This window comes from Papio anubis, chromosome 20, assembly GCF_008728515.1.
Source record: "Papio anubis isolate 15944 chromosome 20, Panubis1.0, whole genome shotgun sequence".
NCBI classification, from domain to species: Eukaryota; Metazoa; Chordata; class Mammalia; order Primates; family Cercopithecidae; genus Papio; species Papio anubis.
This window is the reverse complement of record NC_044995.1, coordinates 48,187,393-48,322,018: the sequence shown is the minus strand read 5'-3', so window position 1 is coordinate 48,322,018 and position 134,626 is coordinate 48,187,393. Positions and strand designations below refer to the sequence as shown.

The 134,626-nt window shown below is 57.9% G+C and overlaps 9 protein-coding genes and 1 non-coding gene across 18 annotated transcripts in view; 5 read left to right on the top strand and 5 right to left on the bottom strand.

Moving 5' to 3' along the window:
- CACTIN (cactin, spliceosome C complex subunit) overlaps nucleotides 1-11,765 on the top strand; it is a 16,689-nt gene extending 4,924 nt beyond the window's left edge. The window contains exons 3-11 of one of the 2 annotated variants that reach the window (XM_031660127.1): nucleotides 1,584-1,679; nucleotides 2,101-2,246; nucleotides 3,142-3,304; nucleotides 3,400-3,514; nucleotides 7,798-7,990; nucleotides 8,788-8,910; nucleotides 9,014-9,327; nucleotides 9,992-10,500; nucleotides 11,431-11,760. In XM_031660127.1, coding sequence (XP_031515987.1) covers nucleotides 1,584-1,679; nucleotides 2,101-2,246; nucleotides 3,142-3,304; nucleotides 3,400-3,514; nucleotides 7,798-7,990; nucleotides 8,788-8,910; nucleotides 9,014-9,327; nucleotides 9,992-10,482 — 1,641 coding nt within the window. In that variant the 3' untranslated portion in view covers nucleotides 10,483-10,500; nucleotides 11,431-11,760. Of the gene's footprint in view, nucleotides 1-1,583; nucleotides 1,680-2,100; nucleotides 2,247-3,141; nucleotides 3,305-3,399; nucleotides 3,515-7,797; nucleotides 7,991-8,787; nucleotides 8,911-9,013; nucleotides 9,328-9,991 lie in introns of both variants that reach the window. The other variant, XM_031660126.1, reaches the window with a different exon arrangement.
- A 9,794-nt stretch (nucleotides 11,766-21,559) lies between these two features.
- Nucleotides 21,560-25,823, top strand: TBXA2R (thromboxane A2 receptor). Its single transcript, XM_031659077.1, is given in 4 exon segments — nucleotides 21,560-21,765; nucleotides 21,767-21,818; nucleotides 21,821-22,453; nucleotides 25,368-25,823. Coding segments are annotated over 4 exon segments (1,137 nt in total). The 3' UTR covers nucleotides 25,614-25,823.
- Nucleotides 25,824-31,430: 5,607 nt separating this feature from the next.
- GIPC3 (GIPC PDZ domain containing family member 3) lies at nucleotides 31,431-35,809 on the bottom strand. Its single transcript, XM_031659076.1, has 6 exons — nucleotides 35,585-35,809; nucleotides 34,725-34,910; nucleotides 34,546-34,592; nucleotides 33,072-33,357; nucleotides 32,719-32,800; nucleotides 31,431-32,592 (listed from the first exon to the last, which is right to left on the bottom strand). Exons 1-6 carry the CDS (start codon nucleotides 35,807-35,809, stop codon nucleotides 32,441-32,443), a joined length of 978 nt encoding a protein of 325 aa, XP_031514936.1. The 3' UTR covers nucleotides 31,431-32,440.
- A 16-nt stretch (nucleotides 35,810-35,825) lies between these two features.
- HMG20B (high mobility group 20B) lies at nucleotides 35,826-47,681 on the bottom strand. The gene is made up of 9 exons (XM_031659075.1): nucleotides 47,606-47,681; nucleotides 47,255-47,310; nucleotides 46,800-46,908; nucleotides 46,015-46,218; nucleotides 44,954-45,074; nucleotides 44,329-44,375; nucleotides 43,992-44,064; nucleotides 43,452-43,704; nucleotides 35,826-36,009 (listed from the first exon to the last, which is right to left on the bottom strand). The coding sequence occupies exons 2-9, from the start codon at nucleotides 47,290-47,292 to the stop codon at nucleotides 35,826-35,828; spliced, it is 1,029 nt and encodes a 342-aa protein (XP_031514935.1). The 5' UTR covers nucleotides 47,293-47,310; nucleotides 47,606-47,681.
- A 16,775-nt stretch (nucleotides 47,682-64,456) lies between these two features.
- MFSD12 (major facilitator superfamily domain containing 12) lies at nucleotides 64,457-77,740 on the top strand. Its single transcript, XM_031659074.1, is given in 11 exon segments — nucleotides 64,457-64,972; nucleotides 70,521-70,736; nucleotides 73,765-73,887; nucleotides 73,890-73,924; nucleotides 74,017-74,086; nucleotides 74,089-74,132; nucleotides 74,477-74,572; nucleotides 75,784-76,041; nucleotides 76,122-76,216; nucleotides 77,361-77,491; nucleotides 77,601-77,740. Coding segments are annotated over 11 exon segments (1,389 nt in total). The 5' UTR covers nucleotides 64,457-64,674; the 3' UTR covers nucleotides 77,624-77,740.
- Nucleotides 77,741-78,295: 555 nt separating this feature from the next.
- Nucleotides 78,296-85,271, bottom strand: C20H19orf71 (chromosome 20 C19orf71 homolog). Of its 2 annotated transcripts, XM_017952086.3 has the most exons (5): nucleotides 82,999-85,271; nucleotides 82,457-82,577; nucleotides 78,850-79,088; nucleotides 78,642-78,767; nucleotides 78,296-78,494 (listed from the first exon to the last, which is right to left on the bottom strand). In XM_017952086.3, exons 2-5 carry the CDS (start codon nucleotides 82,489-82,491, stop codon nucleotides 78,313-78,315), a joined length of 582 nt encoding a protein of 193 aa, XP_017807575.1. In that variant the 5' UTR covers nucleotides 82,492-82,577; nucleotides 82,999-85,271; the 3' UTR covers nucleotides 78,296-78,312. The 2 variants fall into 2 exon arrangements, with proteins under 2 accessions (XP_017807575.1, XP_003914706.2); XM_003914657.5 differs by lacking the exon at nucleotides 82,457-82,577.
- A 220-nt stretch (nucleotides 85,272-85,491) lies between these two features.
- FZR1 (fizzy and cell division cycle 20 related 1) lies at nucleotides 85,492-113,381 on the bottom strand. Of its 3 annotated transcripts, none has more exons than XM_003914653.4 (14): nucleotides 113,170-113,381; nucleotides 97,063-97,165; nucleotides 94,199-94,324; nucleotides 94,009-94,072; nucleotides 93,796-93,923; nucleotides 93,106-93,188; nucleotides 92,452-92,635; nucleotides 91,400-91,465; nucleotides 90,446-90,548; nucleotides 90,167-90,351; nucleotides 89,617-89,850; nucleotides 88,857-88,961; nucleotides 87,708-87,809; nucleotides 85,492-87,434 (listed from the first exon to the last, which is right to left on the bottom strand). In XM_003914653.4, exons 2-14 carry the CDS (start codon nucleotides 97,129-97,131, stop codon nucleotides 87,393-87,395), a joined length of 1,491 nt encoding a protein of 496 aa, XP_003914702.1. In that variant the 5' UTR covers nucleotides 97,132-97,165; nucleotides 113,170-113,381; the 3' UTR covers nucleotides 85,492-87,392. The 3 variants fall into 3 exon arrangements, with proteins under 3 accessions (XP_003914702.1, XP_009191406.1, XP_031515984.1); XM_009193142.3 differs by having other exon boundaries at nucleotides 87,717-87,809; XM_031660124.1 differs by lacking the exons at nucleotides 85,492-87,434; nucleotides 87,708-87,809 and adding an exon at nucleotides 87,825-88,585.
- On the top strand, nucleotides 98,813-98,881 carry LOC116271776. The gene has a single exon (XR_004180526.1). It is a non-coding gene; the product is annotated as a small nucleolar RNA SNORD38 (small nucleolar RNA).
- A 130-nt stretch (nucleotides 113,382-113,511) lies between the features above and the next one.
- DOHH (deoxyhypusine hydroxylase) lies at nucleotides 113,512-130,868 on the top strand. Of its 5 annotated transcripts, none has more exons than XM_009193140.3 (5): nucleotides 113,512-113,630; nucleotides 123,995-124,339; nucleotides 126,813-126,889; nucleotides 129,333-129,570; nucleotides 130,019-130,868. In XM_009193140.3, exons 2-5 carry the CDS (start codon nucleotides 124,063-124,065, stop codon nucleotides 130,336-130,338), a joined length of 912 nt encoding a protein of 303 aa, XP_009191404.1. In that variant the 5' UTR covers nucleotides 113,512-113,630; nucleotides 123,995-124,062; the 3' UTR covers nucleotides 130,339-130,868. The 5 variants fall into 5 exon arrangements, with proteins under 5 accessions (XP_009191404.1, XP_009191405.1, XP_003914701.1 ...); XM_009193141.4 differs by lacking the exon at nucleotides 113,512-113,630 and adding an exon at nucleotides 113,639-113,776; XM_003914652.5 differs by lacking the exon at nucleotides 113,512-113,630 and adding an exon at nucleotides 120,588-121,410.
- A 911-nt stretch (nucleotides 130,869-131,779) lies between these two features.
- On the bottom strand, nucleotides 131,780-133,800 carry LOC116271602 (small integral membrane protein 24-like). The gene is made up of 3 exons (XM_031659033.1): nucleotides 133,569-133,800; nucleotides 132,285-132,396; nucleotides 131,780-131,932 (listed from the first exon to the last, which is right to left on the bottom strand). Exons 1-3 carry the CDS (start codon nucleotides 133,633-133,635, stop codon nucleotides 131,785-131,787), a joined length of 327 nt encoding a protein of 108 aa, XP_031514893.1. The 5' UTR covers nucleotides 133,636-133,800; the 3' UTR covers nucleotides 131,780-131,784.
- Nucleotides 133,801-134,626: the final 826 nt, after the last annotated feature.

Below are 134,626 nucleotides of genomic sequence, written 5' to 3'. Positions count from 1 at the left end.
GTCCAGGCTGGAGTGCAATGGCGCGATCCTGGCTCACTGCAACCTCTGCCTCCCAGGTTCAAGTGATTCCCGTGCCTCAGCCTCCCAAGTAGCTGGAATCACAGGCGTGTGCCACCACACTCGGCTCATTTTTGTATTTCTAGTAGAGATGGAGCTGAACCATGTTGGTCAGGCTGGTCTCGAGCTCCTGACCTCAAGTGATCCGCCCGCCTCGGCCTCCCAAAGTGCTGGGATTACAGGCGTGAGCCACCGTGCCTGGCCAAGACCTCCTTTCACATAGGGTCACGGTTATAGCTGCAGGGGTTCAGATGGGGATGTGCCTGTGGGGGACACAGCTCATCTGAAGCAGCGCCCACTTGTGGAGGGGGTGGAGCAGGCAATGGGTGGGCTGGGCCAACTGCACCTGCTCGCCGGTTGTGCAGTTGGGAGCTGTGGGGTCCCCAGGTGGCTTCTGCCCAGTGTCGTCTGAGAACACAGCGGGCTCCTTCCGCCTTGGGGCCCTCACCCCGCCGCACCCCTGCCTGGCCACGCTCTGCCCCTTCCTGGGCTGTTCTCTTTTGTCAGGCCTCAACTGACATGTCCCCTCTTGAGAGAGCCCTTCCTGGCCCCTTGCTCCCCAGCCCCCCCCCCCCAAGTTCTTTATTGAGGCACCCACTGCTGCCTGGCACTTCATCGCCACTGTGTGCTGTGCGCCTGCGGTGTGCTGGGCACCGCTGTGAGCCCTGGGAGGGCAGCCATGGAGGAGGAAGATGTGGTCATCATTAACACTTGTGGAAGTGGCCCCAGGCTGGGCTGGAGAGACCACAGAGTGGCCTGGGCATCTAGGGGGTGGTCCCCAGCCAGGCAGCCTGTGTTCCTGGAGGCAGGCTCTTCTGGGTGGCAGGGGGTCCTGGAACACCCTCATGGCGACGGAGCGCCTGGAACCTGGGGAGGGTGGTTGGGAAGTGGGGGCTCCGCACCAGGCTCCTAGACAGCTGCTAGAAGAAGCCAGCTTTGAGGGGCTCCAGGCTGGGACGGTGCCCATCCATGGCTGCCCCGTGCCCTGCTGTGTGGGCCGGGCCCCATGACCCCACAGGTTTGCTTTCAGAGCCGCTGCTGCCCCCACTCACTGTTCCTGCCCCCCTCCACACGCAGTGGGGGACCCTGACTTGCTGAGGTCATGGCCTTCACATCCGAAGCAGCCAGACTCCCGGGTAGAGCGAGTCAGCAGGCCTGGAGCAAGGCTCTTCTGTTGGGGGCTGGGGAGGCCCTGATCGAGGCCCTCCTGTTGGGAGTTGGGGTGGCCCCAAGCAAGTCCCTCCTGCTGGGATTGGGGTGGCCCTGAGTGAGGCCCCTGTTGGAAGTTGGGGTGGCCCCTTCTTCAGCCCTTTGCATACACCTCACTCCCAGTGGAGCTCCGTGTCTGTGCTGAATTGGATCTGCTTGGTTTCAGGAGCATTGAGGAGGGGTTGGAAGACGTGCAGTGCGGGCAGGTTGCCTCTCTCTGCAAAACGAGGGCCGTGGTCAATCTCTTGGACGAAGGAGCCGAGGAGGGGGGCGAGGGGGCAGGTCTGTGCTCAGACGCGTGTGCTTGGCGCTTCCAGGCCCTAGAGAAGAAGGGGATCAGCCACCTGGAGGAGAAGGAGCTGAAGGAGCGGAACAAGAGGATCCAGGAGGACAACCGACTGGAGCTGCAGAAGGTAGGCGCCCACCAGCCTGCTGGGCAGGGCCCTCCCTCTCCAGGGCCTGGAGGCCCACCCGCTGTGGCGGAACTTGAGGAGGCTTAGGTGGGAAGTCCCGGGGGCTGGCTTCAGGTAAGGCTGGATCCAGCCTTACATGGGTCTCAGACCATGGACCCAGGAAGCCGTTTCCCTCCACCTTGGCTCTGCTGGCCTCGGGCCTTCACTCCGAGATGCTCCCTTCAGGGTCGCCGAGAGGACCCCAGCTGCTCTGAGCTGCTGAGTCTCAGGCGGGAGGGCCCTCCCTTCCCAAGGTCTGTCCACCAGCACAGGCATCTCCGGACCAATCCCTGTGCCCAGGGCAGCCAGGTGAGGGCTGGGCCCCCATCGCAGCCCAGCAGACCCCACGGCCCCGGCTGCCCTCAGCCTCCTGTGCCTGCAGGTGAAGCAGCTGCGACTGGAGCGGGAGCGCGAGAAGGCCATGCGCGAGCAGGAGCTGGAGATGCTGCAGCGTGAGAAGGAGGCGGAGCACTTCAAGACGTGGGAGGAGCAGGAGGACAACTTCCACCTCCAGCAGGCCAAGCTGCGGTGCGCCGGGGCCTCCCTCCCCCGACCCAGACTCGAGCCAGGGCCGGGCACTGGCTGGCACCCTGCGCCCTGTCTGGAGGCCACTGCTCTCCCACCCCTCAGGGTCCCACGCGGCACTTCCTGGAACCTTCCCTTCCTGACCCCTTCCCGGGCAGCGGGGCTCCTGCCTCCTGCCCTCCCCCGCTGGACTGGGCACAGAGGAGACGGGCCCCGGTGTACGGCACCCCACGCCACCGTGCGTGCTGGACGCCGGGCCTGCACCGACCGCGGTTGTCCCTCCCACACTCTGCCCACGAGGGCGGCGCCCCTGTCCACCCGGTTTACAGACAAGGAAGCTGAGGCTCCGGGGTATTCCTGCTTGCCCTGGGCCCCGTGGTGGGTGACATCAGGCTCCTCCCAGCTCAGGCCTGCCTGGTGACGGGTTCTCTTGGGTTGGACCAGGGGCCGCCCGCCACACGCACTCCTTCAGGCCCACAGCAGAAGCCCTGGCCCTCCGGCCCGAGTTGTCTGCCTGGGGGAGGAGGCGGCTGTGAGGCAGGGACTGCTCTGGCCCCTCAGCCTGCCTCTGCCTCAGCTCCTCCACTCTTCTCCATCACCGTCCACATAGAAGCCGCCCTCCCGGGCACATCCCAGAGGCCCTCCAGGAAGCCCTCCCACGTGGCCCACGCTCCGGGCCCACGCTGTGTGCACTTTGCCCTGCTGGCCTGTGCCCTCTGGCTGACCCGGCTCACTCTACCTTGTGCCTCCTCCTCTTCCTGCAGGAAGCCTTCCCTGACCACCCCCAGCATGTTAGGCCCCCTCCCCAGCTCCCACTGGTGCAGTCACCCCAAGGGCAGGGCATTCAGCGTGGAGGGTACAGCCCAGGCTCTGACACCACCTTCCCCGCTTCCCACAGCTCCAAGATCCGCATCCGGGACGGGCGGGCCAAGCCCATCGACCTGCTGGCCAAGTACATCAGCGCCGAGGATGACGACCTGGCCGTGGAGATGCACGAGCCCTACACGTTCCTCAACGGCCTCACCGTGGCCGACATGGAGGACCTGCTGGAGGACATCCAGGTACCCGGCCCCACCCGATGCTCCTCCAACCTGCACACTCGCCCCCATCCCACCCCAGCCACGCACGTGCCCTGACCCCCGCCCCCTGCCCCCAGGTCTACATGGAGCTGGAGCAGGGCAAGAACGCCGACTTCTGGCGGGACATGACCACCATCACCGAGGACGAGATCTCCAAGCTCCGCAAGCTGGAGGCCTCGGGCAAGGGGCCAGGTAACTGTGGGCGTGCACCTGGGCTCTGGGGGAGCTGCGGGGGCTGCAGGGTTCACCCGGAAGCCTCAGACTTGCTGTGGGGCCTGCTGCTCTCTTCAGGCCTCAGTTTCCCCAACTGGGGCCTCCCCTTCTGAGCCGAGCCACCAGGGGGCGGCAGCAGCAGGCGGTAGGCCCCGGGAGGGGTGCAGGGGGGCGGGCCTCTGTCTGGGGTGCAGGCCAGCAGCGTCCAGATCCAGCATCCGGTAAACGCTGGCCCGGCGGTGCCTGGCCTCCCGGAGCCGCAGGGCTTTGTGCTCGGGTTTCAGTGCTCACGGTGGTCCTGCCTGTGTGAGCAGGTCTCACTCCACGCGGCCTGAAGGCCGTGCAGCCCTGGTTCAGGGCGCTCCTCCTCCCACGGGTCAGTTCATGCTCCTCCAACCTGATGGGCTTTTAAAATCACGTTTCCCTCCCCTCCGTGCAGTTGCACACATATGGTCACCCGGGACGCTCTAAAGCGTCTACCCCGAGCACTGCGGACATTCGGGCTGGGCCGTTCCCTAGGGTGGGGCCGTCCTGGGCACTGCGGGGTGCTGAGCAACGTCTCCGGCCTCCACCCACCCCGGGTCAGGAGCACCCCTAGTCCTGACAACCGCAGATGTCCCAGACATCACCCAGAGTCCCCTGGGGGCAGAATTGCCCTAGATGGGACCCCCGGTATAAAAGCCAACCACAGCAGCCCCGGCCCCTCTCCCCCAAAATCCACACCCCAGCAGCTGCTGTAACAATGCCTGGCTCTCATGGGCCACGCATCCCTGTCAACAGACCCGGTCCTTCCGCTGCCCTCTCTCTCAGGCCTTGGCTGCCACCAGCCCATGGTGGCCGAGGATCCCTGGAGGCTGGGTCAGTGTCATTTACAGCCCTTAGCATGGTCTGTGGCAGGTCCTTCTAGGAAAGAGCCTGTGACTTTCCTCTTTTCCAGGGGAGCTTGTCTTCCCCGGAGGTGGAGGTCACTCAGCCATCCCGTCCCTCCAGTGGTTGCCTCGGTGGGGCGCATCCTCCCGTAACCTCAGAGAGGCAGGGCAGTTCTCCAGCATCAGAGATGTGTCCGTAAGGGTCTTTGTGTGCTCCTGCTGGTGGCAGTGGGGCTGGAGAAAGACTTCTGGGGGCAGCACATTTTCCTTCAGAAGCCCCAGACCCTACAGGCTGGCTGCAGGAAGCCTGGGAGGCATTTCCACCATAGCCTAGGCCCTGCCCTCTCCCATAAGCCTGGGAGGTATTTCCAGCATGCCCCATTGTCCTAGGCCCCAGCCTCTTCCGTCCCTTCCATGGCCTTCTGCCTCCACCACGTCTGCCTCAGCCCACCTTCCCCCTCACACATTACAGCTGGGGACCCCAGGTGGCTTTGGTGTCCTCTGATGGAGTTTTTCTGATTCTCCTTTCAGCATGATTTCCAGGAGTAGGGAAACGAGGGGTCTTGATTTTACTGTCCCCCTAGAGACCCACAGAGCCTCTGTCTTGGTCTTCTTAAATTAATTGGGCTTTTTCTTTTACTTTTCATTTTTCAGAGACAAAGTCTCGCTCTGTCGTCCAGGCTAGAGTTGAGTGGCACGATCAAGGCTCACTGTAACCTCGACTTTCTGGGCTTAGGTGATCCTCCCGCCTCAGCCTCCCTAGTAGCTGGGACTACAGGCACTTACCACCACACCCAGCTAATTTACTTTATTTTACTTATTTTTTGAGAAGGAGTCTCACTCTGTCACCAGCCTGGAGTGCAGTGGTGCGATCTTGGCTCACTGCAATCTCCGCCTCCCAGATTCAAGTGAATCTCCTGCCTCAGGTGCCCAAGTAGCTGGGACTACAGACGCGTGCCAACACGCCCAACTAATTTTTGTATTTTTAGTAGAGACGGGGTTTCACCATGTTGGCCAAGATGGTCTCAATCTCTTGACCTCATGATCCACCCGCCTCAGCCTCCCAAAGTGCTGGGATTACAGGTGTGAGCCACCGTGCCCAGCCACTTTTTAAATTTTTTTGTAGAGATGGGGTCTCACTGTGTTGCCCAGGCTGGTCTTGAACTCCTGGCCTCAAGCAATCCTCCTGCCTCATCTCCAAAAGGGCTAGGATTAAAGGCGTGAGCCACTGCATACTTTTTCTTTTCTTACAAAATTATTTAAGTTTTTTATTTCTGTACATTATTGGGGAACAGGTGGTGTTGGTTACATGAACAAGGTGTTTTTGTTGTTGTTTTTGGTTTTTTTCTTTTTCTTTTTGAGACGGAGTTTTGCTCTGTCGCCAGGCTGGAGTGCAGTGGCACGATCTCAGCTCACTGCAACCTCTGCCTCCCGGGTTCAAGTGATTCCCGTGCCTCAGCCTGCCAAGTAGCTGGGATTACAGGCGCACCACCACACCCGGGTAATGTTTTGTATTTTAGTAGAGACAGGGTTTCACGATGTTAGCCAAGATGGTCTTGATCTCCCGACCTCGTAATCCACCCACCTCAGCCTCCCAAAGTGCTGGGATTACAGGTGTGAGCCACCGTGCCTGGCCAGTTACATGAATGAGTTCTTTAATGGTGATTTGTGAGATTTTGGTGCACCTAGCTTTTTCTAGGAAGTTCTAACCCTACAGTAGGTTGTGCAGTAGAAAATGGGTGTCATCCCAGCTCAGCCTCATTAGCCTCCCACCCTGTATAGGGCCTGGCCTCTCTCCATGCAACCCTGGGGCCCTTGGCCTGCACCCCCAGCCTCTAGCAGCTGCTGGGGCCCCCCTAAACCCTGTGGGCCCCCTTGTGGGCATTCGGGAGGTGACCAGACATGGAGCAGCACGTCCAGACCAACTTTCTATAAACGCTGACTCGGCGGTGCCTGGCTTCCCGGGAGCCGCGCAGCTGGGCTTTTCTGCTTGGGTTTCAGTGTTCGTGGCAGCCCCGCCTGTCCGAGCACAGCCACGCTCTGCTTGGCTGCGGCTGTTACAGCTTCCATTGCCACTTAGGGCCCAGCAAAGGGGCTGCAGCTCTGGGTGCCGATTCCACGGTCCCAGGTGATTGGCTGGAGGGGACTCGGGTTCGTCTAGACTCTATCCAGTCCCTTGTGGTCTGGGTGTGGGCCTCTTGACCCTCTGTCCGCCAGTGGGGACTGGAGAAGGCAGGTTTCGAGCAGGGTGCCTGTGCTGGTCACCTCCACCTGGTGTGTCCCCAACAGCCATACACCAAGCTGCCTGTGGGCCCAGCACGGTGCAGGGAGCAGCAGCAGCGAGCCTCAGTGCCTGCCTCGGGAAGCTGCCATCGCTGGATGGTCAGGGAGGGCTTCCTGGCGGAAGGGGTGTTCTCACTGAGCATGGGGGATGCGAGGAATTCAGGAGGCGAACGGGACAGAGAAGGATGGGTGGCTGGCAGGAAGCACAGCGCATGCAAAGGCCCAGAGGTGGCAGGGGTCAGGCATGGGCAGCAAGGGGGCAGGGTTGTGAGGTGAGGCCAGACCCAGCGGGGTGGGTGGCAGTGTCCTCAAAGCAGCCCTGAGGCTGCCGGCATGCCACGTGGTGTGGGCAGAGCACATGGAGTCAGGCTGGGCTCCAGCCTCCCAGCACCCACTCCCGCCGTCAGTGGCCTCCCCGTCTATCGAGGAGGGACTTGAGCCTCGGGCCCCCGGGCCAGTGGTAGATGCCAGACAGACTCCCTGTAGGATGGGGGGCGGCCCCAGGACTTCCCCAGGGGCCAGCAGGGTGGCCTTCTTTGCCAGGGCAGAGCTCCCTGGATCATTGGGCTTCACAGAGGGAAACCAAGGCCCAGAGAGGGCAAGCCACTTGCCCACAGTCACACAGCCCAGGCTGGCAGAGCAGATCTGAATTCCAGAGAACTTGGCTACCGAGCACACCCCTCACCCCCTCATGGGCTGCCCAAGGCCAGGGCAGAGTTGGGCCAGGTTGGTGGGCCGGGCCCACGACCAGGGTTCCCAGACCCACATGTCAGACTCACCTAGGGAGGTCATTCTCAGGGCGGAGAATGCCAGTCGTGGCCTCCCCGACGCTAGGGGCCTGGGCCTCCAGGCAAGGCAAGGCAGCATCTGCATTTTCACATGGCTCCCAGCCTCCGCCCACCCCTCCCCTCCGCTGCGGCCAGGGCGGGGGCAACCTGAGACCAGGGAGGAGGCGGGACCCCCGTGAGGGGAGGGAACAGGACTGGATGGGACCCCTGTGGGGGAAGAGTGGGGGAGAGGGACCCCCCCATGGCAGGGGAGGAGGCCCTGATGGGGTGGAGGAGCATCCAGGCAATGTGGAACCACCCCCATGGCCCCACCCCGCTGCAGGTGAGCGCCGCGAGGGGGTCAACGCCTCCGTCAGCTCCGACGTGCAGTCGGTGTTCAAGGGGAAGACATACAACCAGCTGCAGGTCATCTTCCAGGGCATCGAGGGCAAGATCCGCGCTGGGGGCCCCAACCTGGACATGGGCTACTGGGAGAGCCTCCTGCAGCAGCTGCGTGCCCACATGGCGCGGGCCCGGTGAGCACTGGGTGCGGGCACCAGGGGTGGTGCCATCCAGGTGGGGTGGGTCTCGCCCCCTCCTGGGTCCTGGGTGGGGTGGGTCTCGCCTCCTCCTGGGACCTTGTGGGGATGAGGGGGCAGGAAAGTGCCAACTGGCCGGGGCCCACCTATGAGTGATGAAGGAGGGCCGGGGGTCATGCAGGCCCGTCCCCTAGCGGGGAGGCCCCAGGATGCTCCGGTGCCCTCACCTGGAGTCCTGAGCCCCGTTGGTCTCACAGGGCTCCCCAGGAGCTTCTGCCGTTTAACGAGTACTTGGCTCCAGCAGCCATGGCATCACGGGAAGCCCTGAGGCCGCCTGCCTGTTCATGCTGCCTTCCACCCAGGCCCACGCCCTCCCGGCGCTGTTGCCTCCTGGCCTCTGGCTGTGTACAGATTCCTGGAGTGCTTTTGGCACCGCTGTGTAAATACATGTTTCCCTTGCTAATCTGTAAACGTCTCTAAATTTATCATGCTTGTTGGCTGGTGTCCTGCTGGGCCCCTTCTCCTGGCCAGCCCCAGCCACAAGACACTGAGACTCCAACGTGAGACCCAGACCCACCCCTCCCTGCCACAGGATGGTTCTCCGGGTAGCTGGGTCCCCTCGTCCTCGCTCCCATAAGCCTTGACCCTGAACTGGCCAAGCGTCCCAGCCAGAGCCGTGGCTGCTCGCCACCTTCTCAGGGTCTTTGCAGCAAAAAGGGGGGTGAGAATTTCTGTGGGGGTGGGGCGCGGAGCCCCTTCGCCTCCACGTGGGTGACCCCGGCCCTGCATCCCAGGCTGCGCGAGCGCCACCAGGACGTGCTGCGGCAGAAGCTGTACAAACTGAAGCAGGAGCAGGGCGTGGAGAGCGAGCCGCTGTTCCCCATCCTCAAGCAGGAGCCTCAGTCCCCCAGCCGCAGGTAGGCCCGGCCTGGCCGGCACCCCGGGACGCCAATGCAGATGCGGTACAGGATGGAGGGGCCGTGGGCGGCCTCCGCCCCTCCAACGCTCTCTCCTCCCCAGCCTGGAGCCTGAGGACGCGGCGCCCACCCCGCCCGGGCCCTCCTCGGAGGGCGGCCCCGCGGAGGCCGAGGTGGACGGCGCAGCCCCGACAGAGGGCGATGGCGACGGTGAGGCCGAGGGCGAGGGCGAGGGCGAGGGCGAGGCGGTGCTCATGGAGGAGGACCTGATTCAGCAGAGCCTAGATGACTACGACGCTGGCAGGTACAGCCCGCGGCTGCTCACGGCGCACGAGCTGCCACTGGACGCGCACGTGCTGGAGCCGGACGAGGACCTGCAGCGCCTGCAGCTCTCGCGCCAGCAGCTCCAGGTCACGGGTAAGGGCGGGGCTGGAGGCCAGGGGGCGGGGCCAGTGGGTCGGGCTGGGGGCGGGGCTGGAGATGCAGAGGGCGGGGCTCCTCCAGCCTCATTTCCTGGGGGAAGCCCCTGGCGTCAATGGGGAGCTGCTCCATTCTTGTTCCCCGGGTCTCTGAGCATCCGTTCAGTCACCTGCACGTGCCCTGGGGCGTTCACTCATTCATCCTGGGCTTGCTGGCCCGCTGGCCTTGGGGCCACAGGTGGTGGTAGCTTTCACCGGCTGCTGTCCGAGCACTCCCTGGGCGGCCTCCGTCCTAAGACAGAGGAGAAAATACCAGCTTCAGAAAATTCCTGGGCCAGGACCCCCTCGGGGGTCGTGCGTGGGGCTGGACCCCGCAGCCAGGCCCTAACCACCAGGCTCTCCTGCTGCTTGGCGGGGAAGCGCGCTGCGCTTGGTCCCCACCCAGGAGGACGATAGATAGGACAACCAAGGTCCGGGGCCCAGGGTGTATAGTGCGGGTCTTAGGGTCCCCCAGGCCCTGTCCCCCACCATGTGCCTTAGCCCGCCCCAGCCTGTTTCCTTTTTGTGGGAGACACCAGCGGCCTCCCCTGTTAGAGAGGCTGGGAGGGAGGCCAGGACGCAGAGGGAGGCCGAGGCCCGGGTGAACGCCGTCCCGCCCGCAGGAGACGCCAGCGAGAGCGCCGAGGACATCTTCTTCCGGCGGGCCAAGGAGGGCATGGGCCAGGACGAGGCGCAGTTCAGCGTGGAGATGCCGCTCACCGGCAAGGCCTACCTGTGGGCCGACAAGTACCGGCCACGCAAGCCGCGCTTCTTCAACCGCGTGCACACGGGCTTCGAGTGGAACAAGTACAACCAGACACACTACGACTTCGATAACCCGCCGCCCAAGATCGTGCAGGGCTACAAGTTCAACATCTTCTACCCCGACCTCATCGACAAGCGCTCCACGCCCGAGTACTTCCTGGAGGCCTGCCCCGACAACAAGGATTTCGCCATCCTGCGCTTCCACGCGGGGCCGCCCTACGAGGACATCGCCTTCAAGATCGTCAACCGCGAGTGGGAGTACTCGCACCGCCACGGCTTCCGCTGCCAGTTTGCCAACGGCATCTTCCAGCTGTGGTTCCACTTCAAGCGCTACCGCTACCGGCGGTGATGCCCCGGGGAACGGCAGGCAGGTGTCCTCGGGGGCCGCAATAAAGGGACTTTGGTGAAGCTGACAGTCACTCCAGGGCCACTGTCTGGGCTGAAGGGCCACGGGTTCACGTCTCACCTCAGGCTGCATCTTCCCCTCGCTGGGCCTCAGTTTCCCCCTATGTAAAAGGAGGGTCACCGTAGAGCCTGCCTTGGTGAGCTGAGGACACGCTGGGACAGGCTGGCCCAGGCTCCCGATGCATCGGAGGGGGCGCTGGGGGCATCTTTAGAGCACGAGGGCGGCCAGCAGCCGCCAGCTGACCTTACTGCCCAGGCGGACACACTCCGCCGCCCCTCAGCCAGGCTGGGTGTGGGGTCCACAGGGCCTGCCCCAGGCGGCAGCCACACAGGTGCCCTGGAGATGGGCCAGCGGGGCCCGGGCTTGGCGGCGCCAGGCTTGTGAGAAGCAGGAAACTCAAGGCCAGCCCCGACACATCACGGGGCACCCATTGGGTGTGAGACAGAGCCCGCGGCTGTGGGGCAGCTCCAGCCCTGCCCACAGGCCACCCTCACCCGCATTGGCAGCATTGAGGCCAGGACGCTGCTGGTACCCGATCCGCCACTGTGGAATAGACCATCTGTGGACACCCAAACTCTGCAGGGCCCGTCCCCCAACTCACTGTGCTGGCTGTGGCTCCATTTCCCCGCAGCGGGGTGGGGAGGGTGCGTCGGGGTGCCCGTTCCTCTCATGGTCATGGGAACCAAAAGCCACTGAGCCGTTCTCCCCCAGTCTCCGAGCACAGGGCCTGGAGGGCAGGGGCTCCCCAAGCCTGGGGGTTGGAGAATGGTGAGGGGCTTCCCCCAGGGATCCCCCCATCTGGCCTGCTCACAGGGCCTTGGGGCAGGAGACCAGTGACCCCGAGTTCTGCCCATGTCAGGACTGTAGCTTCTTCTCATTCCCCTTTCTCAGGCCAGGAGGGCCGAGGGCCACACGGATGCCACAGCCCAGGTTGGAGTGGCCCAGCCGGCAGGCTTGTTCCTTCAGCATCTGACGGGAACATCTCTAAAGGAAGCAAAATGGAATGTGCCTCCCGGACCCCCAAAGGGCCACCCAACCTCACCAGTCACCAGCCCCAGACCACCCACAGCCCCGCCCAGACGCCCTGCCTCATCTGGAAATAGTTTCGTTTGTTTCTCTAAAAAGACTTTTGTAGGTGGGAAAAAAGATATTTTATTCTCATGGAACTGGCCTATTGACAAGATTGCATGTTTTTTTAATAAACGTTTTATTTTAGAATAATCTCAGGTTTGCCGAAATGCAGAGTGTAGCGTCCCCAGCGCCCCACACCCGCTGCCCTAGTTGCTGGCAGCGTTTGTGACACGGTGCATTTGTCACAAGGGAAGAGCCTGGGAAGCAACACAGCACCCAACTGGGGCCCGGTGGTCCCTCGGGAGCTGCGTTAGTGCCCGGGTCTGTCTTTGCCCCCCACCCCCTCTGCGTTGCTTCCCACAGTGGGGTGATGGTCCATTCCCCAGACGACGGGAGGGAGGGTACACGGGTGGACACAGCTGCCGGCCTGGGCCCAGGCTGTTGTGGGGGCAGCGCTTGGCCATGCCTGGAGACATTCATGGTGGTCCCGCCTTGGGGCTGCTCCTGGCGTGGAGTGGGTGGAGGCCAGGGATGCTGCCCAGCGTGCCGCAGTGCCCAGGATGAGCCTCCCCAAATGTCCTCACTGCAGCAGGCAGAGGTGGGAGGCAGATCCTGCACTCCCCCCGGTCACTGGTCACCTCCCAGCCCCGGCCTCTAACAGGATCCCAGTAGTTTCTGGCACAGGGCTTGGGAACTGGCCAGGGAAATGCAATTGATCAGAGTCCCCTCTCCACGCTGCAGACCCTGACCAGCCTCCTCCAGAATCCCAAATCGCATTGCAGCACACACGGCACTGCCATCCCCGGCCTAGCCTTTAGCAGACATCACAAGTCGACAGCAGATGGCCAGAGCCATCTTAGAATCCTTTGGGCAGCCTCTTGCGTGAGTCCCTGGCCAGCTCCACTGCCGATCAGGACAGGCTGCTGGGAGCAGGGCTGAGTCCGGGCTGGACTCGGGAGGTACTTTTTCTTCTTTTGAGACAGGCTGGAGTACAGTGGCGTGATCGCAGCTCTACATCCTCAACACCACAAGGCACTTTTGAGTCCAGAGTGGTGTTTGAGACAGGCTGGGTTCTGTAGTCACAGCCCAGGTTGTGTGTGCGTGGCTGGCGCAGTCCAGCCCGTACCAGGCCTAACCCAGACCTCACACCAGCAATATGTGACAGTATTTACTTCCATTTGGCTGCTCGGGAAACTGAGGCCCACAAAAGCCCACGTTTTCGAGCCCAGAAAGTGGCAGAGCCAGTATTAGAAACTGGGTTTCTCTACCTTGGAGAATGCCAATCCCAGACCACCATCCCTGTCCCTGCCTCAGTTTCCCCACCCGCCCCTGCAGAGGTCTCCCCAGCCCCAACATCCTGCTTCCTCCTCCTCACGTGCCCTTTGCACCCCAAGGGAGATGGCTGTCATCTAACTGGCAAGGCATATGATTTGCCAGAGGCTTCCCAGGGCAGGGGGCACACAGGGCTCAGTCCAAGCTAAGGAGCCTGGGGGAGCAGGGCACCAGGGAGCTACGGAGGGCATGTGAGCCGGGGAGGGCCTCCGAGCTGGGTGTCAGGGAGACTCTGTAGGCAGACTGGAGGTGGGGGCCAGAGTTAGGCTCTGCACACCCCCACCCCATCTGCCCCATGACTCCCAACCCTGGCCCCAGGTTCACCCGGTGTCCTGGAAGCTGCTCCGCCCCCACCCCAACTTCCTGACTTTAGCTGTGTCCAGAGCTAAGAATAGAAGCTCCCTGCCCGGTCCTTGCGGAAACCGCAGCCACGGGGGGCACATCCTGAGCCTGGCCTCTGTTCCCACCATCTGCCCCCCAGCCCCTCACAACTCCTCCCACCAGAGCCTCCTGTGCTCCCATTGAACCCAAGGTGCCTGTGGGGGGCGGGCCAAGACCAGGAGACCTCCAGCAACCAGCCCCAGACGACTGGGAAGCCCAGCGCTCATGTTCCAATCCCACACGTGGGCGTGGCATCGTTCCCCATTCATGCCTCAGTTTCCCCATCTCTAAAATATAGAGTATCTTTACCCCCTGCCTTGCAGAGATGTGGTGAGACTTAAGCTAAATGCAAGTGTCATTCTCTGAACCCTGCCCAGGCTGTTTCCCCGAAGAGACATTGTCCTTGTTATCTCAGGGCCAAGGACGGAGGAAGTGGGGACAGGACAGCCTTCCTCCACCTCTCACTGCCCCCTCATCTGGAGCCCCAGCCCCACATCCTCCTCCCCCCACATCTGTCCTCCTTGCAGTTAGTGTAGCAAGGGCCTCACGCTCTCTTTTGCCTCCAAAGCTTTATACATGCATTTCCTGTCACTGCCATGTATCCCAGACCTGGGGAGCTCCTATTCATCCCACAAAACCCCACTTCCCATGCCCTCTCCTCACAAGATGCCTTCCTAGCTCACCTCTGGGCTTCCCTAGGCCCTGTCACTTCCTTTGGCCCAGCCCTGACTCCAGGGGGCTGGAACAGTCTGTGTCCAGTTCTTTCTCCAGCCTAGGGCATCCTGAAGGGCAGACCTGGTTTCAGGTCTCACTTGGAGCTCATAATTGTCCCACTGTATAGGCTGGAACACAGAGAGGCATTGGAGAGAGTAAGACTTGGAGATTCAGGTCGGCTTCACAGAAGAGCGGCCTTGGAGCCAGGGTTTTGCCAGATCCATAGGAGTTGGATGGGCTCCTTGCCAGGGAAGACAGAAGTTGTGTTAAATGGCTGGTGACTCAATGGGATGGAGCTTCGGGAGGGAGATTGGGTGTGGCTGAAGGCCAGGAGGAGGAAGGATAGTGGGCGGGGTAGCCGGGGAAGGGGCTTCCGGACTGGGCTGACGAGAGGACCGGGCCAGGGTGGGAATCCCCCTCACTCAGCCTGGACTTGCAGCCCTCCCGGGCCCAGGGGACTGGGTGGGGTGGAGTCAGGGCCAGGCCAACTTGTCCGATCCCTAACTCGAGGTTGTGTCTGGCTCTGGTGTGCAAACAAGGCCAAGGAGGCCAAAGGACCCCCCTCTGCAAAGAGATGGTCCCAGGCCCTGTGTCCCGCACCTTCTCAGTCATTCCTGTCCGGCTCCATTCCCTCCTTCCCCAGCCTGAGCTGGGGGTGGGCAGGAAAGAGTGCCCATCCCCCACTGCCGCCGCCCGGCTCCAGACCATTCCTCCTCTGGCTCCAAAGCCACCTCCCAGCCTCCTCCTCAAGAGACTCTCCCATGCAATGCCATCACCCCAGCCCTCCAGGCTCACCTGCTCTGGGACCACCTTTCTCAGTCTGGCTGTGGAGTCTGGTGCAACCCCCATTCCTCTGTCCTCCTACCCCACCCCTGGAAGGGGCCTCAAACACGTCCTGCATGTATTAAGCAGGGCATAACACTACTGTGTGCCGGGCTTCAGCGCACCCAGTGCATTTGGAGCCCTGGAGTCTGGGCGCCCCCGGGGCGCCGATCCGCCTGGACCTGCCCCGCCCCCTCCAGGCCTTGGGTGCTGCCCAGATGGTGAATAATGCGGGCCTGGCGGCGGGAGCGCCGGGAAGAGGCCTGGCAGGGCGCTGGGCGGCTGGAGGGGCTGAGGCTCCCGAGGAGGGGCCCCTGCCACCCCCACCGCAGCCACTGCATCCCTGCCACCTGCGGCCTGGGGGTCCCAAGGGCGCCACCTTCCCCAGCGGGGAAGTCCCGGCGTGCTGGGGGCACCCACTGACCCCAAGTCAGCCAGGCCTGGGCCCGAGGGGCGTGGCCAGCGCAGGGTGGGCGGGGCTGATAAGAGACAGGGAGAGACAGAGACAGGACAGAGAGAGCGAGCCGCGGGCTGCCAGCGGCCCCTACCCGTCCCAGCTCGGCTTAGCCCCCGCGGACTCCTCCAGGCCGCGCCCCCGGGGCATCCTGTGCCGCCACGCACTCCATCTGTGTCCCGCGGTGACGGGGCAGCGCCAGGGTCCTCTGCTGGGCCCGCCCCTGGCCACAGCCAGACTGACTCAGTTTCCCTGGGAGGCCCCACTGGAGCCCGTCCTTCCCTTCCCTCTGCCTGCCCCCGGCCGTGGCCCCAGCCTCGGCGCCCGCACATCTGCCTGCCCAGCTCCAGACGGCGCCCGGACCCCCGTGCGCAGGATCCAGCCAGGTGGGAGCCCCGCAGATGAGGTCTCTGAAGGTGAGGTCGCCCTGCCGGCTCAGGGCGGGATGCGCTGCTCTGGCTTGAGCCCGGGCTGCTGGGCGCATCCGGCGCTGGTCCTGCCCTGCTGTGGGTGTGTCCAAAAGCCCGCGGTTACAGCGGCCAGGTGCCAGGTGTCCCCTGTGTGGCCTGGGGGTGGCATGGGTGCCCTGAGGCCTGCACTGGGCGCCCAGGCAGCTGGATCTGGGTGTGGCCCAGGCTGATTCTGTTGGGGGTGCTCTCTGGTCTCTGTGGGGCCACATGGCTGTGAACAGGGGTCCCAGACTCAGGTGGCTGCATCTGGGGAGGGGGCCCAGGCCCTGGATGTGGCAGGGATCGAGTGTGGTTGTGTGGCTGTGTGTGTGTGATTTTGTCTCTGGGAGTGAACCATGCGTGGCTCTGGTTGTGTGTCTGTGTCTGTGCGTGTGTGGCAGTTGTGTGTGTGTGACTGTGTGTGTGTTTCTGCCGAGCGTCTGGGACTGTTAAACATTATGTGTTCATCTGTGCATCTTTCTGTTTGTGTGTGTTTGTGTGTATCTATGCACCTGCTGTGTTTCTGCCTGTGTGTCTGTGTTTTTCTGTGTCTGTCACATTTCTGCCTGTGTGTCTCTGTGTGTGTCTGTGTGTTTGTAGTGTTTCTGCCTGTGTCTGTCTGTGTGTGTCTGTGTGTTGTGTTTCTGTGTGTGTCTATCTCTGTGTGTCTGTGTGTCTGTGTGTCTGCCATGTTTCTGTGTGTCTGTACATGTCTGTGCGTCTACCTGCTGTGTTTCTGTTTGTCACATTTCTGCCTGTGTCTGCTGTGTTTCTGCCTGTGTGTGTCTGGCTATCTGTGTGTGTCTTGAGTGTGCACACATGGCGGTGGCCTGAGGTGTGTGTTGGTGGAATCACTGTAGCTCGTGGTCCACCATTAACCACCAGCCACACTGCCTGGGTCCCGCCCCCTGGTCCCCTGCCGGCCCCTGTGTGAAGAAGGCTCCCTGAGTGCTCCCTGGGGTAGCCCCCACTCGAGAGATGGGGAAACCGAGGCTCACAGGGGGCCATGTGACTCAGGGCCCAAACAAGGCTGGTGGGAGTCTGGCTGGCTGAGGGAGTCCCCGCCCTGCACCCTATGGGCTGGGGACCCTGTTGGTGTCGCAAACAGGAAATGTTCCCGGAAACGGAGCTTTGCGGTGAGGGGAGGTGGGCCCATTAGGGTATGGAATGTGTCTGCCTCCACATCCGTGCAGGGTCCGCGCCCATGAGCGTTTGGGTCTACAGCAGGCATGGGAGGATCTGGCCTGGTCCCTGAAGTTTCAGGCCCAAAAGGGCCCTGTGGGTCCAAGGTCCAAGGTCGACCGGGGTGACACGGAGCCTCAGGGCTCCCTCCTGGCTGCCCGGACACCTTGCAGGGAGCTGAGCTGTGAGTACAGCCAGGCGCCCTGGAGACGTGAGAGCCAGGGAGGCCTGGGCTGAGCACCCGCAGGCATGGAGATCAGAATCTCAGCCCCAATTGCACCGAGCGGGGAAACTAAGGCTCGGCAAGGTGGAGCCCCACCCTGGCAGTGGCAGATCGGGGACTACAGCCTCCAAGCCTGTCTGAGGGAGGCGTGATGGGCTCAGGCCATGACAGGCAGGCGGGGCGGGCAGGGTGGGGCGCTGAAGAGAGGGGACTTGTTGAGAAATGGATGGATGATGAGGGGCCGCGCTCCAGGCAGGAGGAGGAGAAGGAGGGACGGGGCATGAGGATGGAACGTGGAGTGGAGGAGAGGCCTGCTGTTTGGGAACCGAGGATCACATTCCACTGGCAACCAGGCTTGGGGGAGCCAGGCCTGGTGCCCACGCCCAGCCGAGCGCCCGGGCCTCTGGAAACAGCGCCGGACAGAGCCCTCCAAGTCACACGACCCGTGAGCCGGGTCCCCTGTCAGGGGTGGCATCGGATGAGGAGGAACTCACTGTCCGCCTTCCAGAAAGAAGCCGGGAATTAAGACAGAGATTTCTGGAACCCGAGACCCAGGCAAATTCCCATCAAAGTTGCAGGACCTCAGCCTCCTGGGATTCTAGAATGGAGAGGCATTCTGCGCCCCGGGACTGAAGGAAGCATGTTAGAATTCCAGAACCCTGCACCCACTAAGGGCAAACGCCTGCTCTCAGGCTGCAAAATTCTGGAATTATTCAGCATGAAAAAGGGATCTTGGGTCCACACCTCTCCCCAGACACAGGGAGCGACCGTAATTTTCCCAAGAGCCGCACGGTGCTGCCCTACTCCCCCACGGGGTGGGGGCCCCTGCTGCCCCTCCTGGCCAATGCAGGAGGGAAGGGAGGCCCTGCCTGGTCCCCCCATTGGCCTCCTTGCCTGGAGAACTTGAGACGGCTGCCATCACCTGAACCCAGGGTGGGGAGTGGAGGTGGCGGGGGGACTGGAAACAGCCAGCTGTGGCCAGAAGGACTCAGTGCCAGTTTCCAGGCTCCCCTGGGCCAAGGGCTCTGGGCCATGCATTTGCTCCCAGCCACGGGAGGTGTGAGGGAGTTCCGGGTGTGTGACCCCCGGTGAGTGGAGTGTGGTCGAGGAGACCCTGAGACCCAGGAGGGACTGGAAGTTGCTCCACGCAGAGGTCGGGGCAGTGGCTGCAGGGACAGCCGAGTCCCAAGGAATGTTCAGAAACGGCACATACCAGCTCTCGAGGGAGGAACGCCTTGTCCCAGGGGAAATCCAAGTGCAGGAATCCAAATCCCAGGCATCAAAGCAGCCCGGGGTGGAGGGCAATGACTGCCAGAGGCCGCGAGGAGCCCCCCACCGCATCTGCTCTCCAGGCCTCAGTTTCTCCTCTGGAAGCCCCACCTCCCACCACAGCGGCAATGGCCTTAGCTGTCCGCCCAGGAAGGGAGCGCAATGCTGCTGTCGGGAGCTGGATAATTTATGAGGCTGGATAAAGTGTAGCCAAACCCAGCAGCTGGGCCAAAGAGCCACAAATGAGATGGGGAGTGAGGGCCACAGTCACCCATTGGACCGCCCTGGAACGCATTAGCTGCTGCAACCCCACAACCCAGGCACTGCCTCAGGGCCAGCAAGCACTGAGCGCCTGCTGTGGTGTGCTGGGTGCTTCATGTGGATCAGTTCATTCCCGTCACCAGCCCCCACCCCCACATTTTTTTTTTTTGAGACGGAGTTTTGCTCTTGTTGCTCAAGCTGGTTCAGTGGCACGATCTTGGCTCTGGGGCCCTGTTTCTGGCCCCAAAACATCACCTCCCCTCCTGGTGGTTCAAGCAATTCTCCTGCCTCAGCCTCCCGAGTAGCTGGGATTACAGACATGCGCCACCACGCCCAGCTAATTTTGGATTTTTAGTAGAGACGGGGTTTCTCTATGTTGGTCAGGCTGGTTTCGAACTCTCGACCTCAGGTGATCTGCCCGCCTCGGCCTCTCAAAGTGCTGGGATTACAGGCGTCAGCCATATCAGTCCCATTTTATAGGAAGGGAAACTGAGGCTCACAGTAGAAACATGCCAATTCCAAGGCCAATGAGAGGGCACACAGCGAAGCCAGGGTTCCAGTCTAGTCTGACCAACTTTTAAGAAAATGCTAGACCAGGCATGGTGGCTCACACCTGTAGTTTTGGCACTGTGGAGGCCAAGGCAGGAGTCCAGGAGGTCGAGGCTGCAGTGAACTAAGATTGTGCCACTGCTCTCCAGCCTGGGGCCACAGAGCCAGGCTCCACCTCTGAAAAATAAAAAATAAATAAACTCTCATCCACTGTTTCAGGTGTGCTGTGACCTAGACAAGTGACTTAACTCCTCTGTGCCCTTGGGGTTTCACCATCTGCAAAATGAGGATCCTAACAGAAAGAAAGATGGATGGATGGCAACCCACTTGTGCAGCTGGGATTACAGGTGTGCACCAAGTACCATGCCTGGCAAATTTTGTTTTTATTTTTCTTTCTTTTGAGACGGACTTACTCAGGGCTCTTAGGGTTGGGAGGCAGGTAATGATCTTCAGTTTCACTGTAGCTCCACTTCTCCTGGTTTTATTTCTATTCTTTTCCTGCCTCAGCCTCCTCCCAGAAGGCTGGGACTACAGGCGCCACCTCAGCCTGCCTGCTTTTTGAGGCATTTTTAGTAAAAGATTTGTGGTTTCACCAGCAGCTAGGGATGGTCTGATTCTGACTCCTCGGTGATCTCGCTCTGGCCTGCCTCCTAAAGTGCTGGATTATAGGCTTCTGGCTTCACAGCGCCTCGCCTCTCTTTTTGAGGTGGAGTCTCACTCTGTCGCTTCAGGCTGGAGTGCAGGGTGGATCTCTGCTCACTGCAGCTCCAGCTCTCCTGATTCTACGCATTCTCCTGCCTCTTAGCCTCTCCTGGGTTGACTCATATGCATGCCTGGCCACCACGCTCTTGGCTAATTTTTTTTGTGTTTTAGTGAGAGACGGGTTTCACCTGCAGAGCCAGGATGGTCTCTGCATCTCTGATCTGTGGATTCGCTCCCTCCTCGGCCTCCTGAGGCTGGGATTACAGGCTTGAGCCACTGCTACTGGCTGTAGTTTCTCGTTCTTCTGAACCACTTTATTTATTTTACTTCACTCACACCTGGCCTGTATTTTTTGTGTTTTTTAGCTGTTGTTTTGTTTTTGCTTTTTGTTTTGAGACAGGGTCTCATTGCTGCCTAGGCTGGAGTGCAGGGTGCAATTGTAGCTCACTTGCAGCCTCGGAGATTGGTGCCTGGGCAATCCTCTCTCCAACCTCAGCCTCCTCCGAGAGCAGGGATTACAGGTGCATGCCACTACACCTAGATATATATATATATATTTTTTTTGAGACGGAGTCTGCCTCCCAGCTCCAGGCTAGAGGCAGTGGCTGGATCTCAGCTCACTGCAAGTTCTCCCTGGTTCACATTTATTCGGCCTCTTAGCCTCCCCGAGTATACAGGCCACCACCTGCTAGTTTTTGTATTTCTTTAGTAGAGACGGGGTTTCACCGTGGTTAGCTTGTGGGATGGTCTCGGATCTCCTGACCTCGTGATCCACCTGCCTCGCCTCCTGCTGCTGGGATTACAGGCTTGAGCCACAAGGCCTCTGCCCCTAGATATACTTTTTAAGAGATAGGGTCTCTTGCTGTGCTGGCCAGGCTGGTCTCTCAACTCCTGACCTCAAGTGATCTCACCACCTTGGCCCCTCCCAAAGCAAGCAGGATATGACTGCACCCGGGCCATTCTGATGTTGCTGTGCAGTGTGGCTGAGCATTAGCTCCCCAGAGGGTAACGGGTCCTCACTTTGCTGCTCTCTAACACATGTCCTGGGGAACTGCCATTCAAGAAGGTTATGTTTTTGTTCCCAAAATAGAACTGGATTTCTAGGTTTATTTATTATAAAGCAAATACTCATGAAAATGAGAAAAGGTTGTGCCACGGTGGCTCACGCCTCTGTAATCCTAAGTGCACTTTGGGAGGCAGAGGGAGGATCACAAGGCCAGGAGATCGAGACCATCCTGGCTAAATACTGCCTGAAAACTCCCTGGCCTCTACTAAAATGCAAAAATTAGCTGGGCGCTGTGGCGGTAGTCCCAGCTTCTAGGGAGGCTGAGGCAGGAGGAATGGCGCGAATCTCCAGAGACGGCAGAGCTTGGTGCAAGTGGGAGATCAAGGCCACTGCCCTCAGCCTGGGCGAGCAGAGTAAGATCATCTCGAAAGAAAGGAAGGGAGGGAGGGAGGGAGGAGGAAGGGAGGAAGGAGGAAGGGAGGAAGGAAGGAAGGAAGAAGGAAGGAAGGGAAGGAAGGAAGGGAAGGAAGGAAGGAAGAAAGGGAAGGAAGGGAAGGTTGAAGGGAAACACATAGGAGGTGGAGGATGGGTATTAAGGTTAAACAATGAAATGGAATGGATCTGAATCCAGTGCTGCCAGCCTCCTGCCCTGTCTGCATCACAGCCTCCGATGGGTGGTGACTGATCCCCGCAGGGTCTTTGAGCCATGTGGGCTCCAACGCAGTTCCCTGGGGCCCTGTTTCCGCCTACAAACACAGGCCTCCTGGAGGAGAGGCGCTGGATCAGCCTCACTCTGGTTCGCTGCCTCCTTTTATGCAGGGCCTGGCCTCCAACCTGCTGGCCCTGAGCGTGCTGGCGGCATATGGGCGCGGCAGGGGGGTTCGCACACGCGCTCCTCCTTCCTCACCTTCCTCTGCGGCCTCGTCCTCACCGACTTCCTGGGGCTGCTGGTGACCGGTGCCATCGTGGTGTCCCAGCACGCCGCGCTCTTCGAGTGGCACGCCGTGGACCCCGGCTGCCGTCTCTGCCGCTTCATGGGCGTCGTCATGATCTTCTTTGGCCTGTCCCCGCTGCTGCTGGGGGCCACCATGGCCTCGGAGCGTTTCCTAGGCATCACCCGGCCCTTCTCGCGCCCGGCGGTCACCTCGCAGCGCCGCGCCTGGGCCACCGTGGGGCTGGTGTGGGCGGCCGCGCTGGCGCTGGGCCTGCTGCCCCTGCTGGGCCTGGGTCGCTACACCGTGCAATACCCGGGGTCCTGGTGCTTCCTGACGCTGGGCGCCGAGTCTGGGGACGTGGCCTTTGGGCTGCTCTTTTCCATGCTGGGCGGCCTCTCGGTTGGGCTGTCCTTCCTGCTGAACACCGTCAGCGTGGCCACCCTGTGCCACGTCTACCACGGGCAGGAGGCGGCCCAGCAGCGTCCCCGGGACTCCGAGGTGGAGATGATGGCTCAGCTTCTGGGCATCATGCTGGTGGCCAGCGTGTGTTGGCTGCCCCTGCTGGTGAGTGGGGGCTCTGCGGGGTCCTGCGACCCTCCTGACTGGACCTCTGGTCACCCAGGGTGGATTTAAATCCTGATGGTGACAGCCGGGCGTGGTGGCTCAAGCCTGTAATCCCAGCACTTTGGGAGGCCGAGTGGGCGGATCACGAGGTCAGGAGATCGAGACCATCCTGGCGAACATGGTGAAACCCCATCTGTACTAATAATACAAAAAAATTAGCCGGGCGTGGTGGCGGGGGCCTGTAGTCCCAGCTACTCGGGAGGCTGAGGCAGGAGAATGGCGTGAAGCCAGGAGGCGGAGCTTGCAGTGAGCTGAGATCGTGCCCCTGCACTCCAGTCTGGGCAACAGAGCAAGACTCCGTCTCAAAAAAAAAAAAAAAAAAAGAAAAGAAAGAAAAGAAAAAAACCCAAAGCAAGTGACAGGTCAGATTTCGCCCATGGGTCAACCCTTGCTCTAAACCCTCCCATGACTCCCTATTACCCTCAGAAGAAAGTCCTCACAGGCACTTCCTGCAGATGCACCTGGCCCACTCCCATTTGCCCTTCAGTGACTTCCCCAGGCCAGGTCAGGCACCTCTTCTGGGCTCTGACATCACTTCCTCATCACAGCTTTGCCCACCCCATGCCGTAACCCCCCGGGCCCAGTGTCCGTCTCCCGACTAGAGGTGTGAGCCTATGAGGGTGTGCCCTGGGTGTTTCTTGGCTGCGGTTGCTGCTTCATCCAGCCTACCGTAGGTGCTCAGAAAATTATTTTATTTATTTATTTGTTTCTTTATTTGTTTATTTATTTGATTTATTTAGAGATGGGGTCTCCTACTGTTGCCCAGGCTGGAGTGCAGTGGTATGATCTCAGCTCACTGCAACCTCTGCCTCCCAGGTTCAAGCGATTCTCCTGCCTCAGCCTCCCAAGTAGCAGGCACTACAGGCGCCCAGCTAATTGTTCTGTATTTTTAGTAGAGACGGGGTTTCACTATGTTGACCAAGCTGGTCTTGAACTCCTGACTTTGTGATCTGCCCACCTCGGCCTCCCAAAGTGCTGGGATTACAGGCGTGAGCCACTGCGCCAGGCCCAGGATATGCTTTTAATATAGTGATGCATTCTAATATAATATAAATTATTTTGGCCGGGCTCAGTGGCTCATGCCTGTAATCCCAACACTTTGGGAGGGTGAGACAGGTGGATCACTTGAGGCCAGGCATTCCAGACCAGCCTGGCCACCCTGGCCAACATGGTGAAACCCCATCTCTACTAAAAATACAAAATATTAGCTGGGCATGGTGGCAGGCGCCTGTAATCCCAGCTACTCAGGAGACTGAGGCAGGAGGACTGCTTGAACCCAGGCGGTGGAGGTTACAGTGAGCTGAGATCACGCCACTGCACTCCAGCCTGGGCAATAGAGCAAGGCTCCATCTCAAAAAAAAAAACAAAAAAACAAAAAAAACCCAACTATATATACATATATATAATTGTTGCTATTATTAGTGCTATTATTAGATTGAGACAGAGTCTCACTCTGTCACCCAGGCTGGAGTGCAGTGGCTCGATCTCGGCTCACTGCAAGCTCCGCCTCCCAGGTTCACGCCATTCTCCTGCCTCAACCTTCCAAGTAGCTGGGACTACAGGTGCCTGCCACCACGCCCAGATAATTTTTTCTGTAGTTTTAGTAGAGACAGGGTTTCACCGTGTTAGCCAGGATGGTCTCAATCTCCTGACCTTGTGATCCGCCTGCCTCAGCGTCCCAAAGTGCTGGGATTATAGATGTGAGCCACTGCACCCAGCCAAATTATTTTATTTTATTTTATTTTAAGATGGAGTTTCGCTGTGTTGCCCAGGCTGGAGTGCAGTGGTGCCATCTTAGCTCACTGCAACCTCTGCCACCTGGGTACAAGGATCCTCCCACCTCAGCCTCCCAAGTAGCTGGGACTACAGGTGCGTGCCACCGCACCCAGCTAATTTTTGTATGTTTTAGTACAGATGGTGTTTGACCATGTTGGTCAAGCTGGTCTCAAACAAATTATCTTAATATAATGTAACATTTATTACAATATAATTGTATGATAAATGATATATATCAATTATATGCAACATTATAATTATGAATAATAATTATATTATCATATAATTGATTATTTTATACTAATTTGTAGATAACATTCTTATTTTAAATATTTACTTTTAAATAGAGTTTAAAAATTTCCCATCATCCTGGCCTATATTATTTATTTATTTTGAGACAGGATCTTGCTCTGTCACCCAGACTGGAGTGCAACCATGCCCGGGTAACTTTTTAATTTATTTTTACTTTTTGTAGACATGAGGTCTCACTATGTTCCCCAGGCTGGTCTTGAACTCCTGGGTTCAAGCGATTCTCTCCTATTGACCTCCCAGAGTGCTGAGATTACAGGCATGAGCCACTGTCTGGCTAACAGTGCTCTAATTTATGGACCCATCAGAAGGAGCTCAGAGAGATTAGTCAACTCTCCTGAGGTCACCCAGCAATGCAGTAACAGAGAGGACACCGGCCAGGCGCGGTGGCTCGCTCCTGCAATTCCGGCACTCTAGGAGGCTGAGGTGGGCAGATCACTTGAGGTCAGGAGTTCGAGACTAGACTGGCCAACGTGGCGAAACCCCGTCTCTACTAAAAATACAAAAATTAGCTGGGTGTAGAGGCAGGCACCTGTAATCCCAGCTACTTGGGAGGCTGAGAGAGGAGAATTGCTTGAACCGGGGAGGCGGAGGTTGCAATGAGCTGAGATCACACCACTGCACTCCAGCCTGGGCGACAGAACGAGACTGTGTCTCAAAAATAAAAATAAAAAACAGAGTGGACCCTGGATCTCAGGGGACCCGGGGCAGGGACCGGGGCGGGTGGGGCTGGAGGCGGGGCCCAGGCTGACCGCTGTCCCTTCTGCAGGTCTTCATCGCCCAGACAGTGCTGCGGAACCCGCCTGCCATGAGCCCCTCCGGGCAGCTGTCCCGCGCCACGGAGCAGCAGCTGCTCATCTACTTGCGCGTGGCCACGTGGAACCAGATCCTGGACCCCTGGGTGTACATCCTGTTCCGCCGCGCCGTGCTCCGGCGCCTGCAGCCTCGCCTCAGCACCCGGCCCAGGTCGCTGTCCCTCCAGCCGCAGCTCACGCAGCGCTCCGGGCTGCAGTAGGAAGTGGACAGAGCGCCCCTCCCGCGCGTTTCCGCGGAGCCCTCGGCCCCCTGGGACAGCCCATCTGTCTGTGCTGAGGATTCGGGAGCTGGGGGTGCTGGATGGACAGTGGGCGTCAGCAGCAGGGTTTTGGGGTTGACCCCAATCCATCCAGGGCACCCGCAACTTCTCCCTGATCCTTTTACCAAGACCTCTCCCTTCCTCGGCTCCCTTTTCCCATCCAGAGCTCCTACTACTTCTCTGCGCCCCTCCCAGCCCCAGGAAGGGCGCGGGGACATTGGAAGAGGGTCTTGCATAGCTATATATATATATATATTTTTTGATGGAGTCTTGCTCTGTTCCCCAGGCTGCAGTGCAGTGGCACCATCTCAGCTCACTGCAACCTCCACCTCCCGAGTTCAAGTGTTTCTCCTGCCTCAACCTCCCGAGTAGCTGGGCCTATAGGCGCATGCCACCATGCCCGGCTACTTTTTGTATTTTCAGTAGAGACAGGTTTCACCATGTTGGGCAGGCTGGTCTTGAACTCCTGACCTCAGGTGATCCATCCGCCTCGGCCTCCCAAAGTGCTGGGATTACAAGCATGAACCACTGCACCTGGCTTTTTTTTTTTTTTTCTTTTTTTTTGAGGTGGAGTCTCACTCTGTGGCCCAGGCTGGAGTGCAGTGGCACCATCTCAACTCATTGCAAGCTCCACCTCCTGGATTCAAGCGATTCTCGTGCCTCAGCCTCCTGAGCAGCTAGGACTACAGGCGTAAGCCACTGCGCCCGGCCTTCCATTGCTCTTTCACCCTGAATTTGACCTACTTGCTGGGGTACTGTTGCTTCCTTTTGAACCATCAACCGGGAAGGTTCTGTCCAGAAAAAATTGAATGTGAACGGGGGCACCCCCTTTTCTTGCCAAAATATATCTCTGCCTTTGGTTTTATTTTCCTTGGGGTCCAGTTGTCAGTCTCTGGGGTTTTGTGCACTGAACCTCACCCGGGGCAGACAAGGGCAAGGCTGGGGAGGATGGGGAGGGAAGAGAGGATTCAGTTCCTCCCCCACTTGTTTCTCGAGTGTTTGGTAATCACTTCATGGGTGGCACCGCCTAGAATTCTCCCAGCAGCCTGTCATGGGAGGGCTTCAGGTTAGCCCTGGTCAAACCACCTTTGAATCTGCATATTATTTAAAGTAGGTATAATTGGGCCAGGTGTGATTGTTCATGCCTGTAATCCCAGCACTTTGAGAGGCTGAGGATGGTGGATCACCTGAAGTCAGGAGTTCGAGACCAGCCTGGCCAACATGGTGAACTCCTGTCTCTACTAAAAATACAGAAATGGCTGGGCGTGGTGGCTCATGCCTGGAGTCCCAGCACTTTGGGAGGCCGAGACGGGCGGATCACCTGAGGTCGGGAGTTCGAGCCCAGCCTGACCAACATGCAGAAACCCCATCTCTACTAAAAATACAAAAGAAAAAGAAAAAAATAATTAGCCGGGCGTGATGGCGCGTGTCTATAATCTAAGCTACTCGGGAGGCTGAGGCAAGAGAATCGCTTGAACCAAGGAGGTGGAGGTCGTGGTAAGCTGAGATCATGTCATTGCATTCCAGCCTGGGCAACGAGAGCAAAACTCCGTCTCTAAAGACAAACAAACAAACAAACAAAAAATTAGCCAGGCGTGGTAGCAGGTGCCTGTAATCCCAACTATGCAGGAGGCTGAGGCAGGAGAATTGGTTGAACCCGGGATGCAGAGGTTGCAGTGAGCTGAGATCACACCACTGCACTCCAGCCTGGGCGACAGAGTGAGACTCCATCTCTAAATAAATAAATGAATAAAACAGAGAAAGAGAGAGAGAGAGATGCAAAAGCATGGAGTGATGCCCCTGTTTCCTCTACTGTTCACTTGTTCACCCAACAGTCTTTCAAACACCACAGTGTTCTGTACAGCACCTTGCACATGGTAGGTGCTCAATAAATATTGGGAGAAAGGACCAATGGTGGCTGGGCGCAGCGTCTCACGCCTGTAATCCCAGCACTTTGAGAGGCCGAGGCGGGCGGATCATGAGGTCAGAAGATCGAGACCATCCTGGCCAACACGGTGAAACCGCATCTCTACTAAAAAGACAAAACATTAGCCGGGTGGCCGGGCGCGGTGCCTGAAGCCTGTAATCCCAGCACTTTGGGAGGCCGCGATGGGCGGATCACAAGGTCAGGAGAATGGGGCCATCTGGCCTGGTGAAACCCCATCTCTGCAAAAAAATATTTAGGCATTTGGTGGCTCAAGCCTGTAATCCCAGCACTTTAGGGAGGCGAGGCAGGTGGATCACTGAGGTCAGGAGGTCCAGGAACATCCTGGCTAACCCGGTGAAACCCCGTCTCTACTAAAAAATACAGCAAGCTGGGTGAGGTGGTGAGCCTGTAGTCCCAGCTAGTCCCGAGGAGGCTGAGAGCAGGAGAATCGTGAACCGGGGAGGCGGGCTGCAGTAAGCTGGTCGGCCACTGCACTCCAGCCTGGGCAGCAGAGCAAGACTCTGTCTCAAAAAAAAAGAGGCGGTGGCAGTGGCTCAAGCCTGTAATCCCAGCACTTTGGGAGAGCGAGACAGAGGCCCGGATCAAAGGTCAGGAGATCGAGACCATCCCTGGCGAACCACGGTGAAACCCGTCTCTACTAAAATACAAAAACTAGCGGTGGGCACGGTCAGCTTCTTTCGAAGGAGCTGAGGCAGGAAGAATGCGTAAACCGGAATCGGGCTTGCAGTGAGCTGAGGATCCGACCACTGCACTCCAGCCTAGACCACAGAGCCGGGCATCTCAAAAAAAAGGAAAAAAAAAAAAAGAAAAAGAAAAAGAAAAAATATATTTAAAAGCCAGCTGGTGGTGGCGAGGGTGCCGCAGTCCCAGCTGCCTGCGAGCTGGGGAGCGGGAGAATAAGCATGAACCTGGGAGGCGGGCTGCAGTGAGAGCGAGGGTGCGCCCTCCTCCAGCCTGGGCGACAGAGCCAGACTCCATCTCAGGAAAAGAAAAAAAAAAAGGACCAATGGCTAGGTCTTCGTGGAGCACCTGTCCCATGCAGGCATGTAAGCTCATCCCTATGTGGTGCTTAATGAAGTGCTTGGTACACAGTAGGTGCTCGAGAGGTTGCCATAGTTTCAGTCAACCCCTCAGCCCCATATCTTGGCATTCCCCCAAACTCCCTGCAAAATGACACACCAGGCTGCAGAGATGGAAAGTGCCTTTAGTCACCATGAACCCTCAGGGTACATGCGGTGCAACCCATCTCCTGCCCTCCTTTTCCCTCCAAGGACCTGGATCTGAGCCAGGGCCGGTGAAACCGAAGCCCCTGTTTTCACCACCACACACCCCGCCACCACCGCCTGCTGGGGAAATAAGGTCACTTGCTGCTTTTGCTTCTGGGGGGCCCAGGCTGGGAGGGACAGGAGAGGGTGAGAACCATGAGCCAGGGCTAGGTCACAGCCAAGCTACGACCCCCGCGGTAAGGGTGGGCTCTGGCTCCTCCAGAGTTGGGGAAGGGGCAGGCGCCAGAGCTGGGGACTCAGACAGCTGAGAACTCAGGAGGCCTCTGGGGGGCGGGGCAAGAGTGACAGGCTGGTGGGTGGGGTGGATTTCTAGGAGTCCACAGGGCAGAAGGAGGACAGCTGGTCTGGGGGTTGAGGAGACCTGTGGCTGAGGGGCCAGGTAGGAGGCGAGGGATAAGCCTGGGATGGGGCCAAGGCTGGCCTGGGTGCCACGTACCTACTCTTGGGGCTGAGGCAGAGGCTGGGGGTCTTTGCTAGGGGCTGGGGTAGGGTCTCTGGGGGGTGGGCCTGCGGGCTGAGGTTGGGCTGCGGCAGGGGCCTCAAGCTGGATTCTAGGGTCAAGGCCAGGGGTCTGTGGGGAGAGCCCATCTCTAGGGCTCAGCCAGATTCTTGAACTGATGTGAGTTCTGGAACTGGACTGGGTTCTAGAAACAGTCTGGGTTCCAGAACTAAGGTGGGCTCCAGGGCTGGGCTGAATTCTTGAGCCAGTCTGGGTTTCCAGGCAGGTAGTTCCCAGAGCTGAGCTGGGTTCCAGAGCTGGGCTGGGTTCCAGAGCTGGGCTGGGTTCCAGAGCTGGGCTGAGCCGCAGAGCTTAGCCCGGTCTCAGGACTGGACTGGGTTCTGGAGCTAAGATGAGCTCCAAGGCTGAGCTGAATTCTTGCACGGGCCTGGGTCCCAGAGCTGAGCTGGTTTCCAGAACCGGTCTGAGTTCTGGAGCTGGGATGGGCTCCAGTAATCAGCTGCGTTCCAGAACTAAGCTGACTTCCACAGCTGGCTTGAATTCTTTGAGGCTTATCTAAGATTTGGGAGCTGGGCTGAGTTCCAAAGCTAGGCTGACTTCCAGAGCTGATCTGCTTCCCAAAGTCTAGTTGAATCCCAGAGCTCTCTGAGGCTGTGGTCTGGAGCTGGTACCTAGAAACTGGCAGGGGGACGGTGGGTGGGTCAGGAGGCTGGAGCCGAGGCTCCTGGGCAGCGCTGGGTCTTGGAGCTGGGCCTGCTGTCAGAACTAGACGGGGCTGTGGAGCTGAACTCTGTTGCTGCGATGGCCTGGGTCCCAGGACTAGGTAGGACTCCTGAGCTTAGTTGGATTCTGGAACTTGGCTGGGTCTCAGCCACTGTCTGTGTTTTGGAGCTGGCTGGGATTTCAGAACCAGCCTGTGCTCCAGAACTGAGCTGAGTTCTAGAGTTGAGTGCAGTGCCTGGGCTGGATTGAGCTCTGGAGCTTGGCCAGGCCTAGAAATTGGTCTGCATTCTAGAGCTGACCTGCATTCTGCAGGAAGAGTGGGACTTGGCACCAAGCTGTGTGCTGGAGCTGGGCCTTGCTTCCAAGATGGATGGGGTTCCAGAGCTGGTGCAGTCACTACCCAGTTGGAGCCTGGTTTGTCCAGCACTAGGTGTGAGGGTTCTAGAGCTAGGCTCAGTCTCAGAGCTGGAATCGTCACTGGCGCTGGACTGGGCTGCAGGGTGGGGATGCAACTGGGCTTGGGATCTGGACTGGGCAGTTGTGTGGACCTGGGTTTCTGAGCTGGTCTGAGTTCTTGAATAGGATTTGGTTTGGGAGCTGTCTCTGAATCCTGAGCTGGCTGGAGTTCCAGAGCTGGGTTGCTTCATGAATCTCACATGGGTTCCAAAATTAACTGGGGTTCTGGAGCTAGACCGAGTGTCCAGGTGTGGCTGCATTGTGGAGCTGTCCAGAGTTCCAGAGTCAGCTCGAGTTTTCCAGCAGGGCTTGGTCTCCGAACTAGCCTGGATTCTGGAACTGGGATTGGTCTCCAAGCTGGTCTGGGTCTTAAAATTTGTCTGGGTTCCAGAGCTTGGCTTGTTGTCAGGGCTCAGCTGGATTCTAGAGATGAGCTTCATCTCAAAGCTGGCCTGGGCTTCAGAGCAGGGCTTGGTCTCAGAGCTGACCTGAGTTCTAGAGCTGGGCTTGGCCTCAGAGGTGGCCTGAGTTCTAGAACAGGGCTTGGTCTCAATGCTGGGCTTGGTCTCAGAGCTTATCGGGGTTCTAGAGCTGGGCTTTGTCTCAGGGCTGGCCTGAGTTCTAGAGCTGGGCTTGGCCTGAGAGGTGGCCTGAGTTCTAGAACAGGGCTTGGTCTCAATGCTGGGCTTGGTCTCAGAACTTATCTGGGTTCTAGAGCTGGGCTTGGTCTCAGAGCTCATCTGGTTTCTAGAGCTGGGCTTGGTCTCAGAGCTGACCTGAGTTCTAGAGCTGGGCTTGGCCTCAGAGGTGGCCTGAGTTCTAGAACAGGGCTTGGTCTCAATGGGCTTGGTCTCTGAACTTATCTGGAACCTGGGAAGGCTGGGCTTGGTCTCAAAGCTCATCTGGTTTCTAGAACTGGGCTTGGTCTCAGAGCTGGCCTGGGCTCTAGAACAGGACTTAGTCTCAATACTAGGCTTGGTCTCAGAGATCATCTGAGTTCTAGAGCTGAGCTTAGTCTCAGAACCCATCTGGGTTCTAGAGCTGGGCTTGGCCTCAGAGGTGGCCTGAGTTCTAGAACAGGGCTTGGTCTCTATGCTGGGCTTGGTCTCAGAGCTCATCTGGGTTCTAGGGTTGGGCTTGGTCTCAGAGCTGGCCTGAGTTCTAGAACAGGGCTTGGTCTCAATGCTGGGCTCATTCTCAGAGCCCATCTGGGTTCTAGAGCTGGGCATAGTCTCAGAGCCCATCTGGGTTCTAGAGCTGAGCTTGGCCTCAGGGCTGGCCTGGGCTCTAGAACAGGGCTTGGTCTCAATACTGGGCTTAGTCTCAGAGTTCATCTGAGTTCTAGAGCTGAGCTTAGTCTCGGAGCCCATCTGGGTTCTAGAGCTGGGTTTGGCCTCAGAGGTGGCCTGAGTTCTAGAACAGGGCTTGGTCTCTATGCTGGGCTCAGTCTCAGAGCCCATCTGGGTTCTCGAGCTGGGCATGGTCTCAGAGCCCATCTGGGTTCTCGAGCTGGGCATGGTCTCAGAGCCCATCTGTGTTCTCGAGCTGGGCATGGTCTCAAAGCTCATCTGGGTTCTAGAGCTGGGCATGGTCTCAAAGCTCATCTGGGTTCTAGAGCTGGGCTTGGTCTCAGGGCTGGCCTGAGTTTTAGAACACGGCTTGTTCTCAATGCTGGGCTTGGTCTCAGAGCTGGCCTGGGCTCTAGCACAAAGCTTGGCCTCAGATCTGGGCTGGATTCTAGAGAAGGGCTGGGTTCTGGAGCTGGGCTGGGGCTCCAAATTGGATTGAGCTCTAGAGAGGAACTTGGCCTCCGATCTGGGCTGGGTTCTGGAGCAGGGCTGGGGCAGGGGGCGGGGCTCCAGGCTGGGGCTGTGCTGGGCTCCCCCAGGGCAGACTAGCCACAGGCCTCCCTGGCCTCGCTGATGGCGGCCCACACCTCCACCACAAATTCGTCGGGGAAGGCGAACTCGCCCAAGACGGAGTCTAAACAGCGTGCAAACTCCTGGGCGCTCACTGTCTTCTTGGACGTCTCCACCATGGTGGACGCTGCGGGCCATGCCGGAGGGGTTGTCAGTGAGGGCACTCCCCACTCCAAACTTCCCGCTGGGACCCCTGCCTCCTCCCATAGGCTGCCCTCCCGCCAGGGCCCCCCAGCTTACCCTGGCCCCTTACCCAGCTCGGGGTCCCTAATGCCCATGTAGCTTTCCAGCAGGTCATCAACCTTCTGGGATGCCTCTTCCTCAAACTCACTGGGCTGAGGGCACAGGAGAGGGAAGTCAGGGGTGAAAAACTTTGAAGCCCTCCAGCCCAGCCCCTCCAGACCCCCACCCCTAAGGTTAGAGTGGACTGGACCCTCACATGAGTCAGTAGTGCTGGTACCCACATCATTGCCCCACCTTTCAACGAGGACCCATTTTGCAGGCAGAGAAACCGAGGCTCCGAGAAGTTCTTGCCCAAGGCCACACTGACTCAGTGGCAGAACTGCAGGTGCAGAAGCCTGGGAAGAACCCCTCCCCTTCACTCACCGCCTCCTCCACTGTGGCAGCCCCCCCAGAACGAAGCCGCAGGGTCTCCCTCCCACTGGTCACTTTCGCCTCTACGGGACATTTGCTGGACCGACTTCTCTGGCCAATCATATCTGGAGAGAACAGAGTGAGGGATGGCCATGGGTTCTGGGTGGAGCCACATCTTTGTAAACCCTGGGAGGCCACCAGCCGAGCCTTTCTAGAATCTTCCTCCCCTTCAAAGTCCTCCTTTGCGGCGAATCTCCAGAGACCCTTTCGAGATTCCACACTTCCCGTCCCCAGCAAACTAAATCACAAGTCCAGAATGAGGTGTAATGGAGCAAGTTTAGAACTAACGTCCCAGTCCCATGCCCTCATTCTCCCTCTTCTAGGGACTGCTTGGGACCCTCCTTGTGGCAGGAGCCTCAATCTAGGTATGTTCTTGTCTGGGTAATCCCAGCTACTTGGGAGGCTAAGGCAGGACAAGCACTTGAACCTGGGAGGCAGAGGTTGCGGTGAGCCGAGATCGCGCCACTGCACTCCAGCCTGGACAACAAGAGTGAAACTCCATCTCAAAAAAAGAAAAACATTAAAAATTAGCTGGCACGGCCAGGCGCAGTGGCTCACGCCAATCCCTGTGCAGCCTGGGAGGCTAAGACGGGTGGATCACCTGAGCTCAGGAGTTTGAGACCAGTCTGGTCAACATAATGAAACCCCATCTCTACTAAAAATACAAAAATTATCCTGGCATGGTGGTACACGCCTGTAATCCCAGCTTCTCCTGAGGCTGAGGTGGTGAGAAACTCTTGAACTGGGAGGCAGAGGTTGCAGCCAGCTGAGATCGCATCCACTGCCTCCTGCCTGTAACATATTGAGATCTACCAAAAAAAAAAAAAAAAAAAGGAAGAAAGAAAACTTTTCTCATTCCTATCTCTAGAATCCACTCATGACCTCAAAGCACTACTTCTGGCAAGTCTCTAGGCTGCGCCAAGCAGGAGTGGCTCTGCCTATAATCCTAGCACTTTGGGAGGCCGAGGCGGGTGGGACTACCTGAGGTCAAGAGTTCTAGACCAGACTGGTAAAAGACGTGAAACTCATCTCAATAAAATACAAAATTAGCCAGGGCGAATGGCGGGTGCCTGTAATCCCAGCTACTCGAGGCTGAGGCAGGAGAACCACTGAACCCGGGAGGGTGGAGGTTGCAGGAGCTGAGATTCAAGATCAGCTACTGTACTCCAGCCAAGTGCCCATAGAAAGTATAATTCCGCCCCAAAAAAAAAAAAAAAAAAAAAAAAAGCTCCTAGCCTAGCCAACACAGCACCACTTGTTTCACTGACCACTTCGGGAAAGAGCTCCCCAGCCCGCCCACACACCGGCCTCTACGTACCCAGGCAGGCAGGCTGGCTGGGACTCTGCAAGTGCCCCTGAGCATCTTGGCTTACCTCGTGAGGCAGCCTGCACAATGGAGTGGCTTGATGGCTTCACATGCTGTCACCATGACACTGCCTCGATCCGGTTGATGATACTGCCTTCCTTGATTCTCTGCAGGGATCCAGCGTCGCTGGCAGGGCAACCCCAGCCACCCGCCTCGAATCCCCAGAACCCACGTCGACCCAGAGTGTGAGGGCAGTTGCTGGACCCCAGGAGGCCACCTGCCCACCCCCTCCCGGGCACCTTGATGAAGGCGTAGCCGGCCCCGTTGTCCGTGATCGTCAACCCCAGAGCGTCCTCTGTCTTAGTGACCTCCACCTCCTTGGTCTCGCCTCGCACGTGGGCAAAGATGAAATCCTCCAGGCCTATCTGGCCCCCTAGGAGCTTCTGCATGTCCACTTTGTGGCTGTTGAGGGTGCAGAATAAAATCTTCCCGGGGGAGAAGGAACGCAGAGGTAGCCAGGGCACGCATCCTCCCACGCAGCCGCCCTGTCTGCGCAGGCCCCTGTCCCCAGCGACCAGGATCCCAGCCCATGGGAAAGGGCAGGGCGTGGGACCTCCCGAGAATGGAGAGAGGAGGGAGAAGGCGGCTTCCGGCAGGTGGAGACCCCTCTCCATACCTCCAGGACCTCCAGCCCCCAGACCTCCAGGTTTAATCTGCTGGCGCCCTCTGGGGGCTGCAGACCAAACGGACCCGGATTGGAAAACTGCCCAGGAACCCCCCAACCGCACCACGGCCTCAGACGCCCCATCTCCGAGGGGACCATCTGGAACCCCAGATGCCAGCTATTCCCAGGAAGCACAGAGGAGCTTCCCCGAGGGCTGGGGTCCGCTCCAAGCGAGGTCTGCGCAGAGGATTTTCTGGAATATCTAGGGGTCCTCTAGACCTAAGACCTCCCCATCTTTTGCGCAGAGCGTGCAAAGGGGAACCCTGGGGTGTGGCACCCCGTTCTCTGAGGGCTGCGTCTCTGAGATCCGGCGATTAGTCAGCCACCCCGACGTCTGGGATCCGGGGATCTGGGGTCTCCCGTCCAGCGTCCAAGCTTCCCACCCCTCACCACATCAGGCGGATGGTCTCGGGCGCGGGTGTCCGGGGTCCTTACCTCGGTGGGCGCGATCCCGAAGGCCTCGGCGATCTTGGCGTACAGCTCGCGGACGTTGGTGAAGCCCTCGATCTTGCCCGTGGGGCTCCCGTGCGCCAGCTGCGTGCGGAAGACCAGGCGCGGGCGGGCGCGGGGCGCAGCCGGGGGCTCCGAGGGCGCGGGCGGGGGCGCAGACGCGCGCGGGGCCTCGGCCCCCCGGGCCTCCCGGGCCGCTGCGCCCTCCATGGCGGGAGAAGTTCGGTCACCCACCCGGGCCCTCGCCGCCGCCGCCGCCGCCGGATCCGTCGCTTCCTGAAGCCTCCCCTCCCCCGGCCCAGGACGCGACAGCCGAGAAGCCCGGGTAAGGGGATCCGGGAACCCGAGCCGCCCGGGAAGGCGACACCGCGGGGTGCGCAGGGGTGGGTTGGGCCCCAGGTGTCCGGGCCCTGCGAGGGCCAGTTGCGCCCTCCCCGGGGATACCCGCAGTCTGGGGGTCCTGAGCTCAGGACCCTGGAAGAACAGGGACCACAAATAAGGACAGGGACAAGCCCGGAGCGGTGGCTTACGCCTGTAATCCCAGCACCTTGGGAGGCCAAGGCTGGCAGATGACCTGAAGTCAGGAGTTCAAGACCAGCCTGGGCAACATGGTGAAACCCCGTCTCTACCAAAAATACAAAAATCAGCCGGAGGCGGTGGCACACGCCTGTAATCCCAGCTACTCGGGAGGCTGAGATCACTTGAACCCGGGAGGCGGAGGTTGCAGTAAGCCGAGATGGTGCCATTGCACTCCAGTCTGGGCAACAAAGCCAGACTCCATCTCAAAAAGGAAAAAAAAAAAGGACAGGGATGGCTGAGGGTGCTTGGGCACTTACTCTCTGCTAGGCGAGGTCATTGTTTTATTTTATTTTATTATTTTTGATGTTATTATTATTATTTTTTTGAGCTGGTGTCTCACTCTGTCACCCAGTTTGGAGTTCAGTGGCACGATCTCAGCTCACTGCAACCTCTGCCCACCAAGTTCAAGCAATTCTAATGCCTTGGCCTCCCCAGTAGCTGGGATTACAGGCATACACCACCACGCCCAGCTAATTTTTTTTTTTTTTTTTGTATTTTTAATAGAGATGAGGTTTAAAACCATGTTGGCCAGGCTGGTCTTGAACTCCTGACCTCAAGGGATCCTCCCACCTCAGCCTCCTAAAGTGTTGGGATTACAGGCATAAACCTCGGCCCCCAGCTGCTATTTTATTTCATCTGGCGTCCTGTTTGTCTCCAGGACTGGAGGAATGTCAGCTCCAGGAGGGCGGGGGCTGTTCCCCTGCTCTGTCCCCATGCCCAGTGCCCAGGGCGCAGTGCCTAGCATACAGCGGGTACTCAGTGATCTTTGGTGAGGAGTGAATGGATGTCCAGGTCACAGATGAGGGAGGAGACCCCAGGCACCAGGAGGCATTGGTAAAAATCCACTGGAATGCAATGCCGGAAACACCTATGTATCCATCAGATTCCTACCCAGGAATGTTGGCTCAATAAACAGCCATCCTGCCTGCAGTGGCGGGCCCTACAGCAGAGCCAGACACAGCCTCCGCCTGGGAGGAGCCTCACAAACTGAACATGGGGAGAGAAAAGAAAGTAGCAGAAGGGTTCGGATGAGGTAAGAAAGTTTATAGAAGGCCTGGCGTGGTGACTCACGCCTGTAATCCAGCACTTTGGGAGGCTGAGGCATGCGATCGCTTGAGATCAGGAGTTCGAGACTAGCCTGGACAACATGGTGAGACCCCATCTCTACTCGGGAGGCTGAAGCAGAATTGCTTGAATCTGGGAGGCGGAGGTTGCAGTGAGCCAAGATTGCACCACTGCGCTCCAGCCTGGGACAGACAGCACGACTCTGTCTGGAAAAAAAAAAAAAAAAAAAAGAGAGAGAGAGAGAGAGAGAAAGAGAGAGGGATTCACCTGCCTCAGCCTCCCAAGTAACTGGAATTACAGGCATGTGCCACCATACCCACCTATTTTCGTATTTTTAGTAGAGACCAGGTTTCACTGTGTTGGCCAGGCTGGTCTAGAAACTCCCAGTCTCAAGTGATCTGCCTGCCTTGGCCTCTGAAAGTGCTGGAATTATAGGCGTGAGCCACTGTGCCCAGCCCACACAACTTTTTGAATGTACCAAAACCTACTGAATTGTATGCTGAAATTATTTTAAAAAAATAAAAAAACTGATGCAAAATGGTATTTTCCAGGCCTGCCTAGAAATGAGAAACTCTAAATTTGAGGTGGTGGTACCTGTGCCAGGAAAGGGTGAAACTGGGGTGGAGAGTGACGGGGGTTGGCAGTATCGGGTTGTGTGAGTCTCCCATGGCAGCCGTAACAAAGCACCACACACTGGGTGGGGTGAGGTGGCTCTTGCTTGCGATCCCAGCACTTTGGGGTCCACTTTGGGAGGATCCACTTTGGGAGCCCAGGAGTTTGAGACCAGCCTGAGGAACCAGGTGAGACCCCATCTCTACAAAAAATACAAAATTAGCTGGGTGTGGTGGCATGCACCTGTAGTCCCAGCTACTTGGGATGCTGAGGTGGGAAGATGGCTTGAACCCAGGAGGTGCAGGCTGCCGTGAGCTGTGATGGCATCTCTGCACTCCAGCCTGGGTGGCAGACCAAGATCCTGTCTCAACCACAAAGAAACAGCTGGGCGCAGTAGCTTATGCCTGTAATCCTAGCACTTTGAGAGGCTGATTGCTTGAACCCAGTAGTTCAAGACCCCCATCTCACAAATAGGAACAAATTGGCCAGGCACAGTGGCTCACGCCTGTAATTCTAGCACCTTGAGGGGCCAAGGCGGGTGGATCACCTGAGGTCAGGAGTTTGAGATCAGCCTGGGCAACATGGTGAAACCCTGTCTCTACTCAAAATACAAAAATCAGCTGGGCGTGATGGTGAGTGCCTGTAATCCCAGCTACTCAGGAGGCTGAGATGGGAGAATCGCTTGAACCTGGGAGGTGGAGTAAGCTGAGATCGAGCCATTGCACTCCAGCCTGGGGCTATAATAGAGTGAGACTCCATCTAAAAAAAAAAAAATTAGGCAAGAGTGATGGCAGGCACCTGTGGTCCTAGCTACTCACGAGAACCAGGTGGGAGGTTCACCTGAGCCCAGGGAGGTCGACGCTGCAGTGAGCTATGACTGTGACACTGCACTCCAGCCTAGGCAATATAGTGGGACCCTGTCTCAAAGAAAAAAGCTGTTGGGCATGGTGGCTCATGCCTGTAATCCCAGCACTTTGGGAGGCTGGGGCAGGTGGATCACCTGAGGTCAGGAGTTCAAGACCATCCTGGCCAACATGGTGAAACCACATCTCTACTAAAAATACAAAAATTAGGCCAGACATGGTGGCAGGCACTCCGTGATCCCAGCTACCAGAGGCTGGGGCAGGAGAATCGCTGAACTCTGGATGGTGGAGGTTGCAGTGAGCTGAGATCGCGGCTATTGCACTCCAGCCCGGGTGACATGAGCGAAACTCTGTCTGAAAAAGCAGCAGCAGCAGTGTGGGATGGGGTGGGCACAATGGCTCACAACTGTAATCCCAGCACTTTGGGAGGCTAAGGCAGGAGGACACGGAGCCAGGGAGTTCAAGATCAGCCTGGGCAACATAGTGAGACCCCCACCCCTAAAAAATAAAATAAACAAAAAGCACCAAATGGGGAGACATAAACAGCAGAACTGATCCTTCTCACAACTCCAGAGGCCAGAATTCAAGAAACCGGCAGGGCCTCAGAGTCCCCGGGCAGAATCTGTTCTGACATCCACAGCTTCCGCTGGGTGGCCTTCCTTGACGCTCCTTGGCTTCTAGATGTATAACTCCAGTCTTGGCCTCTGTTGTCACTTGGCTGTCTCTTCTGTGTCTGTGTCCAAATTCTTATCTTCTTATAAGGAGAGCTGGTCATGTTGGACTTAGGACCCACGCTACTCCAGTAATGACTCTATCTTAACTAATTATATCTGCAGTGACCCTATTTCCAAATAAGGTCACATTCAGAGGTTCTGGGGGTTCAGATTATTTCTCTGTTTTGAGATGGAGTCTTTCACGCCTCCAGGCTGGAGTGCAGTGGTGTATCTGCTCACTGTAGTGCTGTGTTTCACAGCTCACTCCTTATTTTTTCTCGTCTTCAGTTCTCCTTCGAGGCTGGGACCACAGGCACTGACACCACACCGTGGCTAATTTTTAATATTTTTAAGTAGAGATGGGTGGCCGGGCCGGGTATGCTCAAGCCTGTAATCCCAAAGCACTTTGGGAGGCCGAGATGGCTGGGATCACGAGGTCAGGAGATCGAGACCATCCTGGCTAACATGGTGAAACCCCGCCTCTACTAAGAAATACAAAATAGCCGGGCGAGGTGGCAGCCTGTAGTCCCAGCTACTCGGGAGGCTGGAGGCCGAGAATGGCGTGAACCCGGGAGGCGGAGCTTGCAGTGAGCTGAGATCCCGCCACTGCACTCCAGCCTGGGTGACAGCGAGACTCCATCTCAAAAAAAAAAAAAAAAAAAAAAAAGTAGAGATGGGGTTTCACCTGCCAGCTGTGGATGGTTTTCCAAATTTTAGGATGTCTTGTATGTATGGCTATTAAATGCAAAAGTCTCTGGAAAGGTTTGTCATCAAGCAACACACACACACACACGCATAACAAAATAAGCCAAACCCAGAACTCCCAGCAATCTGTATCTCCAAAAAGAATGGAAAATGGTCATTCCAACAAAAGCATGTACATGAATGTTCACAGCAGCGGCACCCACAAGTAAATGGTAGAAAAACAGCCAAGAGTCCTTTGACACAGATAGATGGGTCCATATAGCGATTCATTCACACGCTGGACCATGACAGCCACCAAAAGGAATGGCTCTGATTAATACAGCTGGATGACCTTTTGAGGACAATCACACTCAGAGAGAAGCCAGATACAAAAGGACACACAAATCGGGCATGGTGGCCTCATACCTGTAATCCCAGCACTTTAGGAGGTCGCAGGCAGGCAGATAACCTGAGGTCAGGAGTTCGAGACCAGCCTGGCTAACACGGTGAAACCCCGTCTCTCTACTAAAAATACAAAAAAATTAGCTGGGGTGTGGTGGCGTGGCGCCTCTGTAGTCCCAGCTACCTGCTGAGGCTTCTGAGGCAGGAGAATCGCTTGAGCTGGGGAGGTGGAGGTTGCAGTGAGCCGAGATTGCGCCGCTGCACTCCAGCCTGGTGACAGAGCCGCAGACTGGGCCTGAAAAAAAAAAGATCATGCTGTAAAAGGGTCTCATCCAGGACAGGTCAATCCACAGAGGTAGGAAGGGGATTTTATGGGTGCCAGGAGCCAGAGGGGATGAGAGACTGCTGATGAGGACGGGACTTCCTTTGGGGTGCGATTAGAATGTGCTGGACATTAGGTAAAGGTGATGATTGCACAAAAATTGTGAATGTACCAAATGCCTGAATTGTGCATTTTAAAATGGCTAAAATGGCTAGACGTGGTGGCTCAATGCTCGTATCCTGGGCTTTGGGGGGGCTGAGGCAGGAGGACCGCTTAAGCCTAGGGAATTCAAGGCTGCAGTGAGCTATGATTGGGCCACTGCACTCCAGCCTGGCTGGTGAGCCGAGATCGTGGTCTCTAATAAATAAACAAAATGGCTATATAATGGTAAGGTTTATGTTGTGTATTTTACACAATAAACAAAACCGCGGCCCACCCAAAGTCAGTGTACTACAAAGGGACTTGAACCCTCGCGGCGGACACACAAGTTGAAGGGATGAACTGAGCAGCCGTGATCATCCCCTGTGCCTGGGTCCCCGATGTGTGCTGAGCCCACAGTACACAACTTCAGGTGGGAGGGATGCACGCCTGCCCTGCCATTGACTTGCTCTCTTCTAACCGGGCACGCTTTGGGTCTCCTGTCTCCCTATATCCGAGAAACTCCGGAGGCTCCCCTGCTGAGGTAAGAGAGCAGGCCTGGCTTCCCAGCAGGGATGCTGTCAAGTGGGGGGCCCAGGTTGCACTCTCTGAACCCCTCCACATCACCCCAAACAACCTACACACCTCACAGCTTAAAACACACATTTTACTTGTTTTTATTTAAAACTGATCCAGCAGTGGGAAGGGACCACCTCACCAGGTCCCTTGGCCGGCAGGGCAGGATGGGTATACGCCCCACTACTGGGGTACAGGCATGGGACACTCGCAAGTCCCTCACAAGCAAAGCCTGTGTTTCAAGGGCACAAGACCCCTCTATATAGTGAAAGTAATTTGGGGGTCCTGCTGTGTGCTAGGGGTGGGTTTCGGCCTGCCCCATGCCCGGGTGGCCCAGAGAGCCAGTGGAGAGCCAGTATAGCTGCAGGGCTGTCCTCCGAGGAGGCTACACTCATGCTGTATCTTGGTTCTTCTATGGGTGTAGCCCGGCCTTGAAGTGCTTTTCTGGGTTCCAGGGTCTGGGGAGACTGAAGCTAAAGGGATGCTGCGAAATTTAATTTTAGGGGCTGGAGCTAAGGTGGAGGACCAGGGCCCCAAGGGTGGACCCCAGCCTCTCATCCCCGCAGGGGGTGGGGCCAGGAGGCAGCCCACAGCCTCCCTCTGCATGGTGGGCCGCCCGCTCCTACAGGTGCACAAGCTGAAGCGAGAGGCCCGGAGGGCCTGGGATGCAGAGACCCCATCATCTCTGGCCCCCACCCGGCCTAGGGAACCCCCAGAGGCCATATGGCCCATCAGCTGCTCAACAGATGCCAGGGTTGGGAGGTATAGGCGTTGAACCCATAACCGGGCACTGGGATCCACCCCTGAGAAGCTTTGGGGAAGTTCTGGTGCCCCAGTGGGTCACCAAAATCGGGATCACGGCCAGAAACATCCCGGCCATCCAACACTGGTGCATGTGGGGCTGACATGAGTCGATCCCAGTGGTCTCCTAGTAAGATCATGCTGGAGCCCCCACCCGGCCCCAGCGGGCTGGGAACATAGAGGCCCGGACACACCTGGGGCAGAATCGGCCCACGCCCGCTTCGCCCGGCTACACCTGGCGACTCGTGGGGCACCCTTGATCACGGGGCCGATGAGCTTCGTGCTGCGCAGGAGTGGCCTTCCGGCCAGAAACAAATTACAGCGGACCCATGTAGAAGTCAGAGTGCCCAAGCGTGGGGCGTTTAGCGTGCCTGGGGACAGGTAGTGGGTGAGGCAAGGGTGCGAGTGTGAGCGGGGAGCTCAGGGGCAGAGGTAGGGTGACTCGAGGCCGGGGTCTGCCAAGAAGCGCTTCAGGCAAGACAGGCAAAGCGCAAAGATGGAAATAAAATCAACAGGCCCTGGAAGAATCGCAGAGACAAAGAAACAAAAGTAAAGGCAAGCGTCAAAATCGCTAAAGAACAATCCTGAATAGAAAACAAATCGAGAAAATCAGGAATAACTTCGAGAAACTAAAATCCATCGAGCAGAACAGAAAAAGTACTCAAAGCGTAAGAATACGTGTCGAAAAGCGTAAAGGAATCTCTCAGAGGCAATGTCGCCAGCAGCAAAGGAAGAAACAGGTCAATCGTAAAATCAGAAACTATGAAAGAACCATAAAGTCGGCGAACAATCGCGAATAGTCAAATTTCAAAAATAAGTTTCAAAACCTCAAAGAGATCGTCATGATTAAAAAGGACAAATCAGGAAATCGAAGTAAAGGAAAACAAATGATCAGTCAGCAAAACAAAGGGTCGAAACAAACTCGAAATAAAAGAATGAAAGCAAATCGTCAAAACGCTCAGATAAAATAAAGTCAAAGGTAAAAATAAAGGATATGTAATAACTGAGGGCAATAGGCCGGGGCAGGTGACCTAGCATAAGGGGCAGCGATAAAGTGAGGCAATTTGACTGTGGAAGAGGCGGGGAGCCTCGGTGACCAGGCCGGGGACTGGGAGATGGGGGCGGGGCCCTCACCCGGCACCGGCAGTGAGGCGAAGCTGGCGGTGAGCGCCTGGCGCACGGCCTGGAGCTGCTGCTGCAGCGCCAGCGTCCTCCGCTCCTCCAGCGCCAGCTCCTGCTCCAGACGCTCGCGCGCGCTGCTCATGCTCTGCGTGTGCCTCTGCAGCACCGCGTTCTGCTCCTCGAAGGCCACGTTCATCTTCCGCAAACGCCGAAGCTCCGCCTCGCGCGCTGCGCCGGGCGTAGGGGGAGCGGGGTCAGAGCCTGCGCCTCCCCTCTCCCGCACCGCCGGGCTTTTGCCAGGGACGTGCCCCTTGCCCGGGCTTCCCTCACTGGGCTTCCCTCACTGCGCCGTCTGCCTCCTGCTCCACATCAGCTGCTAGGGCGACGGCGCGCACCTGGGCGCTCATAGGAAACCTCCCGATCCGTCTCCTCCAGCCTTGGGGCCCTCTTGGCCCACGCCCCGCTCCACTACCCACTTCCACGGAGTTCGCATCAGGACCGCAGTTAACGCTCACCTTTGTTTTGGTCCAAGAACTCTTCAGTGAAGATGGGAACATCGAAGGTGGAGAAGCCATCGCAGTCCCCACCCTAACAGGAAGGGACAAAGTGGCAATTTTGCTGGTGGTAGGGGGCAGCCACGCTTTCTGGGTGTGTCCCAAGCCTAGGAGGGTCTCCTGGGGCACCCCGGGTGGGAGTGCCACCAATAGCGTCCCCACGGTGCAGTGGTACCGCCCCTGCTTGCACACATCTGGGCGTGTGGCGATCGCTTTCTCCCCGGAGCTCTGGCTCAGGGTTCTGGAAGCCTCCAGACCTTTCTCCCCCAGGTGCTTTGAGAAGAGGAAGGTCGCTTACCTTGTGTCCATTCAGGAGGGTGTTCATGAGCCCAGAGCCTGAGTCTTCTGGCGGGGGAGGGGAAGGGCAGAGTCAGCCTCCCAGGCCTCCAAGGACCATGCCCTGCACCCTAGGTCAGTGCTGCTCAGCCGACTCCAGCTCCCCACCTGAGTCCCCCGCGTCTGGGCATCCCCCATCGCTGCAGCGAGTGAGCCCCCTTCACTCTGGTTATGTATCTTTTCCCCGCCCATCCCACGGGACTGTGCCCCATGGAGCCGAGGCCCTGCCTGGGCAGAGGTCGCACCCCACAGAGCAGAACCCCAATTGCTCGCACCGGCCCCTCTCACTTTTTTTTTTTTGAGACGGAGTCTTGCCCTGTCGCCCAGGCTAGAGTGCAGTCATCTTGGCTCACTGCAACCTCTGCCTCCCGGGTTCAAGCAATTCTCTGCCTTAGCCTCCCGAGTAGCTGGGATTACAGGCACCGTGCCACTACACCCAGCTAATTTTTGTATTTTTAGTAGTGGGGGGGCGTTTCACCATGTTGGCCAGGCTGGTCTTGAACTCCTGACCTCAGATGATCCACCCACCTCGGCCTCCCAAAGTGCTGGGATTACAGGCGTGAGCCACCGCGCCTGACCCCTCCCACCTTTCTTGATCTTCTTCTCCTGGATCTTCTCCGTGCACATCTTATAGGCTTCCGACTGCTGGTAGGCCCGCAGCTCCTTCATGTACTGCTGCTTCTCTCTCTCGGCCTCATCCAGGTACCGCTGGGGAACAGCACCAAAAGACCTGAGGCAGGGGAAGCCTCTAACGCCAGGACCCAGTCTTCATCACTCAGCTTTCACAGCACCCTCCCCTCTCCTGAACCTTCCATAGTTCCCTATTCCCTCCAGACAGACAGAACCGGCTCCTCAGCCTGTTGCTCAAGGACCTCTGAGCTCCCACATCACTTCCCATGCCCCAGGCTCATCCCCAACTCCCGCCCTGACAAGACACTCCTGGGCGCCAGAGTCATGCGCAGGCACCCAACCTCCAGGGTATGTGGATACCTAGACTCCCTCCTGCACCCGTTTTTCTCTTTGAAATTTCACTTACAGGGGTGCAAAGCGGTGGTGGCTTTTGTTACATTTCCGTGATGTTTTTGCAATTTTTAAACTAACAGTATACGAAAATCAGATTTCACAAAAAATCCAGGCCTTATCCTGACTTCTTAGACATATCTTTGTTGGTCACCCAGTTTTCGATCTGTCTTGCCTCTTGCTAGCCGCGCCCCCAAAAGCTGGTCATCGGCTGGCCATGGTGGCTAATGCCTGTAATATCAGTACTTTGGGAGACTGAGGTGGGCAGATCATTTGAGGTCAAGAGTTCGAGACCAGCCTGGCCAACATGGCGAAACTCCATTTCTACTAAAAATACAAAAGTTAGCAGGGCGTGGTGGCTGGAGCCTGTAATCCCAGCTACTTGGGAGGCTGAGACAGGAGAACTGCTTGAACCCGGGAGGTGGAGGTTGCAGTGAGCCGAGATCGCGACACTGCACTCCAGCCTGGGCAACAGAGCAAGACTCCATCTCACACACACACACACAAAAACTGGTCATGGGTGGGCATTTCACCAGGCAGAAGGAAAAGCCCTGCACGTGGAATCCTTTGGGGGTCGGGGCTACTGGTAGTACGGGGGTCCGTCGGCCCTGCTCAGCGCCCCGCTCACCTGCTTCTCCGTTGGCTGCAGCTTGCTCCACTCGGCGCCCAGCATCTTGGTGATCTCGGGAAAGGGCAGATCCGGGTGGCGCGTGCGGATCTGCTCGCGCCGCTCGTTCAGGAAGCGCACGTAGCCTGTGACCGGTGCCTTGGGCCCATTCGGCAAAATCTTCTTCCGCTTCTTGCCCTTGGGCCAGCCGCGTTTCTTCACCGGCTGCAGAACCGGGCTGCGTCGTTGGGAGGGGGGCCTGGCGTACTGGGGCGGGGCTCAGAGGGACATGGGCGGGGCCTAATGCTGTATGGGCGGGGACGGGGCGGGGCCTAGTTGGGAGGAAGAACCCGGAAGAGATGGAGGTAGGGCCCAGTCAGGAGTCAGGACACGGTGGTTTAGAGGGGTCCCTGGCCAGGGATGAGGGGATCCCAGAGACTATGGGCCGAGGTTTGAGCACAGGGATGGTGTTTACTTAGATTGTGGGCGTGGCCTCTGCTTGGTGGGCGTGGCTTCTTGGAGAAAGGGCCCACAGGACCATGGGGAGGGTGCCGCCCCCAAGGAGTGGAAGTGGGCGGGACCTTAGAGTGGGCAGAGCTGGCATTGTGTGGTGGGCGGGGCCTGGACTTAGGGAGGCAGAGGACCTGTCAGGGGCGTGGCAGCTCGCACGGGGCGGGGTCTCAGCTTCCGGAGGAAAATCTGGGCTGTGGGCGGAGCCACAAGCAATTCAAATCCAGCCTGGGGCGGGACTTCAAGGCTGGGGCCGCAGCCCGGGGCCTCCCCCAGCTCAGCGCAGGGACTCTCACCTCCTCCTCGTGGGACCCCTTCTCGCCGGCGCGTGGACCCTCGCCGCGCTCTTGCTTGACAGCCACCACGAAGCCCCCATGCTGGCCCGGAGCCTTGCCGCCCGCCGGCCTGGAGCCAAGGATACCGAGGTCAGCCCCGTCCCTAGAGCCTCCCCTCCCCCAAACGCCTACCCCAAGGCTTTTAGACCCCCGACGACGGGGCTGCTGCGAGAGTGCACGAGCCCGAGGAAGCAGGGTCTGATGGGGTCAGTATCCGCGGAAGGTGGGACAAGCGGGGCTCCTGGGAGGGGCTGGAGGCCGAGGTGGGGTATGCAGGATTGGATGGAGGGAGAAGCCCCCTGACCCAGGTTGGGGGCGGTCGAGACCCCGGCCGGGGTGACTGGGGCGGGGGTTCAGGAGCTAGGGCTGCAGCCGGGAAGGCAGCGAGGGCGTGGGGAGGGAATCGGTGCACTCACGCGGCGGCCGCGCCGGGCTGCTTGGGGCCGTGGGACATGGCTGCTCCGGGCCGGACCTGGAACACGGACGCGGGCGGAGTTGAGTAGCGCCTGGGCTGATTGATGGCGGACCGCGAACTGGGGTATCCCGTGATGGAGAGCCCCGGGATGCCGGGCCCGGAGCGCTGGGGGGGCCGGATCCGGGGGCGGGGAAGTCCTCGAGGGCGGGCGCCCCAAGAATCCTTTGTTGGGCGATTGCCCCCCGGGAGGCCTAGGCCGGTTCCCCCCGGCCCAGGAAAGACCCCGGCCCGGCCCTGGGACCCCCGCACCCCCGCCCCCTCGCAGGGCCCGGAGTTCCGCGGCTGTTTTCACCTCCAAAGAAACTTTCCCGGACCTCCCGACTGCGCGACGCTCCAACCAACCGCCCGCAGCCCACCCCCGCCGACTGCCCCGCCCCTCCCCGCCCCCGGCATGCTAATGAGGCCTCGGCGAACGGTCCCATTGGGTGAGGCCTTCCCCCGGGGCGTGCCCATGCAGATACCGATCGGCGCGCCGGCCGGCGATTGGCTGGGGAGGCTGCTGAGCCGCGTGGGAGGTTGGTAAGGAAGGCGGCGGGCGGTGCGTCAAGTTCGGCTGCGCTCGGCCGCGCTCGGGACCAATCGGGAGCGCGTGGCGGACTTGCCGGGCGGAGCCTCTTAAAGGGCCAGTAGGTGAGGCGCCGACTCCTCCTCCCGCTCTGAGGGCGATACTCCCAGCAGCTGCCGGATGGCGCGACCCGCGGATCCGGGTCGGGCCCCGCCCCGGTTGCCATGGGGACGGAGGTGGGTTTGCTAGGGTTAAGTTCCTGCGAGGCAGCCCCCAGCCCTAGGACAAGGTGGGACCTGTTCTTAACATCCTGCAAAACCTATCGGAGACGTTTCCTATTTATTTATTCAGTTTAGAACCCCCGACATCCGGATCCGAGGGCTTCTGGCCACAGGGGCGGCTCTCCCAGTGGGATCTGGGCTTTCCCTCCTGTGCAATGGGGACATCGCACGATGTCCAGGGCATAGAGGCTGGGATGCTGCGAAGCTGAGAACGGGGTGTGGGTCAGGCAGGGGGTGGGGTTGGGAGCTGGGCTGGAAGTATTTGGGGAAAGATAGTGGTGAAGGGAGGTTGCAAGGACCTGGTGAAGTTGGGTCAGGATGCTCCGCTCTGGGGGATCAGACCCAAGTTGGGGGCTGCTCACTTCCTCTTTTTTTTTTTTTTGAGATGGAGTCTCGCTCCGTTGCCCAGGCTGGAGTGCAGTGGCTCGATCTCGGCACACTGCAACCTCTGCCTCCCGGGTTCAAGCAATTCTCTGCCTCAACCTCCCGAGTAGCTGGGATTACACACGCCTGCCACCACGCCTGGCTAATTTTTGTATTTTTAGTAGAAACAGGGTTTCACCATCTTGGCCAGGCTGGTCTTAAACTCCTGACCTCGTGATCCACCTGCCTCGGCCTCCCAAAGTGCTGGGATTACAGGTGTGAGCCACCGCGCCCAGCCCCCTTCCTCTTCCTCAAGTCCGCTCAAATGTCACCTGCTCAGCCAGGCCCTCTCCTCTGATTTTTTTTTTTTTTTTCTCCGTAAGTCGGTTTCCTCTCTGTGGCCTGCCTGTTTGGTTCACAGCAGTGCCCATGGTGGGTGTTCAATACACATTCATTGAATCGTTCAAATGTCTAGGAGGCAGATGCAGTCAGCTGCTTTGGAAAACAGACTGGCATTTCCTCAAAGGGTTAAATAAATGTGGAATCACCATGCAATTCAGCAGTTCACTCCTAGGAATATACTCCAGACAACTGAAAACAGGTGTTCAAACAAAAGCGTGTACACAAGCGCCCATAACAGCGTGATTCATAATAGCCAAAAAGTGAAAGCAACTCAAATGTCCGCTAACAATGCATGGATCAATGACGCGATATATCCTTACAACAGAATATTATCGGCCATAGGCTGGGTGCGGTGGCTCACACCAGTAATCCCAGCAGTTTGGGAGGCAGGCGGATCACTTGAGGTCAGGAGTTCGAGACCAACCTGGCCAACATGGTGAAAACCCAGCTCTATTAAAAATACAAGCCGGGCGCGGTGGCTCACGCCTGTAGTCCCAGCACTTTGGGAGGCCGAGGCAGGTGGATCACGAGGTCAGGAGATCGAGACCATCCTGGCTAACATGGTGAAACCCCGTCTCTACTAAAAATACAAAAAATTAGCCAGGCGTGGTGGTGGGTGCCTGTAGTCCCAGCTCCTCGGGAGGCTGAGGCAGGAGAATGGCATGAACCCAGGGGGCAGAGCTTGCAGTGAGCCGAGATCGTGCCACTGCACTCCAGCCTGGGCAACAGAGCAAGATTCCGTCTCAAAAAAAAAAAAAAAAAAAGGAAAAGAATATTAGCAGCCAAAAAAAAAAAGTAGCGAGTCTCTGACACAGGTCACAGCATGGATGTACCTTGAAGACATCACGCTCAGTGAGAGAAGCCAGACACAAAAGACCACACAGTGTGTGATCAAAATGTTCAGGACAGGCCCATCCACAGAGACAGGAGGGGGACACATGGGTGCCAGTGGGTAGGGAATGGCTGCTGAGAGGGATGCGGTTTTCATTTGGGTGATGAAAGTATTTTACAATTTGATTTCAGTGATGCCTGCATGACTCTGGAAATATACTACAAGCAATGGAATTGTATGCTCTAAATGGGTGCATTATATGTGAGTTAAGTCTCAATAAGCCCGTTGTCGTAAGATGCAGCCCGGGGCTGAGGAAGGGGAGCTGGCCCTGGTATCTAGACGGTTCCACACGCCAGACCTGGCTCTGTTGCTTAATCAGCTGTCTGACCTCCCAGGCCTCCCCTGTGTCTCTCTGCTGACTTAAAAATAGTCCAGGTGAGGCTGGGCGCGGAGTCACCCCTCATGGCCATAGTCAATAACAAATTAATGGTACATTTATTTGTTTATTTATTTTATTTTATTTATTATTATTATTATTATTTTTTTTTTTTTTTTTTTTGAGACGGAGTCTCGCTCTGTCACCCAGGCTGGAGTGCAGTGGCCGGATCTCAGCTCACTGCAAGCTCCACCTCCCGGGTTTACGCCATTCTCCTGCCTCAGCCTCCCGAGTAGCTGGGACTACAGGCGCCCGCCACCTCGCCCGGCTAAGTTTTCGTATTTTTTAGTAGAGACGGGGTTTCACCGTGTCAGCCAGGATGGTCTCGATCTCCTGACCTCGTGATCCGCCCGTCTCGGCCTCCCAAAGTGCTGGGATTACAGGCTTGAGCCACCGCGCCCGGCCTATTATTATTTTTTGAGACTGAGTGTCACTCTGTCACCAGTGCAGTGATGCGATCTCGGCTCACTGCAAGCTCCACCTCCCAGGTGCATGCCATTCTCCTGCCTCAACCTCCGGATTAGCTGGGACTACAGGCGGCCGCCACCACGCTTGGCTAATTTTTTCTATTTTTTAGTAGAGACGGGGTTTTGCCACATTAGCCAGGATGGTCTCGATCTCTTGATCTCGTGATCCGCCCGCCTCGGCCTCCCAAAGTGCTGGGATTACAGGCGTGAGTCACCATGCGGCCTTTTTATTTTGTTTATTTTGAGATGGAGTCTTGCTCTGTTGCCAAGGCTGGAGTGCGGTGGCATGATCTTGGCTCACTGAAACCTCTGCCTCCCAGGTTCAATGATCCTCCTCCCTCGGCCTCCCAAGTAGCTGGGATTACAGGCATGAACCACCTTTCTATTAGGTTTTTTGTTTGTTTGTTTTTGTTTTTATTTTGACAGAGTCTCACTCTGTCATCCAGGCTGGGGTGTAGTGACACGATCTAGGCTCATTGCAACCTCCGCCTCCCGGGTTCAAGGGATTCTCCTGCCTCAGCCTCCCGAATAGCTGGGATTACAGGCACCCGCTACCAAAACAGGCTAATTTTTTTTGTATTTTTAGTGGAGACGGGGTTTCATCATGTTGGCCAGGCTGGTTTCCAACTCCCGACCTCAAGTGATCCACCCGCCTCAGCCTCCCAAGGTGCTGAGATTACAGGCATGAGTCATCGTGTCCAGCCTTCTATTAGTTTTTTTTTTTTTTTTTTTTTGAGGTGGATTTTTTTTTGAGCCACCATGTCCAGCCTCTATTAGTTATTTTTAAATGTATAATTAAATTTGTCCAGGTGTGGTGGCTTACACCTGTAATCCCAGCACTTTGGGAGGCTGAGGCAGGAGGATCACTTTGAGGTCAGGAGTTCCAGACCAGCCTCGGCAACGTAGCGAGATCCCATCTCTACAAGTAATTTAAAAATTGGCTGGGCGTGGTGGCTGCTGCCTGTGGTCCCAGCTACTCAGGAGGCCAAGGTGGGAGGATCACTTGAGCCCAGGAGGTAGAGACTGCAGTGAGCTATGACTGAGCCACTGCACTCCAGCCTGGGTAACAGAACGAGACCCTATCTCAAAAACAAAAAAACAAAAAAGAAGAAGAGTTTTCAGGTTGGTTTTGAAAGCAGTTTGGAGTTTCTTGGCATCAACAAAAACACCTTGTCGCAGGAATATTTTCTAGAAAAGAAAGAAAGTAACTTAAGTCCAGACTGCATGGTATTCAGTCTAGTTCCTGCAAACTGTGCACGCCCATTCTGTCACAAGTGACATATAATTTATACTATTTGGGCCGGGTGCGGTGGCTCATGCCTGTAATCCCAGCACTTTGGGAGGCTGAGGCAGACAGATCACTTGAGGTCAGGAGTTCGGGACCAGCCTGGTCAACATGGTGAAGCCCCGTCTCCACTAAAAATACAAAAATTAGCTGGCTGTGGTGGCGGGTGCCTGTAGTCCCAGCTACTCAGTAGGCTGAGGCAGGAGGATGGCTTGAACCCAGGAGGTGGAGGTTGCAGTGAGCTGAGATTGCCCCACTGCACTCCAGCCTGGGCGACAGAGCGAGACTCCATCTCAAAAAATAATAATAGACTGGGTGCAGTGGCTCATGCCTGTAATCCCAGAACTTTGGGAGGCCAAGGTGGGTGGATCACGAGGTCAGGAGATCGAGACCATCCTGACTAACACGGTGAAACCCTGACTCTACTAAAAATACAAAAAAATTAGCCAGGCGTGGTGGTGGGTGCCTGTAGTCCCAGCTACTCGGGAGGCTGAGGCGGGAGAATGGCGTGAACCTGGGAGGCAGAGCTTGCCGTGAGCCGAGATCGTGGTGCTGCACTCCAGCCTGGGCAACAGAGCGAGACTCTGTCTCAAAAAGTAAATAAATAAATAATAATAATAATAATAATTTATACTATTTGACATTACATCCTTCTTAACTCTTTGAAAAAGCCCATCTAGTTTGCCCCCAAGTTATAGATCTGTTTTTCTTAGGAACATAAAGTTCTCTCAATCCTAGCCTTAGTGAACAGCAATCATAGCCGAAAGGCATATCATTTTATGTTTGTTTCTTGTTTTTGTTTGTTTGTTTTTTGAGACGGAGTTTCATTCTTGTCGCCCAGGCTGGAGTGCAGTGGCACGATCTCGGCTCACTGCGACCTCTGCCTCCTGGGTTCAAGCGATTCTTCTGCCTCAGCCTCCCAAATAGCTCGGATTACAGGCATTCACCACCACGTTTGGCTAATTTTTTTTTTTTTTTGTAGTAGAGACAGGGTTTCACTATGTTGGCCAGGCTGGTCTCGAACTCCTGACCTCAGGTGGCCGCCTGTCTCCGCCTCCCAAGGTGCTAGATTACAGGTGTGAGCCACTGCACCTGGCCGCATTTCTTTTTACAATTTTTCCTAGCCACACACACAGACACACACAGATACACCACACTGCATGGTTTTGCTGGGGATGCAGTCATAATTACGACAAACTGAGGGGCTTACACAAGAGAAATGTATTGTTTCACAGTTCTGCAGGCCAGAAGTCCGAGAGAAAGGCGTGGGTAGGGTGGGGTCCTTCTGAGGGCAGAGGGGAGAATCTGTCCCCGGCGTCTCCCAGTTCCTGGCATCGTCCAGCAATCCTCGGCGTTTCTTGTCTTGTAGGAGTGACACCCCGAGGTCTGCCTGCATCTTCGCGTAGGGTTCTCCCTCTGTGCGTGTCTACCCAAATTTCCTCTTTTGATAAGGACACCAGTCATACTGGGCCAGGACCCACCCTCATGATATCACTCATTACATCTGCAATGACCTTTTTCCAAATACGGTCACATTCTGAGGACTTGGGGATTAGGACAGCAACCTGTGCATTCTGGGGGGACGTGATTCCACCCACAGCACATGCCTACACACGTACACGTGTGTGTATTCCTATTAAAGATGTGGGCCGGGTGCGGTGGCTCATGTCTGTAATCTCAGCACTGTGGGAGGCCGAGGTGGGTGAATCACTGGAGGTCAGGAGTTCAACACCAGCCTGGCCAACATGGAGAAACCCTGTCCCTACTAAAAACACAAAAATTAGCTGGGTGTGTAGTCCCAGCTACTCAGAAGGCTGAGGCAGGAGAATCACTTGAACCCAGAGGTGGAGGTTGCAGTGAGCTGAGGTCACGCCACTGCACTCCAGCCTGGGTGACAGAGCAAGACTCCCTCTGAAAAAATATTAAATAAATAAATAAATAAATAAGCAAATAAATACAAATATAGGCTGGGTGTGGTAGCTCCCGCTTGTAATCTCAGCGCTTTGGGAGGCCAAAGTGGGCAGGTCACCTGAGGTCAGGATTTCAAGAACAGCCTGGCCAACATGGCAAAACCCTGTCTGTACTAAAAATACAAAAATGAGCCACGTGTGGTGGTGCACACCTGTAGCTCCAGCTACTCGGGAAGCTGTGGCACAAGAATTGCTTGAACCTGGGAGGCAGAGGTTTCAGTGAGTCAAGACTAAGCCACTACACTCCAGCCTGGGCGACATAGCGAGACATTGTCTCAAAAAAATAAAAATAAAGTGAGGACCTGGCCAGGTGCAGTGGCTCACACCTGTAATCCCCAGCACTGTGGGAGGCTGAGGCAGGAGGATTGCTTGAACCCAGGAATTTGAGGCCAGCCTGGACAACATAGTGAGACGTGTCTCTACAAAAAAAAAAAAAAAAAAAAATTAATAAAAGTAAGCAAACAAACGTGAGGTCGTATTCCACTGTGTATGATACCAGTGCCTTCATGCTGTAAGCTTCAACTGCAGCCAGTTCTTCTGTTTTACTCAATAACATCTCTCAGATAAAGGGTCTTTGGCCTTCGCTGTATCACCCAGGCTGGAGTGTAGTCGCGGATCTCAGCTCATTGCAACTCCTGAACTCCTGGGCTCAAGCCATTCTCCTGCTTTTTAGTCTCTTGGAGAGCCGCTAGGGGACCACAGTGCACTGGCCACACCTAGCTGATTATTTTAATTTTTGTACAGATGGGGTCTTGTTCTGTTGCCCACCTCCTGGCTAGAGCAAGCGTGGTGCAATCTCGGGTTCACTATAGCCTCCACCTCCTGTGTTCAAGTGATTCATCTGTCTCAGCCTTCAGAGTAGCTGTGATTACAGGCACAACTCACCGTACAGACTAATTTTGTAATTCTTAGTAGAGATGTGTTTTGCCATGTTGGCCAGTCTGGTCTCAAACTCCTGGCCTCATGCATTCTGCCCTTCAGCCTCCACAGTACTGGAATTACATGCCCCCACAATTTTTTTCTTTTTGAGATGGAGTCTCGCCTCTGTCGCTTCAGGCTGGAGTGCAGTGGCTGACCTCAGCTCACTACAAGCTCCGGCCCCCAGGTTCACACCATCTCCTGCCTCAGCCTCCTCGAGTAGCTGGGACTACAGGCTCTCGGCCACCATGCCCAAGCACGTTTTGTATTTTTAGTAGAGACGGGTTTCACCGTGTTAGCCAGGATGGTTTCACCTCCTGATCTCGCGATCTGCCCGCTTTGGCCTCCCAAAGTGCTGGGATTACAGGCGCGGGAGCCACCACGCTTTAAATTTTCAATAGATATTAATCAACATGGATGGCTGGACTTTTCTGCACCACCCAGGAGAGTCAGGTGTACTTGGTTCCCAGCCATGGACACCCCAAACCTCCTGGGGCTTTTATATAGAGGGAATTCTAATAGGCATTGCTTAAACAGATGCTGGAGAGCTGAGGAAGGCAATAGGGAAGCTGAAAGAGAGTTACTGTCCCCAGCGCCCCTCGGCCCAGGGGCTGCCAGAACACAGGGCTGATGGGACAGGGGGCCCCAGGCCTCTGGAGGAGGGGGCACCCACTGCTACTGAGCCCCTCAGGAACTCATGAGCGGGAATCTGAGCCCCAACTGTGGGACTTGGGCAATTTACTAAACCCTGTGCCTCAGTTTCTCTGTTAAGTGGGATAATTGCTGCCTCCACCTTTATGAGGTTGTTGGCTGGGATTGTCCAGGGAGAATCGACACGGTTACAGAAAACACTCTAGCTCAGTGGTTCTCATCCGGGGTCGCTGTCACGCCAGGAATACCTAGCAATGTCTAGGAGAGAGATTCTTCATTGGGTCAGACTCGGGGTTCTATCACTGGCATCTACGTGGCTGAGGCCAGAGATCCTACACACAGCCCCCACCACCAAAATGATACACGTCCCAAACGCCAGAAAGACCGGTGCTGGTCAGGCACAGTGGCTCTCTCCTGGAATCCCCAGCGCACTTCTCGAGGCTGAGGCGGGTATCACCTGAGGTCAGGAGTTCGAGACCAGCCTGGCCAACATGGGGAAACCCCATCTCCACTAAAAATACAAAAACTTAGTCAGGTGTAGTGGCAGGCTCTGTGTAAATCCCAGCTACTCGAGGCCATGGAAGGAGCATTGCTTGAACCCTCGAGATGGAGGTTTTCAGAAAGTGAGGCTGAGATCGCACGAAAAATTCCTGCCTGGGCGACAGAGCAACTCTCCCACTCAAACACAACAGCAACAGCAAAACTCCCGAGTTCCAGGCCCTGCCTGCCAGGAGGTCACCGCTCGCTACAGCTCTCCCCGCTTGCTCTCAGCACAAGGACTGACCAGCATCACGAAACATAAATCACAAAGACGCTTTCGGGCAAATGGGAAACCAGATACCGAATAGGACCTGGGCACAGGCGTGGGCCTGGCGCAAGACCGAGTCACGAAAGACCGACTGAAGAGTGTTGTGGCTTATGCTCACGCCATCGTCTCAGCTTTGGGAGCCCCGGCGGCAGATCATGAGCAAGTCAGGGAAAGTCATAGTTCAGCTTCCGACCAACAACATGGAGAACCTCTCGTCTCTACTAAAATACAAAAATACCAGTCGTGCTACGGTGGTTTCATGTGCTCATCCCAGCGACGCAAGTTGAGGGTAGAGAATCATTTCATGAATTGGGAGGTGGAGTTTTGCAGTGAGTCGCAGGTTCTACATTACACTCCAGACTGGGTGATGGATCTGTGACTCCATCTCAAAAAAAAAAAAAGAAGGTGCGGTGGTGGCCACCTATAATCACAGCTACTTGGGAGGCGTGGAGGCAGAGAATCACGAACCTGGGGCAGGTTGTGATGACCGATTGTGCTGACAGACCAACCTGGGCTTACAGAGTGAGGACCTTGTTCCAAAAAAAAAAAAAAAAAAGGTGGGGAGGGAAGGAAGGAAGGACAGATTCCTTTCTTTCTTTTTTGAGACAGAGTCTGAAGTTCTGACGCCAGGCTGGAGTGCAGCGGCCATCTCGGCTCACTGCAAGCTCCACCTCCCAGGTTCATGCCGCCATTCCTGGCTCTCAGCCTCCCTGTGCAGCTGGGACTACAGGCCACCACCACGCCGCTAACTTTTTGTATTTTAGTAGAGACGGGTTTCACTGTGATTCCATCTCTGACTCGGATCCGGGCCTCGGGCCTCGGGCCTCCCAAAGTAAGCAAGGGATTACAGGCGTGAGCCCGGCCTTTTCTTTTTTTTTTTTGAGATGGAGTCTTGCTCTATCGCCCAGGCTGGAGTACAGTGGCATGATCTCAGCTCACCGCAACCTCCACCTCCCAGGTTCAAGTGATTCTCCTGTCTCAGCCTCCTAAGTAGCTGGGATTACAGGTGCACGCCAGCATGTCCAGCTAATTTTTCTATTTTTAGTAGAGATGGGGTTTCACCATGTTGGTCAGGCTGGTCTCCAACTCCTGACCTTGCGATCCACCTGCGTTGGCCTCCCAAAGTGCTGGGATTACAAGCATGAGCCACCGTGCCTGGCTGTCTCCCTCCCTCCCTTCCTTCCTTTTCTTCCTTCTTTTCTTTCCTTTTTTTTTTTTTTTTTTTTTTTTTAGACAGAGTCTCGCTCTTGTTGCCCAGGCTGGAGTGCAGTGGCGCAATCTTGGCTCACTGCAAGCTCTGCCTCCCGGGTTGACACCATTCTCCTGCCTCAGCCTCCTGAGTAACTGGGACTACAAGCGCATGTCACCGCACCCAGCTAATTATTTGTATTTTTGTAGAATTGAGGTCTCACTATGTTGCCCAGGCTGGTCTCGAAGTCCTGACCTCAGGTGATCTGCCTGCCTCGGCCTCCCAAAGTGCTAGGATTACAGGGGTGAGCCACCGCGCTAGGCCTAAAATATATTTTTATCATTATTTTTGTAGAGATAGAGTTGCCCTATGTTGCCCAGTCTGGTCTTGAACTCCTGGGTCCAAGCCATCTGACCGCCCCAGCATTCCTAAGTGCTGGGATTACAGGCATGAGCCACCGCACCTGGCCAAGTTGTGTGGTTGAATCAAATTCTATTTGATTCGGTTACTCTCACCCCCATTTTATGGAGAGGGCAACTAAAGTTTGCTGGCTTGTCAGGGACTGCCTAGATATGATCCTGGCTTTGCTCCCCCGCTTCCCCGCCTCCACCATGGCCACCCTCAGATCTAAGGAAGTTTCAGTGCAGCCTCAGGAACCCTCACTGCCCCCCGCCTCTGTCATCCCAGGCCTGGGTCACAGAAGATCAAGGAAGCCTCCGGTACTTAACGTTCTCCACTCCACCCGGAGGCTGGACTGCGGCCATCAGGACATCCGATCTCCGGCCAGGGGAGGGGGGACGCAGGCTTGGCGTCAGGGGGCCGCTGGTGAGGGGCTGGGGACATCAAAGGCTGTGAGGATCTCTCCTGACTCCTCTGTCCTACCCCGAGGGCCTGAGCTTTCATCATGCCTTCCTGACATCTCTAGACAGGGCCTTCTCTGATCTTTACCCCCACGTCCAACCCCCACTCTTGTTGAGGCATGTCATCTCCTGTGGCTTCCCCACGCACGCAGCTGAAGCCTTCGTTTGGAAGAAGCTGCTCATCTCCCACTGGACTTTTAAATCTCAGCCCCACCCTCCCTCTAACCCCTACCATGGCTCCCTCGTGACCTCAGGGTAATGTCCCAACTCCTGACCCGCCATGTAACCACACTTCTTGGTCTGACTCCTCCAGCCCTGTCCCTGATGAGGAGAACTGGGAGGGGTCATCCTTGTCTCCCCTCAAAACCGAGGGCTTCAGAATCTTTGGGGCTCCTCAGCACAAGGTCAGACCTAGTTCCTGCTCACCCCACAAAGTCAGGGCTAGGAAATATGAGCTGGCTTCCAGGGACAAAACAGAGGCCGGGTGCCGAGGCTCATGGCTATAATCCCAACACTGGGAGGCTGAGCTGGGAGGACCACCTGAAGCCAGGTGGTCGGGACCAGCCTAGGCAAAATGATGAGGCCTCATCTCTACAAAAAATTTAAAAATACTTTGAGTGAGGTCGGGCGTGGTGGCTCACGCCTGTAATCCCAGCACTGTGGGAGGCCAAGGAGGGCGGATCATGAGGTCAGGAGATCGAGAACATCCTGGCTAACAAGGTGAAACCCCATCTCGGCTAAAAATACAAAAAATTAGCTGGGTGCGGTGGCTCACGCCTGTAATCCCAGCACTTTGGGAGGCCGAGGCGGGTGGATCATGAGGTCAGGAGTTCAAGACCAGCCTGGCCAAGATGGTGAAACCCCATCTCTACTAAAAATACAAAAAATTAGCCAGGCTTGGTGGCAGGCACCTATAATCCCAGCTACTCGTGAGGCTGAGGCAGGAGAATCACTTGAACTTGGAGGACAGAGGTTGCTGTGAGCCAAGATCACGCCACTGCACTCCAGCCTGGGCTAACGAGTGAGACTCCGCCTCAAAAAAAAAAAAAAATTAGCTGGGCGTGGTGGCAGACGCCTGTAGTCCCAGCTACTCAGGAGGCTGAGGCAGGAGAATGGCATGAACCTGGGGGGCAGAGGTTGCAGTGAGCTGAGATTGCGCCACTGCATTCCAGCCTGGGGGACAGAGCAAGACTCCATCTCAAATAAACAAAAAATAAAAATACTTTGGGTGGCCAGGCGCAGTGGCTCACGGCTCTAATCCCAGCACTTTGGGAGGCTGTGGCGGGCAGATCACTTAAGGTCAGGAGTTTGAAACCAGCCTGGCCAACATGGTGAAACCCCATCTCTACTAAATATACAAAAATCATCTGGGGGTGGTGGCGGGCGCGCCTGTAATCCCAGCTGCTCAGGAGGCTGACACAGAATTGCTTGAACCCAGGAGGCAGAGGTTGCAGTGAGCAGAGATTGTGCCACTGCACTCCAGCCTAGGTGACAAAGCAAGACTCTGTCTTAAAAAAACAAAAACCACCTGGGCCTCCCAAAGTGCTGGGATTACAGGTGGGAGCCAGGGCCCCCCGGTCCCTAGGCTAATATTTCAAAAATTCATTTTTTCATTTTCTTCAGAGGACTAAAGGGGAACGTGCCAGGAGGACTCTAAGGGGGAACATGCCACGAAGAGAGGAAGGAATTGGGGTTCTTATCTCTCCTCATGCCTTTATCTCCCCGAGTCGTCTGCCTCTTATCTCTCCTCCTTCCTTTCTAGGTTCTGTCTCTTGACCTCCTTTACCTCTCTCACCCATTTTCAGTCTGGTTTTCATAAAACAGAAAACAGTTTGTGACTTGCATCAGCGTGGGTGGCCAGGGCTATGGACCCCTTGGCTGTTTGAGCCTTGGGTTTTTTTGTTTTTTTTTTCTTTGAGACAGAGTCTCACTCTGTCACCCAGGCTGGAGTGCAGTGGTCAGATCTCGGCTCACTGCCAACTCCGCCTCCTGGGTTCATGCCATTCTCCTGCCTCAGCCTCTCAAGTAGCTGGGACTACAGGCACCCACCACCGCGCCCGGCTAATTTTTTTATTTTTAGTAGAGACAGGGTTTCACTGTGGTCTCGGTCTCCTGACCTCATAATCCGCCCGCCTTGGCCTCCCAAAGTGCTGAGATTACAGGCATGAGCTACTGCGCCTGGCCTTGGTTTGGTTTTTGAGACGGAGCTTCACTCTGTCGCCCAGGCTGGAGTGCAGTGGCGCAATCTCGGCTTACTGCAACCTCAGCCCTCCCGGGTTCAAGTGATTCTCCTGCCTCAGCCTCCCGAGTAACTGGGATTACAGGCACAGCCACCAGGCCCAGCTAATTTTGTATTTTTAGTAGAGATGGGTTTTCACCATGTTGGGCAGGCTGGTCTCAAACTCCTGGTCTCAAGTGATCTGCCCACCTCGGCCTCCTAAAATGTTGGGATTACAGGCTTGAGCCACCGCACCTGGCCTAATTTTTAAAATTTTTTTGTAGAGATAGGGTCTCAGCACATTGCCCAGGCTGCTCTTGGACTCCTGGGATCAAGCAATCCTCTCAACTCGGCCTACCAAAGTTCTGGGATTACAGGCATGAGCCACTGTGCCAGGCCAGTTATGTAACTCTTGTACCTGTTCTAGATCAGGGGAGACCCAGGCTCCAAGAGGTTAAAAGACTTGTCCCAGGCTGGGTGCAGTGGCTCAGGCTAATACCAGCACTTGGGGAGGCCGAGGCAGGAGGATCACCTGAGGTCAGGAGTTTGAGACCAGCCTGGCCAACATGGTGAAACCCTATCTATTAAAAATACAAAAATTAGCCGGGTGTGGTGGCGGGCGCCTGTAATCCCAGCACTTTGGGAGGCCTAGACGTGGTGGACTCAACAGGTCAGGAGATCAAGACTGGTCCTGGCGAACACGTGAAACCCCTGCCCTACTAAAAAATACAAAAACCAGTCAGCGAGATGGCTGGGCCTGTAGTCCCAGCTACTCGGGAGGCTGGAGGCAGGAGAATGGCGTGAACCCGGGAGGCGGAGCTTGCAGTGAGCTGAGATCCTGCCACCACTCCAGCCTGGGCGGCAGAGTGAGACTGGCCACAAAAAAATAAAACAAAAATAAAAAAAAAATAAAATACAAAAATTACCGGGTGTGGTGGCGGGCTTCGTAATCCTAGCCACTGAAGGCCGAGGGAAGGAGAACTTTGAACCCAGGAAGCAGAGGTTGCAGTGAGCTGAGATCATGCCACTGCACTCCAGCCTGGGCGACAGAGTGAGACTCTGTCTCAAAAACAAATGTAAGACTCCAGAATCAGTGGAACCAAGTATGGATCCAACGCATTCCCCTTGCAGACTGCAAGGGCCTTTGTTTGTTTTGAGTTGGGGTGTTGCTGTTGCCCAGGTTGGAGTGCAGTGGTACAATCATACCTCACTCAGACTGCAAGGTCTAAAGATTGCTGTAGGTCGGGCACGGTGGTCATGACTGTAATCCCAACACTTGGGAGGCTGGAGGCGGGTGGGTCACTTGAGGTCAGGAGATCGAGACCAGCCTGGCTAAATATGGTGAAACCCCATCTCTACTAAAAATACAAAAATTGCCGGGCTGGTGGCTCGCCTGTAATCCCAGCACTCCCTTTGGGAGGCCGAGATGGGCGATCACTTCCAGGTCAGGAGATCGATCATCCTGGCTAACACGTGAAACCCCGCTCTCTACTAAAAAAATACAAAAAAATTAGCCGGGCGAGGTGAAGGGCTCTGTAGTCCCAGCTACTCGGGAGGCTGAGGCAGGAGAATGGCGTGAACTCCGGAGGCTGAGCCCTGCAGTGAGCTGAGATCCGCCACTGCACTCCAGCCATGACAGAGCGAGACCGCCTCAAAAAAAAAAACAAACAAAAACAACAGGAGGGTGGTGGTGCCCCTCGTAGTTCCAGCTGGGAAGGAGGTGGGAGAATCAAGACCTCGGGAGGCGGAGGCTGCAGTGAGCTGAGATCGTGATCACAGCACTCCAACCTGGGTGACAGAGGGAGACTCCATCTTAAAAAGAAAAGAAAAGAGAAAGAGAAAGAGAGAGAAAGAAAAGAAAGGGAAGGAAGGACGGAAGGAAGGAAAAGAAAGAAAGAACAAAAAGAACAGAAAAGAAAACTGCTGGAGGCCTGCCCGATGCAGAGGCTCATGTTTGTAATCCCAGAGCTTCTGGAGCCCAGGGTGGGAGGCTTGCTTGAGACCAGGAGTTTGAGGTCAGCCTAAGCATCATAGTGAGACTCCATCTCTCCAAAATTAAAAATACAAAAATTAGCCACATGTGAAGACCCATGCCTGTAGTCCCAGCTACCCAGGAGGCTAAAACAGGAGGAGGATTACTTGAGCCCTGGAAGATCAAGGCTGCAGGTGCTTCATGATTGCGCCAATGCACTGCCGCAGCCTGACCTCACAGAACAAGACCGTTTCTTTTTTCTTTTTTCTTTTTTTTTTTCTGAGACAGCGGATCGCTCTTGTTATCCAGGTTGGAGTGCAATGGCGTGGTCTTGGCTCACTGCAACATCCGGCCCCGGTCGTTTATTCTCCTGCCTCAGCCCAAAGTAGTTGGGATTTCCAGGCACTGCTACCATCACCGCTAATTTTTGTATTTTCTTATTTTATTTATTTATTTATTTTGAGAAGGAGTCTTGCTCAGTCACTTCAGGCTGGAGGCGTGTCTGTCTCAGCTCATCGCAAGGTCTGGCCTCCCAGGTTCACTTCATTCTCCTGCCTCAGCCTCCCAAGTAGCTGGGACTACAGGTGCCTGCCACTACACCCGCTAATTTTTGTATTTTAGTAGAGATGGGTTTCACCAGAGTTAACCAGGATGGTCTCAATCTCCTGACTCGCGATCCGCCTGCCTCAGCCTCCCCAAAGTGCTGGGATTACAGGCGCTTGAGTCACCGCTCGCAATTTTTGTATTTTGATACAGACGTGTTTCACCATTTTGGCCAGTCTGGTCTCAAACTCCTGACCTCAGGCAGGATCTGCCCGCCTCGCCTCCCAGTGCTAGGATTACAGGTGTGAGTCACCGCTGCCTGCCTCTAAGACCTTGTTTCTTTTTTAATTTTTAAATTTTTTTTTTTTTTGAGACGGAGTCTTGCTCTGCTCTTCAGGTTGGAGTGCAGGGCCGGATCTCAGCTCTCACCACTGCAAGCCTCACTTCCCGGGTTCACGCCATTCTCCTGCCTCAGCCTCCTGAGTAGCTGGGACTACAGGCGCCACTCCTCGGCCTGTTTTTATTTTTTAGTAGAGACGGGGTTTTTCCACCGTGTTGTAGCCAGGATGGTCTCTGATCTCCTGACCTCGTGGATCCCGCCTGTCTCGGCCTCCCGCAAGTTAGATTCAGGCGTGAGCCACCGCTCCCGGCCTCAAAACCCTGTTTCTTAAAATAAAAGAGGAAAGAAGAGAAAATGCCGCTGGAAGCGAAAGTAGGGCCTGGAGGTAGTGGGAACCGCCCGCACTCCTTGGAGAATCCCTGAAACCCTCAGTCCGGTGACCCGTTCGAGGGAGACGTTGGTTGAGGGGGAGGGTCGCGCGCACAGGCCTCGGAGTCACGGGCGCCTGACTCACTGCGCGCCCCGGGCAACTCCGTTCCTCGCCTGTAAAATGGGAGTAAAATTTGCTCCACCACGTGGGGCTTTTGGCAGGCAACGCTCGTTAAAGGCCAGCTGGTACTATTATGTTGATTACCCCCATTATTACCGTTAGTAACCAATTAGTGTTGTTGCGTCCTCTCCAGATCCCGTCTCTCTAGGTCGGGAAGTCAGCGGACCCCGAGGCCAGCTCGGGCTCGGACCTCCCTGCGACCCCAAACCCAGAGCCCATCCTACCCACTCCACCCCAGCCCGCTGGGCCGTCCAGCTCCGGGTGGACTGGGGTGGCGCGGGCCTGGAGGCGGGGTCTGGGTGGGAGCCGGCGGTGCCCCCTGGTACATTTCCCTCCCCCGGTCTAAGGGGGTGCCGGCCACTGACGCGGAGCGCTAGGGGGTCGCCCTCATACCCGGCGGGCGCTAGGATCGCACGGGCGCCCGGCGTAGAGGCGGAACCAGCCCTGCGGCCACGCCCCTCTCCGCTCTCCTTGGCGATTGGCTGCGGTTCCCCGGGACGCGGCTCCAATTGGCTCAGGCGCCGGAACCGCCCCGCCCCTCCCCGCCCGGCGCAGTCTCCGGACTCTGGGGCCCGGCAGCCGCAGAGTCCAGCCTGGGGCGGACGCCGCAGACGCGGGTGCGGGCGCGGCCGGAGGAGAGCGGGGCGCGGAGTGCGGAGTGCCCGGCGCGTGTTGGGCGTCCCCGGCGCCTCTCCCGACGGCACCCCCGAAGGCCTGGCCCCGGTACCCTCCGCGGAGCCCGGGGGTGGGGGGCGCGTGCCCGGCGCCGCAATGGGCCCGGGACCCCCAGCGGCCGGAGCGGCGCCGTCCCGGCGGCCGCTGTCCCTGGTGGCGCGGCTGAGCTACGCCGTGGGCCACTTCCTCAACGACCTGTGTGCATCCATGTGGTTCACCTACCTGCTGCTCTACCTGCACTCGGTGCGCGCCTACAGCTCCCGCGGCGCGGGGCTGCTGCTGCTGCTGGGCCAGGTGGCCGACGGGCTGTGCACACCCCTCGTGGGCTACGAGGCCGACCGCGCCGCCGGCTGCTGCCCCCGCTACGGCCCGCGCAAGGCCTGGCACCTGGTCGGTAAGCGTCCCGGCCCCGCCACCTGTCAGGCAGTCCCTCGGAGACTCCGCGACCCGGCAGCCTCCTCCCTCTGACCCGCCACCCCCTGTCTGCCTGCCCGGGATCGGAGTCTCCCCTCGGTCTGTCTGTCCGGTGGCCGGAGCCCCCCTGCACTGTCTGTCCACGGCCTTAACCTCCCTATTTCTCTGCCCTATGGGCTGAGTCTTCACCCCTCTGTCTGTCCCATGGCCAGAACCTTCCCTACCTGTCTGTCTGTGCCCACGGCCTGAGCCTCCTCCATCAGTCCCACCACCCTGTCCCCTCTGTCTGCCTGCCTGGGGCCTAAGTCTTCCCTGTGTGTCTGCCCCATGAGCTGAGTCTTCACTTATCTGTCTGTTCTGTGGCCTGAGCCTCCTGCCTCTGTCTGACTACCCAGTGGTCCCTCTGTGGTGTCACTCCTGAACCTCCCCTGCCTATCCCACCATCCAGCCTCCCCCGTCTATCTTTCTGCCCATGGCCTGAGCCGCCCCCATCTCTCTGACTGTGCAGGGCCTCCCCCATGTGTCCAACCGTGCAAGGCCTCTCTATCTGCCTGAGCCGTGAGCCTCCCCTGTCTGTCTGCTTAACTGCCCCGTATCCCTTTTGTCTGTCCCTTGGCCCAGCCTCCCCTGTCTGTCTGCCTCAGAGCTGCTGTCTGACCTGCAGGGCCTTCACCATCTGACTACATGACTTCCTAGTGTCAATGCCTTTGTCCGTCTGACCCCCCGGGCCGCCCTGAACCCTTTGGAGAGTTGGTGGTGCCTCCTCTCAGTCTGTCTAGCCTGAGCTCATCTATTAGGGTGACCAACCGGGACAGCTATGGCTGAGGGACAGTCAGGCTGCCTAGAGCCTCCTGTCTCTGTCTGTCCTGCCAGGGCAACCTGGTGCGTGGGCGGTTGGAGGGTGCTGCCCCGGAGTTGAGAGTTCGGAGCCGCCTGGGTGGGACTGGAGGGTCAGGGGTCTCTGCCCTGTTCTTGCATTGCCTCTGTCTGTCTGGCCAGGGTCAGGGACCCCCCTAGGTCTGGGGGAGGTGCCCTGATTAGAGAGGGCTGTTGGGAGGGCAGGAGGCCGGCGTCATGGGCTGGGTCACCCTGCCCCGGTGCCCATCGATAAGACTGCAGGACTGCCTCCCAGCGGCCCTCCTCTCCCCGCCCGGACCCTGGGCCTGAAGATTAGCCGGCCTCCTTCCCTGCTCTTCTTGCCCTCACAGAAGTGCCGGCTGCGTCCTGGCATTTGGGACACACAGGGCATTTCAGGAGGCAGGGCCAGGAATCCTGCTCAGTTCTTGGAATTCCAGGCTGCAGGAGGGGCAGGCCGGTGCCTCCTCACCCTTGGGAACAATGACTGAGGTGGGTGGTTGGCCCCAGGGTCTGGGTGTTGACATTTTTTGCAAGAGGCAGTGGATCTCCAGTGGTGTGAGGGCGCAGGCCCAGCAGGAGGCACAACTTGAGGACTGGATTTTCATGTTTCCTATGTCTGGGCTATTCCCGGGTCACCTGAGGTGGCGGCAGACAGGGAGGGGACCGGCTGTCCCTTCCCCTGAGTGGAGCCCAGGGCTCCAAATTCCTCTTTGATCATAATAGTTGGATAAGCTCTTTGACAGATGCACAAGATAATTTCTGGGCAGGGCGGGCGCGGTGGCTCACTCCTGTCACCCCAGCACTTTGGGAGGCCTCCTCACCTGAGGTCAGGAGTTTGAGACCAACCTGGCCAACATGGCAAAACCCTGTCTCTACCAAAATACAAAAATTAGCTGAGTGTGGTGGCACGTGCCTATAATCCCAGCTACTCAGGAGGCTGAGGTGGGAGAATCATTTGAACCTGGGAGGCAGAGGCTGTAGTCAGCGGAGATCACGCCACTGCACTCCAGACACAGCGAGAGTCTGTCTAAAACAAAACAAAACAAACAACAACAACAAACCCAAACAAGAAAACAAACAGAAAAAGTAACTGAAGGCTTTATGTTTTTCCAAAGCAGGCTTTTGGGAATGGGTGTTCCAATCGGACACCAAGGCCTCCAACGTCACCCCTCTTCCCCGCCTTGGGGAGGGGGCACCTGCCCCGGGAGCTGAGAGTCGGGGGCCACCTGGGTGGGCCTGGAGGGTCTGTTGGGAGCAGAAGCCCATGCAGCTGCTCTTGATGCCTGAGCAGGTGACTTGAGTGAAGGTCACCGTGGCAATGGCACCCACTTCTGTATTTCACCCCCAAGTCTGGGGCTGGTGGCTAAGGACTCGCTTTGCCCCTTAACAAGTCCTGGGGGGCTCCCCCCAATCCTGAGAGGACCCTCAGACTCAGACACAAACAGTCCTATGGGTGAGCAGGTGGCACAAATGGGCTTCAGAAGGAAGGACATTAGCTTTGAGGTATTGAAGGATGGGTAGGAGTGTGTGGAGAGGCGCATTCCAAGTAGCAGAAGCAGCTGTGGAAAAGGTAGGACCAGTCCTCACTTTGAAGCTGCGGAAGCAGGAAGTGGTTCAGAGTAGACGGAGCTTTTGCTGGTGCCACACGTGAACTCTATCCCCACAGCAGCCTGTGGGGCAGGAACTTACTTTCTTTTTGTTTTTTTTATTGTTGAGACAGAGTCTCACTCTGTTGCTCAGGCTGGAGTGCAGTAGCGGGATCTTGGCTCACTGCAACCTCCGCCTCCCGGATTCAAATGATTCTCGTGCCTCAGCCTCCCAAGTAGCTGGGATTATACGCACGTGCCACCAAAGCCGCCTAATTTTTTTATTTTTAGTAGAGACAGGGTTTCACCATATTGTCCAGGCTGGGCTTGAACTCCTAACCTCAAGTGATCTGCCTGTCTCAGCCTCCCAGAGTGCTGGGATTACAGGTGTGAGCCACCACGTCCCCATGGGCAGCAACTTTCACTACCCTTCTTTGTCTTTTTTTTTTTTTTTTTTTGAGATGGAGTCTTGATTTGTCGCCCAGGCTGGAAGGCAGTGGCGTGATCTCGGCTCACTGCAACCTCTGCCTCCTGGGTTTAAGTGATTCTCCTGCCTCAGCCTCCCGAGTAGCTGGGACTACAGGCGCGTGCCACCACGCCCGGCTTATTTTTGTATTTTTAGTAGAGGCAGGGTTTCACCAATTTGGTCAGGCTGGTCTCGAACTCCTGACCTCAGGTGATCTATCCGCCGCGGCCTCCCAAAAGTGCTGGGATTATAGGCGTGAGTCACCGCACCCAGCCTCTTCTTTTCCTTTCTTTCTCTTTTTGTTTCATTTCTTTTCATTGTTTTTTTCTTTCTTTTTTTTTTCTTGACAAGGTCTCGCTCTGTCGCCCAGACTGGAGTGCAGTGGCACGATCGTGACTCGCTGTAGCCTCGACCTCCTGGGTTCAAGCGATCCTCCCACCTCAGCCTCACAAAGTGCTGGGATTACAGGGATGGGCCACCACTCCTGGCCACAATCCCTGCTTTCTGAAAACTGAGGCCTAGAGAGGCACAGTCACTTGCCCAAGCTCCCCCTGCCAGGCAGCCTGGCCCCAGCAATGGTTAACCCAGACTGGCCAGCAGGAACAGGGAGTCCGGCCAGGAAGAGACCTTCTCACCGGAGTCCACAGTTCGTGCTCTGCCCCCGGATGACCCCGCCAGGACCCCGGGAATCCGCGTAAACCCTCCCAGGCCCTAGTTCCAGGGAAGCCAGCAGCAGAGGCTGCCTTTGGTTTCACTTCCCCATTCCAGTTCTCCGGGGGCTGGCCCAGCGTCTGGGGGTGAGGTCATCTCTGGAGCCTGGAGGGAGGAAGGAGGTCCTGCCGCCAGGCTTGGTGGTACAGGGGCCCTTCCAGGTGCCCCAGGCTGGGAGGAGAGGAGTACAGGGCTGCAGGGAAGGAGCCTGGCTCCGGCTCACTCTAGGGGCCTCAGTTTTCCCATCTGGAAAATGAGGATCATGACACCCACGTCTCTAGGCTGTGTCAGAGCCACTATTGTTTTTCACTGCTCAGAAGATAGTGAAGGAACAGCCTGTACGGTGCCTCACGCCTGTCATCCCAGCACTTTGGGAGGCTGAGGCAGGTGGATCACTTGAGGCCAGGAGTTCGAGTTCAGCCTGGCCAACGTGGTGAAACTCCATCCCTACCAACATCAGCTGGATATGGTGGCGGGCGCCTGTAATCCCAGCTACATGGGAGGCTGAGGTGGGAGAATGACTTGAACCCGGGAGGCGGAGGCTGCAATGAGCTGAGATCTGTACTCCAGCCTGGGCCACAGAGTGAGACTCTGTCTCAATAAAAAAAAAAAAAAAAAAAGGCGGGGGGCAGGGCCTCACCCCTAAAACCCCACCCCTTGGGAGGGCCAGGGTAGGTGGATCACCTGAGGTCAGGCGTTGGAGACCAGCCTGGCCAACGTGGTGAAACCCTGTCTCTACTAAAAATACGAAAATTAGCTGGGCGTGGTGGCAGGTGCCTGTAGTCCCAGCTACTCGGGAGGCTGAGGCATGAGAATCACATGAACCCGGAGGCAAAGGTTACAGTGAGCCAAGATCTCGCCAGTGCACTCCAGCCTGGGCGACAGAGCAAGACTCTCTAAAAAAGTGGAGATATTGAAGTGCCTGAGTTCCATACTGGGTCTCCCCAGGCCCCTCAGAAGCTGCTGTCTGCAGAGGAAAGCCGCCAGGAAGCTGGCAGACAGACAGACAGAGAATTCTCTGGTGCGCTGAAGGGTGAAGTAGGAGCTGCAAGGGCCAGGAGAGAGGTGTTTGAGGAGGTGACATTCCCGTTGAACCCAGAGGTGAAAAGAAGCCGGTCTTGCTAAGATGTGAGAGAAAGAGAGCTCCAGGCAGAGGCACGTCCATGCAAAGGCCCTGGGGCAGGACCGCCTGGGGTGTTGGAGGAACAGTGAGGAGACGTGCATGGCTGGAGCAGAGAGAGAAGAGGGAGAGGGCAGGGCAGGGCAGGACAGGGCACAGAGGGAACAGGGCAGGTCGCAAAGGGCCCTGTGGGCTGCAGGGAGGATCTTACATTTGTTCCAAGGTATCTTAGGGGTTTTTTCTGAGGATGTGAAGAACCAGGGCTTGGCACAGCAGATCTCGGGTTGGGGGCAAGTGCTATTTCCAGAATGTCCCTGGAGGCCTGGACGCCACAGTGTTATAGGGAGTGGTCACCTTAGGAGCTGACAGGGACAGCGGAGCTCAAGGAGGGCAGGGTCCAGCCCAGCCCCGCCCAGCCCTACCTGGGCCTCCCGCTTCCCGAGGCCCCATGGGAGGCTTGTCAGTGGCTGAGGGGGAGGAGCCGGGGGAGGCTGTGGCTGTAACCGGGGCACCTGTTGGGGGCAGGTTTCCGGGGGACCCCCTGCACCCGGATTCTTCTGACTTACAGGCTGAGCCCAGGTACCTGGTATCAGATTCCCCTTTTGTCACCAGGGCCATAAGCCTGGGGGACCCCAGCTGCAGACCCTCCCTCGTGCGTGACTGTGTGCATGGGAGGGGCATCTTCGTCTGCGCCTCGGTTTCCCTCTCTCCTCCCTCCGTGTCCCCACCCCGGGAGCCCTGGCTGGTGTGGGACGGCCCCATGACTGACCACCCCACCCGTCCACAGGCACCGTCTGCGTCCTGCTGTCCTTCCCCTTCATCTTCAGCCCCTGCCTGGGCTGCGGGGCGGCCACGCCCGAGTGGGCTGCCCTCCTCTACTATGGCCCGTTCATCGTGATCTTCCAGTTCGGCTGGGCCTCCACACAGATCTCCCACCTCAGCCCATCCCGAGCTCAAGCCACCACCCACCACCATGAGAAGGTGGAGCCTCACAGCACTCCAGGTGGCTTGGGCACCCTCCCCCGTGGCAGGGCCCTGGCCTCAAGCGTGACAGTCAGTGGGGCCACGAATTCAGGTGGCCAGAGACTCAAGAAGCTCTCGAGACCAGGGCAGTCTTTGCGTTTATTTTTATTTTTATTTATTTTTGCACGGAGTCTGCCCCTGTTGCCCAGGCTGGAGAGTGCAGTGGCTGGATCTCAGCTCACTGCAAGCTCCACCTCCCCAGGTTTACATTTCATTCTCCTGCCCCCAGCCTCCCCGAGTAGCTGGGACTACAGGCCTCGCCCCACCTCACCCGCTAATTTTTTGTATTTTTTAGTAGAGATGGGGTCACCTGGCTAGCCAGGATGGTTCCCACCCTCCTGACCTCGTGGATCCGCCTGCCTCGCCTCCCTCCCAAAGTGCTGGGATTACAGGCTTGAGCCACCGCCTGCCTTATGTTTATTTTTTTGGAGAGGGAGGTCTCACTCTGTTGCCCAGGCTGGAGTGCAGTGGTGTGATCTCAACTTACTGCAGCCTCAACCTCCTGGACTCAAGTGATCCTCCTGCCTCAGCCTCCTGAGTAGCTGGGACTACAGGAGTGTGCCACCACATCCAGCTGTTTTTTAAAGGTTTTGTAGAGATGGGGTCTCACTTTATTGCCCAGGCTGGTCTTGAACTCTTGGGCTCAAGCGATCCTCCTGCCTTGGCCTCCCAAAGTGCTGGGATTATAGGTGTAAGCCACCACACTCGGCCATCACACATTTCTCCTGTCACAGTTTTTGGGGGTCAGGAGTCTCCATGGCTGAGCTGGGGGGAGAGGGGTGTAGTGCTTCAGGGTCTGTCTCGAGCCTGCATTCAAGGGGTTGTCCCGGGTTAGGGTCTTAGGGAAGGCTGGGGGCGGTCCCTCCTCTGTGCTCACGTGGTTGGTGGCGGAATTTGCCGTCTTGCACCTGTGCAGATCATGGTGGCCGGCTGCTGCTTCTGAGGCCAGCAGGGGGAATCTCTGATCCCAAGAAGTCCTAAGTCCTTTCTCCCAAAGGATGGCCTGATTTGGCCAGGCCCACCCACAGTAGTCTCCCTCGAGAGAATCTCGCTCTGTCGCCCAGGCTGGAGTGCAGTGGTACGATCTCCGCTAATTTTTTTTTTTTTTTTTTGTATTTTTAATAGACACAGAGTTTCCCCGTGTACCATGTTGGCCAGGCTGGTCTCAAACTCCTGACCTCAGGTGATCTGCCTGTCTTGGCCTCCCAAAGTGCTGGGATTACAGGTGTGAGCCACCGTGCCTGGCCTGTTTTGTTTTGAGACAAGAAGTTCACTTAATACCAGGCTGGAGTGCAGTGAAAGAGTCCGCCACTGCAAGCTCCTCGGCCTCCCCTGAGTTCAGAGCGAGGCTCTCCTGCTCGCTCAAATAGCTGGGAGAGCCCCAAGAGCCACCTCCTGCCATTTTTGTGAGCTAGAGATGGGATTTCTCACGGTTGGCTGGTAGGCTGGAAGCCAACTCCTGACCTCAGGATTCAGCTCTTCCCCTGCCTCCCCAAAGTGCTAGGGATGACAGGCATGAGCCACCCGGCTGACCAGTAATCTCCCCTGTGATATGTCCCGAAAGCTGGACCAAGGTCTTGGTTACCGATGTCCAAGAAAGTCCCTTTCCCTCTGCCATAGAACGCCACTTAGCCCGCCAACCTTGGTGGTAGTGTCCATGCGGACTTACAGGTCCTGCCGCCACGGGAGGGGATGGGACGGCAGGCCTCTGTGGGCTGCCTTGTAATTCTTCTGCTGACCAGGCGCTGTGGTCAATGCCTGGTAATCCCAGCACCTTGGGGAGGCCAAGGCGCAGGATCACGCAGGTCAGGAGATCAAGACCATCCTGGCTAACATGGTGAAACCCCGCCTCTACTAAAAATACAAAAATTAGCCACAGGTGGCGGGCGCCTGTAGTCCCAGCTACTCGGGAGGCTGAGGCAGGAGTAGAATGGCCTGAACCTGGGAGGTGGGAGCTGCAGTGAGCCGAGATTGCGCCACGCACCTGTGCCTGGCGACAGAGCGAGACTCCGTCAAAAAAAAAAAAAAAAAGAATTCTTTCTGTTACACCTGGGTGCGGCAGGTGCCCGGCTTATCCACTCACTTGCTAGAGGCACAGGAAGAGGTTCTTCTGGTTATGAGGATGATGTATTGCGCACCTGCTGTGTGCCTGGCATAGTTCTAGGCCCTTAACATGAATCTCAACTTCCTTAACCCTACCCTCCCTGTGAGGTGGGAGGGGGGAACTGTTCTCTCCCACGTACTCCAGAGGAGGGCTCGCCCCCAGCTAGTGCCCAAAGCCAGGGTCCACACAGCGCCTCTGTGTCGGAGGAGCTCGCCCCTACATCTGACCGTGCATCACCAGCTCCGCTTCTACTCTGGCCTCCTCCCCCCCACCTCCCCCGACTGAGCCCTCTATTATGCCATGAGACAGGTGCAGGCGCTAACGACACGGGCTGCCCACGCCCAGGGCCCCTAGAGGGCCCAGCCGACCGGGACCAGACCCCGCACTTTCCTACGTGCCATCGCTTGCCAGCCGGGACCTCCTGCTGTGCCTTCACGTGGCCTCTGGAGGTGGCATGGTTCCCGCTTTCAGAAAGAGACTGATTCGTGGTGGGATTCTGAGGCCCCCCTGGGGGGGCTCCATGCCTGGCCGGGCTGCGGGCAGGGGCCGGCCTGGATGCTTCTAGACCAGGGAGCCCTCGCCCTGTAGCCGTCCAGCATCTGGGGAAGAATTCTCGAAATCTGGCTTGTGAGTCTCTGGGTTCTCAGACTTTTGGGTTGTAGCGTGGACTCCGCTTGGCTGAGTCACTGCACCCTGGTCCTAGGCACGAAGCAGGGAGTTGCGGGTCACAGCTGTCCTGCGTTAGATAATGTGCGGGCTGGGGAAATGGAGGCCAGCATGGGTTTCCTGGAGGCCACAGTGTGACGGTGGCCAGAATCACCCATCAGTCAGGGGTTCCCCAGGCTGCTTTGACGGCGCAGCCATGCGGGGAAGAAGTGGCCCGGGGTCCTGGCGTCTCATTGAGTCCCTGCTTGCCTGTCCGCCAGGTACGCGTTCACCGTGGTGGCCAACATCACCGCCTATGGCGCCGCCTGGCTCCTGCTGCACCTGCAGGGCTCGTCACGGGTGGAGCCCACCCAGACGACATCGGGCCACTCAGCTGGGGCCAGATGCCTATGTTCCGGGTGAGCTGGAGCCCGGGTGGGTCGCCTGAAGTCCTCAAGCCTGGGATAGGGGCTGGGCCAGCCGCCACTGACGGCTTCCGCCGGGTCCCCAGAACCTGTCCCTGCTGGTGGTGGGTGTCGGCGCCGTGTTCTCACTGCTGTTCCACCTGGGCACCCGGGAGAGGTGCCGCCGCACGTGGGAGGAGCCGGCCAGCACACCCCCTGTTGGGTTCTCGGCCACGCCTGGGCAGCCCCCTGCTGCTCTTGGAAGCACTGGTTCGGGAGCCGCTTCACCAGGTGCTGCTGGGGGCGGCCATGGGACCTCCTCCCACCCCAATCGGCCTTTGCTCTGTGAGTGCCGCGCCCAGACACAGAGCACGCTGGTGCAGCCCACACCCAAAGTGCATCACTCATCAAGCTACCGCCTCCTCTCCCCGCCCACCCTACCGCAGTCACTACCAATGGATCAAATGCCAGCTGCAGGGCGCCACCACCCCGGCCCTCCCCGTGCCCCTGCTGGTGGGAGGGAGAAGGCCCTCCTGGATCCCCTGCCAGTCCTCTGTCTGCCCACAGGTGGGCGTGCTGTACATGACCACTCAGGCTCATCGTGAACCCGTCCCAGACCCACATGGCCATGTATTCTCACTCTACTCCCTCCACCTGCCCAAGGTGAGCGGGTTGGGGTGGGGATGCTGGGATGGGACGTTCTTGGCCTGGCGAAACATGACTGACACGCCTGGTTTGCCCCCAAGAGAAGTTCATCGCCACCATCTCCCCTGGTGATGTACCTCAGCCGGGCTTCTCCCTCCTCTTCCCATGAAGCCTCCATCAACAAGAGAATCATGAAATCCAATGGGACCGCTGGGGCAGAGGACAAGCTCCTGCCTAGATCCCACCCACCCGGCTCCAGCCTTGGATGCTTCCAGGCCTCCAAGTTCCCACCTTGCAGAAGCCTCTAGATCTAGGCCGGGCATGGGTGGCTCACGCCTGTGATCCCAGCACTTTGGGAGGCCAAGGCGCTATTCACCAGGTCAGAGACGGGGCTAATGCAGGAAACTGCCTCTACCAAAAAATACAAAACAAAATTAGCCGGGCGAGGTGGCTGGTGCCTGTAGTTCAGCTACTTGGGAGGCTGGAGGGTGGGAGAATGCTGAACCCGAGGTGGAGCTTGCAGTAAGCCAAGATCGCCACTGCACTCTAGCCTGGGTGACGGAGCAAGACTCCATCTCAAAAAAAGCCAGTCAAGCGCGGGTGGCTCACGCCTGTGTAATCCCAGCACTTTGGGAGGCCGAAGCCAGCGGATCATGAGGTCAGGAGATCGAGCATCCTGGCTAACATGGTGAAATCTCCCTGCCTCTACTAAAAATACAAAAAATTAGCCGGGCGAGGGTTATGGGCACTTGTAGTCCCAGCTACTCGGGAGGCTGGGAGGCAGGAGAATGGCGCGGGAACCTGGGAGGCGGGAGCCTGCAGTGAGCCTGCACGCCACTGCACTCCAGCCTGGGGCTACAGACAGAGACTCCGGCCTCAAAAAAAACCCCAGATCTGTGTAGGAACGAGGAATTCTGGGACCCTGGCTTCTGCGTGTCTCAAGTTCATACTCTTGCGGCTGCAGAGCTCTGGTGCTTTCTGTCCACCCTGTGCAGCTACTGAAGGCATGAAATGTGGCCGCAGGGACTGAGCCGAGTCCGTCATTTGCTTTCGTTGTAACTGACCTGCCTTTAGGCAGAGTAGCCACGTGTCTGCAGCCGCTGCGGTGTGGACAGAAAGCACAGCTCCGGCATGGAGGGTCTGCTGAGCCTCGGACTTGTCCAGGGCCAGAGCCCGGCCTCCTGAGGGACCATCCAGCTCATGCCCCTTGTTTGCTGGGGTGGAGGTAGGGGTGGCAGGTTGAAGACCAGAGAGGGCCAGCACCAGGCTTGGGGGCACCCAGTGGTATGGGCCTGACCCCGGGGCTGTCCCTACAGATGACCTACTTCTCGGGCCTCCTGGTGATCCTGGCCTTTGCTGCCTGGGTGGCGCTGGCGGAGGGGCTGGGCGTGGCCGTATACGCAGCGGCTGTGCTGCTGGGTGCTGGCTGTGCCACCATCCTCGTCACCTCGCTGGCCATGACAGCTGACCTCATCGGTCCCCACACGGTAGGGCTGGTAGCCGGGCTGGGGAGGCTGGGGCCTAGATCTCAGGATGCACGCTGACCACCTTGCCTGTGTCTCCACAGAACAGCGGGGCGTTCGTGTACGGCTCCATGAGCTTCTCGGATAAGGTGGCCAACGGGCTGGCAGTCATGGCCATCCAGAGCCTGCACCCTTGCCCGTGAGTGCCGCTGTTCATTCATTCATTTTTCCTTCCTTCATCCATTCTTGTGTTCAGTAAGAGGGTATTGAGCGCCTGCTGTGTGCCCAGCAGTGTTCTGGGTCGGGCGAGCCAGCTGTGGACCAAAGACACCTGCCCCAATGAGAGTCATAGACCAGGGCGACCTCTCATTTCTTCCACTGGGCACTTCATTTATTCATTCAACAAACGCTGGGTCTGTGTGTGCAGTGCTGACAACACTGTACAGAAATCTATCAGGGGTGGACCCAGCTGGAAGGGAGCCCCGAGTTTGTGTAAACCAGACCCATAGAACTCAGGGTTCAGACACGGATGGTTCTAGACCACAGCATCACGGCATTCATGCCTGTAGAGGCTCAGGGCCTGGAAACCAAAGCTGGTCTGGGCCTGGGGTAGAGCCAACCCTGTGAATAGTCACAGAGGTGAACGTGTGGTCGGGACCGGCATGGGTGGTGTGTAAAGGTGAACGCTCAGAGAAGCCTGGCCAGCCAGGGCAGGAAGCCAGGGAGGGCTTCTTGGAGGAGGTGACATGGACCTGACACCTGCAGGATGTCAGAGCGTTCCAGGCCAAAGCCCTGGGCAGGACCACAGCTGGCGTGTTGGAGGAACAGGGAGGAGGCCCATGTGGCTGGAGCAGAGGGAGGAGGGGAGGGCAAGGAGGGGACAGGGCAGGTCGTGCAGGGCCTGGTGGGCCATGGGGAGGACTTGGGCTTTGACCCCAAGGACAGTGGGTGCCATGGAGATCTGTGGGCAGAGGAGGGACAGGCCCTGACCCAGGCGCTCAAAGACGCCCTCTGGTGGCCGCTGCCGGGAGGACAGCTGGTGGGGGACAGGGTGGAGCCTGGGACCAGGGCGGAGGGGACTGGGCGGGTGCAGGTGGGCCATGCTGGAGCTGGACGTGGGGAGACAGGGACGGGGAGACGTGGTGGATTCGGGATGGACGCTGGAGGCAGGGCCAACAGGACTGGCTGAACTGTTGGGTGTGGGACAGGAGGGAGGGAGTTGCGGGGACCCCAGCTCCTGGCTTGGACAGGATGGAGCCGCCCTCGGGTGGGAGGGGAGGAACAGGTTCAGCTGAGGTGGGGGGTCCCCGCGGTGCCTACTCAGCCCCCGCCTCCTCCCACAGCTCGGAGCTCTGCTGCAGGGCCTGCGTGAGCTTCTACCACTGGGCGATGGTGGCCGTGACGGGCGGCGTGGGTGTGGCCGCTGCCCTGTGTCTCTGCAGCCTCCTGCTGTGGCCCATCCGCCTGCGACGCTGTGAGTCCCGGCGCACCCCTCCCTCCCCAGAGACTGACCACACCGGGGTGGGGGTAGGCGTGGGCCGCACCCCACCCTCCCTAATGCCATTTCCACCCCTCCCTTGCAGGGCACCCTGACGCCCGGCCCTGATTCCTGATGGTCTCCTGCACCTGTGCAAGGGAACCACGAGGATGTCCCCCGGGGCCTCGAGGAGAAGCCCCCACTGCCCCTCGCTCTCCTCTGGACCCCCACCCTCCATCCTCACCCCAGTCCTGGGGATGGGGTCGGGTGAGGGCAGCAGGGAGGCCTGCCAGGGCCTTGTGAATGCAGGGGCTTGCAGGGACCCCTGGGCTTTGAGGGTGCCCCATTCTCAACTCCAGCCCAGCCCTGTGGAGGATTTGGGGTGCCCCTCTCGGCAGGAAGTAGGAATCCCAGAAGGATCTGGGGGAACCCTCATCCTGAGTTCAGTCCAGTTCACCCCTCACCTCTGGCCTGGGGGTCTCCAGATGCTGCCAGGGCCCCCTCAGGATGGCTGGGACCTAGAGGAGACCCCGTCACGGGGTGGTGGGCTGGGCCTGGACCCCGCCGTGGTGGGCAGCAGGACTGCCCAGTAGGCTTGGTGGACTCTGCTGGCAGCGAATAAAGAGATGACGGCGGCCTGGCTCCTGTCTGCCTGGGGGTCCCTGGGCAGGGGTAGCCTGGGCATCGCAGCCCTGCCCTAGTTGTGGGCAGCCGGCGAGCCCAGCATCTGCTTCTGCCCCAAGCCTCTGGTCCCCGGGACGAGGTTAGTGCCCCCTCATCTGGGTGCAGAAAGACAGTGGGTGCGTCGTGGCATGCGTTTATCGGGGCATGGGCGTGGAGGAAGGCAGGGGCCGCTGGCAGGTGGAGGGGCAGTACGGCTCCAGACCCCACTCCCGGTAGTTCTGGGTGGTGCCAGGCGGGCGCTGGGGCGCCGACAGGGAGGGCACGTAGTCTGATGCCCTCCACAGCGGCTCCACCCCGTACTGCTTCCTGTTGATCACTGTAGATGGGACCCGGGTCACTCTGTGCCCCCACCTCCTCACCATTGGCCAGCAAGGGGCCCCCAGACCTCCCTGGCGGTTTCACCCTGGCCTAGGTGGCCTCGTCCCCCAGGCTTCCCGGGGACCCGCCCCGCACTTGGCCTCACCATATTCCTTGCCCCGGATTGGCCTGTCTTTCCACAGCGTGCTCCCCCACCGGGTGCTGGGGACCTGGTACTGGGCAGGGATGATGGGGTCGTGCCAGGTGGTCTCCCGAAGGTGCTGGGTGTAGGCTGCGGTGGGGTGGGGGCTGGCGGTCATTCCTGTCCCCCTCCAGCAGGCCCGGTGCCCAGGGCGGGGAGGACAGGTACTCACCCGATGGCATGCTGTGCTCACGGCGTTGGTAGCAGCCGTGCCAGCGGTTGTAGGCCTCGCGGAAGGGGCTGGCCGGGTCCAACGGCAGGTTGTACCAGGCCTCCCGGGTGTCCGAGTTGGTCAGGCCTGTGTACCACAGCTGGCCGGCTGCGTCGCGTCCCATGGGTGTGTACTTCCAGCGTGTGGCCTGCCTGATGGCCAGTGGCCAGCGGGGACCCTCCAGGGACAGGTAGTGATCGCTGAGAGTGGGCAGGGGGCAGAGACTGAGCTCATCTCTACAGCGAGTGCTCTGATCCCTCTGCGATGTCTGCCAGGGTGGATGTAGAGGCCTGGCCCACGGCGTAGGGCCTTCCTCCCTCGCCACTTGGTGTCTGTCCTTCAGCCCTGGATCCCCCACCCCAGAGTGGGTGGCAGAGGAGAGAGGCTGACTCCCCCTCTCCCCACACGTCCCACCCCAAGCACCCAAGTCAGCACTAAACCTTTCTGCTCTGAGCTTTTCGTGCCTGGAGAAGAGGGAGGGGAAGAGGACGAGGGCCCTGGCTACTCCTGGGTTCCTATAGTCCTTGTCCAGCCTGCAAGACCTACAAGTCCCTTCCTTTGGGAAGCCCCCCTGGCCTAGAGGTGCACCAGGAAGAAGTGGTCTGGGGCTGGCACTGAGCCATGGCCCAGGGAGGACTGGGGGACGCACTAGGCCAGGTGTGCGGCTCACACCTGTAAACCCGGCACTTTGGGAGGCTGAGGCAGGTGGATCACTTGAGGTCAAGAGTTCAAGACCAGCCTGGCCAGCATGGCAAAAACCCCATCTCTACTAAAAATATGAAAATTAGCCAGGCATGGTTGGGGGTGCCTGTAATCCCAGCTACACGGGAGGCTGAGGCAGGAGAATCACTTGAATCTGGGAAGTGGAGGCTGCAGTGAGCCGAGATCGTGCCACTGCACTCCAGCCTGGCTACAGAGTGAGACTGTCTCAAAAAGAGAAAAGACTCAAAGATGTTTGATGCTTTGGCCTTGCTCTTGGGAATATGTCCCAAGAAACCCCAGAGAACAAGGTTGTTGGCCCCAAGATAGCCTGGCAGGGCTCAAAACAATCTCACCTGTGCCCTGCACGGAAAGCCTGGTTCCAGGTCTCATGGCAGGAACTCGGCTTAAATCCTGACTAGACTCCCAGGTGCCCACAGAACATGGGAGTAGCCTGGCCAGTTACGGAGCCTGTTTGAAGGACACCACGTAGACTCGGCTTTTCCACTAGAAAGGCAATTTCAAGATCTGGGGAACCTCGCCCTTTTCAAATGAATTGCAAAACACATGTAGCTTTTAAAACGCAATTAAAACAGCACAAAATTGGCCGGGCGCAGTGGCTCACGCCTGTAATCCCAGCACTTTGGGAGGCTGAAGCGGGTGGATCACATGAGCCCAGGAGTTCGAGACCAGCCTGGCCAACATGGTGAAACCCCGTCTCTACTAAAAATACAAAAATTAGCCGGGCGTGGTGATGGACACCTGTGGTCCCAGCTACTTGGGAAGCTGAGGCAGGAGAATCTCTTGAACCTGGGAGGCGGAGGTTGCAGTGGAGATTGTGCCATTGCACTCCAGCCTGGGTAAGAGAGAGAGACTCCATCTCAAAACAGACAGACAAAAAGTAATTAAAACAGCACAGAATAACATTTGATGAGAAATGGGCCCCCTCACCACTGCTGTCGGCCCCGTACCCACCTGCCACTCACTACTTTCTGGTGTTTCCTTCCAGGACCAGGTGGTACGTACACCCACCTCCATTATTACCCACTTCCGGGAGCCTGTCCACCGCATCTCCATTTTTTTTTTTTTAAATAGAAATAGGGTCTCGAGGCCGGGCGCGGTGGCTCAAGCCTGTAATCCCAGCACTTTGGGAGGCCGAGACGGGTGGATCACGAGGTCAGAAGATCGAGACCATCCTGGCTAACACGGTGAAACCCCGTCTCTACTAAAAAATACAAAAAACTAGCCGGGCGAGATGGCGGGCGCCTGTAGTCCCAGTTACTTGGGAGGCTGAGGCAGGAGAATGGCGTAAACCCGGGGATCACGAGGCCTGGGCAACCGAGTGAGACGCCTTTTTTTTTTTTTTTTTTTTGAGACAGAGTCTTGCTCTGTCGCCTAGGTTGGAGTGCAGTGGCACGATTTCAGCTCACTGCAGCCTTGACCTCCTGGGCATAAGTTATCCTCCCACCTCAGCCTCCCAAGTAGCTAGCATTACAGGCACGTGCCACCATGCTTGGTTGATTTTTTTTTTTTTCCAGACGGAATCTTTCCCTGTCACCCAGGCTGGAGTGCAGTGGTGCAATCTTGGCTCACTACAACCTCTGCCTCCTGGGTTCGAGCGATTCTTCTGCCTCAGCCTCCTGAGTAGCTGGGATTGCAGGCACCTGCCACCACACCCAGACTTTTTTTGTATTTTTAGTAGAGACGGGGTTTCCCCATCTTGGCCAGGCTGATCTTAAACTCCTGACGTCATGATCCACCAACCTCGGCCTCCCAAAGTGCAAGGATTACAGCCATGAGCCAGTGCACCCAGCCTTTTTTTTTTTTTGGAGACAGAGTTTCGCTCTTGTTGTCCAGGCTGGAGTGCAATGGCGCCATCTCGGCTCACTGCAACCTCTGCCACCCAGGTTCACGCGATTCTCCTGCCTCAGCCTCCTGAGTAGCTGGGATTACTGGCATGAGCCACCATGCCTGGCTAATTTTGTATTTTTAGTAGAGATGGGGTTTCACCATGTTGGTCAGGCTGGTCTTGAACTCCTGACCTCAGGTGATCCGCCTGCCTCGGCCTCCAAAAGTACTGGAATTACAGGCGTGACTCACTGCACCCGGCAGCCTGGCTGATCTTTTAATTTTTTTATAGAGATGGGGTCTCACAGCTGGGTGCAGTGACTCACGCCTGTAATCCCAGCACTTTGGGAGGCCGAGGTGAGCAGATCATGAGGTCAGAAGATTGAGACCATCCTGGCCAACATGGTGAAACCCCGTCTTTACTAAAAATACAAAAATTCGCTAGGCATGGTGGCACATGCCTATAATCCCAGCTACTTGGGAGGCTGAGGCAGGAGAAAGGCTTGAAGCAGGGAGTCAGAGGCTGCAGTGAGCCAAGAGTGCACCACTGGACTCCAGCCTGGCAACAAGAACGAGAGTCTGTACAAAAAAAAAAAAATACAAAACTGAGCTGGGCATGGTGGCACACACCTGGAGTCCCAGCTACTCAGGAGGCTTGAGACAGGAGAATCCTTGAACTTCGGAGACGGAGGTTGCAGTGAGCCAAGATTGTGCCACTTCACCTTAGCCTGGGCAACAGAGTGAGACTCTGTCTCAGAAAAACAAACAAACAAACAAAAAATTGGGTCTCACTATGTTGCCCAGGCTGGTCTTGAACTCCTGGGCTCAAGTGATCCTCCTGTCTCAGCCTCCCAAAGTGCTGGGATTACAGTGGGCCACCATGCCCAGCCACCATCTTGGTTTAATTTCTTTCCTTGGAAATAGAGCAAAGGGCTTTCACTCTTCTTTTTCATGGCTGCATAGTATTCCATAATTGTTTAAACAATTGCTAATAGACACTGTATTGGGGTGACTTGCATACCTCCAAAATTGCATCTGCTGAGAACCTCCGGACATGGCCTTGTTTGGAAATGGTTTTAGCAGATGCAGCTAAGATGAGGTCAGCCCGTGTTAGGATGGCCCTGAATCCAGTGCCTGACGCCCTTATAAGGAGAAGGAAACTTGGATGCAGACAGGAAGGCCGGGTGAAGACAGAAGCAGAGACTGGGGGCCAAGGAGTGCCTGGGGTTGCCCAGAGCCACCACGGGCTGTGAGAGGTGTGGGACAGACTCCCTCAGCCACAGAAGGGCCCAGGCCCGCACACGCCTGGATTTCAGAGGGTGGATATTTCTGCGGCCGAAGCTCCCAGTGCGTTTGCAGCCCTTGGAAATGGCCACAGACACATTTGTTCTTGGCCTGTCTCCAGGTCTGTGGCCCTCAGAGTGAGCGGCCGCAGGCTGGAGGGGAACAGGAAGAGCTGGAGGGGACTTCACACACGTGAGCCTTTTAGGAATAATGAGTGACACATGCAAGACCCCAAACCAAACCCCATGTAACCTGACACCCAGGGAGGGAGGGGCTCACCTGTAGAGAGGTGCTGGGAAGCTGGCCTCGAGGGTCCCCGAGGGGACATAGGGCCGGGCAGCCTCTCGCCTCAGGGTTTGCATGTCTGCCTGGGTCCCTGGCGCTCCTGCCAGGAAGGCCTCCGAGGCCACTGTTGACAGCATAAAGGCCACCCAGTGTTCCGGCAACAGTGCTGGCGGCTCCCTCCTCCCAGCAGCGGGCGGGGTGAGGTGGCCTCAAGCGAGGGGAGGGCTGGAGAGTCGTTCTGAGTATTTAACAATGGGGGGTGACACAGTGTGGGTGGGCAGGGCCAGGGCCACTGCCAGGTGGGGTCCGTGGCTGTGAGCCCCCAGCTCTACGCACGCCCCACCTGGGGCCTCGCCTCTCCATCTCCACACCCCCTTGAGGGGCTTCTGTCTCCCCCTTGCACCTTCGATCGCAGGAGGCGGTGCCCAGTCAGGGGCGCAGGCACCTGGCACCCCAGCTCCTCTCTCCTCACCCGCTCACACCCAGTCCGTTTGTAAAACACACCCAGGATGAGACCCGCACACGGGGCCTCACAGCAGCACAATTTGTGACAACCCGAGGCGGAGAACACCGAACACCCAGTGAGGGGGAGGGGGCCAGCCATGCGCTGGAATGAGATTCAGCCACCAGGAGGTGAGAAGCTCTGACCCAGGCCACAGTGTGGATGCACCTTGAGGATGTCACGCTCCTCTGAGCCAGACACAGAAGCGCATGCTGTGATCCCACTTCTCTGAAACGTCCAGGACAGGCTGATCCACAGCGGCAGGGAGAGGGCTCGTGGGTGCTGGAACTGGGGAGGCGGACCTGGGGGTGACTAGGTGATATAACGGGGACAGGACTGCCTTCTGGGTGATGAGAATGTTCTGGAATCAGAGGTGGTGGCTGCACGGCGTGGTGAAGGTACTGAACACCACCTCACTGTAAGATGGTAGATTTTGTATTTTACAAAAAAAAAAAAAAAAAAAAAAAACAATATAAAACCCAACAAACATCCAGGAACCTCCTGCCTTGCCTCCTCTGGCTGGGCCTGGCCTCGGGTAGAATCCGGCTTGGGTGGGGGCAGAGCTTACACCCTGGTCTCGGCTTCCCCTGCCCCTGCGTCGGGTCCCCACAGAGCCGACCCTGCCTTTCCCATCTGGACAGGCACCCAGGGGCCCCACTCCCTTGGGGTAAGTGCCAAAGTCCTCCCTGAGGCCCACAAGGCCCTGCCCTCCTCACTCTGTTCCTCCCGCATGCCAGGTGCCGTCCTGTCCCAGGGCCTTTGCATGGCTGTGCCCTCTGCCTCTCACCCAGGTGTCCATGCCTCCTCTAGCCCTGGCTGAAATGCCAGGCTTGCGGTGAGCCCCTGATCCAAGGCCACCCTTTCCCAGGGCCCCTTCCGCACCCTTGTGACGCTGCCGCCTCACTTCCTCATAAGCTCCTGTCTCTGGGCTGTGCCCCCCAGGCCAGCTCCACATGGGCCAGGTCTGCTCAGTTTCATCATCTCCAATGCCCAGGACGGGACCTGCCCCGGCTCCTTCACCATCTTCTCAGGCACCGTACAAGAGCGAGCCTCAAAACTACCTGGGGCCTCCTGGCTGCCAGGCACCCCCCACAGCCTCCCTTGCAGCCCCTGGCCCCCAGGCCTCCTGGCTCCCCCAACCACTTCCCAGCCATTCCTCCTGTTCTCCCAGACCCCGGGGAGGCACCAGCATCCCCTGGGCCAGGCTCCTGCCTCTTGCATCTCTCATTGCAGAACCTGCGGCAGCCTGAGCTTTTCAATTCTCTTTCCCTCTCACTGCACCACCTACGTTCCAGGATCAACAGAAAAGTCGCAAACCGCCCTGCGGGGCCCTTTGTCAGCCTCTCGCTCCATCCGGGCATCTCCCAGCCATGGCCAGGGTCGCCCCAGGAAGTGATGGCCCCACTGGCCTTGGTCTGTCGGGTGGAGTTGACAGCAGAGGCACCTGCCCCAGCATTGCTGAGCGGTCCCCGTGCCCCGCAAGGCCTGACGGATGCTCCCCTGGGGCCCCTCCACCCCTTCTCGGCTGTCCTGGGCTGTGGGGAACCAAAGCCCCCATTTCTACACAAGCTCTGGCCCATCATCATGGGCCCCTCCCACCACAGCCTTCACCCCACTTGCTCTGTCCCTCTTGGTCCCATCTGGCCAGCCCTGGGGGTGAGCTCAGCCCTGCTGCGCCCACCCTCCCTCCCTGATGGGGTCGGGCGAGCACCTCCTCCCGGGAACAGGGCCATCCGGCTGGAGCGCAGGGACTCGCCTGGAGTCCAGTCCTTGGCCCCGCAAGACTGTGGCCGGTGACCCGGCAGACCGGCCCGGGAGGGGTCTCTGCGGCCTTCGAGGGCTGAGTTCCCCATCTGTGAAATGCAGGGCTGGGAAGCCCCTCAGAAGTTGCTTCTGCAGCTCCAGGGCCAGATGGGGACTCTAGGGCAGGTCCGTGTGACCCCACCCGAGCCAGGGACCTAGAGCCAGCCAGCCCCAGCCACACATGAATCCACACGTTTAATGACAGCGTCACTGCATTACATGAGAAAGAAGGCTGATCTGTCCTGGGAGGTCCCCCGCCCCGCTAGCATGGGCAGAACCAGCCCCAACACAAATCTCGCCCCTTCCCTCCAGCCCCGCGGCGGTTCCGGTCCCAGGAGGAGCCTCGGAGGCCCCCGTGGGCTGTGCCCTGAGCCGGCCACGCCCCGAGGCCCACAGCGACAAGGCGGCTCTTTGGCACTGCAGGGGCCGCTGTGGGCAGGGCGGGCACGGGCGAAGGCAGGGTTGGTTTTCCTATTTAAAAACCCCGAAACAGTAAGACCTTGACCACGGAAAATCCACATTGCCACGTGCACCGGCTCCCCCCGCGCGGGCAGGCGGCGAAGAGTCCACACCCGCCAGACAGAGGTGGGGAAAGTCTCTCCAGCGAATGTGGAAGATCCACCCACTTGAAACGACGGGGCTTTAAAACCAGGACCCCGTCTCCCAGGAGCAGTGGGTGGGTCCCGGCCCCTCCCCGTCTAGCCTCAAACATTTCCAGGACTGCTCAACAAAAACACAAAACAAATCCAAAGAAAAGTCACAAATACATATGTACACATGCACACCAACCCCACTGGGGACACCAGGCTATTGGGATGTGGGGAGTGGGGGTTCCCAAGCACAGCAGGATGGCGGGTGGGACCCTCAGACTCCAGCCCGCCCCACCCTCTCCACGTCTCCACCAGTGAAATGGGAAGGGGTTGGGGGGCAGGCAGTGCTCAGCTCAGGCCCCACTCCCCAGCCTTGCCTCCCTCCCCGCCTGCTGTGCGGCTTGGGAGCATGAGACAGAGGAACAGAGGAGCCCGGGAAGCTTCTGGAAGGACGGAGGGCGCCCACCTCCTGGACCCCTTGGGTCTCCTTGGCTTCCCCACGGCCGCTGGCGCTGGTGGACAGGACAGGCGAAGACACAGGCAGCCTGGGAGCGGGGGCCACACCGCCGCTGGCCTCCACAGGACCCAGCCACCCAGCAGGCACGGGGGACGCAAGTCTTGCGAGGGGAAGGGGGACGCTGGCCCGGTGAGGGCACGTGTTGAAGAATGCACGAAGACGTGGCATCTGTTGTGCTCCTCTCCAGCCAGGGCAGTGAGCAGGCCCGTGTTCAGTTCTCCTGGGGTGACGAGTCCAGAGCAGACGTCCTCCTCCGGTGTGAGGGCGACGCTCAGCCAGGATGCACAGGCCCATCTGAAGCCCACTGCCTGCCAGGTGACGGCCGTGACACAGATGCTTCCAGAGAGACTGCTACTTCGAGCGGTGACAGCAGAGGTGGCTGCAAGGACGCCGTGAAGCCCAGGCGGGGACTGTCTCCTGGATCCACAGGCCGGTTCCGCCAGTGGCCCTGAGCCATCTGCCCAGGCCTACACGTCTTGGTCTGGCCTTGGGTCTGGCCTTGGGTTTGACGTAGTGGGACTGCAGCCGTGAACGGGCAACCGGGGGTCTGAGGCCCCCACCAATCAGCCCTGGTATCTGGTGGTCTGTTCCGTGCAGACGCGGGCAGTTCCAGGAAGAGCAAGCGGCGCCGGTGGGCAGGTGATGAACAGATGGAGGCAGTGAGGGTCCCAGGGGGCGTCCATCGCTCTGAGTACAGACGGTCTGAGCTGGGACCGTCCAATGTGGTTCTTGCCCTTTAGGAAGGGAGACAGAGCCCCTGATGCTGAGGGTCCCCGACCACGTGCCCACCCCAGATACTGGTGGACATGGTTCACAATCAGGCATTTAATGAGACTCCAGGATCCTCCAGGCCCAGCTCCCCGCCCGCCCGGCCGCCTTCCTCGGGGGACAAGCGCTGGGAAGGCAGGGTCCATGCAAGCTGAGGAGCTGGGGTCTTCCGACGATGGCTGGCGTGGTGCGGTCCTGCCCGGTAGGTTTACCGGATCCTGGTGAAGAGGTTGAGCACAGACACAGACTCCTGCAGACACATGGGGGTGGGAGACGCGCTGAGCCGCAACCCTAGGGAGGAAGCTGCCAGGAGGGAACCTGAGGCTGTGGGGCTTGGTCCTGAGGGGCTGGGAGGTGCCGGTCCAGCCTCGGCCTGCCACACTGCCCCTGACACATGACCCGGAATTTGACGTAAGGGAAGCTCGGAGGTGGGGGGACCCAGGGGAGGGTACGCCAGAGGACAGTGGGGATAGGGACGACCTTGGGACAGGCTGGGGCGGGGGCGAGTGGCGCTGATACCGACCCACTTTACCTTTGTCGAACGGGTTTTGCTAAAGACATTCCAGAACCTCAGGGTCTCGTCTCCAGCACCAGTGACGATGGCCTCCCCATCAGGGGACATTGCCTGTGGACAGGAGGGAAGCACCCCATGTCACCGGGCCTCTAGGTGCCTCAGGACAGTGCTGGGGGACCGAAGGAAAGGGGAGCAAGGTGTGGGGTGGCTGGGACCCCCAACCCAGGTTGCATGGGCAGAGCCCAGACTCTGGGACCAGGAGGGAGGAGCAGGCTGGGGCCACCACAGGCAGAAACCAAGGTTGGAGTCTTTTTGTTTTTTTTTAATTTTAAGACAGGGTCTGGCTCTGTCACCCAGGCCGGAGTGTGCAGTGGGGCGATCCTGGCTCACTGCAGCCTTGATCTCCTGGGCTCAGGTGATCCTCCCATCTCAGCCTCCTGAGTAGCTGGGACTACAGGTGCACACTACCACACCTGGCTCACTTAAAAAAAGGTTTTGTAGAGACGGGGTCTTGCTACGTTGCCCAGGCTGGTCTTGAACTCCTGGGCTCAAGCGATCCTCCCACCCTGGCTTCCTGAAGTGGAGGGATTATAGGCGTGAGCCATCGCACCTGGCCAAGGTTGGAGCATTTTTGCAAAACACAAAGGACACCCCTTTGCAAGGTGGGGCCGTCCACTCTGAGTAGATGAGGGACTGTCAGATGCGCGGATGAAAGCACAAAACATGTTTTTCAGGGAAGAAATAAAACCTTGGCCAGTGAGGGCACGTAGGGTCAAGGACGCCTCCTGGCCCCCTTCCAGCGACGTGCACACAGTTACTGCAAGGACGGCCACGGGGTCATCTGAGTGGTCAGGTGTGAGGTAATTTTGGCCTTCCTCTTCACCCCTCTTTTTGGGGAAAATAAACAAATGAAGAGGCTGAGGTCCTCCAGGAGGACAGGGCCCACACCTGCAGGGCTGGGGAGTTCGGTAAAGCCCATTCCAACGCTGGCAATTCAACCAGCACCAGATGCCCCGACAGCCAGCCCCGGTGCTGGGTCCCGCGGGGTTTTACATCTGCACACCACCCTCCCTAAGAACACAGGACAGGTGCTCTGGGGCGGCCTCAGCAGTTTGTCCAGAATCCCGGGGCACCTTGAAGTGCCTGGAGTGCACTCACCAGGTATAGCACGCGGTAGGAGTGCCCAGTCAGCTTGGCCACCTGGGTCAGGGAGGGGTACTTCCAGACAAGGATCTGGTTCTGTGAGTAGCCGTGCGTGCTCACCTGGAGGGTGGAGGGGGCACCGCGGTCGGTGGGGGGAACGAGGCCGGGCGCTATGCCTGCTGCCTCCTATGTACCCGCCCGAGCCCGTTAGAGAGCTCGGAGCCGCCAGCCAGCCCGGGAGGAGCAGGGGATACGGGGATGTGGCTCTGCCTCCTGAGTCTGTCTGGGAGGTGTGAAGGCCACAGGTGTACCCCTCCACCCACCGCCAAAGGCTGGAGCCCAACAAGGACCCACACAGGGCCCACAGCCCCTCTGACCCGCCTGCAAGTCATCCCTGACACTCTCCTGGTGACGCATGCCTGGAGTGGCTGAAGCAGGCCAGGGTGCTCCGCAGAGCCCACTTGGTCCTGGGCCTCCCCTCTCAGCAGAAGCAGCTGTGGGAGCTCCCCGGCTCCTCACAGAGCCGCCAGGTGTGGCTGTGACGAGGGCCCAGAGGCTCCAAGTCTTGCCCCAGGTGAGGCCCTGATGGGGCCCAGGGGCCTTGCCTTCCCCCTCCACCCCCGACAACTCCCTGCCTCCCTGCCCAGCCTCCTTCCTCCATCTCCCTTCAGCGCCTCTGACCCATCTCCCCACAGGCCGCTCTCAGATGGCAGGCAAGGGGCCAGCAGGACACACATCCTGAGGCCTGGTGGGAGGCTGGGTCACCCGTGCTCACCAGCTCGTTGGCGTGCTTGGACCAGGCCAGATTGCACACTTGAGAGCCCGTGTCGATACACTGCAGCGGCTGTCCCGTCAGCGTGTTCCAGAAGCGGATGCAGCGGTCGGCTGTGCCGCCCCCTGAGGCCAGCAGCCCATGCTGATGTGGGGACCAGGCGATGGCCTTCACGGCCGCCAGGTGCTCCGTGTACTGCTGCACGGGGCTCAGGCTCGAGTGATTCCAGACCAGCAGCTGGGGGACAGGGGCTGTGAGGCCGGGGCTGTCCCAGCCCTGTGGTCCCATAGGCCGGTCCTCACAGGGGTGATAACCTGCCCTGGCACCCCACCCCACACCCCTCCTGCTGCTCCCTCAAGGACCCCTGGGGGCACACACTCGTCACCCTGTGCCACAGGGCAGGACTGGCTAAGCAGGAAGGACAAGCCCAGGGCCCTGCTGATGGCTGTGGAGTGGGCCCCACGCCCACCCCCAGCCCAGGCTTCACCATTCCTGTCAGCGTGAGGGGTGCGGCTCCTGGGGAAGGGGAAGTCCAGGCTCGGGGCAGGGGTACCTTGTTGTCGTTGCCCCCTGAGGCGAGGAGCTGGTGGTCTGTGGACCACTTGAGCCCGCACACCTCCTGCCGGTGGCCCTGCAGCCGCCGCTCTGACTGCAGGGGTGGGGTGCGGATGTCCCTCTGCAGGATCATGCGGTCGCGGCTCCCGGACGACAGCTGCTCAGCGTTCCAGGCCAGCGCCCCTGGAGGCCAGGCGGAAGTAGGGGTGAGCCTCTCCTGGCCTCGGGGAGCTGGGGCCTTGGGGAGCTCACCAGCCATGGGACCCGGGCACCTCACCGACGCGTGCCGTGTGGCCCTCCAACATGGACAGCTTCTTCCCTGCGGCCGCGTCCCAGATTTGCACAAAGCCCTTGTGTGTGCCCACCGCCACCAGGTTCCCCTAGGAGCGAAGGCACGGGCAGAGCACCAGCGTCAGGTGTGGCCCGGGGACTGCCCGGCTTGGACTTGGTCACGCCAGGCTCTCCCCTCACCGGGGCTCTGGGACGGTTTCCCTAAAGACTCTTGAATGCGCGTCTCTTTGGAAGAAGCTTAAATCCCCTCAGCACATTCTGGGGTGGCGGGCACGCCCCACGCATGCGACGCCTGGGTTTGTCAGAGTCCAGCCAAGACTCAGGGTACGTGGACCTTCCCACAGGGACATGTCACACAGAGGGAAGGAGAAACTGCAGACACCGAGCTCCAGGTTCCACACATGCCCAGGAGCTGGGCAACACGTGTGGCTGTCTGCAACTGACTGAGGCGCATGAAAATCTATGTGGATGGAGGGAGGGTGAGTGTACACGCTGGACACAGCGAGGGGTTACAAGCACTAGGGGCAGCCCTGGGCAGCTCTGGGCAGGGGGCACAGGCCCTCCCCATGACATGCTTCAAAGCTGCTGCTGGGATGTTCTCATCGTAGTCTAAAATGGAACTAAAACCCACTCCACCCTGAGTGGAAACTGGAGCTCCAGGGGAGCGACTCCTGGGTGGGCAGGTCCCACAGAAGGAACCGGGGTGTTGCTTCCCCACGGATCCTGCCATCCTTTCTGGGGGCCTGACGGGTGCCTGCTCATCCCTGTTACTCCCTCCACCAGGACCACACCAAGGCCGGGGACAGTTGGGGACACAGACCTATGCTTGGACACAGGCGACCTCAGGCCACACACTAGCCCCTGTGGGTCTTCAAGGCCCCCAACATGGTCAAGGGCCCCATCAGATCTCCCAGGTGGGGGCCAAGCCCTCTGCACTCACCCGCTCAGACCAGCCCACGGAGGTCACTGAGTCCCCTTCCACCGAGAGGTCACAGAGCCGCGTCACCTGGAGGCAGAGGTCAGTGTGAGCTTTGCCGCTGGTCTCGAAGCCCCAGTCTATCCATGTGTACATTCACCCCTCCACTGTCTCACCCACCCACTCTCATCCACTCTCCTGTCCACTCTCATCCACTCACCCATCCACTCCCTCAACTACTCCCATCCACTCTCCCGTCCACTCTCCCGTCCACTCTCCCATCCACTCACCCGTCCACTCACCCGTCCACTCTCTCATCCACTCTCCCGTCCACTCACCCATCCACTCTCCCACTCACTCACCCGTCCACTCTCCCACTCACTCACCCGTCCACTCACCTGTCCACTCTCTCATCCACTCTCCCATCCACTCTCCCACCCACTCACCCACCCACTCTCCCATCCACTCTCCTGTCCACTCATTCACTCTCTCATCACTCCAGGCCCGTGGGGTCTCTGGGTTGGTCACTGCTGGGACCTGGCACGCTCAACCGGGATGTGGACAAAAGACACAGACGCAGGGGACACAGGCCTGCATGGGACGAGCGGATGATGGGAGGAAGCGCCAACTCTCGCTCTCCCGAGACTACTCGCATGGCGTTATCCCTGAAACCCCCACCTCAGCAGTATCTGCTGCTGCCCTGCACCAGCAACCCAGGCTTCCTGCAGGGACCAGTAGGCCCCGTGCATCCAGAGGCCACTCCAGGACAGTGACTACTCGGTGGTTATGGTGGCCCCTGGGCTCAGCCAGGCTGGGACACCTGTCTCTTCTCCTTTATGGAGCTGAACAGAGACTGTGGTTCCAGTGGGCACCCCATGCTGCTGCAGATGCCACTGCTGGCGGGGAGGGCCATGGCCGGGGGGCCTGGGGGGCTGGGAGGCTGGGAGGCCCTGGCTAGGAGGGCCATGGCAGGCGCCTGGCTCGTACTGATGCTCCCCGGATCCCAGTGGGTACACTGAGGTCTGCTGGGAGCTGGGGAGGCCCTCGTGCACAGGCACACCCCACGCGGCACCCACCTGGCTGGTGCAGGCGCTCCACAGGTACACGCAGGTGCCCAGCCCCACGCTGAGCACATTGAGGGACGACCAGTCCACCAGATTGAGGTAGAAGTCGTCCTGCAGCTCGGGCGCATCCAGCACCTTGAAGGGGATCTTGGAGATCTTGCGGGTGGGTTTCCGTGGGGACCGGAGCAGCTTCTGGCTGCAGAGGCGGCCGCGTGGCGTGCGTCAGCCACTGCACTTGGGTAACTTCTTGCAAACGCATGGGAAGTACCTCCTCCCGCGCCAGTCCCAGGAGCCCAGTCCGGCCCCTCCGATCACCACCACCACCACGTGATCCTAACCTGGGGACGGCCCCACAGCCCTTCACCCTCAGGTGTCTGGCTGCTCTGGGCTCCCTTCCACAGCTGTGCTGGCTCTGCTGCCCACACCTCCTCCAGGCAGCCCTTCCTGACTACACTGCCCCCTGTCTGAGGCCAACACTGCCAGGCCATGGTGTGCCCTCGGTGAGGGGGTCTCTGGGCCACTCTAGGCCTGGTGTACACTTCTATTACTGACCATGGCCTCATGGGGGGCTAAGGACTCTGGGGGAGGACACATCACAGCTCCAGGCCACTATGCCCTGGGAAGCCCCCTTCAGCCTCGCCCACCAGGACCCACAGGGACACCCACCTCTTGTTGCTGACGGGAGACAAGGAGTAGGGAGACACGTCATTGCCATCATCGGGGCTGGAGCGCTTGGTGCTGAGGGAATACTGCAGAGTGGGGGACACGCCAGCTGAGCGGACGCCCAGGCCGTAGGACCCTCAGAGCTGGACCCCAGCAGCCCACACTCCTGGTACAGCTCGTAGCCCTAAGGCAGGCGCTAAGACCCTGTGCAGAGCAGCTGTGAACAGGAAGGCGCCTTCCTGGCAGGGACTGTGGACCCCCACCCCTTCCGCCCTCTCTCAGGGAACCAAGCCAGGCTCTGTGTGATTCTGCCTTTGGGCTCCCAGATCATGTGGACAGAGTGCGGCCCTGTGGGAGTACCCAGTGCCGCCTCCTGCGGGCAGGACCCCACCGTCTTGGGTATTCGGGACCCCAGGTAGCATTGGTGTGGGGAGAAAAAGCCCAAGAGGCTGAGCCTGGATTCCTCCTGCACCCCCACTTCCCAGCTTACCTGCTGGGTCTCCAGCCTCAGATCCCAGAGGACCAGGGCCCCTGGCCTGGCTAAGGAGCAGCAGGGTCAGGGTGGGAGGGTGGGAAGCTGGGCCGTGGCCGGGCCCAAGGAACAGGCTCGGGGAAGCAGAGCTGGTGCCCGGGAGGTGGGGGCTGGGGAAGCTGTCTCTGGGAACCAGTTCCTGGGGGGTGCCACAGGCTCACCGTGAACAGACCCTTCTTCTCAGGTGTGGAGGGCTGTAGCCTGCGATCCTCGGTCTGCGGGTCCTGCACCTTCTCGATGCCAGCACCCAGCAGCTCATTCTTGAGCAGGGCGGAGTAGGCCAGGCCATCTGCGGGCACCAAGCACAGTGCGGTGAGGTGGGGCAGGGCAGGGCAGGGTGGGGGCCTGCAGGGCGGATGGGCTGGGACCCTAACCTTTGCCGTTGTCTGAGGTGGCGTCCTTGGCTTTCCGGTTCTGACTGGGAGACTTCTCATTCTCCTGCAGGGAGGAGAGCAGAGAGGGAGGGGTTGAGGTGCCTGCTTGTTCCTGGCTCTAGAGCAAGGAGGCTAGGAGGGGCCCTGGGCCTCCCGGGGGGTCCCATCTCCTGCCCGGCCGGCCCCTCACGTTGATCCTGTGGAAGTTCACGCTCCAGTTCGCTCCAGCTCTAGAGGGGATGAAGCGGTCTCCGTGCTTGCTGGGCGAGGACACGGGGGAGCTGGCAGGCGTCAGGGTCCGCCGCATCTCCGTGACCTGAAGGGCATCAGCGGGGGCCTGTTCTCAGCACTGAGAGCCCCGGCCACTGAGCAAAGAGGGCTTTGATCTTGCAAACCCGAGTGCAGCCACAGTCACTCTTGGTCAGGGATTTATGTGCCCGAAGCCTCCAGGAGGTGCCAGGCCCACGGGCAGGCTCGGCTTCCAAACACTGCCAGGCAGGAGGGTGGAGAGGGCAGGGCCATGGGACGGGATGGAATGGCAGGAATGGGGGCCATGGCAGAGGGGACAGAGCCAGGGAGCAAAAGACCCGGACTGCCCTCCCAGCGCTGCGCGGATGCCACGCATTCACTGTTTCTAAAAGATGCAGGCCTTGACGGCACAAGACATAGAACAGCTGTGCCCAGAACCACCTGGGAGTGTGGTCCCCTCATCCCCATTTCCTGCCACCCGCAACACCCGTCTAACCCTCCAACCCCATCTGACTGTTCCTGTGCCACCCACAACACCCGTCTAACCCTCCAACCCCATCTGATTGCCTCCATGCCACACAACACCCGTCTAACCCTCCAACCCCATCTGATTGCTCCCACGCCACCCACAACACCCGTCTAACTGTCCAACCCCATCTGACTGTTCCTGCGCCACACAACACCCATCTAACCCTCCAACCCCATCTGACTGCCCCCGCGCCACACAACACCCATCTAACCCTCTAACCCCATCTGACTGTCCCCGTGCCATCCTTTTTCTATGAGGAGTCTGTTATGAGCTGACCAGTGTCCCAAAGAGGATAGTGTGAAATCCTGAGCCCTGCTACCTGGGAATGGGACTCTGTGTGCACACGACTTTCTTGCAGAGGTGATTACACCCAAGAGGAAGCCATTAGGATGGGCCTGATTTGAGGACAAGCATCCTCAGAGAAAGAGGGAAACACGGACACAAAGACACAGGGAGACGGTTCCGGGACGGACGCAGGGGCCAGAGCGATGTGGCACAGCCACGGATAGCAGGAGCCCCCAGAAGCTGGGAGAGGCGGGAAGGGTCCTCCCCTGGAGCCTTGAGGGGAAATGTGGCCCTGCCCACACCATGACCCCCGACTCCCGCTCCCCAGGACTGGGAGAGGTTCTGCAAGTGCTGCGTAGGCCCCGTCTGCGGCCTCTCTGGTGGAGCCCCAGGAAACACAGGCTTATGTAGGATAAAATTCTGTCTGCTGTCACAGCTCCCTGCCCCCAGCCTGTGACGCTGTCATGGCCCTGACACTTTGGAGGGTTCCAGGGCTGTCTCTCCACAGCCTGGCACTCCGTCTGGGTCAGAAGGTGGTTCTGTGTCATAAAGTCCAGGCTGTGCTGGGTGACTGCAGGGCGGGCCGGGTGTGTGGGGAGCTCTCCCACACTGCAAATGCCCGCTCCTCACCCATCTCCTGTTCACCAGTTCACACCCTGGCCTGGCTGCGTCCGTGAAACTCGAAGTGCACTGGGTGGAGGGTGCTGGGTCCTCGCACTGAGCCCCACCCTCCCATGCACTGCTGGGCCCGCAGGCACACAGGGCGCACAGGCTCCCGCTGTCCTCCAGGCAGCCCCGAGAGCGCTCTGGAGGTCGAGGGCCAGCACTAGGGCTGCTTGGCGCTGTGGTGCCCAGACCCTGTCTGTGCACACAGATACCTGTGTATTCAGACCCTCTCTGTGCACACAGATACCTGTGTATTCAGACCCTGTCTGTGCACACAGATACCCCTGTATTCGTGCCTCTCTGTCTGAAATCCCTGAGGTTGCAAAGACCCCTCTAATTCTGTGCCACTTTTTTTCTGCAGTGGCCCTATCCCTTCACCAACGGGGACCCTGCCACACCATGCAGGATCCCGGATCCGCGTCCCTGACTCTGCCCTGCGGGGACCGTGCTGCACAGGGGCGAAGGCGGCTGTGGTGGGCTCCTGCAGGTCCTGGGACCCAGGCTTTGGGGTTTGAAGCTGAACTAAGCCTTGAAGGTGAGCCTGCCCCAGGCCCACCCAATGCCTGGGCACAGAGGGTGCCGGTGCTGAGGGAGCCGCAATGGGGCAGCCCCTCCCCAGAGGCCCATGCCCCTCAGACCCATCTGTGCAGGTCAGCAGCCCATGGGGGAGGGACTCGGGACGACGGCAACTTAGTCTTTGAGAATGATGGCTCAGGCGTCTGTCACGGGGAGGGGCTGGTGGCCATCCAGGCTAAGCCTCGTGCTATTCTGACCCAGGCTTCGTGTTGTATAGACAGCAACGGGAGTCTGGCCCCTCAGCCCCCGGCAGGAGTCGCGTGGGGAGGCAGGTGAGGGATGTGGCTGTCATACAGCAGGCGCCAGCCCCGAATGCCAGCCCTGAGACCCTGTGTGGCCAGTGGAGTGCCCGGAGCGCAGGGCAAGACAAACATAGCTGGGCTGGGGAGGAGGGATGGAGCACAAGGAAGGACAAAGCCAGGTCCCCCAAATCCCACAGGGTTCCAGATGCACCTGGGGCTAGGAGACAGGAACGGGTGTCCCCAAAGGCTCTGCAGGCCACCCCAGCTCCACTACTCCGGGCCTTTAGCCTCCTCATCCATCTAAGCCCCGCTGGGCTCTGACTACGGCCCTGGGGGTGGCAGCAACCCCGACAGCCCAGGTGGCAGAGGCCCCGTGTGACCTGAGGGACTGGGACCTGAGTGGTTCGTGGGGCTCTAGCAACAGTGGGAGCGTCCGAGGCTGCTGGCCAGGGCAGAGGCAGCTGGGGGAGGGGGAGCCACAGTGGTGGGCGGGGAAGGGGCACTCACGCGTGGCATCGTGTTCTCATTCTGGATGACGATCTGGCGGAGCAGGCGCCGCTCATAGTCCTGGTCCATGGCGAGGCAGGTCTCGGCCTGCGGCAAGGTTAGCCTGTGGCGGGAAGGGCAGGAGAAGTCAGTGGGGCAGGGCCAGTCGCCCGGGGACCACGGGCTCACTTGCACCTCCAGGCCCTGGCAGCCAGAGTGACTGTGGGCTCCTCCTGCCTCCTCTGTGGGGACCTCCTGCCAGCCCCAGCCTCATTCTGGGTGAGGCTCCCCTAACCCTGGTCTCAGTTGCTGCTGACAGACCCTCCCAGCCAGTACATCCCACACCCTGTCCTCCTGCCCGGGAAAGGGGCTTTCTGCCCTGGAGGCCCCGGTAGGGAGGCGGAGGCTCGGAAGAATCCTGGAGGTCCCGGCAAGGACTCTTCCCTGAGCGTGGGCAGCCTCCATGTCTCGAGGCGCCACGGGGACCCACGTGTGTGTACGTGTGCAAGGGGGTTCGACAAACCACACCAGCTCTAAGGCAGTGTGCAAGAGCTGGCCATGCACAGACCCCGGGTCAGCCATGTGGGTCCAGGCCCAGGTAGACCAGGCCACGGCTCCGGGGACATCAGCCTCCTGTGGACAAGCCACATCCGCATTCAGCTACAACCAAGGTAACATCCAGGGGCCCATGCAGAGCCCACACGGGACCAGGCTCAGCCAAACCAGGAAGGCCCCTCTAAGAGGGCGGCGTTTATGTTGAGGCGTGAAGAACAGTGGCAGTGAGGAGACCGGCAAAGAACGTTCCAGAGAGAGATGCACAGCCCGAGGCAGGAAGGGGGTTTGCACGAGAACAAAGTGAAGGTCCGTGTAGGCACTGGAGCTAGAAGGTAGCCTAGAAACAACGCTCTTTCCACCAGGGCCAGCAAACCACAGCCCGAGGCCACGTGCAGGCTGCTGGTCTGTAAATACAGTGGTTCTTTTTGCAGACAGGGTCTCCATCTGTTGCCCAGGGGGCACAATCACGGATCACTGCAGCCTCCACCTCCTGGGCTCAAGTGTGGTGGTACGCACCTGTGGTCCCAGCTACTTGGGAGGCTGAGGCTGGAGGATCGCCTGAGGCTGGGAATTTCAGACTGCGGTAAACTATGATCATGCCACTGCACTCCAGCCTGGGTAGACAGAGCAAGACTCTGTCTCAAAAAAAAAAAAAAAAAAGTGAAAAAATTTACCGAAAGTTTACCATCTTGACCACGTTTAAGTGTGCAGTTCCGGCCGGGCGCGGCGGCTCATGTCTGTAATCCCAACAGTTTGGGAGGCCGAGGCGAGTGGATCACGAGGTCAGGAATTTGAGACCAGCCTGGCCAACGTTGTGAAACCCCGTCTCTACTAAAAATACAAAAATTAGCCGGGTATGATGGCGCATGCCTTTAATCCCAGCTACTCGGGAGGCTGAGGCAGGAGGATCGCTTGAACCCGGGAGGAGGAGCTTGCAGTGAGCCGAGATTGTGCCACTGCACTCCTGCCTGGGTGACAGAGCAGGCCTCCATCTCAAAAAAACAAAAACAAAAACAAAAAAACAAAAAAAGGACAGTTCAGTGGCATTAATCACATTCCCGTGGTTGTGCAGCCACCACCACCGTCATCCCTAGAACTTTCTCATCTTCCTAAACTGAAACTCTGTCCCCATGGAACACTCACTCCCCATCCCTCTCCCCAGTCCCTGGTGACTTCTTTGGCAGGTAAGTTCCTCAACCATTAAACACAGAGACTCTCTCAGTGATGAAAGCTGTGTCCCATTCTGCTACTGACATTAAGTGATGATAAAGTTATGTCTAAGGAAGAGAAACCCACAGTTACCATGGGACCCAGCACTTCCTAGATACATACCCAGGAGAACGGGGAAGGCACAGGAACTGGTACACAAATGCTCACAGACGCACAATTCGTAACAGCCAAAATACGGCAAAATCCTACATACGCATCAACAAGTGAGGGACGAACCAGCGCAGCCCTCCACACGCCGGAACACAGCCCAGCCATGAAAGGAGCAAGGCTCTGACCCAGGCCACAGCGTGGACACGCCCTGGGGACGTTACACCCTTTGAGAGACACCAGACACAAAAGACCTGGGAGGGCCCTGGAGGAGGCCGACTCACAGAGACCAGGAGGGCCGAGGCGACACCTGCTTTTTTAGGAAACAGACACCCGAGGCAGGCACTAGCTTGCGTCACCAGGTAGGGACAGATCCATGCGGGTTTGCTGCTGCTCCTGTCATCCTGAGCACCACTCTGTCCTGAGATACTGAGGTGGTCGGCCTGATTGCCACCTCCACAGCCCCAGGAGGCCTCTGACGAGCTCCCGGCCTGGGGCTGGAGATAGGATCAACCGCAGGGCTGTTTCTTCTGCAAGAGCCCGCAGGCAGCGCTGCCTGGGCCTGCAGTCACGGGACACATGGGGTCCCCGGCTCGGCCACATGGGGCCAGTCAGGCTCTGAGGGACAGGCGCGTGCAGCCCACAGCCCTGTGTTAGTGGGTTTTCATGGCTTATCTCATGTCCCCTCTGCAAGGCCTCATGGACGGGGTGCCAGCACCCGCCGCCTGTGCAGATGAGGACAGGAAGGCAGAGTGCAGAGCAGCCAGTGCAGAGCAGCAATGCCCATGGCCACATAGAAGGCTCAGGGCTCTCTACGTGGCTCAGCCCAACGCATGGGGTGGTCCACGCGGCTACAGAGCAGTGGCCAGCAGCTCTCCCTCCTTCCAGCCTGCCCCCACGGCCCCCCCGGGGCCAGATCACGTCACCAGCCTCCTCCCCACGCCCTTCTCCCTCACCCAGACTGGCCTCTCCCAACCCACATTCCCCACTGGTTCTCCACAGGGCACAGCCGCCTCCTGCAGCCCCAAAGGCCCACGTGTCCCCACCACACCCGACCACTCCTGGGCCAGCACTGGCCATTCCAGGACGAGGAGAGGCCTAAGCATCTGTCCCCAGTGAAGACAGCCTCTGGGGGACAATTTCCCGAGCCTGGAGCCAGAGGGGCTATAGAGACCTGAGCCCCAGGAGAGCGGTGGGTGTGGCCCCCGGAACTGACTCACACATGAACAGGGAATCTACGCAGATCCTGAGCCCCAGTGGGTGTGGGCGCCCCGGGACCGATTCGCAGATGAAGGGGGATCTACACAGATCCTCCAGCACTTACAGAAAGGAAACCGCGGAGCAGAGGCCACTTTCAAAGGCAGTACTGTGGCATGAAAACCCCACTCTGGGGCAGGGGCTCGTGGGGGGGGTCTCCGTCGGAAGCGCAGTGCTACGTCCAGGCCGTGCAGAGGTGGTGAGTACAGCCACAGAGGACTTCAGTCGTGGCCGGGGAGGACAGCTGGAAACATCTGCTTCACAGGCAGCAGCGCCCAGACAGTAGCCTGTACCCCTTGGCACACCAAAAACCAGGCAGGACCTGAACACTGAGCCTCAGTGCGGGGGTGAGAGCGCCGCTGCTCAGACTCCAGGAATCCCAGAGCCAAGAGGCGAGGAACTTGTTCAAGTCTAGCAAATCCAAGGCCAGAGAGAGGCCAGCCCTCCGCCCTCCTCGGGGTAGATCAGCCACCACCATCGGCTCCATGCAGGTCGCCCAGCACTGACAGCTTCACAGGCCCCATGCAGCCAGCAGGCGACTCACCACGTAGACCCGGCTGCCGCAGGGCAGAGACGATCCGGACTGCCCAGGGGCGTAGGGTCCTGACCCCAGGACCTGTGCTTAGGCCACCTTGCAGAGCAACAGGGACTCTGCAAGTGCGACTGAATGTTTCAGAGGGTGGCAGGTGTGGATGGGGCTTCCCGAGACACTTATGCTCCCCACGGTCCTGGAGGCCCTCTCTCTGCCCAGCCCCGTAAAGGGTGCCCTGCCTTCTCTCTTTCCTCTCTGTGCCCCCAGGCCCCTGACTTCTGACAGCCCCATACTGTGTTGGATGTGGTGGGGAGGGTCATTCATTGACCGACACACACGAACGGGAGCCCTCCCAACAAGAGGGCCACAGACCTACCCACCCACTGGAGTGAGCTCCCTGCGGGAGGAGGCGGTGGGAGAAAACCAAGCTGGTGGAGAAGCATCCTAGGCAGCGGCATGTGCTGCCAGGAAACACTTTCTTTAATGGAGACAGGGTCTCTTGCTCTGTCGCCCAGGCTGGAGCGCAGTAGTTTGATCATAGCTCACTGCAGCCTCCACCTCCTGGGCTCCAGCTATCCTCCTCCCTCAGCCTCCTGAGTAGCTAGGACCACAGACATGCACCATCATGCCTGCTAAAGGAAGGACATTTGTAAAAGTGGCCCCCAACAACCAGCTGCCAAAGGAAAAGGAAGATGGACAACAGCACCAGCAGACTCCAAACCCCAGCACAGGACAGTCTCCCCAAGACCTGGCACCTCGCAAAGGGACCCACGGGCGCGGGAGCGCGGTATAAGTGGAACAGCTCCAGGACTGCAGTCCATGCCAGCACCGCCCCTGCTCCAGATCTGACTTTGGGGGTGAGGCCCAGCCCTTCCCTTGTCCTGGTGGGAACCTCTCCGGCTTCTGTACCTTCAGTATCCTTGGCCAGGCCTTCTCCAAGAATGGAAAAACTTCACAATGCAAATCTTATTCATTAAAGAACTTAGCTGCCAGGCACGGCAGGAGGATACCAGGAGTTCGAGATCAGCCAACATGGCAAGACCCCGTTTCTACACAAAGTACAGACAGAGGCACTGTTGGGGGCTGAGGCGGGCGGATCACCTGAGCTCAGGAGTTCGAGACCAGCCTGGCCAACATGGTGAAACCTCATCTCTACTAAAAAACAAAAATTAGCTGGGCATGGTGGCACATGCTTGTAATCCCAGCTACTCGGGAGGCTGAGGCAGGTGAATCGCTTGAACCTGGAAGGCTGAGGTTGCAGTGAGCAGAGATCGTGCCACTGCACTCCAGCCTGGGTAACAGAGTGAGACTGTGTCTCAAAAAACAAAAACAAAAACAAAAAACCAAACAGCTAGCTGGGTGTGGTGGTGCACATCTGTAGTCCCAGGACTCAGGAGGCTGATGTGGAGGCTACAGTGAGCCGAGACTGCGCCACTGCACTCCAGCCTGGGCAACAGTGCAAGACACTGTCTCAGGAAAAAAAAAAAAAAAAGAACTTAAAAGAGTTTAGTTACAAATCACAGCGTTTCAGATGACGCTTTTTTGTTTATCTTGTTTCACAGAGACCTTAGCGATGCAATTCATTTCCAGAGACCTAAGTGTGAGTCCTTCAGGTAAACACTGCACAAACAGGAGCGCCTTGGAATTTTTATCTTTTTAAAATTTTTATTCATTTATTTTTTTGAGACAGTGTCTCACTCTTTTTGCCCAGGCTGGAGTGCAGTGGTGCAATCTCGGCGCACTGCAACCTCTGCCTCCCCGGTTCAAGCAATTCTCCTGCCTCAGTTTCTCAAGTAGCTGGGATTACAGGCATGCGCCGCCACACCCGGCTATTTTTTTATATTTTTAGTAGACGGGGGTTTCACCACGTTTTCCAGGTTGGTCTCGAACTCCTGACCTCAGGTGATCCACCTGCCTCGGCCTCCCAAAGTGCTAGGATTACAGGCGTGAGCCACAGGGCCCGGCCAGAATTTTTATTTTTGAGATCGGGTCTCATTCTGTCGCCCAGGCTGGAGAGCAGTGGTGCAATTATGGCTCACTGCAGCCTTTGCCTCCTAGGCTCAGGTGATCATCCCGCCTCGGCCTCTGGAGGAGCTGGGACCACAGGCGTACTCCACCAGACCCAGCCACCTTTTGTATTTTTTGTAGAGACGGAGCCTTCCCATGTTGCCCAGGCTGGTCCTGAACTTCTGGGCTCAAGCAATCTGCCCACCTCGGCCTCCCAGAGAGCTGGGGTTACAGGTGTGAGCCACCGCACCTGGCCAGCATTTTTCCAGAATGAGAGGATGTAAACAAACGTGACCAGCAGCAGCGGCGGTAACTGCGTGCACTGAGGCACGTGCTGGCAGAGTCTGGTTGCGACTGGCTAAATATCATCCCCCACTTCCCCGGAACACTGATGCTGCCCTGAAGTCAGCACTGAAAGCAAGTACACACAGCACCAGCTGCAGCTGCACACGGCCCCTGGTACACATCGCTGCCCAGCAGCACACGGCTGCACCTCATGAGCCCTCCTGGGCAACAGAGATGCTGTGAACCAGTGGCCCAGATGTTGGCAGGCGGGCGGCAGCCGTCACAGTGTACTGGCCACACAACTCACTCATGCTGCCAAGGCTGGTGGGCAAAACCACAGGGCCCAGGCCTGCCCAGCAGCCTGAGACCCAGCTCCTGTCTGTCCCTGCAGTGAGGGCAGGGGCGCACACGGCGGGTGTGCAAACTGTCGTCCACCTCCGACATCTAGAGGGTCCTGGGTCCCGGGCCTGGGGCCTCCCAGGGCACCTCACCTGGACACTTGCCCGGTGCTGCCAGCGGCCCTCAGCTCAGCTCCGGGACCCCCAGCGACCCCTCCAAGCCCCTCGCTCAGCCGCGCTGCAGGAAGAACAAAATCCAGGAGCCATAAGAAACATGGCTGTGGAATTCAACACCGGGAAGATTGGGAGTCCGCAGGGCAGACACGCCACCAACACAGTTAAAAAAGAGATGACAAACTGGGGGAGGCATCGGCCACCCACAGGAGAGCCCAAAGAAGCAAAGGACACCAACAAACCGCACTGGGAAAGGACCAGTCCTCCCTCGCAGTTGGGAGCTGCCAGTCCAACCGAGGACACCACCCTCCCGCCTGTCAGACGGGGGAGGCTGCAGGCTGGGGGACTCGGCCTCGCCAGCCCAGGCGTGGGGAGAGACAGCCACACGCACTCATGGTTGGCAGAAGCCGAAAACTGCTACGGCTTCAAAGGAAGGCAATTTGGCAATTGCTTCCAAAATTTAAAAAATGTACATTTTCTGTGGTGTGGTATTTCTACTTCTAAGAATTTATCCTTAGAAACTCCGCGTGCGTGTGCAGAGATGGAGTCACTGCAGCAGCCTGTCATAGTGGAAGGCGCAAAAGGCCACCAGATGGGGTGGAAGAGGCTGCAAGACCCACTGCACAGACAAACGGACCGTGCAGAGCACACTGCTCCCAGGAGGTTCGAAAAGCGGCTAGTCATGGGGTAGGTGGGGAGAGGAAGGAGAGGACGGGGATCAGGGAGGAAGGAAGCCTTATTTCTCCTGGCACCTCACTTTGTACTTCTTGAATTCTGAATCACATGAACTGTGAGCTATTCAAAAAAATAAACCAGCGGGCAGAGATGGGCCAGGCGGACACCAGATGAGACCGGGTACCACCACGTTCTCACTCCTCTGCCGGACGCTCGGAAGGTTTCATTATAAAAGGTTAGAGGAGAGAGAAACCAGGATCTTAAGTTGCTGTTAAGTAATTCCTGAGCACGGACAACGTGCATGGCCATGTGGAAAGGCTCAGACTGGATAGAGGGAGTTCAGCAGCAACCCGGACCCTTGCTGCCAATCAGCAGTGAATCGGTGAATGACACGTGCTCTGCCAGGCCCTGCAGAGGTTCTCATCCCTGGCCCAGGGGTGCCTGGTGGGGACGCTGCTGTGGCTCTGCCTGTGTGGCCGACACCTGCAACTTGGTTGCCCTGGTCTGGGTGGTGGACCCGGGCCCTGGGCCACCAGGCTTCCTGCTGCCCCATTCCCTTGGCAGGGCACTGCCCTGTGGGTCCTACAGACCCAATGGGGCAACTCATAGGAAAGGTCCACCTTTCACCCCCTGGGCCCCAGAATGAAGAGCCAGGAGGCCCCCTGCTGCCACTGCCCCGGGCAAGCCTTCAGTCTCCAAGCTTCTTCCTGTTCCCCTGGGAAATGGGCATGACCCGGTCACCTGACAACGCAGTGACAGGGCCCCTGTACAGAGGGAGACGCCCTGGGATAAACATGTGGGAACAAATGGAGTCGGCCCCTGCTCACACCAGACACTAGAATGAGCCTCCGATGGGGCAGACAGCACAAACCAGGGGGACCCCCAGCTCCTGAGATTCACCTTCTCTCCCGCCCACTTAGGGTGTGGATTTCAATGTGTGCAGCCTCCTGGGACCTCAGCAGGGCAGAGGATCATGGGATGCAGAGTCTCTTGGGGGTCTGTGGAATCCCATAACCCAGGGGGTCTTAACCAGGGTAATTCTGCCCCCAGGGTATCGATATATGGTGATGTCTGGGGACATCTGTGGTTGGCATGACTGGGGGTGCCCCTGGTGTGGAGTGGGTGGAGGCCAGGGACGCTGCTCAACACCCTGTAGTGCCCAGGATGATCGCACCCCAGAGAACGATCCGGACCCAATGTCCACAGGGTGCAGGGGCAGAGACCCTGCTCTAGGGCAAGACCAGGGAAGTGACTCGAATGAGTGAGACCTGAAGAGTGTGGCCAGGAACCCCCAGCCCCCACCCCCACTGCACCAGTGGGGAGACGAGGAAAGGGAGCCGATAAGGCATTGTTTGTGGGGGCCAATGACGTGGCACGATTTGTCTCCAGGCTCGACTCTGTGGTGTCCCTGAGTGGGGACGCAAAGCATGAGGGGCTGTGTGTCGTGTAGACAGGGCCTGGGAACACCACTGGTGCAAGCCCCCAGGTCTCACCCGGTGCCGAGTCTTCCTCAGGAACACAGCTCTCCGCTCCTGGAGGCTCAGCCAAGCTCCTACTCCTGCAAGGCTTTGCTTGGCTGGAAAAACTGGTCCCCACTGTTGTCACAATTTTTTTCAGGTTCTTTAACGGACAAAAGGAATTGAAACATCCCAATGACGGATCTTTTATGACTCATGTGTTGAGGCTGACTATAGTCTGGACAGGCCACCTGTGATAAACACCAGGGCGCCCCCCACCCCGGCCCTGCGGACACCGGGGCAGACTGCCCTGGGTAAGGGTAACTCCAGCCTGCAGGTGGGTGGCACTTGCTACCCACAGGGGACATGGAGCAGGTAAGGGAGGAGGGAACACCGACCAGAGCCTCATGGGTGCCGCCATGTCCCGTGCGGGCTCCTGGCCCAGGGGCAGAGCATCGGAACACACATGGGGCTAGGACAGAGGCGAACCTTGCCCGGGCCCACCGGCTGGCACAGCTGGAAGCACTCAGTATGCCTGAATGTCCTCGGGACAGCAGGTGGGCAGGCGCCACCGCATCTCAGGGACGGCGACAGCACCCTCTGCTCAAGGTCCCTGTGCAGTTGGTGAGGGGAGAGCTGGGACGTGAACCCAGCCAGTCTGGGTCTGGCTCTGTGCCCACTCCCTGACCCTTGCCCCAGGAGGTGAGGCGTCCCCGACTCAGCACTCGGCCCGGCCCTGCCCACGGGGAAGCTGCAAGGCAGTGCTTCCTGCTGGAGTCTCCGCAAAGGGGTTCCGGCAGGAGACGTCTGACTAAGGATCACTGGATGACGGTGACAGAGCCGGGGGACGGGCCGGCTCACGGCCCCTTGCAGGTCCCAACCCCTGCAAAGTTGCAAAATGCTCCTGCCTGAGAGGTCCCAGGTGCACCCAGACCACCTATGAGGCCCTGGCCCAGCTGCCTCTCAGGGAGCCCTCTCCTCGTGTGAGAGACAAGGGACTGTGCTGGGTGCCTGCGCATGATGTCCAGACATCCTCTGCAGGGCTGGGGAGAAGCACCAGATGAGAAAGACCCCCCAAAGAAAAATGGGGGGTGGCCCAGCTATCCGCTCTCTGCTCTCACTGGATCTGGGAGTTTCTGGGGCACTTTGCCTCCTGCCCTGCACCCAGGAGTGTCCTTCATGAAACATGGCTTCACAAGCATCACTCATCCCACTGATCTCATTCCCAGCCATTCCTCAGAAGAGGACTCCAGATGGCTCTCTCGGGTCCCATTTGGATGCCCTCAGTGTCATGATGCAATTAAGGGGGCAGCCGTGCCAGCCACATAGATGGCCTTGTCAGAACATGTGAGCCCCCCACCAGCACCACACCACCCAGCACATGAGGCCCTTGGCCCTGCAGCTCCAGGGGCCCAAGGCAGGTGAAGCACCCAGATACCCTTATCGCCAGCCCTCCCTGTGCCCTCCCATGGAAGTAAACCAAGTCCCGTGAAAAGGTTCCAGCAGGGTCCATCAGAAAGAGTGTGGGCTTTCGACGGGACCAGCCCAGGCTTTGAGTCCCTGTTTCAACCCTTCCTGGCCACGAAGCTTTGGGCAGCTTCACCTCCTGGGAGGTCAGTCTCCTCATCAGTTAAGCAGGGATAGTGCTGTGCACCCAGGAAGCTGTGAACTCAGGCACGAGGTCTAAGGGGCGGCAGGCATCCAGCCTGATCCAGAGAAGGTGCTTAGCGAGAGCTGGCTGGGCCCAGGACTCCCAGCTGCGCACAGGGCCCCGGAGGAGCTCAGTGGATGCTGGCTGGGCCCGGGACTCATGACAGGTGCATGAAGGTCCCCAGACTGCTCCCTGCTCCTTCATCCTTGGGCATGGGGGTGCCTTGGCAGCCAGGATGCTGCCCCAGTGACCTCCTGGCCACAGACCACAACACTTATCTCCTCCCATGCTGCCCCCGTCAGTGCCAGAGAAGAGGAAGGACATCAGAGAAATGGGGCTCCTGGGGCAGGTGGCCGTGGTTGCAGGGGTGGACTGACACAGGGGAGAGGTGGACTCTGGACCAGAACCAGAGCCAGGACCTAGCGGAGAGACCGCTGAGGCACAGAGATCTCTGCAGGGAGCAACCCCCACCTACGGAAGAACAAGCTGAGCTGGCGGCCTCTGACCTCTACAACGCAAAGACACAGCCAGGAGTAGCCAGGGAAAAAGGGTGGGGCCCAGACCCTCGGCGAGGGACAGTGCGCCTTCCAGGGTGCCCGTGTGAGCCACGGCAAGGCCAGTTACTGCTGGGGGCCGGTGCCTGGGCCCCGGGACCATACCCTGCGCGCGTCATTCATTTACTCACGCCGCCAGCTGCCAGCCGCCGCCTCCCCACCAACCAGCCATGCGCCATGTGGGTTCTAGGTGCCGACCCAGGCGCTGCAAAGCAGAGCCGAGCTGCTGCCCCACAGGTGTGCAGTCTGTTTTTCTTTGTTTTTAAAACACAGAGACGAGGCTCAGGGTCTCCTTATATTGCCCAGGCTGATTTCGAACTCCTGGGCTCATCAAGCAGTCCTCCTGCTGAGGCCTCCCACGTGCTGGGATTCCAGGTGTGAGCCTCTGCACCTGGCCGGCAGGCAGTCTAGAGTGAACAGCAGTCTAGAGTGGACGACAAGCATCCCCAGGGTGTTCTCAGCCAGCAGCTCTCACCCTCTGCCCTGTGTGGGGACGGCTCCCACATCCGGCCTACTCCAGTGAGAACTGCTCTCCACACTTCCAAATGGTGCCTGCAGATAAAAGACCCGAGGTTTCTCATCTCCAGCCTCCTGGTACCACCGAGCACCCATAGCCCTGTCTGACTTGGTGACACCTTCAGACCTAAAAGACACCCGGGTCTGCAGCAGCACAGAAGGCTGCAGTGCCCCATGCGAGGAGGAAGGCAGCGCGGCACCAAGCCTGCAGCCTCTCAGGATCGGATGGAGCCCCATCAGGTTCCCGAGGCCTGCACATCTCTGCATCTCTGTCTGTGTCATGCAGCTCCCACCCACGGGTCCCAGGTGAGGTGAGGCGGCAGCAGGAAAAACCCAGTCCAGGGAGTTCAGGGCAGGGGTCCCAACCTCAGCACTGGGGACATCTGGGCCGGATCGCAGTCCATGGTGGGGAGTCCTAGGCTACACGGGGCACTGAGCAGCATCCCTGGCCTTCACTCACTCCATGCCAGGAGCACCCCCCAGGTGTGACAATGCGCAGAGGTCCCAAGATGTTGCCCAGTGTCCTGTGGGGGCAGAGTCACCCAGGTGGGGAATGTATGGATGAGGGGGATCCTTAGGTGGAAGAGTTGCTCCCCAGGGCAAACAGACCAACACTGGCCTCCCACACTCCTCAGCCCTCTGGTGAAAGCAGACAGATGCCTGCTGCCCACCCTCTCTCTGCTCCCATCATCCTTCCACCACTGACCCAGCGGCCTGCAAGCCTGGTGGGGATGAGAATACAGAGGTTCCCAGGCCAAATCTGATCTGGGAGAGAGGAAGACTCACAACAGAAGGGAATGTGTGCAAAACGGCACAGGAATCTGAACGGCCTGCCTGCCACTCTCCAGAACCCAGCAGTGACGCCAGGCATGCTGGCTCTGCCGCTAATCCCAGAGCTTTGGGAGGCTGGGGCAGGAGGATCACTTGAGCCCAGGAATTCAAGACCAGCCTGAGCAACATGGTGAAACCCCGTCTCCACAAAAAATACAAACATTAGCCAGGTATGGTGGCGCACCCAGAGTCCCAGCTACTCTGGAGACTGAAGTGGATGGATCACCTGAGCCTGGAAGGTCGAGGCTGCAGTGAGTTGTGACTGCGCCAATGCACTCCAGCCTGAGCAACAAAGCGAGACTCTATCTCAAAAGAAAAAAATCAGAACTGTGCAGCAATTTGGGAAGGCTGGGGTGGAGGGGACACACTGGGGGCAGGAGGACAAGGTGGAAAGGTTGGAAGGCAGCTCTCTTGAGCTGGGCTCATGGGGATGACCCCATCAGACACGATCGGCCGGCGAGAGGAGGCACCAGCGCCTCAGTCACAGAGCAACAAGGACGGTCGCCACACAACCACCAGCGCCTGCCTCTTTGTGGCCGCTGGACTTACAACAGGAAGATACTGGAAACTGCACCGGTGTTCACTGAATAAGGAGACGCACAAAACCCGGTACCTCCACACCACAGAACATGACTCCACCATGAAAAACAGCAGGGCTCTGACTCAGGCCACAGCCTAGACACCTTGAAGACATCACGCTCAGTGAGAGAAGCCAGACACGAAAGGCCACACAATGTGGGATCCCATTTCTATGAAATGTCCGGGACAGGCCCAGCCACAGAGGCAGGGGAGACAGGTGGTGGCGGCGGATGGGGTCAAGGCAGGTTCCTTCCTGGGGTGATGAGAATGCTCTAGGATTGGACAGAGGGGATGGCGGCCCAAGCCTGTGAACATATAAAAACCAGGGAACTGCATGCTCTGAAGCAGTGAATCATGTGGCAGCAGAAGTGTATCCGAATAAAGCTGCTACGAGGAAAAATTAAATAAAGTAAGAAGGGCCAGTGAAGCAGCCCGAAGGAAAAACCAGACGGAGTAGGAAGCCGAGAGCGCGGGGGCGTTCACTGTGGGGGCGTTCACTGTTGGGGTGGCATGTCATTCGTGGTCAGTGGTGGCTGCGTGACTGAATGAGGCGTGGCCAGGCAGGCTGCCTGTGCGCCCCTCATCCCATCCACGAATGAGGACACTGAGGCAGAGGAAGGCAGTCACCTGCCAAGGCACACAGGGACCTGGGGCCGCTGGGGACATGAACGTCCCTGGACGAGAACCTAAGTGGCCCAGGAAGGGGCTCTGGCTCTGTGCTGAGTGCAGTGGCTGGGGAGAATAGTGACATATGGGCAAGGCAGTGACATGTGGAGTTGACGAGGAGGTCACTGGTGACCACAGGGAGGTGTTGGGGGCAGAACAGAGACGAGGTCAAACATTCCCTTTCCTGCTGGCAGGTGCCCGGGTCCCTGTGGCAGCGCCAGCAGGGGATGCGCTGCTGGCAAGCACATGGCCCAGGGCACTGCACAGGCCGGGGGCGGAGCGGGCACCAGGCAGGCGCACTCGCTGCCCTCATGGGGCTCACAGTCCAGACACTGGGGACAGGCTGCTTTCTGTACTGGGGCCGTCCTGGGCACAGTGGGGCACTGGGCAGCACCCGTGGCTCAAAAACAGCCAAGTGTCCCCTGGGGACAGAATCGGGCGGTGGAGAGCTTTGCTCCAGGAGAAAGGAGTGACAGGGCTGGGATCGGTGAGTTCCTAGAAGACCAAGCCCCTGGATCTTCACCTCTGCCAGGAGTCCCCGGGAGCAGCCCTTCACACACTGCCTTTCCATCCTCTCTCCTCTAAGTGACACCAAACAAAAGGTCCTCAGAACCAATTCCCATTCTGGGCCTCCCAAACCCAGAAGTTCTCAGTCTACAAAACCCCCTCACCAGAAGTCCCATTACACAGTAGGTGATTTGAAAATCAACATAAGGCCGAGTACGGTGGCTCACGCCTGTAATCACAGCACTTTGGGAGGCCGAAGCAGGAAGATCACCTGAGGTCAGGAGTTTGAGACCAGCCTGGCCAACATGGTGAAACCCTGTCTCTACTAAAAATATAAAAATTAGCCGGGCGTGATAGCACACACCTGTAATCCCAGCTACTTGGGAGGCTGAGGCAGGAGAATCACTTGAACCTGGGAGGCAGAGGTTGCAGTGAGCTGAGATCACGCCACTGCACTCCAACCTAGAGCGAAACTCCGTCTCAAAGAAAAAAAAAAGAAAAAAGAAAAAAAAGTAAAAGAAAATCAAGGTAGCCCCACCTTGAAACCAATTAGGCTTGTTTGCTTCTAGGAACTCGTCCTTCAAACCCCAAATCCCCACCTCCACCCCCACCACTGCCTGCAGCCAGGGCACAGGTTCTGAAATTTGACCTGGGAAGCAGTTACAGGGGCAAATTGGCGGGCACCACCTTGCCAAGATACCCCTCTCCAGTAAAGTACAGGGCTTGACTTTGAGCAAATGTCTGCACCCTTAGCAAAACCCTCTGCAACCCAAATCCGCTCGCTGTGCAAGGCGCCGGGCAGCAGCCAGTGGCCAGCACACCTGCCTCCACTTGGGATTCCAAAGGAAATAACAATCGGGTGTCGCCAAAACACACGGCCCCTGACACAGAAGGAGGCCCACGCGGAATTCCGCATGACAGACGGTCCCACATACATCCACTCCAGGGACCAAACCCAGGCGATGTCATCAGCTTCTATCCCCACCCCCACGCCCGGAGAGCCCACCTGGCCTTCACTTCAAAGGCCCCACAGGCTGCCCTCACGCCGGGGGTGTGTGTTCTGGGTGGCTGATTTTCCCTTAGGTAAATCACCCTCCTTCAAAGCATATAGGTTGGGGTGGGGGCCTCACCACGGGGAGGCATGAGGTCATCGCCCAGTAGACTGGGGCAGGGCGGGGGAAGCTGAACGAGAGAGGCGCCCTGAACCAGAGGATGAGTTTGGGGTGGAGAAAACAGGGGAAAAAACAAAACAGATTTAGGCTGAACATCTGCACATTAGGGGGTCTCAGGCCATGGGGTGGGGACAGGTCCGGACGGTGGAAGGGGGGCAGGGGGGTGTCACGGGTTTGAGTAGGGGTAAAATGGCTCTGAATGGGGGACGCACTCCATATTCTAGGGATCCGAGATGGTCAGGCTTGCGTTTGGAAGAAGACACGGGGCAGGACGGAGGTTCAGTTCGGAGGGAGGACTTGTACATAGCTAGCTCGTCTGAGGCTTTGGTGGGAGAGCTAGATTTGGGGGGAATGGGGGCTGGCAGGGGGCACGCTGGGAGGGTGGAGGAGCAGAAATCAGAGAGACGAGGTGAGACGGGGACACCCATGCACTCAACCCGTACCTGCGGGGACTCGTGGACACAACAGTGACCCCAGACACAGGTTTCCGGGTGTCCCGGGCTGAGACTGCATTTTACTGGGGCGAGGGGCTGGTTGGGGCCTGGGCGAGCCATGGCACACAACAGGCTCAGCCATGGGGGGGGGCTTCATGTGGGCAGGACCCAAGCTGGGAGGGTCTGAACTGGGAAGTCCCGGGGATGACAGGCCAGGGAGAAATTACCCGGGTTAGGAGGCGGGGTCTGCTGTTCTAGGGGTGCGCAGTGGGGTCCCCTGGTTGGGAGCGTAGAGTTCAGCCTATTTTAAAAAGAATGGTGGACGCTGACTGCGGCTGCGGGGAGGTCACGACTTGCAGGTGGCTCGGGGTGGGGGTCACGGCAGGCCCCGACGTGGGGGGGACGCTGGGATTTGGGTGTTAACTCGGGAGACGGGGATGCTGAGGTCACCCGGGCCTAGTTCGGCCTGGGAGGCGGCATTCGAGGGGACTGGGGGCTCCTGGAGGGGCCTGAGCTGGGGTGGGGGTGGCAGCCTGCCCCGCCGTCTCGGTTTTGGGGGGTCGCAGTCGAGCTCCGCCGCTTAGGGCCCGGGGGGCGGGTCCCCGACCCCGGTCGCCTCACCTGGCTCGCTCCCGTCGCTCGCTGGCTCCCGCCGACCCCGCCTCTCCCGGCACCGCACAGCGCCCGCCTCCGGCCCCCGCAGCTCCCGCAAGCCCGGCCGCAGCCGCCGCTGACGGGCTCCCGGGCTCCGCGGTCCCTAATATGGCGGCGGTCGCTCCTCCGCTGCCTCCCGGCTCCCTCCCTCCGCCGCGCGCGCCCAGCCGGCCGCGCGCACCCCCGCAACCCGGCCACGCCCCCACGCCGGCGCGCGGCGAATCGCGGCCACGCCCCCCGCCTGCCCCACACCTCGCCAGGCTCTGCCCACTCCGAGTGGCTGCGCCTGCGCGCGTTGGGCATCTCGGGAGGACGTGACGTCTCCCGCGATTCGAATCAATACAGGAAGCGCGGCTCCACGCGTTGCCCAGGGCAACCACGACCGGAAGAGGACCGGCCAGGTGCTAGACGTTGCAGAAATGGCTCTGGTAGGTTGAGGGTGTGGTGCCCACTGGGGACAGTCACGGAATGGGGCGCCCTAGAGCGGACCCTTCCTAGGGCAGATTGAAGCCAGGCACACCACAGTGCGGCATTGACGTTGAGCCTAACGAGCGCAGATAGGACCCAACACCAGGTGCGTGTGCCGAACGTAGAAACGTCACTGCTGAGAGTCATTCATTTATTCAACGAGCATGCATTGCGCTCCTACTAAGTGCTGCTCCTCCAGGCCCCAGTGAGACAGCAGGAAACAAAACAGGTGTTTAGGCCGGGTGTGGTGGCTCAGGCCTGTAATCCCAGCACTTTGGGAGGCCGAGGCGGGCGGATCACCTGAGGTGCGGAGTTCAAGACCAGCCTGGCCAACATAGGGAAACCCCGTCTCTACTAACAATAGAAAAATTAGCCGGGCGTGGTGGCGCATGCCTGTAATCCCAGCTACTCGGGAGGCTGAGGCAGGAGAATCCCTTGAACCCAGGAGGCGGAGGTTGCAGTGAGCCGAGATTGCACCACTGCACTCCAGCCAGGGCGAAAGAGCAAGGTTATGTCTGGAAAAAAAAAAACAGGTTTAAAAAAAAAATTCTGGGCCGGGCGCGGTGGCTCACGCCTGTAATCACAGCACTTTGGGAGGCGGAGGCAGGTGGATCACCTGAGGTCAGAAGTTCGAGACCAGCCTGGCCAACATAGTGAAACCCCGTCTCTACTAAAAATACAAAAAATTATCCGAGCATCGTGGCAGGTGCCTGTAATTCCAGCTACTCAGGAGTCTGAGGCAGGAGAATTGCTTGAACCGGGGAAGCAGAGGTTTCAGTGAGCTGAGATCGCACCATTGTACTCCAGCCTGGGCAACAGGGCAAGACTCCATCTCAAAAAAAAAACAAGGTTAAACATAGAATTTCCACATGACATAGCAGTAATACTCCTAGGTATCTACCTAAGAGAAATAAACATGTAACGTCCATGCAAAAACTCACACACCCATGTGCATAGCAGCTTTATTCTTAACAGCCACAAAGTACACACAACCCAAATGCGCATCAACAGATGAAGAACGCTCCATTCATACAATGACAGGTATTTTGCAATATGAGACAATGAGGCTCTGACACAGGCTACAACTTGGATGAACCTCGAAAGCATTGTGCCCAGTGAAACAAGCCAGACACAACACAGTGAGTGATTCCATTGGTATGAAATGTCCAGATAAGCAAATTCATAGAGACAGGAAGTGGATTAGTGGTTACCAGAGGCTGGAAGAGGGGGATCAGGAGTGACTGGAATGAACTTTATTTTGGGGGGTGGATGGATATGTTCTAAAATTGATATGATGGCCATGCACCTGGTTCACACCTGTATTCCCAGCACTTTGGGAGGCCAAGGTGGGCAGATCATTTGAGGTCAGGAGTTCGAGATCAGCCTGGCCAATCTGGTGAAACCCCGTCTCTACTAAAAATACAAAAATGAGCCAGGTGTGGTGGCACGCACCTGTAGTCCCAGCTACTCGGGAGGCTGAGGCAGGGGAATCACTTGAACCCGGGAAGTGGAGGTTGCAGTGAGCCCAGATCATGCCACCACACTCCAGTCTGGGCGTCACAGCAAGACTCCGTCTCAGAAAAAAAAAAAAAAAAAAAAATTGATGTGACGATGGCTGCCTGACTCTGAATATACTAAACACCACTCAATTATCACATTACACGGATGAATTGTACAGTATGTAAACTATATCTCAATACAGCTGTTATTTAAAAAGTTCTTGCCAGGCACAGTGGCTCGCACCTATAATCCCAGTGCTTTGGGAGGCCGAGGCAGGTGGATCATGAAGTCAAGAGATTGAGACCATCCTGGCCAACATGGTGAAACCCCGTCTCTACTAAAAATACAAAAATTAGCTGGGCGTGGTGGCGCGTGCCTGTAATCCCAGCTTCTCAGGAGGCTGAGGTAGGAGAATCACTTGAACCCGGGGGACGGAGGTTGAAGTGAGCTGAGATTGCACCACTGCACTCCAGCCTGACAACAGAGCAAGACTCAGTCTCAAAAAAAAAAAATTCCCCTTTGTCTGGAGCTGAGTTAAGGAGAAAAGAGAACAGGGAATAGGAGGCGGCAAGAGGTTACGGTTTCAGATACAGTGCTCGGGGATGGTCTTATTGCAAACACGATGTTTTAATAAAGATCTGAAAGAGGAGCCAGGCGCGGTGGCTCACGGCTGTAATCTTGGCACTTTGAGAGGCCGAGGTGGGCGGATCACTTGAGGTCAGGCCTTCAAGACCAGCCTGGCCAATATGGTGAAACCTCATCTCTACTAAAACTACAAAAATTAGCCAGGTGTGGCAGCAGGCCCCTGTATTCCCAGCTACTCGGGAGGCTGAGGGAGGAGAATCGTTGGAACCCGGGAGGTGGAGGTTACAGTGAGCTGAGATCGCACCACTGCACTCCAGCCTGGGCAACACAGCAAGACTCTGTCTCAAAAGAATAAAGATAAAATAAAAGAGAGGAGAGGGAGATTCTGACACAGAAACACAGAGACAGACACACAGGGGTCAAGGCCAGGCGATGACAGTGGCAGAGATGGGAGTGACGAAGCCACAAGCTGAGCAACACCAAGGATTGGCGGCCACCCCCAGAAGCTGGAAGAGGCAGGAAGGATCCTCCCCTGGGGCCTCCAGAGAGGGCACAGCTCTGCAGACACCTGGATTCCAGACTTCTGGCTCACAGGGACTTGCTCAATCTTAGAGGAACCACAGAACAGAAGGCACAGGCGTGGTTCTTCCTTGCTGTCAGTTTCTCGCAGGTCTGCAGAGGCCAGATGCCAAGTTCTCTGACTTACACAGGCCTTGCTTTTGGCTGAGGCTTTGATATCTGTGTCCTGCACCCTGGGATTATCTCCTCCCGGGGAGCATCCTTGGGGCCAATCATACCTGGCACCCTGCCCTTGTAGCCTTCCTGAGTCAGCATAGCTCCTGGTCCACAGGAAGTCCTCCGTAAACAGCCGGAACCACAAACATGTTGAGGTGACGTCCTCGCAAGGCGGCTGAGGGCTGCAGTGATGCCTGTTATCTGCAGTCAGCTTTCCAACACGTAGGAAGGCAATGCAATAATTTTTTAAAAAAAAAACGGCCGGGCGCGGTGGCTCAAGCCTGTAATCCCAGCACTTTGGGAGGCCGAGACGGGTGGATCACGAGGTCAGGAGATTGAGACCATCCTGGCTAATACGGTGAAACCCCGTCTCTACTAAAAATACAAAAAACTAGCCGGGTGAGTTGGCGGGCGCCTGTAATCCCAGCTATTCGGGAGGCTGAGGCAGGAGAATGGCGTGAACCCGGGAGGCGGAGCTTGCAGTGAGCTGAGATCCGGCCACTGCACTCCAGCCTGGGCAACGACAGAGCGAGACTCGGTCTCAAAAAAAGAGAAAAAAAAAAAGGGGGTGGGCTGGGCGCAGTGGCTCACGCCTGTAATCCCAGCACTTTGGGAGGCCAAGGCAGGAGGATCACAAGGTCAGGAGATGGAGAGCATCCTCGCTAACATGGTGAATCCCCATCTCTACTAAAAAAATACAACAAATTAGCCCGGCGTGGTGGCGGGCGCCTGTAGTCCCAGCTACCAGGGAGGCTGAGGCAGGAGAATGGTGTGAACCCAGCAGTCAGAGCTTGCAGTGAACCGAGATTGCACCATTGCACTCCAGCCTGGGTGACAGCAAGACTCCGTCTCAAAAAAAAAGGGGTGTCAGCTCTACAAGGCCAGACACTGTGTCTGTTTTGTCCTGTGTTCTCTGTGCCAAGGACACTGTCCAGCATACAGTAGTTACTCAATAAATATTTGTGAATGTTGTCTTAACCTAGAAGTTGGCTTTCCAAAGGGATTTCTTTGCTATGCACAGCATTTTATGTTTTTTCACTAATTTTTATTTAATTTTTTTTTTGAGATGGAGTGTCGCTCTGTTGCCCAAGCTGGAGTGCAGTGGTATGATCTTGGCTCACTGCAACTTCCGCCTCCTGGGTTCAAGCGATGCTCCCGCCTCAGACTTGATGCTGCTGCCTCAGACTCCTGAGTAGCTGGAATTACAGGCACCTACCACCACGCCCAGCTAATTTTAGTATTTTTAGTAGAGATGGGGTTTCACCATGTTGGCCAGGCTGGTCTCAAACTCCTGACCACAGGTGATCCACCTGCCTTGGCCTCCCAAAGTGCTGGAATTACAGGTGTGAGCTACCGTGCCCAGCCATATTTTTTTAATTAATTGCTCACTTTTTTTTTTGAGACAGAGTCTTGCTCTGTCACCCAGGCTGGAATGCAGTGGTGTGTGTGATTACAGCTCACTGGATCCTTGAACTCCTGGACTCAAGCTATCAAGCCTCGTGAGCAGCTGGGCCTGCAGGCATGAGCCACCACACCCAGTTGATTTTTTTTTTTTTTTTTTTGAGACAGAGTCTTGCTCTGTTGCCCAGGCTGGAGTGCAGTGACAGGATCTCAACTCACTATAACCTCTGTCTCCCAGACTCAAGAGATTCTTCTGCCTCAGCCACCCAAGTAGCTGAGATTACAGGCTGAGCCACTGCGCCCAGCCAAATTTAAAAAAATTTTTTTTCTGTTGAGACAGGGACTTACTACATTGCCCAGGCTGGTCTTGGAATCTTGAGCTCAAGCAATCATCCTGTCACCCCACAGCCTCCCAAAGTGCCAGGATTCTGATTGCGAGCCACCCTCCTGGCAATACATACATTTAAAAATGAGAGATTGGCGGTAGCGGTAAGCTCAAATACTAATCCCAGCACTTCCAGAACCCAGCAAGCCCGGATCACAGGTCAGGAGATGAGACCATCCTGGCTAACAGCCGAAACCCCGTCTCTACCTAAAACCTAAAAATTAGCGAGCTGAGGGTAGAAGCCTGTAGTCCCAGCTACTCGGGAGGCTGAGGCAGGAGGAATGCGTGAACCAGGAGGCGGAGCTTGCAGTGAGAATGAGATCGGCCACTGCACTCCAACCACCAGGCGACAGAAGCGAGACTCCGTCTCAAAAAAAAAAAAAAATGAGAGATTGTAAACAGGGCCACGGTAGCTCCACGCCTGTAATCCCCAGCACTGGGAGGCCAAAGGCAGGTAGATCACCTGGTGGTGAGAGTTGCTGAAGACCAGCCTGGCCAACATGGTGAAACCCGTCTCTACTAAAAACACAAAAAGTTAACTATGTGTGGTGGCTCAGGTGCCTGTTGTCTCAGCTACTCGGGAGGGTGAAGCAGGAGAATTGCTTGAACCTGGAGAGGCAGAGTTGCAGCTAGCGTGATCGTGCCACTGCACTCCATCCTGAAGCGACAAAGTGGGAGACTCTGTCTCAAAAGAAAAGAAAGAGAAAAATTAAGTGAGGTGTCATGCGTCTGTATCCCAGCTACTAGAACTGGGGTGGGAGAATAAGCTTGAATTTGAGGCTGCAATATGAGCATTGAGTATACCTGCACTCGCCTGGGTGACAAAGACTCTGTCTCTAAAAATAAATAATTTTGGCGAGGCCTTGTTAATCAAGCCTGTAATCCCAGCACTTTGGGGAGGCCGAGATGCGTGGGATCAGGAGTCAGGAGATGAGGCCATCCTGGCTAACTGCAGTGAGGCTCCCGTCTCTACTAAGAAATACAAAAATGGCAGGCCCAGTGGCGAGCCTGTAGTCAGCTACTCGAAGGAGGCTGAGGCCGGAGAATGGCGTGTGAACCGGGAGAGGCGAGGCTGTAGTGAGCTGAGATCCGGCCACTGCACTCAGCCTGGGCTGCAAGTGAGACTCCGTCTCAAAAAAAAATAATAAATAAAATAAATAATTTTTAAAATTTACAAAAAGAAAGATCAAAGCATAAAATGCATAAAAAGCTCCCACGAGGCAGTAGAATGAGTAGGCTGATTGGATTAAACTCTGTTGAGGGAGAGTCCTGCTGGGACTGTGGATGGATAGGATGAGGTGAGGAACGGAGTGGTGTGGGGTTTCACCTCTCCAGCTGCTCAGCACCTTGTCTCCTTAGGATCCATTTTTCTAAATTCCCTGTCAAATGCATCTACAAATCCTGTTTGTTTCTTCTTCAGAATTAATCTGGCACCTGCATATTTCTGTTCTCTCTGCTTCTTTATTTTTTGAGGCAGTTTTAGCTCTTGTTGCCGGGCTGGAGTGCAATGGCTGTCCTGGCTCACGCAATCTCTCTGCCTCCTGGAGTTCAAGCCTTCTCTGCCTCAGTCTCCCCAAGTAGCTGGGATGACAGGCATGCCCAACACACCTGGCTAATTTTGTATTTTTAATAGAGAGCAGGGTTTCTTTCATGTTGGTCAGGCTGGTCTCCAAACCCGCGATCTCAAGGTGATGCGTGCCGCCGGCCTCCCAAAATCTCAGGATCTGGCGTGTTCCCCACCCGCCCGATCCTTGTTCTCTCTGCTTCCTAGCCTTGCTCTTACATTTTGTGTTTCCATTTTTTTTTTTTTTTGAGACCCAGGTCTCGCTCTGTCACCAGAGCTGGAGTCTGTAGCCAGATCAGCTCACCTGAAAGCTCCGCCCCTCCCAGTTTCACCATTCTCCTCGCACTCCAGCCTCCGGGTAGCTGGGGACTACAGTGCCTGCCCGGCCATTTTTTGCTTTTTAATGAGGGGCAATTTCCTGATGCTTTCGGATAGTCTTGATCTCCTGACCCCTGCGTGATCCGCCCGTCTCGGCCTCCCAAAGTGCTGGACTCCCAGGCTTAGCTCCCAGCGCTCCGGCCCTCCTTTTTTTGAGATGGCGTTCACTCTTGTCACTTTGAGGCTGGAGTGGAATGGTGTGTGATCTTGGCTCACACATAGCCTCTTGCAGGTGTTCCAGCTGATTCTCTGGCCTCAGCCTCCTGGTAGCTGGGATTACAGGCACACCACCACACCCAGCTGAATTTTGTATTTTAGTAGAGGCGGGGGTTTCATGTTGGCCAGGCTGGTCTCAAACTTCTGACCTCTGGTGACCCATCCAGCTCGGCCTCCCAAAGTGTTGGGATTACCGGTGTGAGCCACCGCACCCGGCTTCTTTCAGGTCTTTCTTCAGATGTCACCACCTCACATTCTGGCCACCCTTCCTGAAACTGCTCCCCCTATCCATACACCGCCCTTGGCTACCGAATTTTTTTTCTCGTTAGCCTTTTTCACTATCTAATAGGTATTGCGTTTACTTATCCTGTTATTTTCTGTCTCCGTAACAACACTGTGAGGCGTACGAGGGTAAGGGCTGCAGGCTGTCTTGTCCTCAAGGTCCATGTACTATTTATTACATACGTGAATGAATGAACGACTACATTTCTTCGTTTCTTAATTCCTCATCTACTTAGGTTTCCAGCTCCCTATGCCCATTGGCCACGCCTCCGGAGTCTGACCGCGCCTAGAAACACTGCGCATGCTCCGTCGCTAGCCAGCCCAGGTTCGGCGCAGAATCGGCAGAAACCATTCTCACTTCTCGTACCGCAGTAGGGGGGGTTGGTGATAATTTTTTCCCGTGAAAGGGCATACGTTGTCCGTCCCGTTCCCCGAGGAATGCACTAGGAATACTGTTCCTGTGCTTGCATGAGCTATGGGACCAGCACCGACTCTGGCTTCCGGGCCTCTCCTCCACGGGAGCCTCTCACTAGGTCTCCCCCGGGGCTGCGTTGGTGCCGTCCAGCACGGTCACGTGGGCGAGAAAATGGCGGCCCCCAGACCGCACTGCGAGCGTCGCGGCAAGCGAAACGGTGGTGGCGGAGGCGTCCGCGGGAACTGGCCGGGCCGACGGGCCCTGAGTCTCCAGAGCTCGGTGAGGCGTCCCGGAGGCGGCGATCACGGTGCGGGGCCCGGGTCTGGCGGACGGTGGCACTGGGAGCGCCTCGTTAGGGAATCCGTTCTCAGGGATTCGTTGGCTGTGGATGGGGCGGGTTAAGGGGTCTCGAGTCCTGGCGATCTCTTTTCTCTGGGATTTTTTACATGAAAGAGTGCCTGCCTCACGTCCTGAAGCTCCTATGTCGTACGGCTGGGTCTCGATGGTCCCCAGTGCCCTGCCAGCTCGCACAGGCCTGGCCTCTATGGTTTCTGATGATCCCTCTTTAAAGGTGTCACTCTCCAGTGATGGTCACCTGTGCTTAGGTGGCTACACCGCCCTCGTCAGGCCCAGGCATCCTTGCTGACGCCACTGTTAACCAGCGAGGGCTGCCGGCATGCCATAGCCTGCCTGTCCTGAGATGAACCATCTCTCCAGGTTCTCAGCGTCCTCCAGGTTCTAATCCTCCAGGTTCTCAGCCCTTCTCCCCTCCTTGGCTGTGTTCTTTCATCCTAAATCATTCAACAAAGCGTTGGTGGTTTAGAGCCCGACTCTGGAGCCAGACTTCCTGGATTCCTAACTCTTCACGCTGCTCCCAAGCAAGTTCCCAAGCACAGTCCCAAACTGTGCCTCAGTTTCCTCACCTGTAAAATGGGGACAATCTTAGTAACTACCTCATAGGGTAGTGATGTGGATTGAATAAATTAATGAATGTAAAGAGCATGGAGTGCCTGGCGCATAGCAAATGCTATGTAATTGTCAGCGGCTATTGTCATGGTTATCGTTTTTATTTATCTATTTTGAGACAGGGTCTTGCTCTGTCACTTAGGCTGGAGCGCAATGGCACGATCTCAGCTCACTGCAACGTCCGCCTCTCTGGAGTTCAGGCGATTCTCCTACCTCAGCCTCCCGAGTAACTGGGATTACAGGCACCCACCACCATGCCCAGCTAATTTTTGTATTTTTAGTAGAGATGGGGTTTCACCATGTTGGTCAGCTGGTCTCGAACTCCGGAACTCAGATGATCTGTCCACCTCGGCTTCCCAAAGTGCTGGGATTACAGGTGGAGCCACCGCGCCCAGCCGGTTATTGTTTTTATTGAGTCCCTACTGCGTGCTGGTCATTGCACTAAGTGCTGGGAATACAACAGTGACCAAGATAGACTCAGTCGCAGCCTTCAGAGTTCTATTCTGATGAGGGATAAGATCAACCACAAACAACTAAACCAATAATTTCCAATATGATATCTAGGAGTCTTCGGTGCCATGGAGAAAAATAAAGTCGAGCAAGCGAAAAGAGATGAAAGACAACATTGTCCATTGTGATCAGGGAAGGCTTCCATGAGGAAGTGACATTTGAGACCCAGGAACGTGAGAGGAGCACGGGTGTTCCTGGACCAAACTGAGGGTCGGGCTGCTATTTCTCGTGGTCCAATAACGAGATGCAGATTAACTGGGGAGGAAGAGAGTTTTTTTTTGTTTTTGTTTTTGTTTTTGAGACGGAGTCTCGCTCTGTCGCCCAGGCTGGAGTGCAGTGGCGCGATCTCGGCTCACTGCAAGCTCCACCTCCCGGGTTCACGCCATTCTCCCGCCTCAGCCTCCAAGTAGCTGGGACTACAGGCGCCCGCCACCACGCCCGGCTAGTTTTTTTTTTTGTATTTTTAGTAGAGACGGGGTTTCACCATGTTAGCCAGGATGGTCTCGATCTCCTGACCTCGTGATCCACCCGCCTCAGCCTCCCAAAGTGCTGGGATTACAGGCTTGAGCCACCGCGCCCGGCCGGAAGAGAGTTTTTATTTCTGTAACCAGTTACAGGGAGAAGGCCTGGAAAATATCGCCAGACCAACTCAAAATGGCAAAGTTTTCCAGAGCTTATATACCCTCTAAGCTATACATCTACATGTAAGTTTGCATTCATTTAAAGACATAAGTGACTAACTTCTTTTAATCTATAAGATCTGAATCCTGAAGACCTTCCTTTGGAACCTCAGTAAATTTACTTAATCTGAATGGGTCTAGGTGCTGGGGTAATCGCCCTTAACTTGTCTCCCGCTAAATCATGGAGGTTTGGGGAGTTCTTCAGACACCCAGTAAAACTTGTTTAATCCTAAACAGGTCCTGTTAAGAATTCCTTCATTATTGGCTGGGAGCGGTGGCTTAAGCCTATAATTGCAGCACTTTGGGAGGCCGAGATGGGCAGATCCCCTGAGGTCAGAAGTTCGAGACCAGCCTGACCAACATGGAGAAACCCCATCTCTACTAAAAATATAAAGCCATGAATATCGGGTGGGGATTGCTAGGGACATTCTGGGGGTCAGCTGTCCTTCTGGCTGCTGTGTGGAGAGCAGACAGTGGAGGTCATTTCTGATAGGCCTATAGGTGAGAGGCAGTGCAGAGACTGAGGCCCAGAGAGAGAAAGCAACTTATGGAACGCTGCACAGCTAGTAGGGGGGTTGGAGCTGACCTTTCAGCCTAGATGCTCAGGTTGGTCAGTGGGTAGGAAGTTGCCCCGCCCAGATCCTAGGAACAAGCCAACGAGCTGGTGAAGGGGGCTTCTAACCTGAGCTCTCATTTTTCTGCCGTAGGTTCTCACACGCCCACGTCCCGAGGTTTAGCCTGAGCAGGGTTGTGGAAGGCCGGGGCCCATCACAGCATGATGGTGACGGAGCAGGAGGTGGATGCCATCGGGCAGACGCTGGTGGACCCCAAGCAGCCCCTGCAGGCCCGCTTCCGGGCGCTGTTCACGCTGCGCGGGCTCGGTGGCCCAGGTGCCATTGCCTGGATCAGCCAGGCCTTCAGTGACGATTCCGCCCTGCTCAAGCATGAGCTGGCCTACTGCCTGGGCCAGATGCAGGATGCCCGCGCCATCCCCGTGCTGGTGGACGTGCTGCAAGACACCCATCAGGAGCCCATGGTGCGCCATGAGGCAGGTGAGCACCTGTCTGTGTCCCGGACACCTGCTCCCTCCTGCCTGACCTCTTCATGACCCCGTGTGTCCCCGTTCTCACTCAGGTGATAAATATCAGGGTGGTCAACTGCCCCATAAGGCACCAGATAGTAAATACCTGCAGCTCTGCAGCCAGACAGCGATTCAGTGAAGCCAGTGTTGGTCGTAGGTCGTCTGTCACCAAATGGCTAAGGTTGTGTGCCCAGACAATCTCAAACTGGGTGGGGGGCGGGGGCGGTGGCTGGCTCAGGCCTGTCATCTTAGCACTTTGGGAGGCCCAGGAAGGTGGATCGTTTGAACTCAGGAGTTCAAGACCATCCTGGGCAACATGGCAAAACCCTGTCTCTAGAAAAAATACAAAAATTAGCTGGGCACGGTGGCATGCACCTGTAGTCCCAGCTGCTTGGGAGGCTGAGGAGGGAGAATCGCTTGAGCCCGGGTAGTCAAGGTTGCAGTGAGCCGTGATTGCGCCACTGCATTCCAGCCTGGGCAACAGAGTGAGATCCTGTCTGTAAAAAAACAAAAAACAAACTTCATTTGTAAATGCTGAGATTTGAATTTCATATAAATTCCACCCATCAGAAAGTACTATCCCTTTGATTTTTTGTTTTAAACCATTTATTTGTTTTGAGTCAGAGTCTCGCTCTGTCACCCAGGCTGGGGTACCGTGGTGCCGTCTTGGTTTCCTGCAACCTCTGCCTCTCGGATTCAGGCGATTCTCCTGCCTTAGCCTCCCAAGTAGCTAGCATTACAGGTGTGTGCCACCATGCCTGGGTGCTTTTTGTGTTTTTAGTAGCGATGGGTTTTGTCATGTTGGCCAGGCTGGCCTTGAACTCCTGGCCTCAAGTGATCCACCTGCCTCGGCCTCCCAAAGTGCTGGGATTACAGGCGTGAGCCACCGCGCCCAGCCTTAAACCCTTAAAAGTGTTTTAAAAACCAGTTTTTGCTCATATAAAAACAGGCGATAGATCCCCACTCCAAATGTATGTTAGATTTACTCCACTCATTGGACATACCTTTTTGAGCACCTACTGTATGCCAGGCTCTGTCACGTATGTGAGAGTCAAAACAGTGACAAGACAGATACCAGCCAGGCATTGTGGCTAACGCCTATGGTCCCGGCTACTCAAGAGGCTGAGGCAGAAGGATTACTTGAACCAGGGAGGTTGAGGCTGTAGTGGGCCATGATCGCGCCACTGCACTCCAGCCTGGGCAACAGAGCGAGACCCTGCCTCAAAAAAAAAGGACTGTTCAGGTCAGGTGCGGTAGCTCCCGCCTGTAATCCCAGCAATTTGGGAGGCTGAGGCGGGTGGATCACCTGAGGTCAGGAGTTCAAGACTAGCCTGGACAACATGGTGAAACTCCGTCTCAACTAAAAACACATAATAATTAGCGGGGCGTGGTGACGGGCACCTGTAATCCCAGCTACTTCGGGAGGCTTGAGGCAGGAGAATCGCTTGAACCTGGGAAGCGGAGTTTGCCCTGAGTGGAGATCACGCCATTGAACTCCAGCCTGGGCGGCAAGGGCAAAGCTCTGTCTAAAAAAAAAAAATGGACTGTTGTAGCAAGGGACCTAGACAGGAAAGGAAGGAAAGAACGCCAGTGAGTCAAGTAGTTGGTGCGTCTGTGTCACTGGGATTGTGTTTCTGTGTTTCTGTAACCAGTGAGTTCATTTGCAATTAGCGCGTGGGAGGTGCCTGACACAGAGCGTGTGTTGGCGCACACGGGACTGACTCTTCCCGGCAGAGGGAGCCTTTCAGGCAGGTGCGCAAATGCAAACTGCAACCTTCAGGAAAGGCAAAAGCCACCAGCTCAGCTGCCTCACAGGCAGGGCCCTTGAACTGGATGCTGAAAAAAATCAAACGAACATCTGCACCCAGGGCTCTGCAGGGAGCCGCCGCCAGCCTAGCTCCGACCTGGGCTTGCTACGCCTGCACTTGCGCCTGCACCCGAACCCACCCAAGTGCAGCACCAGTGGCCCCAAAGTGGAGTCTCCAGCCGGCAGGCCTGGCCTGTTTGGGCATTTTTTGTTTGTTTGTTTTTTGTTTTTGAGACAGGGTCTCACTGTGTCGCCCGTGCTGGAGTACGGTGGTGTGATCATAGCTCACTGCAACCCTGACCGCCTGGGTTCTTGGAACTGCTTGTCAGCTGTGATCCCGAGTTGCAGGGACATACTTGTCTCGCTGTCTCATGGTGCCGGCCGGGATCGGGTCGCGTTTTTGCTCTGAGCGACAGCCGGATGCGGTTCCAGGCAATGGGAAGCCCGGGGGGGGGGGGATGCTGATTGGTCCAGCGGGGAGCCTGTACCCACTGCTGCTCCAATCAGCCATGGCCAGAGGCGGGGCTTCCCCACAGGGGCAGAGCCGTGGGAGGGGTGTCCTCTGGTCCCACAGGTAGCCGGGCATTTTCCACATATCCATCCCACCGGCGTAAACTCTCTGGTTGCTTCTTCTCAGGGGAGGCCCTAGGGGCCATCGGGGACCCGGAGGTTCTGGAGCTCCTGAAGCAATATTCCTCGGACCCCGTCATCGAGGTAACCAGGCCCCCCCCCGCTTGTCTCCCTGCCAGTCTCGGGTCCCTGGGAAGCGCTACCCAGCCCTGCCCCAGCCCTGGCCTGGAGCAGCCTCAAACCCTCCCCATCTCTGGTTGCCAGGGCGACCATTTGGCCAAGGATGCCCCAGGGATGAGGGAGGCGAGGGCGACAACCCGGACAGACACTTGCTGAGCCCTATTTGGCAAAACGGCGACAACCAGCTTTGCTCACCCGCTTCCATCCTGGGCCTTGAGCCCCTGAGCTGTCCTGACCCCCTTTCTCTGAACCCCCACGTCCAGTCCCTCTGCCAAGACCCCTCTGAACCCACCCAGTGCCCTCTACCTCTGATACCTTGCCCTGGCCCACCAGACCTCTTCAGGGGTCTCTGGCTTCCTTCCAACATTTCTTCTTGTTTTTTAAAATAACAGCTTTATTGCCAGGTGCTATGGCTCACGCCTGTAATCCTAGCACTTTAGGAGGCCAAGGCGGGTGGATTACCCAGCCCCGCGTAGCTGGGACTACAGGCGCCCGCCACCTCGCCCGGCTAGTTTTTTGTTTTTGTTTTTGTTTTTTTTTTTTTGAGACGGAGTCTCGCTCTGTCACCCAGGCTGGAGTGTAGTGGCCAGATCTCAGCTCACTGCAAGCTCCGCCTCCCGGGTTTACGCCATTCTCCTGCCTCAGCCTCCCGAGTAGCTGGGACTACAGGCACCTGCCACCTCGCCCAGCTAAGTTTTTGTATTTTTAGTAGAGACGGGGTTTCACTGTGTTAGCCAGGATGGTCTCGATCTCCTGACCTCGTGATCCGCCTGTCTCGGCCTCCCAAAGTGCTGGGATTACAGGCTTGAGCCACCGCGCCCGGCCTTTTTTGTATTTTTTAGTAGAGACGGGGTTTCACCGTGTTAGCCAGGATGGTCTCAATCTCCTGACCTCATGATCCGCCCATCTCGGCCTCCCAAAGTGCTGGGATTACAGGCTTGAGCCACCGCGCCCGGCTAAGTTTTTTATTTCTAGTAGAGATGGGGTTTCACCATGTTGGCCAGGCTTTTTTTTCCTTTCTTTCTTTTTTTGAGAGAGAGTCTCGCTGCAACGCCCAGGCTGGAGTGCAATGGTGGCACAATCTCCGCTCACTGCAACCTCCGCTTCCTGGGTTCAAGCGAGTCTCCTGCCTCAGCCTCCCCAGTAGCTGGGATTACAGGTGCCTGCCACCACGCCTGACTAATTTTTGTGTTTTCAGTAGAGATGGGGTTTCACCATATTGGCCAGGCTGGTCTTGAACCCCTCACCTCAAATGATCTGCCCACCTTGGCCTCCCAAAGTGTTGGGATTACAGGCGTGAGCCACAATACCTGGCCTATTCTTTTATGTTCAGGTGGATCACCTGAGGTCAGATTACTATTATGTAATACCCATTATAATCGGAGGCTTTGGGAATTGGTTAGTGCCCCTAATAATTGGTGCTCCTGACATGGCATTCCCCTGCATAAATAACATAAGCTTCTGACTCCTTACCCCCTCTCTCCTGCTACTACTCGCATCCGCCATAGTAGAGGCCGGCGCCCAGGACACCTTATCTCTGTAAAGAAAAAAAAATAATGAAACAAATTTTTATTTTATTAGTTTTTTCTTTATGGAGGCGAGGTCCCACTCTGTCACCCAGGCTGGTCTGGAACTCCTGGGCTCAAGCGATCCTCCTGCCTTGGTCTCCCTAACTGCTGGGATTCTGGGCATGAGCCACTGCCTCCGGCCCCGTCGTTCCTTTCTGTGGCTGAGTCACATTCCGTGGTGTAGACGGCTCATGCCGTGTCAGTCCACTCACTGTGGCTGATGCTTGGGTTATCTCTGCTTTTTAGCCATTATGAGTCATTCCACCACGGACATGCGTGTGCATGTGTTTGTGTGGACATGCGTGTTCCTTTCTCCCCTGCCACTCGTCCACATCCCACCCTGACCCTCAGTCTTTCCTCCTCCGGGGCAGCAGCGGGTACGTGTGACCCTCAATTCTGCTGTTCTGTTCCATGCTTAAAGCTCTCACCGTGTGTCATCACCTTTAGAACGAAATCCCAAGCCCTCGCCATGGCCCGCAGGCCTTACCTAGTCAGGCTGGGCCCTGCGTGTCCCCTTGGCCCTCACCCCTCCCGCAGGGTCCTGCCTCAGGGCCTTTGCACCTGCTTCCCCATCCCCGGGTCTCCACCTGACTCCCTCCCTAAGCTGGTTGAGGTCTCTGCCTCCACATCACCTCCTCCCTGAGGCCCTCCCCAGCCGTCCAGCTGTCCCCATCACTCACAAGTCAGCCACCCCCGCTGGCTTACCTCCTGCCTAGAAGGATCGGTTAGTTACCCTGCCAGTGGCTCTCTCCCCTGCTAAGCTGCCATCCCGGGGGGATGGGGAAGGGCCCCCGTGGCCCCCCAGGACCAACTGCTGTCTGCGTACTCCCTCCCCGCAGGTGGCCGAGACCTGCCAGCTGGCTGTGCGCAGGCTGGAGTGGCTGCAGCAGCACGGCGGGGAGCCGACGGCAGGACCCTACCTCTCCGTGGACCCTGCCCCGCCGGCTGAGGAGCGTGACGTGGGGCGCCTGCGGGAGGCGCTGCTGGACGAGTCCCGGCCACTCTTCGAGCGATACCGCGCCATGTTCGCCCTGCGCAACGCGGGAGGCGAGGAGGCCGCCCTGGCGCTGGCCGAGGGTGAGGAGGGGCTCCTCGGGTGGGGTCCTGGGCAGTGCCTCGCTGTGAGGTTCAGTGATGGCATCTGTGCAGTGGGACCGCTGCCTGCCCCAGGGAACGGCATACCGGGCCTGGCCCCAAGCATTTCCCATGGGGCCTGTTAAGAAGCCGTGCGAGCGTCCCTGGGTCCCCACAGCTCCCAGCTCTTCCCGCCCCCATAGCTGCGGTCAGTTCCCCTGGACAGCCCTAATCACTGGGGCTGGGGGAGGGGCGTCCTCAAGATAGAGCATTCCAGGTTGGGCATGGTAGCTCACGCCTGTCGTCCCAGCACTTTGGGAGGCCGAGGTGGGAAGATCGCCAGGACTTTGGGACCTGCCTGGGCAACATAGCAAGACCTCATGTCTTAAGAAAAGACAGAGCTCCCCTTCCCACGTCTCCTGGCCCCAGCGAGTGCCCCTCTCCCCTGCAGGCCTGCACTGTGGGAGCGCCCTCTTCCGCCACGAGGTCGGCTACGTCCTGGGACAGCTGCAGCATGAGGCGGCGGTGCCCCAGTTGGCAGCTGCCCTGGCCCGGTGCGCCGAGAACCCCATGGTGCGGCACGAGTGCGCGGAGGCCCTGGGCGCCATCGCCCGGCCCGCCTGCCTGGCCGCGCTGCAGGCTCACGCGGACGACCCAGAGCGCGTGGTGCGTGAGAGCTGCGAGGTGGCTCTGGACATGTATGAGCACGAGACCGGGCGAGCCTTCCAGTACGCGGACGGCCTGGAGCAGCTACACGGGGCCCCCTCCTAGGGCCCCGCCCTCACCTGGGGCTCCCTGAGGACTCTTGAGGGCCGCTCCTCCCCCGCAGGGCTTTGGCGTCTAAACTGGGTGTGTGTGTGAATCGGTGTCATCGCTTGTGTCTTGCTGGGTGCCTGGTTGCTGTCCTCCTTCTCTGGGACCCAGGAGCTGCCTTTGTGCTGTGACTCCCCCAGTCCACTGGCAGCTCCCCGGGGCCTAGCGCAGGGCTATAGGGTGGAAGTTTCCAGGTTCAGGGGTGGGACTCGGCGGGAGGCGCTGGGATGCCCGGCTCAGGACAGGGGAGGATTGCCAGGGAAGCCAGGGGCAGAGCTGGGGCTCTTGGAGGAGGCTGGCATTATGGTGGCTTCAGTTTCACTAGGAATGAGGCCCAGGGTCTGGGGGCCTCTGACTCCCCCACCCCCAGGCCTGGGCAGGGATGGGGTGGTGGTCCCTGAGTGGGTCAGGTGGGGCACAGGGTCCAGGGAGGGACAAGCAGACCCCACAGCGCTGCCCAGATGGAATATTAAATTATTTTTGCCAAACGTTGACTCCTGAGTGTGTTGGGTGAGGGGAGCGTGGGAGGGAGGGAGAGGTGGGGGCTTTCGGGAAACGTTGCCCAAGAGCGTGTGCCCAGCCAACTCCCTCCAAGGGGGCTCTGGGGAAACCGCCCTCCAGCCTCACCCTTCCCGGACCCCCACTTTCTCCCAGCTCCTCCGTGTGTGGCCAGGGACAGCCCACTTCTAAATGGGCCAAAATTACAGGATCGGGTGCTGGCTCCTGGTCTGCATGGAAGCCAAGGCCAGGAGACGGGGTAGGCCAGGGGACAGGCTGTCCGCTGGTGATGTTCTCACGGAATGCTCCATCCTGCTGAGGTGTAGGCTACCGCGTGGGGGTGGCGGGGGCAGTGTGCAGCGGCAGGTGGGTGAGTGAACAGATGGGTGATGAATAGATGATGGATGGATGGATGGGTGAATGGGTGTGTGGGTGAAGGGGTGAGTAGGTGAATGGATGAGTGGGTGGATGAGTGGGTGATGGGTGGATGGATGATGGATGTCTGTATCCCTGAGCTCTTTGTGGGCAGTGTCATAGGAGACTGAGTCCAGGTGGGTCACCCATAGCTAGGCCTTGTACAGACACCTACACAATCCTACACCACAGTCTTCTTCAACAGGTATTTATTAAGCACTTCCTGTGTTCCAGGCCCAATGCTGGGTATGAGGACACAGCCAGGACCAAAACTAAGTTGCCTACACAACTGGAAGGCACCATGTAATGTCTCAAACTTAGTGAATGACTAAGACCGTTCTGCTGGTGATAAACGTGAGTGAGACATGGGGCTGGGGACAGCGTCGCGAAGGCTGGTGGCCAGGCCGGAAACGACTGGAAGAGGAGGAGGAGCTGCCAGAAGATAAAGGAAAGAAACGTGAAGATCCCAGGGCAGTAATGTGCTTGAAGGATTCAGGACAGTAAGATTATCAGTGCACACCTGTTCCCCCACCCCGAGGAGGGGCTCACACAGACCCCTGACACCCGCCCGCAGGCATAGTACCTCCCCTCCTGGTATGGGTTGGACTCCATCCTTAACGTGGTCTCCTCGTCCTCAGCCCTGCAGAGATAAAGGGAAGGGTGGAAGGGGGTGGGAGGGGAGTAGGGGGGCAGTAAAGGGAAGGAAGCGGTGTGACAGCCTCAGCCTCTGTCCCAACCTCCCAGCCGGGGCTCATGAACCCCAGGACGCAAGGAAGGGCTGGGCTGCCGGGCCGATTATCTTGGGGAGAGAGGCGGGGGTGCAGGCCTGGGGTCTGGGCTTTGAGAGTAGGGGTTGGAGGAGCAGCAGGGCAATGGGAGACTTTTGGACATAGAGGCTGGTGATGGGGGGACCAGAGAGGGTTGGGAAGCTGGGGGCGGGGGCAGCGCTTTGGGCAGGGCTGTGGGGGCAGCGGGGTGGGGCGGGCTCCCACCTGGCCTTGGAGCACCAGAGGCGGTTGGCCAGCAAGACCACATAGACGATGAACAGGAAGCCGACTACTGCAGCCAGGCCCACGAGCCACGGCTTCAGGCGACGCTCCGTGGCTGCAGGAAGTTGGGGAGGCTCGACTCAGAGGAAGGACAGGGCAGAAGACCCCCATTCCCCCACCACCCTAGCAAGGAGAGAGAGAAGGACACTGGGGGTGCTCCGACAGAGCGGGTATTGGAAAGGGACGGAGCTTCAGAGACCAGGATGGCGTAGGGGGGGTCGGCGGGGTTTAGAGAGGGATAGGGTACCTTATCAGAGTGGGAGGGAGCCTGGGGGCCCAGAGAGGGGAGGGGCTCATAAAGAAGGGGGGCTCGGAGGGGACTGAGTTTACAAATCAGGAGGGCTCCCAAGGGGCGGGGCTTATAATGCAGGAGGAGGCTCAGGGGGAGGGGCTTCTAAAGGAGGCGCTGAGAGGGGAGGGGCTTATGACAAAGGAGGGGCTCAGGGGTGGGGTTTACAGAGGAGGAGGAGCTCAGAGGAGGGGCTTATGAAGGAGGAGGAGACTCAGATGGGAAGGGGCTTGTGAAGAACAGGGTCTCAGATGGGGAGGAGCTTATAAAGAAGAGTCTGGGGGGGTTGGGCTTACAGCAGAGGAGCTCATGGGAGGGGCTTATAAAAGGAGGCGGAGCTCACAAGGGAGGGGCTTACAACAGAGGAGGGGCTCAGGAAGGGGTTCATAAAGGAGGAAGAGAAGGAGGGGCTTACAAAGGAGGAAGGGGCTCAGATGGGGAGGGGCTTGTGAACTAGGGGGCTGAGTGGGAGGGGCTTAGAGAGGAGGCAGAGGCTCAGGGGGAGGGGCTTATAAAGGAGGAGGTGCTCAGAGGGGAGGGGCTTATAGAAGAGAAGGGACTCTGGGAGGGGTGTATAAAGGCGGAGTAGTGAGAAGGAGGGGCTTACAAAGGAGGAGGGGGCTCAGATGGGGAGGGGCTTGTGCAAGAGGCGGGAGCTGAGAGTGGAGCCGAGTTCAAGCCGGGCTCAGCCAGGTGTGCTCAGAAGGGCTGGAGAAGGGAGAGGCTCAAGTGGGCAGTGGGGTGGCCCTTACAAAGGGGGGCAGAGCCCAGCGAGGGGGAGGGTGGGCGGGACTGCGGGGTTTGAGGAGGGCCCCCAAGCCACCCTTCCTCTTCTTCCTGCCCCCTCTCCTCTTTCTCGCCAGGGAAAGTTGGGAGATGGTGATCACCTGACCAACACCCCCATCCCACGACGCCCCCTCCCGCCCCCCTGCACCTACCCTGCTGGGCCTCCGCCGGGGAGAGGAGCAGAAACTCCAGCACCAGAAGGACCCCCAGGGTCTCCATGACGGTCGAGCGAGCCAGCAGCCAGCCAGCGGCGGTCCACAGGTTTGGTGTGGGCGAGGCCCTACCTCCCCGTGATAAGGCACAGGCGGTCCGGGGCGGGGGATGCCTGACACCTGGGAGCGGGGCCCGCCCCTGGCACCATCTGGTTGGGCATCCTGCCCTCCCCTGCCAGCTCCTGCCCCATCGCTCTCCCTTCGGGAGGCCAGACTCTGGACCTGTGTAACAATTAACTGAGGGAGTCCCTCCTCCCTGCACCCTGCCCTGGGGACCATCAGCCTCAGAGCCGCCCCCTCGCGATCCCTGCTACAGGGGCGGAGCTGAGATGACTGCGACCTCCCGTCCCGGCCCAGGCCCCTGCCACTCTGTGCACAGGGAGAACTGACAAATACAACTAGAATATCTTTAAAAGGGTGCGCCCGCCCGGTGCCTCACGCCTGTAATCCCACCACATTGAGAGGCCAAGGCGAGCGGATCCTTGAGCCCAGCTTGGGCAACTTAGTGAAGCCCTATCTCTACAAAAATAGAAAAATCAGCCAGGCGCGTTGGGCGTCTGCAGTCCCAGCTACTAGGGTGTGCTGAAGTGGGAGGATCACTTGAGCCCAGGAGTTTGAGGCTGCAGCCAGTTATGGTCGCACCACTGCACTCCAGCTTGGGTGACAGAGGAAGACCTTGTCGCAAAAGAAATAAAAAGTCACCAAGGCCGGGTACGGTGTCTCACGCCTGTAATTCCAGCACTCTGGGAGGCCAAGGCAGGAGAATCGCTTGAGGCCAGGAGTTCCAGACCAACCTCCTACCGTCTCTAAAACAAAAAATATAAAACTTAGCTGAGCATGGTGGCCTGCACCTGTAGTCCCAGCTACTCAAAGAGACTGAGGTGAGAGGATCGCTTGAGCCCAGGAGTTCGAGGCTGCAGCGAGCTACCACTGCACCACGGCACTCCAGCCTGGGCAACAGAACAAGACCTTGTCTCTAAAAACAAAATTAATTTGAG

What these genes read in the sequence shown, in the direction of transcription:
- GIPC3 (XM_031659076.1), bottom strand. Translation starts at nt 35,809, where the DNA reads ATGGAGGGCGCAGCGGCCCGGGAGGCCCGGGGGGCCGAGGCCCCGCGC. An exon ending in CTGCCACAGTGGAGGAGGCG is followed by an intron (nt 32,801 to 33,071) that starts GTGAGTGAAGGG and finishes CTGTGCCCTCAG; the next exon opens with CCCAGTGAGTTTGAGGAAGA. An exon ending in CATTAGGGACCCCGAGCTGG is followed by an intron (nt 32,593 to 32,718) that starts GTAAGGGGCCAG and finishes CATGGCCCGCAG; the next exon opens with CGTCCACCATGGTGGAGACG.
- HMG20B (XM_031659075.1), bottom strand. Translation starts at nt 47,292, where the DNA reads ATGTCCCACGGCCCCAAGCAGCCCGGCGCGGCCGCCGC. An exon ending in CAGCCCGGCGCGGCCGCCGC is followed by an intron (nt 46,909 to 47,254) that starts GTGAGTGCACCG and finishes CCTTGGCTCCAG; the next exon opens with GCCGGCGGGCGGCAAGGCTC. An exon ending in ATCTCCCAGTCCCCGGCCTG is followed by an intron (nt 36,010 to 43,451) that starts GTCACCGAGGCT and finishes TGGCCCTCGCAG; the next exon opens with GGCCCGGACACCTGGGGCCC.
- C20H19orf71 (XM_003914657.5), bottom strand. Translation starts at nt 83,141, where the DNA reads ATGCTGTCAACAGTGGCCTCGGAGGCCTTCCTGGCAGGAGCGCCAGGG. An exon ending in TTCCCAGCACCTCTCTACAG is followed by an intron (nt 79,089 to 82,998) that starts GTGAGCCCCTCC and finishes GCCCACTCTCAG; the next exon opens with CGATCACTACCTGTCCCTGG. An exon ending in AATCCGGGGCAAGGAATATG is followed by an intron (nt 78,495 to 78,641) that starts GTGAGGCCAAGT and finishes TCCCATCTACAG; the next exon opens with TGATCAACAGGAAGCAGTAC.
- FZR1 (XM_031660124.1), bottom strand. Translation starts at nt 97,131, where the DNA reads ATGGACCAGGACTATGAGCGGCGCCTGCTCCGCCAGATCGTCATCCAG. An exon ending in AGAAGAAGGGTCTGTTCACG is followed by an intron (nt 93,189 to 93,795) that starts GTGAGCCTGTGG and finishes CCCACTCTGCAG; the next exon opens with TATTCCCTCAGCACCAAGCG. An exon ending in CCTACCGCGTGCTATACCTG is followed by an intron (nt 88,586 to 88,856) that starts GTGAGTGCACTC and finishes TTCCCCAAAAAG; the next exon opens with AGGGGTGAAGAGGAAGGCCA.
- DOHH (XM_009193140.3), top strand. Translation starts at nt 124,063, where the DNA reads ATGATGGTGACGGAGCAGGAGGTGGATGCCATCGGGCAGACGCTGGTG. An exon ending in CATGGTGCGCCATGAGGCAG is followed by an intron (nt 124,340 to 126,812) that starts GTGAGCACCTGT and finishes GCTTCTTCTCAG; the next exon opens with GGGAGGCCCTAGGGGCCATC. An exon ending in CGCCCTGGCGCTGGCCGAGG is followed by an intron (nt 129,571 to 130,018) that starts GTGAGGAGGGGC and finishes TCTCCCCTGCAG; the next exon opens with GCCTGCACTGTGGGAGCGCC.
- LOC116271602 (XM_031659033.1), bottom strand. Translation starts at nt 133,635, where the DNA reads ATGGAGACCCTGGGGGTCCTTCTGGTGCTGGAGTTTCTGCTCCTCTCC. An exon ending in CCCGGCGGAGGCCCAGCAGG is followed by an intron (nt 132,397 to 133,568) that starts GTAGGTGCAGGG and finishes AACTTCCTGCAG; the next exon opens with CCACGGAGCGTCGCCTGAAG. An exon ending in CTCTGGTGCTCCAAGGCCAG is followed by an intron (nt 131,933 to 132,284) that starts GTGGGAGCCCGC and finishes TTATCTCTGCAG; the next exon opens with GGCTGAGGACGAGGAGACCA.